We start from the raw sequence: 142,994 nt of genomic DNA on the forward strand, positions 1-142,994 counted from the left end.
TTTGCTGCCAAAAGGTTTGAAATCAGATGCAATCTATCTAACAATCTTCAGACAATGACATTTGTACTTCTGTGTCCTTGCTGATGTAATCTGTAATCTCAGCTCTTCTACTAAAATGTGACGTCATCATTTTATAGATTTTATCTGGCATTCATAATGAGATTTTTTGCCGGTTATTTTCTGCAGCGAACGCGAACAAATGACTCGCATGCAAGCTCTCGGAATTTAGATCGGGACTTTGCCCAAATGGATGAAGGTTGGGTAGGCTCACTAGCTTTTTTTTCCTCAAAGGGCACAGGAACTTATAAAACAAACTGAGAAAGACATTGTTTATTGCCTTGAATATTTTAAAAGTATTTTTGAATCCTGGTCTGCTTTGTCCCAGAAATGTTCTATTTTTGGTATTTTCAAAATTATTTATTTTCCTTAGTCGAAATTATTTTTAAGTTACTCCTAACAAGGGAATTAAAAAGCCAACATACTAGGTAGATCTCAGACAGAGCAAATGGCCTCAGAAATAGAATGAAAAGGGGCTTACTTACTTACAGACGCTTTGGATTCGATCTGAGAAAATACTTCGCATGTTGCGAAGAGGGTTCCACTTAAACCGTTACATGATGAATTTGAAAGAATTATTATTCTGAAAGATTCTTGATATAAATAATATAAGTAGTAGATATAAGTAAGTATTTAAAACAATGAACGAGATATATTTTGTATCTAAAGGTAATAAATCGAGGTTTTGACTCCAAAGACTATCTACAAAGTAATCATCTACGCAATCGCTATCAACCAATTGTCATCTACGCAATCGCTATCTACCAGTCGCCATCCACTCACGCTGATCACGTGCCCACATCTCCATCTATAGCCATTTCTCAATTGTCTCGGATAAGGTTCGCCCTTCTTAAAAGCAATTCCGCTTTGTGAATTTTTCATTGCATTACAGTTGGGGCAATAAAAGTCTTGGATATTTTATTATCTCGCTGTAACGCCGATGAGCCTAATAAAAGGTACCACTTCAATTACCGTACCATTTCATTTGAGGTTATTTATGATTTATTCAAGTTTTGGAAAAGCGTTAATACATTTTTCAGATTACTAGCGGATCTGAATAATGTATCATTCATAAATGCTGTTCACTGATTAAAGGAAGATTTTATCTTTGTCACTTAAAAATTGAACCATTTGTTCCATTATGGACACGACGAATAAAATTATTTCTCACATTTTATAATATTAGTTAATGGTAGAGCAAGAAAGAATACAGCTAAGTTAAGAAAGATAGAATGACTATGTCAATGAATTAAGGAACCTACCACAGTAAAAGGTACCGCCCGTTTTACAGAAAAACTTCATTTTATATCCTCCATTTTAATTCCTTTACAGCATGAAAAGAGATAAAAGTAAGCCGTGTTAGACAGTCTCTTAAGAGTTAAATGACTAACGACAAAGTTTCCTAGAACTTGTAGATGCCTCGCGAAATCTTCCTACTTTGTGGGTGTTTGCTACTTACTAGGTTGTGGAGACGATATTAGTTTGAACACTACATCAACTATAGTATACAGGATATTAGAATCAAAGTGGATCATAATAAGTTATAGTACTGATACTACATCTTGATCTTTGATCCTATGTAACGGCAACTACTCTAGAGCCAGGGTCTACTTTTTGAATTCCAATAAGCAACTATAGTGAAGGATTTCTACGTAGCTTTTTAAAACGATCTATTTTACTAACTTGTTACATAACAAAAAAATGTAATGCATAAAAAAAGTAAAAACATATTTAGTGCCAACCACCACCCTGGTGGCAAGCTTGAAGGGGGTGGATGGGAATAAAGGATATAAAAAAAACTTGCTTCACTGTTTTTTGTGTCAGGAATTTTCTACCTTCATAACCCACGTTACTTTTATGTCAAAACTAACTAATTATGCAAACTAAGTAAGTATCTAATGTTCTTGCAACATCGTCTTCCATTCTCCGCAAACAATAATTAAACTTTAAAAACTTCTCCACGTTTGAAGTTGGTGCGGAATTAAACAAGACACTCGTTACAACCTAAGACCTTATTCTGTTCTACTATCTTTACGCATTTCATTATCTCCTTTCCTCTCGCTCTAATAGTAGAGGTGATTTATGTGAGAGAGGCGAATAGAGTCAATGTGGAAATGATTTTGAAGAGTAGACCCTCTTCGCTAGGCGGGCGGGATTGAGTGCAATCCACCGCAAGCATCTGTGACAGAGTCTTACTACTTATGTGTTAGGATAGAACACACAGGTAAAATATGCAAAAAATAAATTTCATGAGCTAATAAGCTGAGAAAGAAGATTAACAAATAACTATATTAATCCAACCAACTCTGAAAAACCTGAAACAGCGTTAGAAATGCATGTGTTTGTATCTATTGACTACGGGTACCTATACTAGTAAATGATTAAAATTTAACCTTTTTGTTCAATTAATTCACGCCCGTGCTCGCAACTTACGCTTGTATTCACAAACGATGCTTAAATGAAGCAACAAATCGAACGCACAGCGTTGAATAGAGCTCTATGATTGGTTCGTGTGTGAGCCTGTGCGCGTCCACGCGCACTGTGAGACCTCATAGTGATGTTTGTGAATACGATCATTAGACAATATTTAATTTAGGTAATAGAAGTTTTCAGTATTATTGACTGTTCATTGCAGCTGCAGCAAGGCCAAGTCTACAGAAAGCCCCCAGTACTAAGACAAATTAATATGAAAAAGTATAAAATATTTCAAGAAAACCTTTTTCATCTCACTCTAGTGAGTACCGATCCTAACACATTCGTTAGTGCGGCGCACTTTAATCTCGTAGGATGAGTATTTACATGGGTAATAAGACGAACAGTCGACTGCGGTGAACGAATTACAGACACGAACCTCTTATGTAGCTAGTTAAGTAAACAGAATACATAGTTTTTCTATTACTGGCACAGACAGCTTGGATTTACCTATAGGCTTTTAAAAAGAACGCACTTTTTTGCTAGCGATGTAATCTTAGAATACAAATAAGCGCTTTAAGATGCAGCTTTTTAGTGCTTTAAGGCTGACGTTTAACAGAAGCTTGGTTTTAAGGATTTCGCCTTAACCAACCGAATGTCGAGATTATTTAAAATGGTAAGAAATTGTGCCTCGTTCCGATCATAAGGCATACGAAAGGTTAAGAGATAAGTTTGTTTAAAGCCTTAAGTAAAAATCTTATCAACATTCTGCTTATCGGCAGCAAAATCAGTTTACGTCATAAAATAAACCCAAAAACAATTACCTGTACAACGTAAACGCGCTTAACAGGCAAACCGCCGATTGTGTTGTGCAGAACGCGGGATAAATGGGACCCAACGCAATTTGTTCAGTGGAGTATGCTCCACGACTGTTCCCAGTTACGGAACTGCGGGTGGCGTGTTGTCACACCGTAGTGTAACACTATTTCTCAAATTCGCTTATTTATGCTCGGACTGCATTCGTAAGGAAAATTTGGAGATTCAATAATCTTTTTTCAAGCCTCTTTCTCTTTTCCACCGCTGCATCTCCTATACCTAAAGCCAAGCCAAGATAGACTGCCAATAAACCCCACCCATGAAGGCTAGGTTGACCTCTGGGAAAAATTTAAGAATATCAATAGACCCGCAACAAAATCAAGCAGAAAAAAATATAAATAGGTCCTCCTATAATTTCAAACGTAAAAAGCATATTTAATTATTTCTTTGCAAATTAATTATGCAGTTTTTTTCTCTTTTCTCTTTGGTGCACTTTTTAGAGTCAAGTATTTTTTTTACCCGACTGCTCCAGAAGGAAGCTCTGGTTCATTTTTTACACTACTATTTTCGTTAATAACTAATTTCTTTTTCAGTTTGTCTTTACCATCATTTCCATATTTTTTATCGTCACAAAAATTGTGATTCTAATATTCAAGATGGTTACACCACTGTATGCACCAAAGACACAAAATACAGTGCATTTTACAGCATTTTCGCGGAGTTTACCAAAACGATACAAATATTTCTTTGTCCCATTGTTCAGATATCACACTAGAGCTTTGCCAAACAGATTTTATGACGGCCAACGTCGTTATTTTAGGTTTAGTAAAATCCCTAAAATACGTAGGTACTAAGCATAAGGATTATTTCTGATAAAACAATTTGATTGAATTAATGGCATATACTTAAACCATTGTCTAGATTATGTAGAATTTTAGAGTGATTTTAGTTTGATTGTGATTCTGATTAAGCACATTATACACAGTAGATCATATAATATAATAAATATTCATATAATAAATATACTGTGCATTATTATACCCGTAATTTGCACTTAGGTATTTGACGACTGTACTATTGGGACGTGTAAAAGTGTTTTCCCTACTTACAGAAAATAAACGAATTTTATTGATGTTACTAAAAACATTCCACAAATGGCTAGTCTTGCGTTTTAGAATACCTAGGTTTTAATTAATTATTTCTTAGAGATATTAACCTAATATCACACCGAATAACTTTGACTAACTTATTAATCTTCATTCAGACCCAATCTCAAGACTCGTCTAATCCGGGAGAAGGCACTCATAACCAAATTAACTTACTGTTTAATTAAACAGAAAATATCTAATGGCAAATAAGGAATTACCACGTTGTGGTGCAAGTCAATAGCTCAGGGGTGGCCAACCGGTCAGTCGCAATCGACCGGTCGATCACGAATATTAGTCCAGTCGATCGTGGCAAGGCAAATAATACTACATGATTGTGTACTAACTATGCTGTTTCATTTAAGATTTCAAGAAGTATGTAAGTGATAGATCGCCCAGGGTTTCGTTAGTAAACAGTAGATCTTATGTCTAATCAAGTTGGCCACCCCTGCAATAGCTGATCACTACAAAAGTAGTTAAATAAGTATGCTTCTTTTTTTAAATTTAGATTTTCTTTAGATATTTGCTCGTTGTAGCCCTTGTCTATTGTAACTGTGTTAGGTCCATAGAGTGCAACTTTTAATGCTCGTTAATGAATTTACACGAGACCAACCAACCAACTTGGCTTCATGGAAATCACACCACCTAGTATAATAATATGTGTTACCTAGCAGTAAGATTAATTTTCGATCCAATGCCACGATAAGTTTGGCGAACACCTAAATCCATAAATACCATTTTCATCTCAGGTAAAATCCCCTTTTAAATTAAAATAATAATATCATCTTCTCTCTCATAACTTGAGCCCAGTCATACTTCGTCTGCTTCACCATCGGACTTAATTCGAGCCTCATTGCTGGCAAATTAATAAGAAGACTGCAACGACTCTTCAAATATAGGGAAACTCTATTAACATCTTGATTAGATCTTGGGAACTCCAGTGTAGAGAATTTATAATCTTACAATTCCCAAGGAAGTATTTTAGGAGATTGGTGTGAAGTAAATTCTGATGCAGCTTACTAATATTATGAATGCGAATTTTAGTTTTATGTATCTGTTACATTATGCTATGTCGATTTTTGTAAGGAGAACCCAACTTTCTTATGTTAGCAATTTAAAACGCATTTTACTGGACATACGAGTAAAAATGTGTTTGTTGTGTAAAATGAGCGCGCGCGCTTGTAGGGTTTTTCTGTGACGAATCAAAATCTACGCGCAGTACCTATAAAATCTACGTAGTAATAATATCGCTACCACTAAAAACGACAAAATCTCTTTTTTAGTCTAAATCCAAACTAACCACTAAGATACTTACTCAAGCAATTATACTTACAACAAATCCAAAACTTCATAAAAAAGATCTTACTGCTATAAATATCCGCATTTAAAAAACTCTAACTGGCACTTCTAAGAAACAGTATCAGCCAAATTGGAACGTTTCATAACCGTTCCAATTGTCGGAACAGTCAGTCTATATTTATCCGCTTTAATTTCAATGAGCAAAAAAATAAATATTTCCACCCAAATTGCCGATGTAAAGGCACCTATAAAGAGGCTTTCTCATCTCTGGAGCGTATAAAAAGGCGATAATAGCAAGATATTATTTGGGTAAGACATTCAAACGCAAATTATACTAAATTGTTTTACCTCGAGGAAGCGAATTAGATTCCATAAAACCAAACCCTTGGGCGTTACAATAACTTAACACTTGGAAGAAATATTAGTTTACTCATTACAATCTATAGGTTTTTCAAACAATCAACAAGGTTTTTGAAGGACAAAGAATATACCATCAGCTTCTAAAAGTCCACAGCTGGGCATAAATTTCCCGCGTAGATCGCCATAGTGAACTTCTGTAGCTAAAAATTGCTGTAAAACTTCAACGACAACAAAACACTGAGTTGTCACGTGTATAGTTCCAAAATACTGGACTGTCCTGTCGATGACATTGACAGTGGGGCGCCACCGTCAATACCGGATCGCTGGTTCAGATTTTTGCCATGTTGGAAACCATATAGTTGAACGATGGTAGCGCCCCCCTGTCATTGAGTTTGGCGGGACAGTTCAGCGTGGGTCATCTATACACGATCCTATCGAGTAATCGTTCTATCAAAATGACCCTTGTGAATACGGATTTAGAACTGTTTTTCAATGGGACGACTTCTAAACGTCAGCGAGACTTTGACTGTCAAAATACGTGAATTAGGCCACTGGGCAGTTTTACTTCAACGACTCTATGCAACCCAATTAACATCAATGTAAGAAGCGTGTATTTATACTTATTATCTAACTTATTTCTTACTTCTATGTGAATAGTCACGCCATTCAAAAGAATCTGCTTATCTGTGCCTATAATCTATATATATAAAAATGAAACCCGTTTCGCGTTGTCACGGCATCACGTGTGAACGGCTGAACCGATTTCGATAATTCTTTTTTTTAAATGTTTGTGGAAGTCCAAGGATGGTTCTTACGGAAAAAAATATTAAGAAAATCTCTACGCTAAGGCGGTACGAAGTTCGCCGGGTCAGCTAGTTTGGGATAAAAAGATACGGAAAATTTTGGGATAAAAAAGCTACCCAAAATAAAACCAAAATTGAATAATTTAAACGTTTTTACTCTTCATAAGTTCCTTCTTTAGCTGCTTAGCTTTAGCGTACAGTTCGTGTCTTACTTCAGGGTACGCTTCTAACAGGTCTTGCCAGGTGTTGAGTCGCAGGAAGACCAGATCCACTACCTGGTGGGATATGACGTCATTGGATATAACATGCATAGCAGTTTGAACAGCAGGACTTGGCTGAGTTGCACGACCTTAACTTTGACACGTCAAGGTCTGTGAAACTCTACACAAAAACAACGGTTAAAGTTAAAGTTAAGTGCAATACAACCTTCGTTATTAGAAAGAAAGAGCAGCAGAGTACAGATTGCCAAAGTGTATTTTCATGTATTAATGTGTATTCTTTTGTGAACAATTAAAAAAAAGCCAGAAGAACTCTCAAAATCGATCAAATCTAATAAAGCATTTAAAAAATAATCTACATCAGTAGCCCAAAGATGCCCGACGCGATAAGCGGTTATCTCGCCGTTTTATCGATTTTGCTCATACATTTTGACGTCGATAAAAGTTATCACGGTGCGCATCTTAAGCTGTGAACTTTGTAAGAAAAACTTACAGTTCTCGTGTAGTAGCTGAACTGGTAGGGAACGTTCGGGAACATTCCGGGAATCAGTCCGAAGTATCCATTGGTGCTCAGCAGTGACATAAATTTCTTCTCTCCGCTGAAATTACAAGAATTTGAATTTTAGTTATAACAAAGGCGCTATCAAAGCAAAATTGAATCTATTACAAAGTAAGCTACCGTGAGCTCACTTTATTACGAAATCTATAAGTTTACGATCCTAATAAATTATAAATTGCGAAAGTTTGTATGTTTGTTACTTTCACACAAAAACTACTAAACGGATCTTGGTGAACTTTACAGTATTGTTGTATAATAATAATAATGGTATATCTATTTATAACGATCTGGGACAAGCTAAAATTCACGCGGGCGAAGCTGTGGGCAAAAGCTGGTCTTGAATAGGATACCAACAAAAATGAAAGATAGGTACGTTACTTTGAATCAGTGTACCACTTCTCTACTTCTCCTTCGTGTATAAAATACATACACGGAAAAATATCGCCCTCTTGAACCATACATTTACCTGAAAAAAAAAATATAATTTTTATTTTTTAAACTCTTAAATTAAATCCCAAGCCCATAGATTTTCACAATAATTAACTTTGACACCAAGCAATAAAAAAATGAAATAACATGCAGATCAGGGAAATAATTCATTCTCTGTTTTGGTAGATTCTATTTATTTCTTATCTACAACAATTACAATGTATCTTAGAGCAGACCATAACCCGCTAAGGAGGACCGGTGGACCTGTTCTACCAGGGCCGCGAGGAGAAAACCTCTATAAAAAACAACTGCAGTAGGATATTGGGGGTCCTCTATAAGCCAGAATGGATCGCTTGACAGCGAGCTGAAGCCTGAGACGGTCTGTCTAAGTTAGGACAATAACTAGGACGAAAACTATACATACTTCAATGATGGCTGACTCTATACATAACAGAAATAAAACATGACTTACTTGACTTATGGTCCTATGTCCCCTAGATGGGGCAGAGGGTGTCCACAACAGTCCACAACTGACTCTATACATAACAGAAATAAAACATAAACATTGTAAATACCAACCAGGGAATAAAACGACCCTCTGGAACCTGGCGACCAGTTGCCGTGAGAAGTAATGAGGCATGTTCTTGAAGAGAGAGGGCATCTTCAGGTGATGCATGTACAAGGCGCTGAGCAAGTCTTCGCGGAGGCACTGGGGCGCTTGATGAGCTAACTCGGGGAGCCAGTTACCTGTTAGATAAATTATACGTGTATCGCTTAACTCGGTCAGTGCCTGAGATATGGTAGCGGCAAGGAAGACGGGAGGGTTGTCGCGGAAGTATAAGGCTACGGCCGGATACTCACGACACCCCCACTCGGGCGATGACGGAACGCTGGGGAGGTTTTAGAGGGTATACCCCGTCTTTTTCAGGACGGAGCAGCACCCTTTTCAGGGCGCCGGGAGTCCCACACACCACCCTGTCCCCCGACAGTGGTGACGGTGCGCAAAGAATTTCCTCCGCGACAAAATAAAAAGGGAAACGGGAGGGTGTCTTTGTAACGTCAAATGTCAGCGAGACTTCAGATTTCCTTCAGATTTATGTGCTCTGTCACGTCATAATATGTCAATGTCACCCCTCCCGTGCCGCTCCCATACCTCAGGCACGGTAACAATATCATACAGTATTGTAACTTCATATAAACAGACGAAACGAGAACTTTCTTTCGAAATTCAAATCTCGGTATGCGCTCGGTATGCAAAAGTCGGGGGTGTCGCGAATGTGCCGAATGGACGTCGGTGGCCAAGCTGTGGGCCAAGTGTTAAAATGACAAAACTGATTGAATTTGAATGACCGTCATTTACGGTCAAATTGGTAAAAAAAACTAGTCAAATTGTTATTTTCAGTCAGTTTCATTTGAAATGAAAATGATGTTGTATTAAACCAGCTTATTTTTCCCACGACTTCAACGACGAATTAAAGTAACAGATCATTATGATTATTAAAGTTTCAAAATGATTTAAGTAGTTTTTACTAAATTAAATCTACTAAGTAATCACAAAACAACACACATTTTTAACCTATTCCATTCACAAAGTATTTTGTTTGTCTAACTAAATAAAAAATACAATTACAAAACTAGATATAAATTTTAAGTAGGCAGATGTAATCAAACTGGGTACTGTAGGTGGGCAGCCCTATCGCATGTTGTCAAACTGTGACATACCGCGCGACTGTTGACATTTATTTAAAAAATATGGCCGAGTTGGAATACTGTATAGATAATATTACCGTGCCTCAGGGACTGACTAACTGATATAAAATTTTACTGACTTACTTACTGACTGACTGTGTTAAGCGCTAGACCTATAGCCACATATTTTGAACCAGCTTTTACTGTTTGACGTCTAAAAACCGGGATAAAAATAAATATTTACCTGAAGAACAGAATTCAATCGAGTCTATTTTGCAAGTTTCTCTTAATTTAAAAAAAATCTATGACTAAAAAGAAGAGACTAAAGAACTAAAAACTAAACTACAGAACTTAAGGGGCCGTCCATAAATTACGTCATCGATTTTTTCAGATTTTAGACCCCCCCCCCCTACAATCATCCTATCGTCATTTCTTAATGACCCCCCCCCCTCTCCCAAAATTGACGTCATTACCAGTTTCACGAAATTAAAACATTTTTTTAATAGATAGAGTGATTCTTAAGGAAGGTTTATACAGTGTGAGTCACGTTAAAGTGTACATATGAAAATAGACGAAACTAGACCTATTTNGGCCCCTAAGTTCTTGAGAAGGTACACAGGATGATTACGTTGAAATCAAGATTATATCAATCAGACTATTTAAAACAAGTTTCAACAGTGTAGCTCTTATAGTTTTGAAAAAAGTTGCTGTGACATACGGACGGATAGACAGACTTGACGAAGGGTTCCGTTTTTCGCCATTTGGCTACGGAACCCTAAAACACTACTAACCTCTTTGCCTTTCCCACAGTTGTCTGGTATACTCTTGAATGTTCCTCAACAGGGTTGGAGACAGACCACTATGATGGAGGTAAGTGCTCAAATTGTTCACGCCATAGTCATACTGGTACAGTTCTCGAAACTTCGTGTAAACGGCGGTTATGGCCAGGCTTACGAGCCATAGATCCATAAGGAGAATAAAGGAGTTAATGAACACCTTGTAGTATGTCTCCTTTATTGTTAGAACCACCACCTATAAAATAAAGTAATATACAATGTTATGTTTCAGTAGTAGCATTTAAACGAACAGAATAAATACAAAGGCTGGGTTGCACCATCTTACTTTACTGTGCTTTAAATAAGACAAACGTGAAATATCTGTCAAACTCCGTACAAAATGCACCGGTTATCGTTGTGGTGCGTCCACATTAAGCGTACGGGCTCGCGTGCCACGCTGGTCGGTCATCCTGCTTACCCTGCTCTTGAGTGAGTAGAATGTCGAGTTTGCCGCGCGAGCCCGTTCGCCCAGTGTGGACGCACCATTATAGTTACGGTCAAAGTTAGGTGGTGCAACTCAGCCTTACACTTTTATGCAGACTCAAAAGCGGTTATGCCCAAAAATCAAATGAAAATATGAGAAACAAAGATATAATATATTTAATATATTTAAAAAAATAGATTTTCCACGTTAGACAAAGACACTTTCTTTAGACATTATCTCTGAAGTCGATTCACTGCAGCTTTTTGTACTATTACTTCTATTCTACTAATAATATTATCTACATTTTTTTTACTTGCTCTACAAATGCTCGTATGATCATTATCATTAAAATAACTCAAATGTTCCGAATCCCTAACTCTAGGACTAGGTACTGGTAGGTAACTAACCGTATCCAAAACCGTGTGAGTTTGCAGTAGAGTGACATACATGAAGGCCACCACATAGTCGTGCTGCCATCGGCGGGGCACGACAAACGATATCTTATACGCATTGTTCACTTTGAAGTACATCGACATCCGTGAACATCCTGTAGGTGAAGAACCAAGTGTTTGAACAAGAACTTTATTTCAGGTAGGTCCATAAAAATTAAGGCTGAGGTCCCGTATAAACGCAGTAGGCTGCGTGTCACGCCGTATATAGGCCGCATCACAATGCTTACTATAGAAATGTACTGTTGTGGTTGGACTCTTCTAGACGATGACATCGGCGTATGGTGTGGATGACGTCAGAAACCATTTACAGCGTTTAGGAGACCGTGACCTAAGGTGACAGAATTTTTAGGAGGCCAAACAGAACACAACATCGCTCGCCACCAATCTACAGCTTGTGACCACGATTACAGCAATACAGATGAAACGTCAAACTGTCATCATCATCATCGGTTCATTTAGTATCCACTGCATGAGGGTACCCTTTCCAATATACCGGTGGCAGGTGAAGGATTTGGCATAAGCCTCCAAAACTACATAAGATGCACTGCGTAATAAATGTCGCATTTGAGTCCCTTCACTCACAGTTTTAATTTGTTTGATAAAATCTTATAAAGTTATCACCGTCATGTCTTTGTTTCACTGATATCCATTCATCGCGGTCTATGCTCGCATTGTAAGAAGGGGGCAGCTCCAAAATCGGCACCGGGAATGGCTCACCAGGACCTGAAGTAAATAATTATAACACACAGTACCTAAATAATTGATAATTAGTGCCTTTGTAATGCGCATTTCAGCATGCGTGCGGGTTTCATTATTTCATACATGTTTTTCCTATTATTCGGAGTGCGGGCACACAATACGAAATCTTTGTCCTGCGTGTACGGTGCAACCTGCAACGTGATATGACGTGCCGAAATCCGCAACACAGAAAAAAGGGACTTAATTATTCTATACACCGACTCGTAACATTAAATAAAAGAAAACGAATAGCAAAATATGTACAATGAAACTCTCCACGATATCTTTCTACATTGTTTAAAAAATAAAGTCACCTCTACGACAAGCCACGTAAATCCAGCCGCAGACCATGGCGTGGATCAAGAGAATCACAATAATGAACTTCATTAGAATCGGAGTCACTTTACTCTGAAACAAATACGCATCACAGAGCCAAACAATACGAATTAGAAACTACATTATTCTTGTGCACAAAGTTATTTTGAAATTTGTTTATTTAAACATTAAATTGCACACAAAAGTCAAAAAACAGCGTATTGCCATATAGCATTTTTTTCCAGTTAACCTTTGGGCTAAATAGAAATATAGAGAAAGCGTATTATAGCATGGTGTTTTGCATTCATTGGGTCTTGACTTGATACAACAATCATAAACCAAGAGTTCTCTGACTTATCACCATTACCTTACCAATGATTCTGAAGTACCTTCTTAAACCTAATTAGTTCTCAATAAAACCAGATATTTTGAATTCGTGGCATAAACTGTCTGATTCGTCGTGTATTTCTCATTTGAGGAACTACACCAGTTACAGTGGCTACACCAGTTACAGTGTAACTGAAATTGTCAGTAAAATGTTTGCCAAAACCTTACCACAAACGGAAACACCCTTTTTCTCTAGTACAAGACTTCATGGAGCAAGTCGTAAATATAAAAAGGCCACAAAACAGCTGCTAAGCAAATTACTGTTCCCGTAACTGCTTTCGTTTATTTTAGTGGCACCTAAAGCTTGCCTAATAAAATAACGAGAGTTTTTGAATTTATTTTCGAAACTGAGAAAAATCTTTTATTTAAATGCATTATTTTGAGAGCTGCCAGACATAGCGTCTGCGGTCAGCGCATAAGAATTATAAATGAGAATTCGGACGTTTCTCTCGGTTTATTTTCGGCTTTTGTTTAGCATTCTGCATAATGAAATTGGTGTAGAATTATTGACTTCTATAAAAATGTGTGATCTGAAAGTTTAAGACGGCGTAAGACGAAACGTAGGTAATTTTTAATATTTCGGGGCAGGAACATTTGTGTTTTCGACTAATAGTTTTATACTCGCACACACAACACATTAAAATCAACATTCTACCTTCTTATTTATTATTATTTGTATCTCTCCTGTGGATAAACACGGCGCGGAGACCGGTCCTTTTGGAAGGCGTTCATGGGGATACAGATCCGAATCAGATCAGAACGATAATGTGGGATGTTGGAACCATCAGGCATTTCTTCAGATGCCCTCAAAACTCATACCATTATCACACAATAAGACCATTTCAATTTTGAAATTTCATAAGTCTTGAATCAATTATTATTATTATTAAAAGCTCACCTTAAAACTGGTGCAGAAATGGACATGAAACTCATACAGCAGCCGAAGTCTCAGCAGCCTGGCAAGTTGGTAGGCCCAGTTGCCGTTGGCCAGGGTTACCATGGGCACGATCAGAGATATGGCATCGACGTAGAACCCCCAGTAGAGTAGTAACCGATGTGCTAGACGCCTCTTGACGAGAGCATCGCCGACTACCACTAGCTCTACCTGTAATTCTCGGGAAATATTAATAACTATTTTAAAAAACGCTATCTGTTGAGCAAAAATTTTGCAGTTCATGTTGTAGAGACTCAGATTCCGCGGTCTGTAATCAACTGAGTACTTATCTAAAATTATACATTACTATACCATAAACGGATAAAATGCCAAATGAGATGGGATTTTAAATAGCGAATCACTACCAAGATAAATGAAGAACATTGATAACAAATGTACAGGAAAAACAGAGAGTAAATATTATTTTGATAACTAGTAAAACATACCGTAAAGAACTCTGAAATAATATGAGCGAGGTGCAATATATCAATCGCTGAGAGACTCCAGTAGATGTCCCGTCGTATATCCTCAGGCACAAAGCTGAGCAGGAAAACCAGAACAGCCGAGACAAAGGGAGCTATCATCCACGCAAGGAACAGCCATCTTGTGTACCAGTTCCTGCCGCGAGCTTCTACCGGCTCTTTCATGAACTGCAAGAAATTTGAAGTAAAGTGACACTTTACGGGACTCTTTCCCATTATTTGCCACCATAATTCTAGAAGAGACAGACTCTAGATACGAAGAAGGCTGGTTCCAGCCCTGGTCACTGGACTATTGTGGTGAGCCCACTCGTAACTCGTAACACAAGCATATTATTATTAACTAAGTATGTATTACAAGGGATCATCGGATTTTTTTTTGCTATAGTTAAATATGATATCAAATAGGACAAACTCCATAATGTACACAAATCAACACGCGTAACATCGGGAAGTATTTTCAAGACCATTCCATTATTACAATAAGATCGTTTAAATTTTGAGATTTCGCAAGTCTTGATTCACTTAACTACTCTTGAATTTTATTAATGAAACGAGTGTTATAATAATGAAACATTTAAAGGGATTAAAACAACATAAAATAAAATAATTTACGAGGAAACATCTTGCAAAACAAACCATGAAATGAAAACGAACCATCCATTTCGTTATATTGAAACATTTTAATTGCATCGTTACGTTCGTTCTTGGCACTTTATATTTTTATAGACGTTTACTTACTGGTAACTTTATCGTTTTGCGTCCTCGCAATATGTACTCTATGGTGTTGTGAGGATTCTCGTGAACTTGTTTTTTGACTGCCATAAAGTCGTATTTTGATTGCCGGTTTCGAGCTATGTTTATTCTTATCTAGAAGAATATCAGTTATTTATCCATCAGGAATTTGTACCAAGAACCCATATTTCTCCAAAATACTTTGCGGAAATAAATGTTATACAAAAGATTTGCAACTACTCTAGAGTCTGAACTGATGTATCCGATATTTTCGAATCTAAATAGTTAGTATTCAAAAATCAATTCCTCAGCATGTTGGCACCTAAAGGTTCTCCTACAAAATTTCCCTAACAGCCGTACTGAGGCCAATTTTTAGATTCATAGGCATAGCCGTTACCTGATCAGTGATAGTATCTTGGAACTGGCCGATAGTCATCTGCAAGACATCAGCATACCCGTTGGCAACCGCCGACACCCGAACCGGACGCGGTTCCGTACCGTCCAGCTGACCGAATATACAGCCCTGTTCAAATTGTAAAAACAAACAAAAATGATCTCAAATATTTTATATCCAAACTGCTACTATAACAACCCGTCATGAGAAAGCAAATAGAATATGCATTAAGACAAAGTGGATAAACAACAGTGGTAAAAAGAAGCAGCGCAAGAAATACATTCACGATTGACTGAGCCTATTTCAAAGATTAACTTTGTCATCTTTGTAAGGATGTATCATCAGAAATGGTCGCTGTTGACTGGTCGGTGGTGTTGAACTAGTAAGATGGTCTTATAACCTGTGAAATCAGTAAAATCAGCACTTATAAATAAACGAGTACTAAATACTTATTTGATACAATTTCTGTAAATTATTCTAATGCTTACTTTAGTCAGTTCAGCCAACGTCTTCCCATCCTTACTGATGGTGACCTTTCCTCTATGCACCACAAAGACGTAAGGCAGCAGATCCATCTCCCTCATAATCTCCTCGCCTGGTCGCAGGTACGTTTGCAGGCCAGCGCTGGACAGCTGCCTTTCCAGGGGTTCACCTCCACGGAGTAACGTGTCTAAGGCTTTGAAGGTTCTAGAAAGAATATATTTTTATAACGACGTACCTATTACAGCAGTGGTATTTACATGAAAGTTCGCTATATTAACTAAAGAACATCCAGCTTGAGGAGTTTGTTAAAATTCAACGTCTACCTATTGCCTATCGACAGATATTCTCGTAAGACAGGGAAAGATGAAACTAAAAAAAATACGTACTTTTTAAATAAATAGTAGCTCAAGTCTTGCCTGAACACTACATGACCGATGCGTTCATTCATCAGATGGTGTATATTTATACCTTTATTTCTGCAACAAAATTCAAGCAGTAAAATTACTACAAAGGTTGGTGTCCATCAGGGAACCAAATCAAGTCCCATTTTAGTATTAAGATATCAAGGTTCCATTAGCGCGGAGCACGGAGCTCTGAGACGAAGCGAAATTTATGAAGTAAAGGAATTCGGCGACCCAATTTACGTGAGACTTTAAATATTAGTCAAGGCACTCTAAAATACTAGAGGTAGAAACCATTTTCACGTTTATCCTCTGGTTCTGGAGCTAAGGGCTAAAAATTGCAATAGTAAAGGATTGCTAGCATCTTCTAAAAAAAAAATTATTTGACATTTAATTTTATAATATTGACAGACGTCCTGGCACTAGGCCTGAGATGATTATCTCAGTGTGCATAAGAGAGATACGAAATAGTGTCAAGGAGGACGAAATTGCATCTAATTAAGCCTAGGCGCAGACAGACATAGTGATCTATTTACATGTCATCATCCATCTGCCAATTTACTTTTAATAATCATAAAATAAATCACCTTATCCAGTAATATCCAAAATGAGCAACAGCATTATCAATAAGCTTCTGATCAACCCGTTCAGCACTCAAGAACTTCTGCAACTGACTGATACCGTGTTGGTAGAGTTTGTTCCCCCGCGCTGCCAGTATCAGAAGGGTTAACGAGTAGCACATGACGTACCTGCAACGGAGATATTTAGTATCGCACTAGTGTAGTAGAGGTGACGTTTGTCAGCCGGGCATTAGCTTGTGTAAGGCTTAGACATTATAGGCATGGCGCATTCGTAAGCTCTTGAGAGCGATGCAGGAGAGTGAATTTTCGTCAAAACTTCCAAAGTCAGTAAGACTTCAGATGTGCTCCAGACAAGTACCTACTGTTACAGCTTTGTTACGTTACATGACAACTTTCCCGCAACATTCGACTACCGCAGAAACACATTCAGCATGCAATATATCTGTGGTATGTTAATTGCGTATTACGTGGTATGTTACTACGTGGTACTGTTGTTACTTGCGGTTACTTGCGTAAAATTAATCAACATCATCATCATCCATCTATCCTTATAATAAGACCATATTCCATATCTGCAACAGTAATTTAGGCGGCTGTCCACATAACTTCTACCATACGAACAAAGATAAGTATCCGCCTGCAATCTACTTCAAAATATTTACGTCTATAAACGTTGGAAAGAGTGCGACTCACCAAAAGACAATGCCAAGGGTTACCAGTACGAGACCAACGCCGAGATTGCTCCGGTCTATATGGAACTTGCCGAGGTTCATCCTCATGAGAGCGCTCTGTGCCAGGTTCAGACTCTGAGCGAACAGCTGAAAATAATAATGAGATTAAAAATTAAATTCAATCAAAGTTTTAATGCAAAAACTTGTAGTAGCTTTGAATGGGGCAATGAAGTTGAAATAATATATTTTGCTATGTTTTAGAATTAACAAGAATTTGGGTAGGATTTAATATCGATATAATCGTCTCACAATATAATATACCTGTCTATAAGTCTATAATCGAGAACCGCTGTGACGCATTTCTCGTCACAATCACCAAGCATGACAAACAAGTTTTTAGAACGTGATAGTGGCCTTAAAATGACCATAAGTTTGAGTCAAAAGCTATTAAAAAAGCTCGATCAGCGCTACATTTGCTATTGCTCTTGTTTTACTTTGACCAACTTTCAAAATATTTTAGTATGCAATATTAAACTCTGCTACTAAAGACATACGATCCTCACCATGTGCAGCTGGTCCACTGTAGGATTTTCATCCAGCACCATGTAAGACGGCAGCCAGCATTCGTTGATGCGTTTCATAGACATAAGGTTGCCTTGGTCGTCAAATGTGAAGTCGATGCAATGGTTCATGAGGTAGTGGCTCCCACCTAGCATCACCAGAGCTATCATCAACTGCCACTTTATTATCTGGAAACAACTTTTAAAATTGATATTACGTCCTATAAAACATTGGTAACGTAAAACAAATACGATGCATGAAAGATACGTTTTTTAATCTAGAACTCAACTTGGCTACCAGTACTTACTGGCCCGTCCATTAACTGTCATCTCAATATGTTTTAGGTCAAAATATCTACGGTTTTCGATGTTTTTACATTTTCATATTGTTTATAATACAATATTATGGGAAACGGGCGTAAGTCATAGTAAATCAGGAACATAACATAATTTTGCACTATTATACCTAAATGAGAGTCAAGTCCAAAATTGGAAAGTTGCAAGAATTGTCTCTACTAGCTTAGTTCGTTCGTTCATTCGTTTCAGCCGAAAGACGTCCACTGCTGGACAAAGGCCTCCCCCAAGGATTTCCACAAAGACCGGTCCTGCGCCGCTCGCATCCAGGCACCTCCCGCAAACTTCACCAGATCGTCGGTCCACCTAGTGGGAGGCCTGCCCACTCTACGTCTTCCGGCTTCCGGTCTTCCGGGCTGGAAGACTAGCTTAGTATTCGTGCTAAAATTTGGTCTAGACTGGGCATGTTATATTATGCTTCCGCTTATCATCGTATTTCCAAACACCTATACCTAATGGTTATGTAACAAACAAAACATAAACAAATACAAACCAAAATATACACGGTATTCAAAGACGGCAGATCAGCTATATGGTTGAAGAACTCCATCAAAATATACAGATGTGCGAACTTGCAGAATGTATTCATGAACATGGCCTGGGTTTCGGTTATTTCATACGTGAGGATGATCTTAAAGAACTCTGACCAGGGAACTGCACCGACCACGTCCAGAAAAAAGCCCCTGGTCAAGTAATGTCGAATACACATGCGAGTGTCGTATATGAGAATCCCTTTTTCGTTGTAGTAAGATACCTAAAAGTAAAAAGTAATGCACTGAATATATGAGTATTTTTGGCTAACGAATAGGTACCGAGGAGATACACTCTCCTGGCCTGATTCCACCAGCCCCCTTCCATCACCGGGGAACCCGACGCAGGTTAGCGTACCAAATTCAAATCAACCAATTTGATGTCAAATTTCTGCCTTGTTATGCATTAAAAAAAAGTTGTGACATTGGCAATTTTTTGAACTTAATGACTACTAGCGAGCTCGTAACAGTGGGCGTTTTTTAATTCAAGTCTCGAGCTACCAGATGCGCGCTGTTGCTAGCTGAATAGGTTTCCAAAAATCGACAATGTCACAACACAACTCTCCTCTGTTTCTACAACTCCTCTTGGTCTCCCCTACATAGTGCAACAATTAACGAGAAATATATAAAAAATTACTTATTAAAAACTAAAATCTCTCTCTCCGCCGTCTTTCAATATAAATTGAATGTTTGATACAAAATAATATTATGCTACTTACTTACATATTATAATAGTTAACCATAGGTGAACTAACTCAGTCTAAAGTCTCCAGGCAGACTTCACATCAAAGGGATGGCTATAGCTAGACCTAGATAGTCTGCCTAGTGAAACGATAGCCTAAAGGACGTAGCACACTTATCAACCCGGAGAGGGATCGTAGCCGTATCAACTCGAGGCGGTCAGTAGTTTTTGTATGAAACTCCATAATGCAACGCACACTGATCCGCAACGTAACCAACGACTCGCCTTGCGATTGATAGCGCGCGTAAGGCGATGAGAGCTCGCGAAAACCGAAACGATGTTGATCCCTTTCCGAGTTGATAAGTCTGCTATGACCTTTAATCTTGAATATACTCCTGACTAGACAAAGTTATCGAGTTAAGTATTCAGACAGCGTTCTCCAAACTGAGTATAAGTATTTTAGCTTCGGGGATGATAGTAATACTTGATAAAATTAGCGTAAGCTGTCTTGAACATCGGTTTAGTAACTATTACTGAACTGAGCACACTATACTAATAGAATCTCAATTTGACACGTATTTTTGGAATTTGTAAGAGTATGTAGGTTAATTTGATTTTATTATTTATCTTAGCTCACAGATTCCATTTTAGATTTTCCTCGATACCAATATTTTACTGACATAATTAGGCATTGTAACAATCATAAATTAAAATGCCTTGATACTTTTATCAAGGAAAGGTAGAAAGACAATTGACTTGATTATGAATTTAGATCATTTATACTTACAAACATCTTCAATACAATATCAACAAAAGCAATGGCGTCGCAAAATGCACTTGTGATCATTAATTGTCTTCTATATGGCGCTCCACTGCCACCTGGAAGATGACGATAAACGGTGTTATAAATATCGACTCTGAACGTTATCAGCTCAAGAGTTGCACATCGTGCTATGGCTGAAATGATGATTATGATTTATGATGATCTGAACGTAATGTACCCATACAGCTACATGCCAGATGAAAGTAAAAGTATTAAAAAATATTACCTTGTAACGAAGTACTTGCAATTGACACTATGACTATAAAAGCTCGGAACATCATCCAGTAATACATCCAGCTAAAATTAAAACATTTTCTTATGTAAGAACTCATAAAGCGATAACACTTAGATATTATTAGTATATGTAGGTGTGTGTTGCCGGTGATGGTATACGGATCTGAGACGTGGTCCCTTACTATGGGCCTCATAAGAAGGCTCAAGGTCACCCAAAGAGCGATGGAGCGTGCTATGCTCGGAGTTTCCCTGCGCGATCGAATCAGAAATGAGGAGATCCGTAGGAGAACCAGAGTGACTGACATAACCCGCAGAATCGCTAAAATCAAGTGGCAGTGTCGTCACCCTGTATTTATTTAAACCCCACTACGTGACTCTACGCAACTTATCTACTTACTCAGAATCGGGATCCAGCCAGCTGTCAAAATCAAAAGCCGTCAAAGGCGTCCACTCATCACTTTCAACAACAGATTTTCGTCTATCCGTGTTTGGTAGCGACGACGCTCTAGCAAGAAATATTCTTTTGCGAAGTTTCTTTTGATACTGCCAATTAAAAAAGAGAGTTAGAAAGGAAATTTAAGAGTCCTAATATCAATGGTGAGAATAATATACAATGGTCATAATATTTTGTGAATCACTATCTGTCACATTCATAAGATCAAAAAATAATCATTTAGTGATGAGCATAATTGATTATGACGTATATTTTCCATATGTATAAAGACTTCTTACGTCTCTATGCTTTTTCACATACGCTTCGAACATTTCTTCAAATAAGGGCCCAAATTCTTTAATGCAATTCTGAAAGTAGCTCCACTCGTTCGGATATCGTTTGATAATATTGAAGAAATCTTGTATCAGAATGTATATCAACTGGAAAATCATGTCGAGTTTTATTGAAATAATATTAGAAGAAACTCATGTACAAAAATAAGGCCCAGAACAGACGGTGAAACGCTATTGCAACGAAACTGCAAATATTTGATGATTCTGATGAATGAAACTGAAACTGAAAGTTACAAACTGGTCGCGTCATGTGTGGTCTCTCAACGGACGCTATGGCAGAAACTTAGATGCAACTCAAAAGTAACTAGCGGGTGCAGTTTCGTTGTAGTTGCGTTTCACCGGCTGTTCTGGGCCTTACTGTTTCAAGTTTAAAAATTACTTACCTCGCATTCTGTACAAGAGGCGTAAGTCCTTAAAGAAGGTTTACGTAACAAAACTGCGCTCACAGAAACCATTTTACCAGGTTCGTAATATGATCTTAGCAGTTCGCCTTTTTCATTGTGATACTCGCATTTTATATGACCCTAAAATACAAAAATGTTTGTGGTGTATCATTCTTTGGAACCAAACTTGTTATAATGCTATAGGCAAATTAGCTCCAGAGAGGTAAGAAACATAAATTCTGACCTCTCCATGATCTTTTGAGAGGTATGTCTTCAAGACAGGAAGGAATAGAACTTGACTCTGAAATACGTGTTGCCGATAAGATACAATATCTTACTTGCACAATCCAAGTGACATTTCTACATTGCACCCCAAAAAGGAACAAAGTAGCGTTTTTGGGCATAATCAAATATTTTGCAGCATAAGCTAACTCCCTCACCAACAACGGGTCTGCTCCTGCAAACGCTTGGGAGTTGCTTATAATCCGTTCAGCCACCTCACCATGCACCTTCCAGTAGATGTCAAATGGTTCATTCTTCATTATATGAGGATGCATAACGTCAGCCCCATGGTAATATTTCCATTGACACACCAAATATCTATCCAGACGTTTCATAAGAGCATGATGAATTTTGTGGTGATTGTAATATGACTTCAAATTCGTCACAAACCATTGATAGTTCGTAACCTCTCTGAACTTCAGATACAAATAAGCAATGAACCTGGCTTTTGTTATCATGTATATTATAAATCCGATGTAATTTATCACGGCACCAAAGTAAATGTCAGTCAAAGATAACGGAGGAAATTCAAAAAATAATAGTTCATAAGCATACCCGATAGCTACTCCCAAAAACTGACTTTCAAGGTCGCATTTCACCGTTTGGTTTCCTTCATTGCAATACTTTTCACCAAAGAAATAAGATGTTGTCATTTCTGGCATGTATCTATCCGCGACGTATATAACGTACGCAATAATGTAGAAATAACAAAAATTCGTCAATATAACTTTGTAGCAAACGTTAAGAAGCAATTCTCTGTCTAAGCTCCACTCATTTACGTAGTCACTGGCGAACAATATGTATACTTTGAGAAGGCGATTGAATTGGAATATGTAATAGTATTCTGGCTTACCAGCCAAAATCGCCAAAACTTCAATCCACACAGTGGCAAAAATATCCATAACGAATCGGGCACTTTTGCATCGAGTGAACATAACAGCAGCGAAATTATCAGACAAGTTGTCTCTCTTGGTCGAAGTCAGAAGGGAAATGCCAATATCTGCAATATAAACAAAGTCAACCCAGCACTTTACAAACATAAACGATTTTAGAACTTTCTTCCGCGTGATATTTGGTGGGTACATGATCAGTGCAAGAAACACCGTGAACATAACAATGTTCTTCCAGACTCGAACAAAAGTGGAGTTAGGTGTTAATATCCAAGGGAAATTCGTGTTATTAAATAAACTCTTTTTGTGTAGCTGTATTTCGCTACATAAAACAAGTTGTCCGATGTATTTAGCACAATGGTATACGGCTTCTTCTGGGGGCAGTTCGCATCTACCTCCGGTTTTCTTCTTCCAACTGGCAACTGTATCTGATATTTCCCACCAGCGCCTCTTAATCCACGCTATACCCTCGTCTTCCGCTCTATCAAGTCCCCTCACGTGTTGTTTACAGGTATAAAGCGTGCGTGCATGTTTTATTCTATCTTTGACCGATTCTAAAATATTCTTTCGGTCTGCTGGGAATTTCTGCAAAGCTTTTAATAAATCATATCGAGATACCATGAAAACTTCGCAATACGTTACGCAACGCACAACTAAATTCCTTTTCAGAGGTGGTACCAAGAAACTGACATCTCCAAAAATTGTGCCGTCGCTCAAAGAAAGCAAAGGTGTCACACCATCGTCAGCTGATACCAGTTCTACAATACCAGATTTTAAATAGTACAGGTTGGTGTGGCAATGAGGTCCAGCAAAGAATTTTTCCCCAGGTAGCTTATAGTCCAGGCTAATACATTCACAAAGCCATCTTTTGAAGGGTGTGGACGTTTTTCTTAGTGTGGGGCTATGATAAAACACAGGCCAAACTAAATCTTGCCTGATATCAAGCCGCAAGTATCTAGGTAATTCGCCAATGATTTCAGGAATGCTGGTGATCCCTCTTCTTTTCCTCCACATTAGACTATAGAAACTGCTCACATTTTGATAAGCTACAGGTGAAGGGTTTCGCCTTTTGGTTTCTTCTGTAATTTTTTTCACGGTTGGTTGAAATGTGCATATTCTTCGCAAATTCAAAATGGATTCTGCGAACATCTTCGGCATTACCACAAAAATGTCTACAACGTAGCTGATGATCATAAAACTGCTTACTAAGCAGAATTCCAAAATAGTAGAAGGTTTAGTTTCGTCAAATAAGCAATTAACAACAAATCCCATAACAAATGATGTTCCATACACATACGTTGTAAATCCTTCGTCGGTTTCGTTCATCTGTGAAAAAGTATCAGCTAATTTTAACCTACATCAAAGCTTGTCTGGTAGTTTTGCAGATAATATATCGTACAAAACGACATTTACTGTAATGCTCAATTCTTACCTTGTGAACCACATATTTTCTCCAGTCGTAAATTTTGTTTCTACAATTGGCACAAAGACCGTGCACCGTTAGTAACACAAGAAAACACCCCACGCAGTTGACGCATATCATTATAAATACTGTGAATCCAATCGTCAACTTTATTATCGAATGGGTTGAAACCACGGAGAAATGTTCCACTACTCGGTATATGCTGTAAAATTAAACAACTTGCAATAGTGCCGAAATATCGGAAACTCAAAATTAAGGTACATGGTGACAATCCCGCGAGTAATAATAATTTTGTAAAATTAAAGATATGAATTTTGCAAGAATCAAATTATTTAGTCTCAATTCGTTTTAAATAACGACTTGTCAGGTGTGAAATAAAATCATAAAGCGCTCTCTTAAAAAAACTTACACAATAAATTCAGAGAAGGCCAATATGTTTGGCCACAGCTGAACTGGTGGGCAAAGGTCGTAAGTTGACAGAGTATAAAACGGTACCAAAGCGATCACATCGAGTAACAACAGAAAAGCAGATTTAGGTAGGTGCTCCCTTCTCATAGCCTTGTCCGTTACTTGCCTGGAAACATTGAAAACCTGATATTATTTTGGCAATAAATACAAACTAAACATAGACTATTTATTATATCTTTATCCATCATTTAAGGGAATAGCAAAAGATATTCCAGTACTTTTAACAGTAGGTACTTATCCATTTTTTAATTCTGATATATTATTTAAAAAATCTAATAAATACCTGTGCACAATATGAAAGAATGTATCAGCAAAGTATATTATATCGCAGAAGTACCAGTAAAAGTACTTAACAAAAGTCAGGTAAATGTATTGATCCATTATTGGGGAACAGTGAGTAATGGAGTAGACCGACCGAACTGGACCCTGAAATAAATAATGTTCCATGTATAGTCTTACTGCTTGTTTGTCAAATGCGCAAGAGTTCAAAACATATTATGCATGCGCTACTAATACAGCATATCTAAGAAAAGGGACGTTAAGGCTTTGGTCAAGTAAAGAGTTAAAGATAATGATTGCTCAGTGATAATTAATTGAGTTTTTTTTTGTTTAGAGTTAAGTTTGCTTTAGTTTCCGAATTGACATTTTTCTAGCAATAAACTCACTCCTCAGCACAAAAATTTACTCCTCATAGTACTAAAATGATGATGCGGTGCACTGAAATATGGTTTTCCATCTCGTACTTATCGGTTTTTCCGATCAATGAATGATTCGTTCGTTTCAGCCGAAAGATGTCCACTGCTGGACAAAGGCCTCCCCCAAGGATTTCCAAAAAGACCGGTCCTGCGCCGCTTGCATCCAGGTACCTCCCGCGACCTTCACCAGATCGTCGGTCCACCTAGTGGGAGACCTGCCCACGCTACGTACCCGGTGATTGACGAATTGTTAATGAATAATGAATGATTAATTGATCTATAAGTTATCTATGATACAATAGTTAGACTATATTCTGGTTTAGGCCTAGGCGCAGACCACCGACTTTTAGTTGGTCGATAGTTGGGCCCGATTCTAATTTGTATGAAAAATCGGCCGATACCAAATCGGTGTAATTTGCGCACTTTCATACATGCCCATACTGATCAACTGCCCGACTAAACTATCGGCCAACTCAAAATCGGTGGTCTGCGCCTAGGCTGTACATATTATATTATTCTAGGTCAAGCAAGTTCATAATGTTTAATCATAGTTCATAGTCATCATCAAAGATTAGTTCTATACCCATTTCCCTATTGAAGGTCACTTGGCCTGAAGCGTTATACAGATTACACGTGGAGCATGTTGGAGCAGATGGTATATCATATTAAAACATAACACAATTATATTAATTTACTCGCCTAACAACCTATCCATCCCACTCACAGGGAGTGTTAATTCACTAACTAAATTTAAACAAATTAGTGATCCAAAACTACAAAATACAACGTCGAGCTAACTGCGCACCTGGCAACCGTGACGTCACATCGACGCTCTAGTACGGTACGGATGGTACGGACTAGGGCATGCAAAAACCGAGCGGTTTTAAAAAACCGGTTTTTTCGGTTTTTATTTTCTAAAACCGAACTAAACCGGTTTTTTCGGGTTTTTCGGGTCGACTGTTTGTAACTAAATAAAAATGCTGCAAATTATAATAAAAATCATTTTATTTCTTTTATATTCTAGTTTGACAAGATGAAGTTACATGTTCTGAACATAATATTGTGAGATCAATTGAATAGTTTAATTAAAAATCAAATATTAAGAGATCAACAATAGGATACTTCGCTCATTAGAAAAGCAAAACCTTTGGTCAGGACTTCTTGGCGGGAATCTGAAGCGTCATGTTAGCGGTTTTGTTTTATTTCCTGAAATTCGTGTGTGGGCGACTATTAATGTATAATAATGGTGGATTATTAACCATTGAGTGTTCGTGAACGTCCATGGGTGTGGGCAAGTGAAGCAAAACAGTGCATCGTGATTCTTCTGGTTCTCTCAAGTTGTCCATAGGAGGTCTCAGTAAAGCACCACAACTTTACTGAGACTCAAAGGGTGGGAAAGGGTATCATCTATCATCCTTCAAAGTCAAAGTCAAAAAGTCAAAGTCAAAATTTCTTTATTTGTTTAGACTAATAAATAGTTCTTACAAATCGTCATTTTGCTCTTAAGGAGCCTCTACAATACGGACGGAGTGAATGCGGGGAGGTGAGCGGGTAAGGGAGTGGAAGAGTCGCATTCCAGCGAAGTGCGCAGTTTGCTCGACCGAGCCGTATCCTTGTGCAAGACAAGGCAGGTATTTGACCGCAATCGCACCTGGTGTTAAGTGAGATGCAGTCTAGGATGGTACATAATCTGCCCTGTACTACCCGTTCGCGCTAAGTTTGCCGGTCCGTGAAATGCGCGTCCTCTCCCCCAACCGCGATTAAACGCAATATTAATGTGTCTTATTTTACGCAAATACACAATTTTTATCAATAATAATAAATAAAAATATTTTAAATACAGTTTGATAAAGTTAAAGACACTTTCCTTGAGTGACGTCATATCACCAGCGGCAAACTTAAAGCGAACGGATAGTAAGTGCCTATTCACTCTCGCCTTAAAAAGGCCCGGATTATTGTGTTCAGGAAAGACAGCAGCAGGCAGCGAATACCAGTCCCTAGCTGTTCACATTATAAAAGAGTTATCGAAACATTTAGTGCGAGCTGTGGGTCTAGACAAAGTGCAAATTATAATCGCATACCAGTCGAAAAGTGGTCGAAAAGCCCCTTTTTTGAATGGAGTTTTGACGGATTCGATTTTCGATTCGATCAAAAAGTGCGTTTTGTCTAGGGGGGCTGGTGGAATGTCGACAATGTAGTGTACAATATTTCGTACCAAAATACTCTTGGCTATCACGCTGACCAGCACAAACATCTTGAAGACTGGGTTGAAAGGCAGGAAGATCACGTCACTCCAACAAATCTGCGACTCCTCATCATCTTCATCATCATCGTCATCGTGTTCTGTATTACTATGCGTATGCGTGGCCATGATTATACGTTAAATACAATCTAAAATATTATTTAAATACGCTAGAACAAATTAATTATTTACTCTCACAATTTCTTTTCCAATAAAAATTGTCATTATGAATGACAAGTAAACACATACAACGGCTTTCTATTCTGCCAGAATGCCTGAGCAGAATGCAAGAAGTTCTAACATATTTTTACTCAACTACAGAAATATTTTCTAAGCTTCCTGGATGAATAAATAAATAAGCCCCTAGATTTATATTGTATGCAATATGATGTAACTTTCTACAATCCAGTACAAGTAAATGATGGACATACTTCTTACCAATTATATTTGAATTCGATTCAAGATCGCTTCCCTACATTCACAGCTGGTTACCATCAATATAGTACTTTGCCTATACATACAAGAAGATACGTACCCATTTCCAAAAATGAATAAAAAAAATCCATAACGATCCATAAACATTGTCTAACTAAAATTTTATAGCTATAATGCCCTTTTTAAGAATTTTGTATAAAGTAGGTATCTTTTTACTACAATCTCTATAAATAACATCAGATGCCAAAAAGTAATAATAAAACGAAACACAAATTATTTAAACCTTTATTTTAAAGTGAGGAAATTGCAAATGACCATATTCATTTTATAGGGGAAAAGCCAGAAAAAAGTTAATTAAGTTCCTTTCGGCTCGGAAAGCAGTTTTCGCCTTTTGTTCCTCAAACCAATTTAGCTTTGAGAAAAATGAAACCTATTTCTTGAGAGGCGTTTCGTTTAAATATTTTGAACCAGTAAATCTGCATTTTGAAAATCTTGATAACTATTTATAAAGAAAAGATGCATTTGAGCACATCATTTTAGATACACGATGATAGGATTTACGTAGTGTGAGCAGGCAGTCGGTCCACCTAGTGGGAGACTAGGTGGACCGACGATCTGGTGAAGGTGGTGGAAGAAGGCGGGAGGTGCCTGGATGGACGAATGAGAATTTACGTCGTCGTCGTCGTCGTCGTCGTTTCAGCCGAAAGACGTCCACTGCTGGACAAAGGCCTCCCCCAAGGATTTCCACAAAGACCGGTCCTGCGCCGCTTGCATCNTTTATGTTCCTGGTCAGGCTATACCATCAATATACTTTGCCTATACATACTTACTCGTACAAGAAGATATTTCCAAAATAATAAATAGAAATACATAACGAGTGAAACATTGTCTAATCACAGAATAATAATAAGTACTAACTAAAATTTTATACGCTATACTGCTCTTTTTAAGAATTTTTTATTAAGTAGGTATCTTTTTACTATAATCTCTATAAATAAAATCAGATGCTAGAAGGTAATAATATGAAACAAAAAACAAATTATTTAAACCTTTATTTTAAAGTGAGGAAATTGCAAATGACCATATTCATTTTATAGGGGAAAAGCCAGAAAAAAGTTAATTAAGTTCCTTTCGGCGCGGAAAGCAGTTTTCGCCTTTTGTTCCTCAAACCAATTAAGCTTTGAGAAAAATGAAACCTATTTCTTGAGAGACGTTTCGTTTAAATATTTTGAATTAGTAAATCTGCATTTTGAAAATCTTGATAACTATTTATAAGAAAAGATGCATTTGAGCACATCATTTTAGATACACGATGATAGGATTTACGTAGTGTGAGCAGGCCTCCCACTAGGTGGACCGACGATCTGGTGAAGGTGGTGGAAGAAGGCGGGAGGTGCCTGGATGCGGGCGGCGCAGGACCGGCCTTTGTGGAAAACCTTGGGGGAGGCCTTTGTCCAGCAGTGGACGTCTTTCGGCTGAAACGAATGAGAATTTACGTACTATAACTTATTTAAGTATTCATTACTAAGATCTTGATCAAAAACATAACTCTCTTTCTTGAACAGTCGGGTAAAAAGCATGATTAAACTGTTGGTTGAGCTTGGAAGCAATAAATGAATATTTCAATTACTTAGTATAAATATTATTATGGAATTGTATTTCCTAATACAAACAGTGTGCAAAACATTAATCAATCATCATTATTATTTCATGACCGCATTTATAATTTAGGTAGAAAATTATTACAATAAACACGCTAAATTAGATGAAACACGTCGCGTTGCTTGGACAGCGATTTGGGACATATTTTTTATTTGTAAATATTTGTAAATATTTAGTCTATGTAGGTTCATTATTTGTATTATTCTTAATTAATCAGCAACATCCAATAAAGGGTTTTAAAAATAATGATGAAACACATTTTCATTATAATCAAAATCTAATGCTCCTTTTAACTGACTGCGCCAGATTATTCAAATTCTCATTCAAAAACTTGAGTTTCACTAGAGTATAATTATGTACTAATTTACATTGCAAGATGACGATATTAGATAACTAAGCAAACTTGAATTTCCTAGTATTTTCTTAATATTATTTAAGTAGGTGTTTGAATATGCTGTTCATCGAAGACTTGAGCTTGGTTGAACTAACACTATTCACTCCATCATGCCCTCGCATCTGAACTAACTTTACACGATCCACCGAAACTATCCGAAAACAGGAATGCATTCTTAACAAGGGTTCTGTACCCTGAGCACGAAAAGCTGTCATAATCAATAGCAATCGCATTCCTTATACAACCTTAGCTGTTTTGTTTTTCATGACAAAAGAACCCTGCTATAATTCTAATTTTATTCGTGCTCCGGGCACTAGCTAAAGCGTGATTTGCTAAACGCGCGTCAGACAGAGCTCTCGTAATGAGCACTAATGCTTCCCTCATTTAATTAAGATAATGTGCCCTTTTGAGGCAAGAGTAAAAGGGATGCGGGCGAATGCGTTTTTCAAATTCTCTTGCTCATTCTGTGTGCAGGCTTTTGGGATATGTTTGTAACTTTCCGCTTTTCAAAAAGAACTAGTGCTTAAAAGAACTTGTATTTCGAAACCACAAAGTTCGTGAACTCTACCTTTATTTTTTACCTCAAGACACAGTGAAACATTTTCTAAAACTAAACAGCTTCGCTACTTAGATTATCAAAAGCAAAAACAAAATTTACAATCACAATTATTTACTTTAACGTGGAATCTAAAAGCACTTCGTGGACTTGCAAATGTTCAGGAGTATTCAAAATCAGCTTCACTAATTTTGCAACGTCTCGAATCTTCAATTTCGGCTCATCCGGAGAATGTTCGGCTTCACTTTCAATACTGCCACATGCAATATTGGTTACTTTAATATTTGCCTCCAAATATCTGAATTCATGTCTCAGTATTTCGTTTACAGAAGTGATAGCCGCCTTCGATGCTATGAAGACGTTTTTCTTAGAATCCTCTGGAATTTGATAAGCACACAAATCATTGATGTTTATAATATGACCTCTGGTTTTTCTCTCAATCATAGAACCGGCTGCCAGTCTTGTGCATGCTATCAGAGCGTTAATGTTGATATCAACCACTTTTTTGAAGTCTCCCAAGTCTCCTGTACTTACTAAACAATCTATATTACAATATGCGTTGTTCACTAACACGTCCACTCCATCATAAGCTTCAATTATAGTATCGAAAGTTTCTCTCAGTTGTTTTAAATTAGTTATATCGCATTCACACAAGACAACTTTACCGTCTATAGGTGTGTTTGATAAGTCAGTTAGCTTCTTCTTTGTCTTATTTACGATGTCGTCACTTTTACCGAATCCAATGGCTATCATCCCGGACTTCGCCAATCGCTCTAAAACGTTAATACCAACTTCGTCACTACAATCAGTAACCACGACTACTTTGTTAGCCCAACACTTCATACTGCTGTGTACTCGTATACCTACGTAGCTCTTGCTTGCTAGGATGAACGTAACGTACTAGAACTGTTCGTAGCTCTATCGCTAATATACTTAGAACTATGGTACGTCATCGTTATTTAAGATCAATATCAAGAGGAGATCAAGATTCTGTAGGTAATTGGTTTCAAAAAGTGTTTGTGATCTTGGATTAATGATCATTTATTTTAAATTTTATTATAGGGTTGTATTTAATTGCATACAAAAAAAGATTGAAAAATAAATATTTTAATTAGTAGATACAAGAAAATATAAACAATATTATTATAATTGATATTACCTATGTGAATACTTTGTAACCTAAAAACAATCATCGATATCGTAAAACGTAGCAGTTACCGTGGTCGTTTTACGATCCCGTAGAGTTTTGATCTCAAGATTTATAGATACCAATGGATAAAACGTTTTATTGCTTCCAATCAAATAAAACATCTTGCAATTCAGTTTCAGGATTACAAGCTTCGGGATAATAAAAATATGTTCAGCTTTACGGAAAAATACAATGTTTTGTTGTTCTCCTTCAATATCCTACTGTACTTATTGTGTGATTTATTATCGACGTGTAAGTTTCCGAACGTGTGCAACTTGTTTAATAAATTAATAGATTTCATGCAATGCATGAAAAATTACTTCATTGACCTGAATACTACGCGGTGCAGACAATATCATTAAAACCACGTTAGAGACATCTTTGGTCGTTAAATGCGGGTTCTTATTAAAGAACTCTTCATTAAGGAATTCAATCCCCGCCGTCTTAAATATTCCAGTCCGGACAATGCCCGGAGAAACGCTGGTAACCTTGATCTTACGGTTCAGGTGTTTGAATTCATTTTTGAGTAGCGTGTTCAGAACGGTCATAGTCCTCTTTGAAGCGATGTACATATTGATCTTCGGTTCTGCAAACGGGGGCATGTAGTGTCCACATATACTATTGATATTGATTATCTGACCAGCTGTGTCTTTCTTAGTCATCGATTCGATCGCGAACTTTGTGCAAGCAATCAACCCGTAAATATTAACATCAGTCACTTTCTGCAGATCTTCTATGTTCCCAGTGCTTATCAAGCCTTCTTTTCCGATCGCAGCATTGTTTACCAACACATCAACTCCACCATAAGCAGCTACTATTCCTTCAAATGCGATCTTCAAATCTTCGTCATTCGATATGTCACATTGGCAAGGAATTAATTGCCCTTCAACTTTGCCCCAACTTTCTAGTTTGTCAAACATTTGGTTTACTCTCTCATTGGACGGCTCGAATCCAATAACAATCATTCCAATTCTGACTAAATCCTCAGTTATTTGCGCGCCAATACCATGACAAGCTCCAGTGACTACGGCCACTTTATTTTTCCAAAAATCCATTTTGTAGGCAGCTCAGTTGCAATAATTTATGATGGGAATGCAATAACTACCGGCTCTTATATAACTGGTTGAGCGGATTTATCATGACAATATTATTGTCTGCAAAACGGTTTTGATGGAATATAAATTGAGGATTCGCGTGCATTCAAATCGACGATCTGTATTGATGTTTAACCACAGTAATTGACCATTAATACCGATAATGTCTTTACTTATTTCCTGTTTACGAAACTATTCAAAACCATATTGCTACATGAGCAAATTAGTCATTTGATATTAAAGTAGATTAAAAACAAAATGATGTCGACAGATGAGGTAACTATTAATAAAGCAGTAGATAATATTGAAAGGTTCTCGTACACGCTTCGATTCCGTCGTATCTATGTTTAGGCGTAGGTAATATCTCATCGAGTGTAATGGAACGAGCATGAATCTATTTGCCCATTCGATAGAAGAGCGGGAAATAGCCCACTCTCTCCCAGGTTATTGGATCTAATCTATCGATTCCGACATCATTTTGTTTCGACATTGTACTTTGTTATTACTCGTAAATAACAAGCAGTTTATTGAAGTGCAAAGCAAATTCATTGCTTTGTAAGTACCTAACTAGTATTTAGATAGTTGTAAGTAAGATTGAACATATAATACCTACTTATTTTGTTTAATAACCTTTTGCTCTAAGTGTTGTTTAAAAATGCTTATTAATTTGAAAAAAAAAATGGTACAAAAGACTTAGAAAACCCCTATTTTATTACATACTAGCTGACCCGGCGAACTTTGTTCCGCCTTAATGGCAATAAATAAGCAGACTTTTTTTTAATTTCGAACGGGATAAAAAGTATCCTATGTCCTTCTCCTGGCTCTAAACTACCTCCCTGACAATTTTCAGCTAAATCGGTTCAGCCGTTCTTGAGTTATAAGTGGAGTAACTAACACGACTTTCTTTTTTATATGTTACAGGAAATGTATGAATTCTAGGAATTGTATACTATTCCTAGGAAATGTATACAATTCCAAAGCTATTTAGGAAATGTATGAAATATTGCTTCAGAGATTTTTTAATACGCACATATCCTAGGACATGTATACTTTTCCTAGGAATTTTATAGAATTCCAATATTGTATTAGGAAATGTATAAAACTAAGCGGCACAAGCGCGGTCGTGTGATCGGATGCCCCTCAGTACGCCTAAAATTTCATTTAGACAAACCACATCGACCGATAGGTACTTTTAACTCACAACTATTATTGTTTACCCTGAAAGTTGTTTCCGCACTATTATACTTTGGCTGAAAAAAAATTTGCCTATTGGCATACCTTTCTTTCGGCATCACGCATATTACGCTGAAGTATTGGAAAACCCTAATTTTAACATCTCTTTTGTTAAACTATTATTGACATGAAGGTTTTAGTACTCCTGTAGCTGGATAACAAAGTCTCGGTTAGGTTAGGTTAGACTTGCGACCCTACACATACACAGCGGCCGCGGCGCGGTAGCGCCATTTAAGTTTCGGAGAAAAAAAAAGAAATCTTAATTACATTTCCGATTGCTGTTTAGGAAATGTGTAAATTTCCTAGGAAATGTGTCTAATATAATTTACATCACACATTTCCGGGTGATTTTAGGACTTATACACAAATCCTAGGAATTGTATACAATGACGGATTTCATACATTTCCTGTAACATATATATAGATTAACTGCAGTTTTTGTACCAAATATTTGCAAAAAATAACGATCACTGTCCTCAAAGTAGAATAATTCAATTAGGCAAGGTAAGGTATGTTGTCAACTCACGAGATAGGAAAGTTGTTAAAACTGGTATTCTGAATCCAAACTCAAAATCCGTGCATGGATTTGTTTTATTTAGTAAATCACAGAAAAAAAATTCAAATAGACTTAATACGGGCCTAAATGAATGCTCGATACAATATTTAAACCGCGGCACGCCATCATAAATTAAAGGCATCGTCAGCAGCAACACGGCAATACCATTCATCTCAAAATCTGTGGGATCGGCGCAAAATAAATCGATTCCCGATTTTTTGCACTATAGAAGTTCGTCCAATCAGTCGCAACGCCATTATGTCATATGGGTAATAGGGCGCGCGAACGTATTACCCCCTGAATGGTTGCACTTGGGCAAATAGCTCGATCTCTCACGGCTGATTGCCCGCGAGTTATGGAGGATTCGTGAAATATGCCGCGCCCGGAACGCTGCGGATATGATTTGAGCGCTCCTTGAGTGGTCTTGTTATTCTGTCGGCTCCTTTTCGACGTTTCACCGGAGGTGAGCTCCATTACGTCACGGGGGAGTTTGAAGAAATACAAAAATATTGGTGTTTTGGAGATGACTTCTTAGACCTGTGCTGAATCTTTATATTAATAAAGCACTACCTGAAACTACTTAGATAAAGAAAAAATAAATAAATAAGTAGCGTAGGTACTAAAACTTTTTAAAAGAGTCTCTATCAGGATTTAGATTTACTTTGTAGACTAAAGTTTTTCTTTCTCTGTCATTACTTAGGTATTATTATAGTCTAACCTAACAGTAGTCGAGTCCATGAGTCAATATTACCTTACCTAATTAACTACTTCATAAAATTGGCGATACCTGAAATCCTTACAGATCTACCTGCTAATCCAAACTAACAAAAACCTCCAAAAGATTTTTAAACAGACTCCTCCAGTTCACACGGCCCGTTACACATTCGCCCACCCAATTAATCTTACTTCAGAAAACACCAAAGAAGGCAATTACAAACTCTAGGCATGATGGCACGAAAGTCTACATGAGTGGACCAATTAAAGACCGGTCAGACGGGAGCAGCCTGACCCTCATATTGCGGCCACATTTCATTACATTTGCGGCAAATTCTCTTATTACTTTTATGAAGCTTCGTCCAGTGTTATTGCAGGGACTAAGGGAGGTGAGCTACGAATGGTTAATTCCTCTTTATGATAATGTAACGGCCGTATGAATATTCAAATGAAGAAGTCGATGGTCACATTTGGTGTTAGGGTTAATACGAGTATGTATAGGTGATAAAGTGGTAGGAATTATGAAATAATAATCGAGGCTGACCAGTCTATTGAGATATGGTATAATACCTAAATTATTATTATCATCAAGGAAATAATGATCTGACAAAACATATTTTTTTAAATTACAGTTGCCTAGTAGCCACTCTCTACCTAAGTTTTATTTACATTAGGAATTGTCTTCAACAAAAATGTATGGTAGATATGATACTTACCTATTGTCCAGCATGACGACTTACCTATCTTAATCCATAAGAAGTAAAACCAATTAAAGTCCGGTCAGACGGGAGCAGCCTGACCCTCATATTGCGGCCACATTTCATTACATTTGCGGCAAATTCTCTTATTACTTTTATGAAGCTTCGTCCAGTGTTATTGCAGGGACTAAGGGAGGTGAGCTACGAATGGTTAATTCCTCTTTATGATAATGTAACGGCCGTATGAATATTCAAATGAAGAAGTCGATGGTCACATTTGGTGTTAGGGTTAATACGAGTATGTATAGGTGATAAAGTGGTAGGAATTATGAAATAATAATCGAGGCTGACCAGTCTATTGAGATATGGTATAATACCTAAATTATTATTATCATCAAGGAAATAATGATCTGACAAAACATATATTTTTTAAATTACAGTTGCCTAGTTGCCACTCTCTACCTAAGTTTTATTTACATTAGGAATTGTCTTCAACAAAAATTTATGGTAGATATGATACTTACCTATTGTCCAGCATGACGACTTACCTATCTTAATCCATAAGAAGTAAAATATTTGCCCTATGTGGACTAAACGGACTCCCAAATAATAAAGGTCAGACACTGACTGACCAGACTGTAAAATAAGCGAAATCAACATAAAGCTTGTAAAAATAAGCGGGTTGCATTTTCCCATTTTCGCTAGATTCCATACTAGAAAATGATGAAAAACCATAAGAAATATAATGAAAGAAATATTACAACTTCCTTACCAAAGCAACATAAATCAAAACTCTACCATTTTCCGAAGCCAATCCCTATTTATTCACAAGCGTCCTTAATGTCCATATCATAGAATAGATAAAATGAAACGTTTGCGTTTTATCACAATGGAAGTTTATTCGAAAAGTCCACGAATGCGAACGAATTGCGATGTAATATCATAAGATATAGAAAAACATAAGCTCAAATCAATAAACTCATAAGTGCGCTAGGGGCATAAAGATATGAATTCATTTCTTCGTATAATCGTCCACTTTCTCATGATGTTTTTATTGGTAAGGGGCTATGCAATAAAAATATTACAAATATGTAGCAAGCAAAGCAAGACTTATTATTAGATCGCAGACAACGCATATAAACAACTCTAATAAGTTGAAATACCTTTAAAAATATTGCGACTAAAGGTAATATTTAGCTACATAAAACAAAGTAGTAAATAAATAAATCGACCGTTCAAAAAGTAGTATGTACCTATTATGTTTATTCATTCCCGCGAACTACGAGTATATCGAAGCCTACTTAAGTAGTTTGTAAATGAACCAGCTCTCTTTAAGTATTTACTCTTTTACATAATATCGCAAGTCTAGAGTTTAATATTCAAACGTTTATTACCAGCAAAGGGATGATATGTAGAAGCCGAGGCAGCCTAGATATATTAAGCCTGGGCTAATAAAAACTTGATGTTCTCGTATGAGGGCTGGCTGGACGGAAATAAAGTGGATATTAGTATTTTTCCCATAGCGAAGATTGCCCTTTTCAGTTGGTCTAAAACGTAAATCGTACCAAGATTTTACGCAGAAAATTGTTATTTTCGCAATTTTTATTTGCTTTTACGTTAAGCTCAAGGGGTGATGGATCTATCGATCCCAGACTAGCAATACCTAGTCCATACAGTGTGTCTCTATTTAAAAATCGCAAAATATTTCACATCGCAATAAAATAATGGTGTGTCCCTTTCAAGCTCTGTCCATCTTGAAATAAGGAAGGCCCACCACTCTACTAGTGCAAACTCTGAAAAAGTTATATAGAGACACAAGGAATCTATGTAAGTAGGTATACCTACTAAGTCCTAGAGCTCCTGCCAAGACTATCGTCTGGAGAGCTCGAGTGTATCATTTGCCTAAGTCCGCTTTGAGGTAGACTGTTTCTGCAGAAAATAACCAAATAACCGTTACTGCAATATTTATCAATAACAGAAACAATCTTTCAGCGTGATTTTTAAGAAACGAAACAAGGAAAATCTTGCTTGAATTCGACGTTTGTGATTACTTATTCGTTGTTAGGTAAATCTACTGTCTGACCGACTCTACCATGTAAAGCGAATTCAATTCTGACGATGGTTGCATGAATCCAAAATCACAGTAGCAGCGAAATTCGTGTGAAATGTCAATAGTAAATACCTTAGGCCGACCCAGGCTGCTAAAATTGATGGCAGTATGTTCTGCAGCTATTAACACTGACCGCATCACGTTTTGCATTACCGCTTCGAAATGACAGAATACAATGGGCATTATTTTAACGCGCTTGTATTACGAATAGTAGGTTGGTACTAACATAGGATCAGTAGTACATTAAGTTATTACAATCGTTCAAACTAATGTAAATTAATTTCAAATTTAAATGCTGCAATTATTTAGTTCTATTTGAAGACTAATCTCTGTCAGTATAGTACAAACTTTTAGCAAATCTATGTAAATTAAGGTTACTCCTAAAGCTGTTTTTATAATATCGGATCGATTCTTCCTCCTCATAGAAATACTGACATGAGCAACTACGACAGACAGACCAGAAATATGCAAAAAAGAGAAGCAAATCTTTTTTTATATCGTTGGTTCTGGCTCTAGCTCTTGGCTCAGATTACAATCTCACCCGACGTGTTCAATTAATACAAAATAGGATGTATCCTATTTTGTATAAATTGAACACGTCGTGTTTCCCAGATGATTATTGATTATTTGAACTACTGTCTTTCACTTGTATTTTGAAGATTTTCAACTAAACTGCAAACATTGAAAAAAGTTTCAATCAACTGGAAGAAACGACTTAATTGTGGCAAATTGCGCTTTTAATCATGTTCATTGCGTGTTGTGATTAGTTTCAATTACATAGTGATCTAATTAATTCCGCTCTGAAATCCGCAATCGCTAATTATGCTAACCAATGAACTGTGTCATAATGGTATTGATAGCAAATAATATAAAACATTATTATAGTTGATTGATTCATGACTCTAGTGTTTTTGAGAGTTAAGGTTGAGACTTACGCCCGTATTCACAAAGCAAGTCGAATGCACATCGTTGAATAGAACTTTGTGATTGGTTCATGTCACCCTGTGCGTCTACACGCACTGTGAGACCTCATAGTAATGTTTGTGAATACAGGCGTTAGTTAGGTACTACTCAGGCATAAAATGTACATTATACCCAAATAAATATAACAATAAATATATTTATTTATTTATTTACTTAAACTTTAATGCCAAAATAAATTTGTACATAAGGCGAACTTAATGCACTAAAGCATTCTCGACCAGTTTACCTTTGGGTTGAGCAGAAAAGAAATTTGTTAAATATATGTACTACTTTTACATGATAGAATTTGGGTACAATTATCTCAAGCAACGATAAATCATCTTAGCTGGTTTAAGAAAGGGGCAGTAAATTTAGTGTGACCAAAAGAATCAACAATTTTAGCGGGATTAGAAGACATTTTCACAAGAATTCAGAACAAGGGATGCTGAAAACTTTGTAACCTTTTTAGAAGGGGATGCGGCTAGACTTAGAATAAATTGCCTTACATCTTCATCTACGTCCTACGACTTCTTACTTAATCCAACTTGAGTAATAACCTCACCTCCTTTTCTTGACTCCATTCCGTGGCTACCAGCTGCAATTGACGTAACGACAATGCCAAAACTTGCAAGAAATGTGCAAATATTTCAGACCCTTCAAACTTTGGGGCGTAATTAGTGCCAACAATATACGAGTGGTTATTGCGAACATAGTTGAGCTGAACACCAGCTGAACACTGATTATCCGAAGGGACGGCCGCAGACGGTCCAGGGATCGGGACTGGTCCACTTTAATTGCGTTTGGTGGATAACCCTCCCGTTACGGGTGATGCAGTCGAACCTTTGGGAGGCAACTCGTTTCAGTAATTTGAGGTTAGGCGGTTTTAGAAAATCTTAATCCGCTTGATAAAATCTTCATGAACAGAAAAATAACATACCTATCTTATACCTTTTATTAAGTAGGTAGGTATCTACTACCTAACAAAATTATGAATATGGTTTTTCTCGTCCGTCATATCATGGTAGTATCAATCCCCAAGCGGTCGTATATGACCACGTACCTAACAATTGATTATTATCTATTGTGTCTCGGAACCTGAAGGACTACAATGCCCAGTTTATCTTTTACATTGTGAGTGCGCTTTAAGAATTCAATTTCTCGGTGAGTCGAGCTTTTATGTAAACCAGTAAATGTTAGAGCATGCTCTCAATACTGACAGACATCTAAAGAACAATCTAAGGCATCAATTCCGATGTCCTAAACTGACCACCTTTGAAGTAGCGACGTAATGTTGACACGGAGCACCGGAGGCGCTGTAAACAAGACCGCTGCCGCAAACTGCCGCGGACAGTGGCTACCTGTGAATGTGGGTAGCTTAGTTAACGTGGGAGTAACATACTATAGTACTGTATTGATGGAACTTAAGTAACGTATTATAGTACCTAAGTATTGGATTGGTGGAAGTTTAAGAGATAGAGAAAGGAGCAGATGCTGATGAGAAGTGTAGCCAAATATCACGATTGCGACTTTCATAACTCTACATTCAATATGGCATAAAGGCTTACGTTTTTATTGCAAAATATGTGCTGTCGTCTACTCGAGCGACAAGCAATCCGTGGTCGTTACTATATTTAAGCCGACTCTATACAGTGGTGAAATATTTTGACCGAGTCCATACAGTGGTGAAAGAAGCACTATGAACTTGTTAGAGATTCTTTAAAAAATGTACCTATAGCATCTCTAACAATTTCTTAGATGCTAGGATACCCGCTTCAAGTGAAATAGGCAACTCTTTTGTTCGTTCTCAACTAATTGATAGGCCCAGATGGTTTCTCCTAATTACTGATAATAGCGATTAAAAGCCGATAGGGATCAAAACACTCCGAATTGAAGAGACAGGTAAACCGTATTTACCAACAGAACAAACGCAATGCTAAATCATTGTTAAAATTTGTTCAGTACCTAAACCGGCATGAAAAGACACATCTGTATAAAATTTCAACCGTAACAAAATCCTTTGTCATACAACATTGAACATACAAAACGTATCTGCCATTGCTGAGAGCTAATATTTTCACAGCACACAGAACCAGACGGTGCAACGAGAAAGTGCACAATTTACTTGCATTCCGGAGAATTCTAGAACTGTCTTACCTTACGTCGGATTCCCAGCTCTTAAAAAAGCTTTATGTATTTCTTTAAAGCGACTTGTCTCGTTATAGAGGAACTACAAACAGCAAAAATGTAACGCAATCTTCTTCAAGAACTCCCCTATTGTGTAAAGTGAATCAAATTTTAAAGTAATTGAAAACGGGAAAGGATTTCCACTTCACTTTAGCAACAAAAGCAGAGAGAAAAGAATGATGTTATGGTTTTATGAAGTGAATTTTTTGTTAGTGTGAGATTTGAGGACGCCACAAAAATAACTGCTTTAAAATTAATAGTGTCAAATAAGCATACACAAATTAGTTTTTTTTTCACCACATGATTTGGTATCTACGTATCTATGTACTTACTTAGGGATTTAACGAATCTTTTGTTTTAGCGAAAACATTACATAGTTTGTTTGAGACTAGTGACTAAAGTAAATGGATCCTAGATAGATCCCAGTAATTAACGAATCAATATTGATACAAATCTCGACAACAAATCCTGCCAGTGACAATGCTGCAATAAAAAGCTGTTATTTTCTTTGATTTCTGAAACCAGGGGTTATAAAGAATTGGGGAAAGTAATTTTAATGGAGACCGAAAGGAACATTCCAGTTTTGGTCATCAAAGCTGCCATGGAAATATTACTTAGTTGAGATTAAACTGATTCTATTTAATCCTTTGTTAATCGTTGTGAGAACCTGTTCTCCAAGAAACGATCCTTTGATCCCTCAATATTAACTTTTAATGGCGGCCATTCCGAAGGAATTAATATGCAATTTGCATGTTAATCGTCCATTCGACGGAAAATCGTAATTTTCGTCAAGATGAACTTTCTTAGGTCGTTAATGAAATTTTCAGTACGCTTAAATTGTTCCCAATTAAAAGGTCTGAATGAGTTACTCGAGTTGTTGATGTAAATAGTTTTTGAACTAATTAAGAAACTGCCCGAAAGAACACAAATTAATTAGACGAGACCGCTTACTCCTTTAATGATTCGACAATTTGTAACTTTAATATGCTTATGTACTTATAATTTATTTCCATATTATTCTTAATTAATCAATTCATATTAATAACGCGAAAGTTTATGATGATAGACTAAATAAGTAAGTATTCGTGATACTCTTTCACAGAAACTAGTGACTGAATTTCCAAACTTAACAGTTTTAATATTTCTACGTTTACATTAGATATTTATTTAGCTAATAAACTTTAGCAATCAAAGTTACGGGGACCCTGAATAAATTCACTTACTTTTGTCGTTCATCCTAATTAGGTAAGTATATTTACATTTACATTTATAAAGGAATGATTTTCTGGTTAAATTATACCTACATGAGATGTATAGGTACAGTCAGCGTCAAATAGTTCGCGACACTCAAATTAGACAAAAAGTTCTCAACACGTCTTTGTTACAATTTGATAAGGTTGTGTTGTCTTTTGGCCACTTTCAGTGACACGAACTACTTATTTAACGCAGACTGTACTTCGTTTTGTTGGTACCTATTCCTACAATCCACGCCAGCGTAAATGCATATATTTAATGCATCTTACTTTATTTTTAACGCGAGGATAACCAACACAAGCGAGTTCACCAAGTAAGGAAACTTGCCGGTTTAAACTCGCTACCGCCATAAAATTATCATCTCTGTGAACTTTGTAACTTAGATTGACTTCTTCGGGAAATTCTCGAAAGTTCGAAATTAATCTAAAGAATATCTTTTACCGCCATATACCTACCTGGCCTTTCAACCTTGAAATTAAGTCTGAAAAACGATAACATAGGAACGTTAATTAAACCGTTTATAAACTTAATAAAAAGTCTGACCATCTAAAACGATGAATATTTACAAGTCTAGTAATTGACTTTCGTAGTAAAAGTGGTCTAAATGAATTAATTTCATCATTAATAGATAGGGTTTTTCCTATGTTTCCACGTTTCGTAACAAAATCACATTCACAGTCTTCCATAAAATAACTAGTACGGCTGCTATCATCACATAATTAAATCTTATACATTGTCTCCTAGAGAAAACAAACAAAGAATTTAACCAACGAATAAACTTTTCATTACACAAGTAGTTTCAAGTTTATTTCACAGGTCCCTGAAACTTTGTAGAAGCCGTAAAACATCTTTGAATATTATGAAGTCTGATCTATAAATTTTCAGCGTTGAGATTGTATGGTACCTACTTACCTGTGATATAAATAAAACTAGAAACTGGATGATTTTACGAAGAATACTTACTTTATTGAGTCACATACGAGTAGATAAAATTAAATGTAAAACCTATTTGAATATTTTAGATTTATTTCTATAAATATAGAATCTGGTTCGTGTTTTACTTTAATGGATACCTGCATCAGTAAATAAATGATGAAAATATATTTTTGCTTTCGCAGAATTTGCGATCGTTATTTATCATTGAACTTTCACTGAAAGGTTTTTCTATAAATAACCTACAAGCTTGAATGCGTAACAGGCATTAAGTTTTAATCCTGCTGGGAGAAATACTCGTAAAGTTTCCAAAATCATATTGAACATGAGAGAAGAAACCGACTATCTGAAATCCACCTGAGACCAAATTATATTATTAGTAGGTACTTGTCGTACGCTACCAATCGATCAACATGGAAATCATTGAACGTCCTATAGCTGAAATGATGATGATGATTTGTTACACTCTGTGTACTCAATTATTTGTTATCCCTATACAAATAATTTTGATCCTACCACTGTTAAGAGACAATAACGTAGTCACTTCAATAGTTTCATTAGTTTGAATCCAGTTTTGACTGTCGTTGTAAAATAAAGGCTTGATTCTCTTAACCATTTCCCGTGTTTTCATGCACCCGGTCTCCCGTTCACTCTATCAGTTATTTCCATCGGCGATCTGGGTCAAACGCAATGGCTGGACACGATGCTTATCTACCGTGTAAATAATACTTCAATTAGTTTATGCTAACTAGAGGATTAACTCGATCTGAGTATGCGAGATTAATCTAATTACTTATAAACCTGATATAATTAGAAATTGTATCTTGGAGAGGAGAAAACGAGTTTCTACTCTATCTGTGGGCTGAGTGTGAGTTTACACCAAACGTCCTCAAGTAAGCGCGTTAAAAAAATGTATGAAAATTTTAGTTCTTGAACGTTTCCGCTAGGGGCGCTGTGCAATCCGTCATACATTTAATGACATTTTTTACGCGCTCACTAGTGAGCGCGTTTGATGAAAACTCACACTCAACCCTCTGATATATTAAGACATACAGTGGTGGGAATGAAGTCTCGTTTTGCTCTAAGTTGCATTAAAGTAATCGTAACAATCTTTAAACGACAAATGCAATTTTAGCTTGCTTCCTTGTAAGTTCAAAACAAATGTTTTTTGTAGAAGCCTGCAGGTCACTTATTTTTAAAGCCAAGTAGGTAGATGGCATAGAAAAAAATATTACTAAATTTATTTTATTTTTAATTATTGTACCTTTAATATGACGATTATGATTTTTATTAAATTCCCATCTCCGAATTGATTCGTAGGACCTAAATTCATTGGCATATTTGATATGCTAATGAAGGCATCGTTTGGCCCCTACCCAAGTTTCGATAGGGCTGTTTATTGTCCTATATNCCTGTCACTAGTAAGCGCGTTAAAAAAATGTATGAAAATTTTAGTTCTTGAACGTTTCCGCTAGGGGCGCTGTACAATCCTCAATCAAAGCTCACTAGTGAGCGCGTTTGATGAAGACTCACACTCAACCCTCTGATATATTAAGACATACAGTGGTGGGAAAGAAGTCGCGTTTTGCTCTAAGCTGCATTAAAGTAATCGTAACAATCTTTAAGCGATAAATACAATTTTAGCTTGCTTCCTTGTAAGTTCTTAACAAGTTTTTTTGTAGAAGCCTGCAGGTCACTTATTTTTGAAGCCAAGTAAGTAGGTAATGGCTTAAAAAAATACCAAATGTATTGTATTTTTAATGATTTTTCCTATGAAATATTACGATTATGAATAATTGATTCGTAGGACCTAAATTCATTGGCATATTTGATATGCTAATGAAGGCATCGTTTGGCCCCTACCCAAGTTTCGATAGGGCTGTTTATTGTCCTATATTATCTGCGAATGCCCGAAAAAGCACAGCGAGCGTTTCCGAACGACATTAGGAAGAATTCAAGCCTCGAGGGCAGATGTTGAAAAGCTGCCAAGAAGAAAATGCAGGATTTTCCTTCCATTTTGAATGTGATTTGGGAATGCATCGAGATTGCTTGTTCCATCAATCATTCAAGATGTAATAGAATTGTAAATCTTTAATTGTACCAATGTACAGTCAGCCATAAAAATATGTTCGTTGTGTGAGTAGTTACTAAATTGAGCATTTACAGTTTGAGCAAGCATAGCTCAAAAGCTCGCACATACATTAGGTACATGTCATTTTTTAATAAATCCTCATTATGGATTAACTTTGTATGGGTGCAACTCGAGAACAAGGTAAGTACCACGTTATTTATGCAGTGCCTACACATAGAACGTCTGAAAACTTGTACCAAGACTTTGTTTCCAGCGAGAGCCCCGATCTGAATGAAACAGAGTGTGCTGATTTCCCCAGCCGATAGCCGGATTTACGGAATCCACGATCATATCTCAATTCGACTCATTCGAATCGCGACCTGCATCTACGGAAGTACTTTGAGTGTGGGATCGGTGTTACGGTAAGTACAGTCGTGAAATTAAACTTCTGTAAAGTTTGGGCTGTAGCCACTTTGGTGTCAGGTTTCTGGAAAGTTACGTCTTATTGTTTGTAACACTTTTTTATTAATTAAATCATCATAGATTGCATCTACCCTCTTCAGATGAGACGAAGCGATCTAAGTTACCTACTAATAGATTGTGACTCAATACATTGTGCAACCAGAACTTTTTCGGTAGGTAGGTGTAATAAAAATACGAGAGAATTATTTTTGCAAAATTTATTTAATTTAACAAAGACATATCAACACTTCTCAACAATTCATTAAAATAATACCTTAGGGCATAAGAAATTAATTACAATTTAGCAACAATACAATCAGAAACAAAATATAAACAATACTTTAACCTAGTACTAAACATGAATGCCATAGTCCTTGCATATCTTGGCAACGTGGTGCGCCGCAACGGCGGCTCGCCGCGGCAACGCTGCAACGTCGTCGCCCGTTGCAGACCGCACGCTGAACGCTTGCAGTCTACACGTCCCTGCCATCATTCTGCCAATCACCCTGGTAAGAAGATAATTGTTCAGTATTTTTAATAGATATGTATGTTTAAAAGTAGATTAGTTAAGAAATCATAAAGAAAGAAGGTTAAATGGAGGAGAATGCCAAATGGCATTAAGTTTCCTATATACTGTGTTTCATGTGCATATAACTTAAAGAAAGGCGTAAATATAAACTTATGTTTAACTTTTGAGCAAATGTTGACGTCATAATCATAGCTAATTGATATTGAGCCACCCTTTCTTGCGTTTCATTTAAAATAACAGAAGTGTAATGTATTTTCTGGGTTAACTGCATGGACCTATAAAAAAAGGCGGACGGAACTCGCGCTACAACAAAACTGTGACGCAAAATTTTGGCGTTTGTCTATTGTGTGAGTGAATTTAGGGATGCCATGTTAGCCAAAACATTTTACCCATTTATCTTAAGAAAAACATAGATGGGCAGATATGTTACTTGGAAATGTAGACGGAATTATATCGTGCCATTTGAAAAGGATGAAAGATGAATGCGTTGAGGTAGACGCGAAATTTTCAAATTTTCTTATTTTGTTTGCTAGTCAGTGTCAGGTTATATGTTGATCAAAATATGATTCACGCAGTTACAAATTATCAATCTTGTGTACCTACGTAATCATAATCTTATGTATCATCAATATTATTATCTCTGATAGATTTTAACATACAACCTGACACTGACTTGCAAAAATATAAGAAAATTTAAATTTCGCAGTTCCACGCCCTTGGGAAGGATTAAATCTGCCTACGAAAATATATCCCATTAAAACACAGTTATTATAATAAATTATTTTATTCCTATAGTATGCGTAATAAACACCTAAAAAGTCTTAAAATTATAGATTTCCCACTTTTCGGGTAATTTTCCCACGTAAATATCTGAGAACACTGGCCTTTGACGTATTATTTTGTCGGGTGATTGACGTTTGATTTTAGTATTTTAATGTTTATAAAATCGGGGAAATAAGTGATTAGATTATTAGTTTACCTGTGAAATGTGATTCCTTGATTTTTGTTCGTTCGATCAGAACGGTTTTTACACAATTTCACCACGCAAGACATGTCGTATTTGTGTTTTTTTTTCGCCGCGTAAATGTGTCAACTGTGTGAAGTTTGCACTCGAAGTGGTGTATCAGGGTATGAATGTGTGCGTACCGGCCTGTACGTACAGGCGAGCTGGTATATCTTAATGTCACAGTATTTTGTTGATGAGAATCCGTCCGACTTTTTTTATAGGTCCATGGTTAACTGTACACAAACTGTCATTTTTGGTTTACATTTTTTTTTACTCTTAAGCGACAGAATATGCAGTAAACTTTGAAATTACTAACGTTACAGTAAACTTTTAAATTAATACGGTTATTTTTTCATAATATTAATATTACACAGCGTTTCTACAAGAGACTAGCACGTTTGCGCCATCGCTCTTCATTATCAGCGTATCGGATCAAGAACACTAAATATTTATACAGTTTGAACGTGAGCGGCAATTTATATTTATTGCATACTTCGCGGAATGATGCGAGCTTTTGAGGTGAGGTGACAAGAGCATTATGTACATAAAACGAAATTCTGTGTGGTTAGGAAAATTATAAAATTATGCGCTTGACTGCTGCGGTATCATCATCATCATCATTTCAGCCATAGGACGTCCACTGCTGAACATAGGCCTCCCCCAATGCTTTCTACGTTGATCGATTGGTAGCGGCCTGCGTCCAGCGCTTCCCTGCTACCTTTACGATGTCGTCGTATGAATGCGGTATGAATAGGGTTAATTCTTAAGGGTTTTACGCAATATGCGCACTTTTCTATACCTACTAACTAATATTATAGAAACAAAAACTTCAACTTTTTAACATTTGTAAAGTACACATTTTGCGAAGTGCACATTCTGCCTAAGTAAAGGTTTCATTCGATTACTACCCGCTGTCTTCTCTCTCACACACTTGCAGACAATGTAACATTCGTGTCAATTTTGTCGTATGTATATTTTGTACGTAATTCAGGGAACTTAAGTGATCCTAAAATTGAATCAGTCACATCACAAGCGTCTTAAGACTTTTCTGATCTCACTATATTTATCACTTAGCTAGTAGAGACGGCATTTAACAACCTAAATAATGTAGCATCTTATGCAGCCGACTGTAGGTACATCAAATAACTAATAACAAACAAGCGTCTTACCTAACTGTACACGGAGGCTTCAACTCAGGCAGTAGGAAGTCTATCTCGTAGTAGACGACTTGCATGGCCGGGCCGCTGTCGTCTCTCACGACAAGGGTCTTAGCGCAAGACTCGCCGGCTCTTACGCTGACGCATTTGGCTAGAAAAATAAAATAAAATGGTACTTACCCATTCTAGTTTTATGTGCTTTGTAAATACGACTCTATTGGTTACACAATTCAATTGATTTTAGTCTAGCGCTTAAAATGCTCAATTCAGTCAGTTCCTGAGGTAAGGGAGCGGCACGGTAGGAACAATAAGCCTAACAGGGACTATTCTCACCTCTCGTTCCCACCACTGCAACTCCTGTGTAGCCAGGATCTACAGCTTGACCGCCATAAAAACCCAACCAATGAAGGTCAAGTTTGTCCCGGGGGAAAGTTAAACTGTCATTGGATCCGCAACGAAACGAAATTAAGGTTTGATTTCCCTCCATTGCAAAGCGGATGACAGGTGACAAACAAAGGCTTAAACCTACAATACAATAAGCCTAGGCGCAGACCATCGATTTTTCGTCGGCCGATAGTTTAGTCGGGCAGGTGATCAGTATGGGCATGTATGGAAGTGCGCACATTACATCGATTCGATTTGGCCGATTCTTCATACAATTTAAAATCGGGCAGTACTATCGGCCAACTAAAAATCGGTGGTCTGCGCCTAGTCTTAATCTGAAATCTCGCTGACATTTGACGTAACCAAAAACTTCCCTTGCCGCTTCTCTCATACCTCAGGCACTGACTGAGTTTAATGCACTAGACCTTATAACTAAATAAGTAATTTTAGAACAAATTTAACACTAAGGCCCAGAACAGACGGTGAAACGCAACTGCAACGAAACTGCAACTTTCTGATGATTCTGATAAATGAAACTGGAACTGAGAGTTTCAAACTGGTCGCGTCGTGTGTGGTCTCTCAACGGACGCTATGGCAGAAACTTAGATGCAACTCAAAAGTAACTAGCAGTTGCAGTTTCGTTCAGTTTGTGTTCTGGGCCAACTCGATTTTCAAGGCTAGAATGAAGTGTTTTGATAGAATTTATGACTTGGTACAAAATTTTTATTAATAGTGTCAACTACCCAATACTTCAAATCAATAAGTACTGTGTTTCAGCTTATTCAAATCCAAATTTTAATAACAGTGGCAGCAGTGGGTTAACCATCAAAATCAGAGCACTGTAAACAGCATCGAATCGCTTAATAACGAGTTAGCTACGAGCATTTGTGGACAAATTCCTGGCACAACCGCACACTTTATTGTGAATTGCAACTGTTTAAATCCTGATTTTGTAGAAATAGTGTCTAATATTTCAAATGGTTTATTCGCGTCGCGGGCGGCCGCTTATAGTATTGTATTTATACCATACTTTCCGCCCGCGGCTTCGCCCGCGTGGAATTTTGTCTTTCACAGAAAAACTTTATCACGCGCGTTCCTGTTTAAAAAACCGGGATAAAAACTATCAAAATCAAAATTATTTATTCAGTTTAGACCACAAGTGGCACTTATGAACGTCAAATATAGCAAACAATAATAAGAAAAGGTAGCCTATGTCCTTTCCCAGGACTATCTGTATGCCAAATTTCATCAAAATCGGTTCAGTGGTTTTGGCGTGAAAGAGAGACAGACAGTCAGACAGGCAGACAGACAAAGTTACTTTCGCATTTATAATATTAGTACCTATAGATTTGATAAATAAATAAATAATATTACGCAACCACCTAGAAAAGTGTTTACGTACTTTCATTTTAAACGATGCCTTCGTTCCTGACTCTCTGATATGACGATATGTGAGCTGTGACACTAAATTTCACGCGGGTGAAGCCGCGGGCAAAAGCTAGTATACTATACGAAGCTTTGGTTTACTATCACTATTCGGGGATAGATAACTAAGTTAAAAAGCCTTTGACAGCCGTGTAGATAGAGGTTGATGAGATTTCCAAAATAGGAAAACCTTCATAAAAGTTTCGAATCGGATTTCCTGGTAGCGATTTAACATGCGTGATACAATTTGACTCACATACCTATTATTGCCGCAATTTGTTTATTGTGGTGCTAATAATTTGTTAGCTGTTCAATTTGATTATAATGTAACAGCTGTTGTTGTTGTTAAAGAAAAAGAAGAATAAAATAATTAGATTAGTTCATTCCTAGAGCTCTTATGTTTTAAATGTGTTTGTTTCTTTATTAATATCTATATAAATAAAAATGAATTGATGTTCGTTAGTCTGATTAAAACTCGAGAACGGCTGGGCCGATTGAGCTGATTTTGGTGTCAAAATGTTTGTCGTATTCCAAGGTAGGTCTAAACGGTGAGCAAATAAGGAAAGATTTGCTTATTAACTAATAAATAAATAAATAAAATAAGTATCTAAGTACTTACCAACGATCTCATAAATGACCAGGAGGCCTATTTCTTGCAACGCCTTATGCCATTTGAGCACCTTCTCAACTGGGCCCGAAAACGCTCTCGGTCCAGATTTGTATAAAGCCTGAAAAATGTCCGAGAATGTATCTTTGTACAGTCGCCAGCATTTTACGTTTTTATTGCAAAATGGTTCCTATCACAACTGCATAAGACACAAAGCTCACTTCGTACTAAAATGTAAAGCTTCGGCCAAACCAACGCGTGCAGCTCGCGTCGGCGATGGCGATCACTTCGCGTACATAGATCGCCGCGTCCAATGACAGACAGGACGCGTCGATGTGAACTCATCGCTACAAACCAGGGATGTTATGAATATCCGAAGTAAAAAAATATCCGTAAACGTAACCGATTCAAAATTTTCGGATAGTTTCGGATGTAGGCAGTTTAAATTATTTTTGTATAGCATTATATGTAAAGGCATAACAGCCTGATTTACCTTTATAATGCAATGTAGTAACAATTATTATTTTTTTATTACTTTTTATTCGATGTAAAGTGTGCGGCCATGAATAAACCGTGTTGGACAACTATTGCAAATTACATTCTAAAGCACAGATATCCGTAACCGTAACTAAAACTTTCGGATATCCGAAATTTAAAAAATATCCGTAACGGTAACCGAAACCGGCATTCCTATATCCGTAATCGTATTCATAACCGAAACTACATATCCATAACATCCCTACTACAAACTCATACACGACGTCTGCACGCGTTGGTTTGGCTGAACCTTTAAGAGTAAACTAGTACCATTGACAATGGGTTGCACATCTCACCCATGGAGATTTTTATCGTATTCCCCGCGAAAAAAGGGTTTTCAGTGTGACCTTATTATCTAACCTTATAGGTGAAAAAAACTTCTGCCCGAGGAAAGTTAAATTGTTCCGGGAACCGCGGCGAAATGATTATTTTATCAGGTAATTTTTTCCTTTACCCTAACCATAGTTTTGTTCAATTTAAGTCGTCGCGGGTTCCAAAACTGTTAGCTATCCCACGGGTCTACTGGAACTTTAGTTGGGTTTCATGGACGGGTAAACTAGATCTTGACTATACAGGAATTACAAGGACGGAAATGAGAGGTGGTATAAAGTAAAGATCACTAAATCCAGCTAATGTAATAACTGCTATTTTTTTTATTTATTTAATAGGACAACCAACAAGACATACCTACACTAGAAGATAATAGTCTGAGCCGCTCTATATTTTGGGCCCTGTGACCTACATTAGGGCTTTTAAAGGCGTATGTACATTTGGGATGAGGCCTGTGACCTACAGTAGGACTTTTAAAGGCTTATGTTTTTGCATGTCACAAAAATATTGTCATTTTTGAGGCAAAAATTCCGAACGAAATATATTTAACGCAAACCCCATAAACAAAGAGTGAAAAATAAAAATAAAACTGCAGAGGATATTGCGTCGCTCGGCGCATAGTCTCGTCCTGTCCAGTTTATTACTTCGGAAACAGTTTCAGCTGTGACAAAAATATTGCTCGACAGATTTTGTGAGATATAGGAAGTTAATAAATGAGCATTGTCTATTTATTAAAAGTCTTTCATTCCGCTTTTAATTAAACGAAAAGTTCATAAAAAAACTTTCAATTTAAAGAGCTGTCATTTTAAAATGACATTTTAAATCTTTTTAGATAATATGTCACGGACCAACCAGGGACTGAAAAACGTAATGGCATGCCACACAGAGGACCGACGATCTGGTGAAGGTCGCACCTGACTGAATGCGAGCAGCTCATGACTAGTCATTGTAAGAGACCTTTGTCCATTAATAGGAGAATCCTAATATCCTAAACATTATTATAATTGCCTAACACACAGCTTTTCTCATACGTAATTCGAAAATAAACATTTAAAGCAATCACTTTCTGCCAACGAATTATTCATGTGAAAAATCGTTTTACAATACAGTTTTCAAAAACTATAACCAAGCAGAGCCGATATTTCTGATAAAAAGCACAAGAATCAACCAGAAGTTGCCTGAAAACTGCTAAGTTGAAAAAACGCCGCCGCAAAACAAAGCGACGGATATTGCATCGATTGAGGCGGTACAATCAGCTGCATAAAACTTTACAATTATTCAACTTTCATAATAAATAAGAGGTGACTGAATTGTAATTGAAATAATGTGGCCATCTTGTCTAAACGTCTCACTCTCTCTCTGACTCATATTAGCTACATACGAGTACAACTTTAAAACCATGTTGACACCATAAAATATTTGGCATAGTTTTTAAGTTCTTTAACGATCATTTTTACTCTATAAAAGCCTTAAATAATATTATACGAGTATATTAAAATTATTATTATTTTTTAATTTTACCAATTTTAGACACGCTAAAAAAATGAGACACGCTTTAAGTTAAAAATACACTAAAACTAACAGTTAAGCAGTGATTTCTGCAGCTGACTGTACCCCACAGTCCAGTTTATTAACTTTAACGAAATCTCGGCTATTACCAGCGATGACAAAGGAGAGGAGTGTGGCTATTAAGTTTATTACTAGCAATTCCTTTAAGTTTCATTTTATGAGAGGGTTCGCTCGTGTCACCTCCGAGTGACGAGTGACGGTCGCTAAGAAACGGTACGTGGATTTGATGAGGCTCATACATTTTATCGTCATGGGAAAGTGCTGGTAGAATGATATACTTACTATCATCCGCGAAATTAATTTTGTAGATAAAAGTAAGATAGTATAAAGTGACTTACCTATTAAACAGCGCCTACGCATTGTATTTTGTTAGCAAACAAAATGCATTGAATTTTACAGCACTCAAAATAAGAGACTGTGTAGGTAGAGAATACTACTAAGTACACTTGAAAATTTCGACGGGTTCATCCAGTGTCTAAGTAGCTCAGTTGGAAGAGCAGTCACCCGGCAAGCGGAAGGTCGTGGGTTCATTTCCCGCCTTAGGCAGTTCGATTTTTTCAAGTTATTTATAATTTTCAAAGTACAAGAAAATTGTATTGCCTACTAACCACTCATCTTGCACTAACTAAACTACTAATTTCATAGGTACAGTCAGCGTCAAATAGTTCGTGACACCCAAAGTAGCCAATAAGTTCGCAACACGTCTTTGTTACAATTGAAATAAGGTTGTGACGTCAAATTTTTGGCTACTTTGGGTGTCACGAAATATTTGACGCTGACTGTACCTAGGTACTAACGCCGCTTTTTAGATGCAAAGGAAACTTCGCTCGGGTGTCATAGTTACATTAAATATTATAATTATGTACTGTGGGTTTAGGTACCCAAGTTGTTTGCAAAAACTCAAATAAACTCATCTTCATACTCAATTTTGTTATGAGCACCTACATTATAATGAGCTCCTTTCGTATGTAGCTATTACAGAAAAATATACATTTCATATTTATTTATATTTCAAAGATTTTTTACGAGTTACTTACCTACTTACGTTCTTGTTTGATAAGATGAACTTTCCGATATTATTTTTATTTATGATTCGAAAAAATATACCTGGAGTTTCTCTGAGCGCGTCAATATCTTATTTGAAGATTCTTCCTTTGCAATACTTTCATTAACGGTTTTATTTGCCACTGAAAAAAACAAGTTAATAAGCTCCTGGTTTGTATTAAGTTCCTTCTAGGTAGTAGGTTTGAGCGATTTATTATTTAGTTATTTGTTCCCTCTTCTATGTATAGGTCGCGCAGAAAGAGTTGAGGCAATCAACACTAGCAAAGATTTGTATCTGTATGCTTTTCGCTGCTTATGCTGACGTCTTGCCTATTCTGACTAATTTGTGTATTCTGAATTCAAATATTACATTAATGTGTGTATAATTATGTTGGTCTCAACTTTCGTTGCGCGACCTATAACGAGAAATGGACAAGACTTATTTTTTTAAAGAAAATATTCACCCTTGAATTAATATTTTCTTTACAAAAACAAAAGATAGACAATTACCTAGGTCAAAGAATTTATTGCCTAGCCATTCAGCGCATGGATGCAGGCCGCCACCAACCGACCATTGTGGAAATCATTGGGGGAGGCCTAAAGCTCAGCAGTGGACGTCCTATGGCTAAAATGATGATGATGATTCAGCGCGGTAATGTGACTTGCCTTCTAGACATCTTTTCAAAAGGCAAAGACTTAAATGCTTTTTTATTTCTAAGGGTTTATTTTAAATGTTATTGTAATTTTTATTTAGGTTTAGAGTAGGCGCACACCGTTGATTTTTAGTTGGCCGATAGTTGTGCCCGATTTTAAATTGTATGAAGAATCGGCCAAATCGAATCGGCGTAGTGTGCGCACTCCCATACATGCCCATACTGATCAACTGCCCGACTAAACTATCGGCCGACGAAAAATCAACGGTGTGCGCCTACTCTTAGTTACTTAGTTATTTAGCTTAAATACACAATTTGAATTTAATATACCAACTTTGTATACCAACATGGAGCAATAAAGAATTTTAATTTGAAAGCCTGTTAACCGCTATTTTAAAAACTAAACAGATTGAAATGAAATCGAGATATCAACTTCTTGAAATAAGGTGTATAACCCAACGGACGGGTACGCAAAGTTTGTCTTTACAAGTTAGTTCCTCCAAAATACAGAGTAATGATCTTGTTAGCCGAGTTTAGGGGTTAGCTGTGCGCGGCTAAAATACTTTCGCGTTTGACAGCACGGAAATTTATTTGAATTTATGTGCCAATTTGTTTAGAAGTTGTTGGGTAGCTGGAGGTATTTAAAGCTGAGGATTACCTTGTTAAATACCTACTTTTCTTTAGCAAAGAAAGAAAGAAAATCGTTTATTATTTAATTCAAAGAGGAATAGCTATCATCTAATCTGAAAACAATCAAAAGATCCCCCTGGGTTGCACCATCTTAAATAACTATAAGAAACGTTAAATGTTTTTTATTCATTGGTATTTTATCAATGTAGCTAACTATAACTACTATAAGTTATAGGCAGTTACGGTTAAAGTGATGCAATGCAACTCAGCCAGGTTCTTATGTTTATTTTATCTAGGCACAAACGCCAGCACGTCCGGCTTGGAGCTAAACATTATGGCATCTTATGTGGTTGTACTAAGTGCTATTTGTAACAAAACTAAAAAGTCCGAAGTGCTGTTGACTGTAAAAGCAACTAAAATACTGTATCGATGTTGCGCTCAAGGTTTTTTAAGTATTTTTCATAAATCAAAGGAAATGAGTCATAAAATAGTAGTATTATTGGGTACCTGGTGTAAGGGGTTGTCGTGGTTTAAACGCAGACTGCTCCTTAATCGAGTTGGTACGAGAAACAGAGCTGTTATTGATATTCACCACTTTCGATGTCTCTTGCGTTTTTTCTGCAACTAAATAAATCTCTTTTTAACCCTAAACGGCCAAAGCTAGTCCTTATTTTATTTTTATTTTTAATTTAAGACAAGGGTAAGCCTTGCAGGCATCAAGGCTCAAGGGTTAACGAATCGAATCGGCCAGTCCTACACCGAAACATTCGACTATGCTTTCGATTACATTTTTCGTGCAGTTTATGTTATCCCATCAAGAGTACTTACGCTCAAGTAATGTAAGATAATAATTATGCTACACACAAAAATAACCTTACTTAAATATCATTTTTTTACCATTTCTGTTAAAAAGTAATTATTCAAAAACACCTAATCCTAAGTAATGCACCGAGATGTAACAGCGGCTCGTCATTTGAAAGCAGTGCGGCACTCCACTGGCCTACATTCTGGCTGCTCGCCAAAATACCTTTATAATACAAAGCGACGTTTTTGTACTGGTTCTTACTTTTTAGTAAACGCGTTGTTACATTAGATAGACCTACTTACATTATTATTACGACCAAGATACAATACTGATTGATATCCTAACCTCGATAATGATTTTGGTTCGGAAGCTGAAGAGTTATGGGTACCTATTCAATTAAAACAAATAATGTAGGTGTCACACACAGAAAAAAATATGCATTTTAAAAGTGTACTTATAAAAGGAACACTTAGCTAAATAGTAAAAAATGAAAACCCGGGCAGATCTCGTATCTTACTAACTTTACCTCTAAGAACTTACTAAATAGTTGCTTGCGCTACAAAGATCTGCTTGCTACGGTCAGGCGCTACGAAGCTACGAGTTTTACCTTTATGAATTTGCGGCATACTTGCTTGCGCTAACCTTTTTGAACTTTGAGCACACTAACAATATAAGTTGCTTGTTTGCGCTACAAACATCTGCTTGATACGGTCGGGCGCTACGCAGCTACGAATTTTACCTTTATGAGCTTGCGGTACAGTAGCTTGTGTTACAAACATCTCCTGCTTGCTACGGTCGGGCGCTACGAAGCTACGAATTTTACCTTTATGAACTTGAGACGGCACAGTTGCTTGCGCTACAAAGATCTACTCGCTACGGTTGGGCGCTACGAAGCTACGAATTTTACCTTAAAGAACTTGCGGCACAGTTGCTTGCGCTAACCGTTTTGAACTTTGAGCACACAAACAATATAAGTTGCTTGTTTGCGCTACAAACATCTGCTTTCTACGGTCGCACTATGGAGCGAAATCGCGATTTATGGACATAGCGATTTTTTTCACAATTTCTATTTGAAAAAAATACCTATCGATAGGTTACGTTATTCTGATGAATNTTTTCTTCCAACATCATACACTAGAATACGCGTGCGTGAGTCAATGTTCGCTCGTATATGAGGCCTTGTCGAATAGTATCCTGTAGGTGGGCCATCGTGCGAGTTTTGTTTTGATGTAAACTCGCGGAGATGAACAGGCCTGGTACTACTAAGTACAAGAAAATTGTATTACCTACTAACCACATTATCTTGCAGTTCAAAGTACTAATTTCAGGCACTTACAGTCAGCGTCAAATAGTTCGTGACACCCAAAGTAGCCAATAAGTTCGCAACACGCCTTTGTTACAACTGAAATAAGGTTGTGTCGTAAAATTTTTGGCTACTTTGGGTGTCATGAAATATTTGATGCTGACTGTACCTAGGTACTAACGCCACTTTTTAGATGCAAAGGAAGCTTCGCTCGGGTGTCATAATTACATTACATATTATTATTATGTTCTATGGGTGTAGGTACCCAAGTTGTTTTCCAAAAACCCAAATAAACTCATCTTCACTCTCAATTTTGTTATAAGCACCTACATTATAATGAGCTCATTTCGTATGTAGGTAGCTATTACAGAAAAATATACATTTCATATTTATATTTCAAAGATTTTTATCTTTTATTTCTAAGATTTTTTACGAGTTACTTACCTACTTACGTTCTTGTTTGATAAGGTGAAGTTTCCGATATTATTTTTATTTATGATTAACGAAAAAATATACCTGGAGTTTCTCTGAGCGCGTCAATATCTTATTTGAAGATTCTTCCTTTGCAATACTTTCATTAACGGTTTTATTTGCCACTGAAAAAAACAAAGTTAATAAGCTCCTGGTTTGTATTAACTTCCTTCTAGGTACAGGCACAGATAATCTATATACATATAATAAATCTGTAGAGAGGTCAATTCTGTACATGAAATATATTTTCAAAATAACTATCAGGGGGTGATTAGTGATCGATACTGATGCCAAAAATGCAATCAGTACAATTTTTGTCTGTCTGTCTGTCTGTCTGTATGTTCCTTATAGAAACAAAAACTACTAGACGGATTTTAACGAAACTTGGTACAATTATTCTTCATACTCCTGGGCAGGTTATAGGATACTTAGGAATTCCCACGGGAACGGGCATTAGCGGGAAAATCCTTTTGTATGAAAAATCTAAACCGCTTAAGTTAGACGCTTGAAATATGGCAAGCAGGTACCTTAGTAAACTTAAAGCTTAGTTATAACAGGATATTGCAAAATTCCTACGGGAACGGGAATTAGCGAAAAAAACATTTGTATGAAAAAATCTAAGCCACGTAAGATAGACGCTTGAAATTTGGCATGCAGGTACCTTAGTAAATTTAAAGCTTAGTTACAACAGGATATTGCAAAATTCTCACGAGAACGGGAGTTAGCGGGAAAAAACATTTGTATGAAAAAATCTAAACCGCGTAAGTTAGACGCTTTAAATTTGGCATGCAGGTACCTTAGTAAATTTAAAGCTTAGTTACAACAGGATATTGCAAAATTCCCACGGGAACTGGAATTAGCGGGAAATTCCTTTTGTATGACTGACTCACTGACATACCCACGCACAGCCTAAACGGCTAAACGTAGGCACTTGAAAATTATAAGGGATGTAGCTTAGGTACCGTAGAGGTGCACTAAGAAAGGAATTCCCGAAATTCCAACAAGTACAGGAATTACCGGGAAAATCCTTTTGTATGAAAAATCTAAACCGCTTAAGTTAGACGCTTGAAATTTGGCATGCAGGTCCCTTAGTAAACTTAAAGCTTAGTTACAACAGGATATTGCGAAATTCCAACGGGAACGGGATTTAGCGGGAAAAACATTTGTATGAAAAAATCTAAACCGCGTAAGATAGATGAAGGGGGTAAAACGGGATCCACGCGTACGAAGTCGCGGGCGGCCGCTAGTACATAATAAGTTACAGGTTTGAGCGATTTTTAATTTATTTATTTGTTCCCTCTTCTATGTAATAGGTCGCGCAGAAAGAGTTGAGGCAATCAACACTAGCAAAGATTTGTATCTGTATGCTTTTCGTGATGACGTCTTGCCTATTCTGACTGATTTGTGTGTTCTGAATTCAAATATTACCTACATCAGTGTGAGTATGTGTTCGGCTCAACTTTCGTTGCGCAACCTATAACGAGAAATAGGCAAGACTTTTTTTTAAAGAAAATATTCACCCTTGCATGAACATTTTCTTTAGAAAAACAATTACCTACCTAAAAAAAGATAGACAATTACCTAGGTCAAAGAATTTATTACCTAGCCATTCAGCGCATGGATGTAGGCCGCCACCAACCGACCATTGTGGAAATCATTGGGGGAGGCCTATGTTCAGCAGTGGAAGTCCTATGGCTGAAATGATGATGATGATGATGATGATGATTCAGCGCAGTAATGTGCCTTGCCTTCTAGACACCTTCACAAAAGACAGCGGCTTAAATGTTTTTTAGGGTTCCGTAGCCAAATGGCAAAAAACGGAACCCTTATAGATTCGTCACGTCTGTCTGTCCGTCCGTCTGTCCGTCCGTATGTCACAGCCATTTTTTTCCGAAACTATAAGAGCTATACTGTTGAAACTTGGTAGGTAGATGAATTCTGAGAGCCGCATTATGATTTTGATGCAAAAATAAAAAATAAATATTGGGGGCTCCCCATACTTAGAACTGAAACTCAAAAATTTTTTTTTCATCAAACACATACGTGTGGGGTATCTATGGATAGGTCTTCAAAAATGATTTCGAGGTTTCTAAAATATTTTTTTTCTAAACCGAATAGCTAAAGTGGAAAAAAGTTGGTTAGTTTAGATAGTTAATTTGAATTTAAAGAAAATGAAATCGAGATATCAACTTCTTGAAATAAGGTGTATAACCCAACGGACGGGTACGCAAAGTTTGTCTTTACAAGTTAGTTCCTCCAAAATACAGAGTAATGATCTTGTTAGCCGAGTTTAGGGGTTAGCTGTGCGCGGCTAAAATACTTTCGCGTTTGACAGCACGGAAATTTATTTGAATTTATGTGCCAATTTGTTTATAGAAGTTGTTGGGTAGCTGGAGGTATTTAAAGCTGAGGATTACCTTGTTAAAACCTACTTTTCACAGCAAAGAAAGAAAGATTCGTTTATTATTTCATTCAAAGAGGAATAGCCATCTGAAAAAAATCAAAAATCCCTCTGGGTTGCACCATCCTACTAATATTATAAATGCGAATGTTTGTGTGGATGTTTGTTACTCTTTCACGCAAAAACCACTGAACAGATTTTGATGAAACTTTACGGTATTATTGTTTATAACCCAGAATAACATATAGGCTATATTTATGTGATCTGTGACAAAATAAATTTCACGCGGGTGAAGCCGCGGGGAAAAGCTAGTCTTAAATAACTATAAGAAACGTTAATTTTTTTTATTTATTCATTGGTATTTTATTAATGTAGCTAACTATATGTTATAGGCAGTTACGGTTAAAGTGATGCAATGCAACTCACCCAGGTTCTTATGTTTATTTTATCTAGGCACAAACGCCAGCACGTCAGGCTTGGAGCTAAACATTATGGCATCTTATGTGGTTGTACTAAGTGCTATTTGTAACAAAACTAAAAAGTCCGACGTGCTGTCGACTGTAAAAGCAACTAAAATACTGTATCGATGTTGCGCTCAAGATTTTTTAAAAGTATTTTTCATAAATCAAAGGAAATTAGTCATAAAATAGTAGTATTATTGAGTACCTGGTGTAAGGGATTGTCGTGGTGTAAACGCAGACTGCTCCTTAATCGAGTTGGTACGAGAAACAGGGCTGTTATTGATATTCATCACTTTCGATGTCTCTTGAGTTTTTTCTGCAACTAAATAAATCTCTTTTTAACCCTAAACGGCCAAAGCCAGTCCTTATTTTATTTATTTTTGAACTCAAGACAAGGGTAAAGCCTTGCAGGCTCAAGGGTTAACGAATCGAATCGGCCAGTCCTATACCGAAACATTCGACTATGCTTTCGATTATATTTTATCGTGCAGTTTATGTTATCCCATCAACAGTACCTACTTACGCTCAAGTAATCAATATAAATAAAAATGAATTAATGTTCGTTAGTCTGATTAAAACTCGAGAACGGCTGGGCCGATTGAGCTGATTTTGGTTTTAAAATGTTTGTCGTAGTCCAGGGTAGGTCTAAACGGTGAACAAATACGCACGCGATATTTTTTTTTGTGACAGACAAAATTCTACGCGGGCGAAGCCGCGGGCGGAAAGCTAGTGTAAGATAATATGCTACACACAAAAATAACCTTACTAAAATACCATGTTTTTACCATTTTTGTTAAAAAGTAATTATTCAAAACACCTAATCCTAAGTAATGCACCGAGATGTAACAGCGGCTCGTCATTTAAAAGCAGTGCGGCACTCCACTGGCCTACATTCTGGCTGCTCGCCAAAATACCTTTATAATACAAAGCGACGTTTTTGTACTGGTTCTTACTTTTTTGTAAACGCGTTGTTACATTAGATAGACCTACTTACCTACATTATGATTACGATCAAGATACAATACTGATTGATATCCTAAGCTTGATAATGATTTTGGTTCGGAAGCTGAAGAGTTATGGGTATCTACCTATTCAATTAAAACAAATAATGTAGGTGTCACACACTGAAAAATGCATAAAAGTACTTATAAAAGGAACACTTAGCTAAATAGTAAAAATAAAACCCGGGCAGATCTCGTATCTTACTAATTTTAACTCTAAGGCTGGTTTTAGTGTCACGCGGACCGTCCGGTGCGGACCCGCTCTGCATGGCCAATCTGTATGAACTTCTAGGGAGCGTTTTAGAGTTATGCGGTCCAGAGGAACCGCTCCGCTCCCTAGAAGTTCATACAGATTGGCCATGCAGAGCGGGTCCGCACCGGACGGTCCGCGTGACACTAAAACCAGCCGAAGAACTTACTACATAGTTGCTTGCGCTACAAAGATCTGCTTGCTACGGTCAGGCGCTACGAAGCTACAAATTTTACCTTTATGAACTTGCGGCACAGTTGCTTGTGTTACAAACATCTGCTTGCTACGGTTGGGCGCTACAAAGCTACGAGTTTTACCTTTATGAACTTGCGGCACAGTTGCTTGCGCTACAAACATCTGCTTGCTACGGTTGGGCGCTACAAAGCTACGAGTTTTACCTTTATGAACTTGCGGCACAGTCGCTTGCGCTACAAACATCTGCTTGCTACGGTCAGGCGCTACGAAGCTACGATTTTACCTTTATGAACTTACGGCACAGTCGCTTGCGCTACAAACATCTTTTACTTGCTAGGGTTAGGCGCCATGAAGCTACGAATTTTACCTTTATGAATTTGCGGCACAGTTGCCTGCGCTTGCGCTACAAACATCTTTTGCTTGCTACGATCCGGTGCTACGAAGCTACGATTCTCGTAGTCACCACCGAAGTTAGGAATCGTGGGCTGTCTTTCGGTCTGCGCTTGTTGACCTAATAATAATAAATTATAATAAATGATAAATTATAATAAATTCAACCCTAGGTATAATAATAATATTTGAACATCAAGCTGAACAATGTGGCATTATGCAATTTTATTGTAACAAAAACTTACAAGTTGTCCTAAAACTAGCAATATCCACTAAACAATGAAACTTTATTATCTAACACAGACCTTTTTGGGGCACCCTGTATACAGCGAATTTTATTAGTTTGGACGTTATAGTCTATTTAGATCATATCTGAAGATATTTTTTTATCCAAACTTTAAATATTGTATTCCAAATAAAGAAACCAAGAAAAAATGTCCTCAAAATTGTAAAAAAATAAAAGTAAGTTAAAAAAATAATAAAATTTTGTACCTATACAAACTTGAGCAAGTAACTTAAATTGTATTTTTTTTTTGCTGTGTTCATTTGCAATCAGTCCCAGGACTATGAGCAAATCTGTTCTGTGATGCTTTCATGCGGAGTGGCTTCCCATTGGAAGCATCAACTCATCTGCTGCTGGCGGTCCTCTAGCTCCAGGATATGATGATGTTTCAGTCGTCTCACATACTGGTCCATGGTGAGTTGGCGAGCAACTTCGTTAGGATGATGGATTAACCGCTCTTTGTACTTAGCTGCCAGACTCCGAACTTAAATTGTATAACAAATTACCTGTGGCAATAAATGTAGCCGCGTTGCCATCTGAATAACCAGCCAAATACCGCGGATCGATGCCAGACATCATCTGAGCTTGGACGGGGTGAAGCTGTAACAAAATAATTATAAATGTTAGGAATTAATTTCACGATTATATTATTTATGGCAGAAAGAAAGAAATGGTAGATTTAATATCATTCTTCATTTCTCTAGCTACTGAATTTTTTGTTAAATTAATATCAGACACCTCACTCTTTGAGTAGACTCATACACATTTACATTCAACCATTTAAATTTAAAGTTCATAATAAAATAAACCTACATGTGTGGGTTGAAGCTGAAAATTATTAGAGCCCATTTGTTGGTGGACAGCAAAGTAACCCGGAGATGGCATGTGTTGAATCGGATATTCGCGTCCGTAGCCGCCAAGATACATGCTTTCTTGAGGACTGAAATCAATTTTTCTTTGTAAATCTTTAACTTCAATGATTGTTACTCCTTACTTTCTTCAAGTCACTTAATACTTACATCATAGTGTTGTTGTTCCTTGGCAGGCTATTAGATTCAAAGCCGATCACTTGATTTGCCTGTGGAAAGTCTAAAGCACTTTGTAATCACTATGTTCACCAACTTCTTTATGCACAAAATTAATTTCTGAAATAAAAACCTGCACCAATTCTTGGTTCGCGAACAACAAATCTATCCATATTAATTTGATAACAGTAGGTATGTTTCTGCAAATTATAGCATTCAATTAGATAGGATTAAAAAGTTTTTTACGAAAATAATTTGGATAGAGCAAACAGCAAAATTAGATTGCCGCCAAAACAAATGTCAATGTCAAAATTTGTTAGGATGTTTTTTGGTCTGAATAAGAAAAGATACACAAAATTATAATTCTTTTCACATTTAAGTATTCGCTCTCAATTTTATTAAAAACCTGAGCCCCGATTACGGTAATTTTTAACGTCTACAATCCAGACACGCTTCTCGATTCTGCGCTACGATTGGTCGTTCAACAGCGTACGTCAGCTGTTTTGACCAATCGTATCGCAGAATCAGAAGCGCGTCTGGATTGGAAACGTTAAAAGTTACCGTAATCGGGGCTCTGTATCTTTTATTATTCTTTGAATACAAAAAAATGGTTTGCTTGCTTATGGTTTGTTCATTTGACAGTTTTGTAAGGTGAAGTCTACACTTATTATTTTTATTAATTCTAAGAATAAGAATGTGCAATTTTTTTTCGTTTCATAGCTTGTTAATATAACTTAACGTTAGTTAAATACCTCATAATAGGCCTGTTTTGGTTGTCGCTCTGATTTATTATCACTCTAATTACATTAAAGAAGAAAAAAAAACAATAAAGAAAAAATTTTTAATCATGATTAGTACTAGAGAAAAAACTACTTTAAGATCTTTTATTTAATTCATTATGAAAAAAAATGGTTTTCTAATTTATTTATTTATTTAATAGGACAACCAACAAGACACACTAGAAGACAATCAATATTTACATCGTATTTAAACTTGTAAACAAATACTTATTTTATTTCTTACATCACACAAAAGTATAAAACAAAGTCGCTTTCTTGTCTGTTTGTCCCTATGAACTGTTAAATAAGTAATTTAATCTTTAAAACTACAGAACAGATTTAGATGCGATTTTTTAAATATTTCAAATAGATAATAGTGATTCAAGAGGAAGGTTTATGTACTTAGCATCCGTAAAGTATAGGCGGGTCGCTAGTTGATATATTATTGTAATGACATTTAAGTTTATTATGTTAATTAATTGAGTTGTTAAAAGCAACCACTTTTATTTTTTAGTTGGTCGCAATTTTATTATCCTTTTACATGTCTGACAATGTTTCTATGGACTCTCTTCCCTTCGTAACAGGCGCGGATCCACCGTTGTGGGCACTGTGGGCATGCCCACAATCCTAATTTGCTTGTTTTAATTATGATCTACTAGCTGACCCGGCGAACTTTGTTCCGCCTTAATGGCAATAAATAAGCAGACTTTTTTTTAATTTCGAACGGGATAAAAAGTATCCTATGTCCTTCTCCTGGCTCTAAACTACCTCCCTGACAATTTTCAGCTAAATCAGTTCAGCCGTTCTTGAGTTATAAGCGAAGTAACTAACACGACTTTCTTTTATATATATAAGATTGATAAGATCGATAGGCATGTATGTATGTCCGGGCATGTAGTGATCCAACTCTCACTTTGCTAATTTTTGGTGACTGTGCCCACAACCTTTTTTGAGGGCTGGATCCGCGCCTGCTTCGTAACTCACTTGTAACTTCTCATGACTTCTGTGTGGACTGTGGAACTAACTATAACTACACAATAAGTATATTGGTCAACAGAATTGATCCATTATGGATCAGCCACCTATAAACAAATTACAAAACGTTATAGTTTTCATTTCGATATTTGCTACACGGAGCGAAGAACTTCAAAAGAGCTAGTGAAGTTTTTTCAAATATGTGCTCTGTGTTTTCAATTTGTTTACGTCTAGGGGGCAGATTGCCATCCTATGTGCAAAGTTTTTATAGGGACGATTCGACGTGAGGACGTTCATCGCCATCACCCAAAAAAAGAAGTCTTTTTCTTCTTCTTAGACGTGAGGACGAGACAAATGCTGTATGATGTATTTTTTATTTTATAAAAAATAAAATGTTAATTAAATTTTTCGTTGGTTTATATTTAAGGTATTCGGTATAAAGTTTTTAAAAATGTATTATTTAGTTGTTTTCAGTTTTCGTTAAAATTATCAAAAATTGTTGCATTGTGTAGACTAAGCTCTATAATACTATCCGTCATAAGTGTCATTGTGACAAACGTCACTGGCCGACAGCAAAATTGTTTGTCTATGGCTGCGATCAGCCGAAAATAGCGCTTGTTAGAAATTGTTAGCAACATGGCACTCGCCATGGTTACCGCCGAAACTTTAGCATGTTTTCGGCTAGGACACGTTTGCTAAAATTCAAAAGTGTCGTTTTCCCATACATTTTTTTACAGTGACAGCACTTACCGCTAAAAGTACGCTATTTTACTTGCTAGCGCTAACTAGCGCTATTTTCCGCCAAACGCCCCCAATTTGTCATCATTTCTGGTTGGATTGTTTTCAATTTTATAAAAATACTATTTTGTTGTTAAAAACGGTACAGTACAATAAAATAAAATGGAGCTTCAAGACACGTACTACAATAAATCTGAATACGTCGAGACTGTAAGTTCAAATAACTTTTCATGTCATGGATTAATAAAATTAAATGATAAACTACTCCCTACCTTTAACTGCATTTACTTCAACAGGCATCTGGTAACAAAGTGAGCAGACAGACAGTGCTATGTGGATCCCAGAACATTGTGTTGCATGGGAAAGTGATAGTTCAAAGTGATGCCATAATTCGAGGAGATTTAGCTAATGTGAAGACTGGAAGGTTTTGTATCATCAGTAAAGGCTCAGTTATACGGCCGCCTTTCAAAAAATTTAGCAAAGGGTAAGACAGAACTGTTGTTAATAATCTAACCTAATGTTGCATATCTTAAGTTACTTGTTTTGGAAGTCTGTGTAGCTTTTTACTTTTGTATTAAATGAAATCATTACACCATTTACAGCGTGGCCTTCTTTCCACTTCAAATGGGTGATCATGTGTTTGTGGGCGAAAACACAGTAGTGAATGCAGCTGTAGTCGGCTCATATGTTTACATCGGGAAGAATGTGGTTATTGTAAGTATTTATAAGTCAATATCAAAAAGCTCTGACTTTATTATGTCATACCATGGACTCAAATTTTCGTTGTATGAAGAAACTAGCAACCCGCCCCTGCTTCGCACTGGTACAATGTTTTATATTTAAAAACATTCCTCTTGAATCACTCTTTCTATTAAAAAAACTGCAACAAAATCCAATTCGTAGTTTTAAAGATTTAAGGACAGACAGACAGCGAAGCGACCATATTTTATACTATGTATCTTAGAGATACTTTAAATAAGAGACCTATCAATATGTGATTTTAATGGCTAGTGAGACCGATTAGATGAGCTCTTGAGCTCTTCTCATGAGCTAGAAACTGTAACCATGTAATTTATGCTGCTGCAATTTCAAATCTCAATGAAAATAGCGCTGTGTGAAATTGTCCAAAGATATTATTATAATATAATATTTTTCTCCGTTTCAGGGAAGAAGGTGTGTCCTCAAAGACTGCTGCATGATTGAAGACAACTCGGTCCTCGCAGCTGAGACCGTAGTGCCATCATTTGCAAGGTTCTCCGGCAGTCCTGCCAGGCTCGTGACTACTCTACCGGAAGCAATGCCTGATCTCATGACGGAGTTCACAAAGAGTTATTATCAGCACTTTTTACCAACTACTGTAAATTAATATTAAGTTACAATAATCAAGTATTAGCTGTAAAATTTTTTATGATATCACTATAAAATATAACTAACTAAAAAGCTTATTACTGAAGGCAAAGCAAAAAGGTATCAAAGCATTTATTTATTAAATTAAATTATTATACAGATTTTTTCTGTTTCTGTTTCTACTTTTTCTCCATACTCATAATTATTAAGGGATATAAGAGCAAAGTAAGTACCTATGGTGTTCAAAAAACGAAAGTTTGTGTGGATGTTGGTTATAATTTATGTGAATCTGTGGCACTAAATTTCACGCGGGTGAAGCCGCGGGTAAAAGCTAGTAGTTTATAATTATGGGATGATAATTTGGATCATTCTCCACCAAGTTTTTAACCCATTGAACGCCCGGACCGGCCATGAAAATAAAACCCTTCTTTAAAAGGAAAACATTTATTTTTAAATAATAAACAAACACATTACATCAGATTTTAGTGTGTTAAAGTTTAGTTAGTTAACTTCAATAATAAAGTAATAAAAGTTTTGTTATAATTTTATATGCTAGGTACATGTACAGTCAGCAAAAAAAAAGTTTTTAGTTATTATTATGGAACTTGTCAGGATGACGCAGTTCCATAATTGATGTTAGAAAAAACTGTTTTTAAAACAAAGAACTGTCATTAATGAAAAATGATGTTTCAGGGTCATCAATTAACTTTTCTATGAAATCATCATTTTCACCACCAGAGGTATGACTGAAATATTGTTCATATAACATTTGCGCTAAATAATAAGAGGAGCTGTCACTACCCCACTCAACGATGCCCCTGCATACGGCCATCCCGAATGAAGGTCTCGAAATATATTCCAGAAATTTATTTATAAAAAGATTCAGTGCAGTCCAATACAAATCCACAATCGAGGCAAAAAGTTCCCCCTTCATCATGTTGATATTTTCCACAATAATCTTACCAAACTCTTTACCAATATATTGTAACCCTTCACGTGTTACTTTTGGAGGATCCGATAACACTTCTGGCTTATATTCCATAACCTTTCGAATAGCATTGAATAATATTATATTGAAAGTTATATTGATGTTTTTGCCGAAATAGGAGTGAATGGGAAATGACTCGGTCATCCATCTTGCTATGTCTTTTAGCAGCGGAAGACACGACACATATGATTTGTCCATATAAACCCTTGTGTATCTTAACCCATTTATGAATTCCTCTAAGTAAGTCATAATCTCCTTTGTATTTTCTGTTTCTAGTGATTTCAATGTTTCCAGAAACGATTTTCCCATTTTTTCCATCTTTGTTTTTTGCTCTTCTTCAGATGTAGAAAGTAGCAAATATTTTGCATTAATTCTAACGAACATACTAATTGTGTTCATATCGTAATAGTTATCTACTGAATCTGATTCGTCTAGTTTGAACTTTTTGGAAAGTAATTCTTTATTAATTACTTTCTCGATAAACTCTTGCTCTATTACAGGTAGCATATTTTCAATGTGACACAGAATAGGCATAGCTTTGTTAAAGGAAATCTTTCTAAACGCTTCATACACCAACATTGCGTACTCTGCTCTCAAGGAAATTGGCATTGCATCAACCTTGGATAGAGTCTTTTGTAAATATTTGTGTGATGATAGGTCTATCGTTGTAATTAAATTTTTCACTGAATCCCACACTCTTGAATCAAAGCAATCTGTTTTATTGCGAATATATTGTAAAGCCACTTTGAGCGCAACTGTAGGCCTAGACTTAGCTACACATGAAAATGCGGAGGCTTCAATCCCTCCTCTGATGCCTAATTTTAAAGCAAGTTTCTCAGTACGTTTCCAAAGTAAAAGGTTTTCAACTGCAGCGGGAATAGCTGAATCACTACACATCGTAATTTTATTTGCAACCGCCTTCACTCCAGCCTCACGCCATCCGAATCGATCTAAATCGAACTTTGGACGTGCGATATGGGCATTAGCTCTAAGGCTACAAGCTATACGTTTTTCAATGCTTTTGCGTGGTTTTCCATCATAATATTTTATGTACTGGGTTAATGATGCTCCAGCTAAAATAGCCAAAGGTCGTGCAAGACTTACTCGGGGCTTTTCTTTCATCGCTCCATCGATTATTTCTACAAACCTTTTAGATAAACCACCTTCTTCGTTAAAGAATATAGCCAATTTGCGGAGAAACCCGTCCAGCTGAAATTCAGTTCCGGCAATTTTATGAATTTTTTGATCGGTTATTAATTCGGGTTCATGACGTAGAACATTCAAAAAAGATGCCTCGGTTTGTACGAGTTCAAAATTCTCACGAATTAAATGTTTTCGGGCTGTGTGAGAATTATACAAACGAAGCAATGGTTCTTTTGAGGCTGCAGGATCTTTTCCTGCGAGTCTTTTAACAGTAGACAAGATATTATCAAGAAACGAGTCAGCTGAGAGTTTATGCGCTTGTTTTACATCTAAGATTTTTAAAATAAGATCTGATGCAGCACTTGTATCATGATCCAGTTTCGCTTCCGATGCGTTTAGAAGAATTTTAGGCAGTAGCTGTTTAACAATGTATTTTTCACCTGTAGTTAAAGGATATTCAGTAAACGATGAAAAGGATCGGAGGTAAGCCACAAAAACCGAAGGCGTGTTCTCCTTTGAAGAAAGTAAATTTCGAAGAACTACTGCATGGATGCCTTCTACGCAATCAGCTTCGGAGTCAGAACCATCTAAACCTAATCCTCTTGCGAACTGTAAAAGTAATTGCCATGATTCGTCAGGTACCCGCCATACCGCCGAACGTTTTACAAGGCTGCGCACGACTGCCGCTCGAAGAGTTACAACTTCATTGCTGTGATGAAAAATTAGCCATTTTAACAGTTCGTGCACAGTATCTACGCGACCTCCGCTCTTACTCACCAATACCAGTAACATCTGCATGCGATTTTGGATGTTACTCGTTGCCAGTATCTCTTTTCGGAGGATATGAAAGGTACGCTCAAAATTTTGAAACCGGAAGCGGTTGTACAGCTTGTCCAGGGAACCTTCTCTTTTTACATTTTTCCATTTTCCGAATTTTCTCTTTTTTAGCATGTAACGGAAATGTGACCCTGAGCGTGAGCCAAGGCCATAGTCTCCCGGATCGTATGTATTGTCGAGAGATATAATTTTATCTGAATCATCTAACAGAGGTGTAGAAGGTATCTCATAAGGCCAGTGTTTTATTTTTTGGCCGATACATTTATCGACAAATATTTGTTTTTTGAATTGCACTCTATCATTTCTTTGAAGCTTCTTTAAAAGGGGTTCCACATTTTTATATGAGAACCAATTGAGATAATCAGCCTCTGCGAGCTTAGTAATAAGGACTTTAATTTCACCACTATCTAAATATGCAGCCAATGTTTGGACGTTTAGCAAAAAAGCTGTATACAGTTCCATCTTATTCATAAACCTGATTTTATGATTTTTCATAATGAATTTTGTCGCACTTGAGCTGAGCCTTTTAAAACTGTGAATGTTGAAATATTTTTCTGTGATGTCCAGAAATAGATCAGGATCTGTTTTAAGAAGACATTTCAAGCTATTGTAATATTTAGACTCATTTTTGCTATAAACCTTAATAAGATCTCTGTTACAACTTAACGAGTCGAAGTATAATTTGGCTACCTGCGGACACTTCTCTGCCATTAACTTAAGTTGATGTGGTGTTAATTTCGTCAGTAAATTTTCAACTTCATTCAAAATGAATTCATTGGAACAATGCCAGAGAAAGCTCATAGCTGAATCGTCTTTTTTCGCCGCGAAGTATTCGTAGAATTTTTGACATCTCTGAGGGTCACGAAGATGCAAGTGAAGCCATTGTTTCATTTTGCTAACGGAAGTGGTCAACATTTCAGGGAAGACTACTTCTTGTAAGTATTCCGGGTTGATGATATTGGTATATTTTGGTTCTAAAAGCCATCTGGATTTTAAAGCTCTGCTAACATATAACATGTCATCATCTTTTAGAGTAATTATGATATAATCGACCCGTCGATATTTGGATGCAAGGTCTATCTTGAAAAGTCTGTCAAGTGAAGATGTTTCACGAGCATCTTTAAGGCTGTCGAACTCCAAGTTTTGTTTGAAGGCTTCTTCAACTAGAGCATTCAACTGTCGATGCCGGTCTCCTAGTGTCCGTCCTGTTAGGACGACAGGAAAAGGTGATGACATCTGTAAAATAAAACGTAAGTATTTTTCGTGATCATTGAACTCTACCTTGATTTTCTAGATTTTCGTTCTTCCGATTAAGATACTTTTGAAAACCTACTACCAACTTAGTCAACATTGAACTAAAAAATAATGATAAGTATAAATTGCCTGCTTAGATTTTTTTGAAGACGCTACCGAAAAATGATTTGAAAGAAAGAAGTACTACACTCCAAAACTTTAAAACTAGCTAAAACAACTATCTATTGTAAGTATAAAATTGCGAAACATTTATTTTAGCAGCTGATAAAATAACGACTTACTCATGTCTTACCTATTTTTTAACCCTTCCCCTACGTAGGTACTTATTAAAATGTCGAGAACAAGCTTTGGTTTGCCTTACATACTTTAGCTACAAGATAGGACTTACATTTTAGCGAAAGAACTTCTCCGAAACTAGAAACCGAAAGATTTAATGCACAGTTTCTGACAGTTTATCATGATAACAAGATACGCTCTCTGATGGTAGGTACAATTTCGACGGAAAACTAAAATAGCATTGATCAATGATCATACATATAGGAATCTAGTATTTTGTCTACACCAAGCGCGATTGTGGTATTTTTTATTTGAAGGTCATTCAATTTTAGCCGCGTGTTTTGAATTGGGCTGAATTGGGTAAGTGCGTTAGATACATAGATAGTATCATAAAACCGTTTTTTGATCATGTGGTTTTGTGGAGGAGCTAGACTTTTTGAGGCAGGCGCAGGAACTGCTTGGCAGGTGGCGGGTGGAGTGGGTGAGACGTGAGAAAATTTTATCAAGGAATTAATTTTTCTATCGGAAGTTTTGTAGACAGCAACTTTTGTTTTTGCCGCGTAGCTTTGCCTCAGGAATAACGGTATTAACGTTAACAACCTGGTATAACGTTGATTTTTATTAACGATTCAATACCGCTAGACTGTGATGTCACTGCTAGCTAAGCCAACCAATGTGTGCGCGTCGACGTCAGCAATTTGACAAAAGTATTTGCCAATCACTGTCTTTTCCAAAACTGCTGTCCTTAATCTGATTGGCTGATTAAATGTCAAAACGTGTTAACAAATATGAAGAATACAGTTAGACAGGGGTCATTAAAAATCGAGCGAGCTTGGTCAAAGTCGTATATTTTTTGTTTATTATCAATTAATTATTGTTTTAAGTAGTGTTTACTGATAATCAATGTAATCAGGACATTGTAAATGGTGTGAAAAGTGAAATCCATCGTCATTTTATTATGGAGTTTCATTATTCCGATCTTTGTCTACCGACTGACCATCTTCTGACTGGTATGTAAACATTTACGAATAAAAATCGATATTCTTACGATATTTGTTTCAGCGTTCCTCATAGAGAATTATTATAAAAATAGGCAATTTTATGCATGGTCGCATTTAGTTTTTTGTCGGTCTCCAAGACCCAGCAAATGGTATGAAGCAAAATTATATCTTGCTATGGTAAATGTCTTTACATAGATATTTATAAACAATTATAACCTTAGTTGATCAAAATAAGGACGATTATGTAAGAAATATTGTTGATTGCAGCTGATATAATATTTATCTTCTTTTCCCACTTACCTTCTGAAGATTTAAACTAAAGAGTTTAATTGCATCTGGTCTATTTATTTAATTAACTTTAATACTCCTTAATCATTAGTAAAATTTGTTATACAAAATGTATGATGTTGGGATCATCATTCCTTTTAAATTTGTTTAGTTCTAAGGAATGATCTGCTATGCCAATTTAATTGGTATTTTTTTACCAGATGTCTTCTGTATTTTTTTTAATTTATGTATGCTAAGATATTCGGCAGCCTTACCCACTAGATACTCTCCCAAAATAAAAATTATGTTATAACTATCATGGTAAAACTGGTTATGTTTGTCTGTCTTAGATCCGTATGCAGCCGAGTTCACCCCTCAGTATATGATTCCCAACCACAATGCAGAGTATGAGGTACGAAGCAGTGTCCTAGTGGATGGAGGAGATAGATTCGGAGTCTCCGCAGTAGTTTTCGACAAGTTCGAAGAGTTAATATGGATGGGAAATCAAGGTGTAAGTAGTTGGTACTGTATAGTACTTTACTTTGCTAATTATTACTTTTAAATGCACTATTATTTACTTCAGAGGAAATTCTAAAGTCAATAAATCTTAGTTTCAAGATTCCCTGTGAGTTTTTCCTGTTGAATCATTTTATCCCACTTTATTATGTTATTGAGATCTCTCAACGAACATCAAATAGTGTAGAAATAAGGATTTATTTCGTGTTCCTGTTTACAAGAAAGAGAAATGTGCCATTGAACTCAAATATGTAAATTTTGTGTATGAATGACAAAGAAAGATTTTTAAAGCTGCACAGGGGCTTATAAATAATGCATTCTTTTTACAACTACCTACAAAGTGAAAATGTATCATTCAATATTCCATTATTCATTAAAGTAGTTGTTTACTGACCACAATCACTGAAACAGATTTTTTTAAACAATTTAAATATTTCTTTATGTAGGGTCATGTGACCTCATATTACGGACCGAGCATGCAAAAATACACATCATTCCAAGTACATGAGTCAGAGGAAGTAAGGGACATAATCACAGTCGAACAAGGCATCTACGCTTTGACCAAGACCGCTCTACGTCACCAAATTAGAAGAGGCATCCCTAAAAATACCTATAGGTAAGAATTGAAAATAAAATTATATATTTCTTATGTTTAAATTATTGTTTTACTAGCTTTAACTCACGGCTACGCTTGTGTGAAATTCAGTTTGTCACTGATTCTATTCTGATATAATGTAATGTCTGTTGAATAAACAAAACAATAGGGCGACAGCATCGCTACTAACGCGCGTTAGTCGCTTTTGCAACGCAGTACAGAAGTGATGCCAACGCACTACTAACGCGCTACAGCAGCCCATCTGCATCGCTACAAAAAGTCGCCGTGGGCAAGGGCCCTAAAGTTTCACCAAGACCAAGGCTGGTTTTAGTGTCACGCGGACCGTCCAGTGCGGATCCGCTCCACACAGCCGATCTGTATAAACTTCGAGGGAGCGTTTAAGAGTAATGCGGTTTGCAGGAACCGCTCGCTCCCTAGCAGTTCATACAGATTGGCTGTGCGGAGCGATCCGCATTCCGCACTGTCAGTCCGCGTAACACTAAAACCAGCCCAAGATATTAAGGCACCAAAGCACGACACTTCTTCATGTTCACGATGTTCGTCTGTTTTAAAAGTATTATCGCAATCTCTTTCAGGTCAGACAACATGACAGACATGCAATGTCTTTACCAAGTAAGCACTACAAAACTCTTGATGGGAGGACACCAAGATAAACTGCTTGAGTTGGATCTCACTAAAATGAAGGATACAGTCATTGTAAGTATAGTTACAATATAAAGTTTGATGCTGTTTTGATCATCATCCTTATATGGGATTTGATTTAGAAATTATTTTTGTGTTGTCATTAAGGGCCATATTTCTGCAAAACTTCAATCCATTGGGACCTCTTGTAACATGACACACTCGATTCAGCCAAATGACGTCCACTGCTGGACAAAGGCCTCACCCAAGGATTTCCACAACAACCGGTCTTGCGCCGCCCGCATCGAGTTACCTCCCGCGACCTTGCATAGTGCCCTATGAAAAAAAATTGTAACCAATGAAAGACTTGAGATGAAAATCTCACAGAACTTTTATATCTATATCTATAATAAAAGCGAAAGGTCACTGATTGACTGACTCACTCATGATGAAATCTCAGAAACTACTAGTGCTATGAGTGTCAAATTTTGCATGGGGGTTCCTTTTACAACGTAGGTGCTCACTAAGACGGGATTTTGCAAAATTCAACTCCTAAAGGGCTAAAACGGGATCCACGCGTACGAAGTCGTGGGCGGCCGCTAGTCATAACATAATAGTTTTAAGTTTCTTTATTATTATTTTCCAGCCTATCCAAGAAGAAGGTTGCGCCGTGCTCCGTAGCGGTGGTGGATCTCTTGTAGCCTGCGGTAGCGCTGACGGAATGGTGGCCCTTCGCGACATAAGGACGCCTAAAGCGGCCGAGCATACGTTTAGAGCACATTCGGCTTGCCTCTCAGACCTGGACATGCAAGGTGACCTGTTGATCACTTGTGGATTCACACAGTCGTGAGTATTTGAGGGATGCATTTAGTTTTGACAATGTTTGAAAGACGTGGGTTTGAGTGAATTATGATTTTTTCTGATTCTAGATGTTATACATCATAATACAGGTGAATTTTTTGAGCTTATCTCTTTTTTGCTGTGCGTAATAAATTCCCAGAATAAAATTAAAACCAATTCGCGTGAAGATACGGTAGTGTTTTCAACGACAAATATTTCTATTAGTGCTTTTGAAAAGCCTACTTGCATGAATAAAATGAGATTTATTCAGAAGACAAACGCCCGTTTTCACCAACGATGCTTGCTTAAGTGAGCAAATCGAACGCACAGCGTTGAATAGAGCTCTGTGATTGGTTCGTTTGTCACCCTGTGCGTCCACGCGCACTGTGAGACCTCATAGTGATGTTTGTGAATACGCGCGTGAGACTCACTATTTTATCGTTTCTCAGACATGTTATAATTAACACTGTACGTACATACAGCATAATATAATTATAAACAGTCCAATTATATGTCTATTGGTACCTGTTTTGCTTGATCCTCATTTGACCCTTAAATTTTGTATTCAGATCGGGTGGAGCGGTAGCGGAGCCATACGTTGTAGTGTGGGACGTCCGCTGCCTTCGCGGTATGAACGCAGCGGGCGGGGGGGCGTGGTCTCTCCAGACCCGCTCCCCTCCCCTCTTGCTTCACTTCCTACCCGCGTTCTCGGGCAGAGCGGTCGCGTTGTCGGCCGATGGTCACGTGGCATTGCTGCATCTTAACGCGCCTGACACTGAGAACCAGTCGGTATTCCAGGTGAGATGATACTTTAGTCATTAAGCTTACATTGCAGGAGAATGCCTCAAAGCTAGAAGCCAATGGAGGATTTGGCTTGGACGCTCTATGCTGGCCAGACAGGATATACAAACATCAGGCTTCCCCAACCATTGTCCCTTAGTAACTTTCTGCGACATTCACAGAAAGACTGAAGGTGGTCATACTCGTAATCTAGTCTGCCGCATACGCATAATCTAGTATCCAACGCCCGTATTCACAAAAGATGCTTAAGTGAATCAGCAAATCGAACGCACAGCGTTGACCCTGTGCGTCCACGCGCACTGGGAGACCTCATAGTGATGTTTGTGAATACGGGCTTTAGTGTGGGACGTCCGTTGTCTTCGCGGTATGAACGCAGCGGGTGGGGGGGCGTGGTCTCTCCAGACCCGCTCCCCTCCCCTCTTGCTTCACTTCCTACCCGCGTTCTCGGGCAGAGCGGTCGCGTTGTCGGCTGACGGTCACGTGGCATTGCTGCATTTGAATGCGCCTGACACTGAGAACCAGTCCGTATTCCAGGTGAGAATAATTTAGACATTAAGTTTCCATTGCAGGAGTATGATCCTCTCAAACTTATTAGAGGCTAGAGGAATTGGCCTAGACTCCCCACGCTGACCAGACGGGTTGTACAAATATCAGGCCTCTCTTGGTCGCCTTTTGTCCCTTAGTCGCTTTCTACCACATCCACGGAAAGGTGGTCATAATAAAATTTATAGTCTACTAGCTGACACTACACTACGCGACTACTTTGGTTTTACCTATACAAATATCTCGGTGTGAGCCGGCGCTGCCTTCGTGGTATGAACGCAACAGCAACAAGAACACATCGGGGTGTGTGGTCGCTCCAGACACTGTTCGATGTTCGCATATTTATCTCATCGCCTCTTGCATGGTCTTATTCTACTCTCCTGACAACCAAGGTTTAACCAACATAATCATGCATCTATGGGTCCTGTGAGTCCTCTAATTTACCATCGTTTCAGCCAAATGACGTCCACTGCAGGACAAAGGCCTCCCCCAAGGCTTTCCACAATGCACGGTCTTGCGCTGCCCGCATCCAGGCTCTTCCCGCGACCTTTACCAGATCATCGGTCCACCTAGTAGGAGGCCGGCCCACGCTACGTCTTCCAGCCCGTGGTCGCCACTCGAGAACTTTTCTGCCCCAACGGCCATCGTCTCTACGAGCTAATTTACCATAGGCAAATAGATCTTTGGGAGATCTAAGGTTTGCATTTGTCTTTTCTTGGTTATAGGTCGACACGCACAGTTCGGTGTGCAGCGTGATGGACGTGTCTTCCACCAGCCAAGCGCTCGCGTTCGGGGACCAGGCTGGCCATCTCCATCTGTTCTCGCCGCAGCACAACCACGAGCCCGTGTTCAATAACTTTTCAAGGTAACATTTTAATTTTAGTTTTTTTTTTTCAACTTAGCAAATAATATAATAATAATAAAATCAGTTATTTGCCAGAATACGGTCACAAATGGTTATAGAGAGAAGTTTCCATCATATTCTATCGTACATACGATGTGAAAATATTACAATTATATTATATTCTTATGTCCTGGCAATTATTGTACTTCTAAGTGATGACAATAAGTTTAATCAAAATAAGTCCAGTTGTTTTTGCGTTAAGTAGTCACAAACACTCATGATTACGCGTTTATTCGCGTTATTGAATTATGTTTCACAATAATCGCACTTCTGTTACACTCTATTTTTGAAAAATAATAATAAAAATTTACTAAATGTATTTTTTNAAATTCGCGTAAAAAACGGTAGTGTTTTCAACTACGAATATTTCTATTAGTGCTTTTTAAAAGCCTACTTGCATGAATAAAATGAGTTTTATTCAGAAGACAAACGCCCGTATTCACCAACGATGCTTGCTTAAGTGAGCAAATCGAACGCACAGCGTTGAATAGAGCTCTGTGATTGGTTCGTTTGTCACCCTGTGCGTCCACGCGCACTGTGAGACCTCATAGCAATGTTTGTGAATACGGGCGTGAGGCTCACTATTTTATCGTTTCTCAGACATGTAATAATTAACACTGTACGTACATACAGCATAATATAATTATAAACAGTCCAATTATATGTCTATTGGTACCTCTTTTGCTTGACCCTAAATTGACCCTTTGTATTCAGATCGGGTGGCGCGGTAGCGGAGCCATACGTTGTAGTGTGGGACGTCCGTTGCCTTCGCGGTATGAACGCAGCGGGCGGGGGGGCGTGGTCTCTCCAGACTCGCTCCCCTCCCCTCTTGCTTCACTTCCTACCCGCGTTCTCGGGCAGAGCGGTCGCGTTGTCGGCTGACGGTCACGTGGCATTGCTGCATTTGAATGCGCCTGACACTGAGAACCAGTCGGTATTCCAGGTGAGATTGTACTTTAGTCATTAAGTTTCCATTCCAGCTGACAGCTCGCTTTGAAGGAGCTAAGTCAAACTATGTGACCTAAAAATCTGACTTGCCCCCCCTAGGCCAGAAGCTGGGTATGACTTGCCCCCCCACCTCCCTTTGGCTAGAAGCTGAGTACGCCCATGTCTCAAACTTACTAGAGGCTAGAGGAATTGGCCTAGACTCCCCACACTGACCAGATGGGTTGTATAAATATCAGGCCTCCCTTTCTCGCCTTTTGTCCCTTAGTCGCTTTCTACGACATCCACAGAAAGACTGAAGGTGGTCATACTCATAATCTAGTCTGCCGCATACGCATAATCTAGCATCCAACGCCCGTATTCACAAAAGATGCTTAAGTGAATCAGCAAATCGAACGCACAGTGTTGACCCTGTGCGTCCACGCGCACTGGGAGACCTCATAGTGATGTTTGTGAATACGGGCATTAGTGTGGGTCGTCCGCTGTCTTCGCGGTATGAACGCAGCGGGCGGGGGGGCGTGGTCTCTCCAGACCCGCTCCCCTCCCCTCTTGCTTCACTTCCTACCCGCGTTCTCGGGCAGAGCGGTCGCGTTGTCGGCCGATGGTCACGTGGCATTGCTGCATCTTAACGCGCCTGACACTGAGAACCAGTCAGTATTCCAGGTGAGATGATACTTTAGTCATTAAGCTTACATTGCAGGAGAATGCCTCAAAGCTAGGAAGCCAATGGAGGATTTGGCTTGGACGCTCTATGCTAGCCAGACAGGATATACAAACATCAGGCTTCCCCACCCATTTGTCTCTTAGTAACTTTCTACGACATCCACAGAGAGACTGAAGGTGTTCATACTCGTAATCTAGTCTGCCGCATACGCATAATCTAGTATCCAACGCCGGTATTCACAAACGATGCTTGCTTAAGTGAATCAGCAAATCGAACGCACAGTGTTGACCCTGTGCGTCCACGCGCACTGGGAGACCTCATAGTGATGTTTGTGAATACGAGCTTTAGTGTGGGACGTCCGTTGTCTTCGCGGTATGAACGCAGCGGGCGGGGGGGCGTGGTCTCTCCAGACTCGCTCCCCTCCCCTCTTGCTTCACTTCCTACCCGCATTCTCGGGCAGAGCGGTCGCGTTGTCGGCTGACGGTCACGTGGCATTGCTGCATTTGAATGCGCCTGACACTGAGAACCAGTCGGTATTCCAGGTGAGATTGTACTTTAGTCATTAAGTTTCCATTGCAGGAATACAAACCTATCTAATTTTACAGACAGAAGTAAATGTAGAATTTGGCCTAAACTCCCCAGTGGTGTAGGTGTAGGTGCTGTCCAGAGGGGTTAGGCAACTGTTGCAATCTGCCGGCGCCATAGGCAACATTGACGTTACCAACAAAGATACAAGACGCAAATGGATATTTGGCCTAGACTTCCTGCACTCTGCTGCTAGATAGGGTTGATGTTCGCATATTTTTGTCCATTAGTCGCTGTTTATGACTTCCATGAGAAGAGCAAGGATAGTCATAATCTACTCTGCCAGAGCCCATTGCTACGCTAGGCTACTAACAAAGATACATGACCCTCTATTTACCAGAAGCAAATGAATCTTTGGCCTATACTCTTTTTTCTCTTCCTCGCCATATGCTTTAGGGAGGCCAAATGCTCGCGTCTAAAGCCTTGATCACACGTACCGAGTAATCGGGCGAGACAGTGCTCTCGGCCGAGTACTCGGTGTGTATGAACATTACGCGAGTATGTGACTCGCTCACCCAACTCTGTCTCGCCCGTTTACTCGGTACGTGTGATCAAGGCTTTATTTCCCTCTTACACCCTGGAAAAAAAAAACTGATATTTTAAATAGATTAGAAGCCCATCGAATCGCACCAATCTCATACCTACTATTTGTAGATTCGTATTCAATTGTATTAGTATAAAATTCTTGTTTTAAGGTCGACACACACAGTTCGGTATGTAGCGTGATGGACGTGTCTTCCACCAGCCAAGCGCTCGCGTTCGGGGACCAGGCTGGCCATCTCCATCTGTTCTCGCCGCAGCACAACCACGAGCCCGTGTTTAATAACTTTTCAAGGTAATAATTTTTTTTAGCTAAAGCATCCCCCTTTTGTATGGCTTTTGCAGATTAAATTTATCGAAGAACACGTGACTAAAGTATTGGAAGTCCGATACGAAACACTATAGCTGCATTAGGTGACATTTTTCAACATCATCATCATTCATTAAGTCTCCACTAGCCCTTATTAGTAGTTAGTACAGCAGTAGGAGGATGGCCCTCACTAATTTATCAGAAGCAAATGGACAATTTGGTCTACATTCCACACTATTATTTCGCATATTTCTTCTTAGACATCAACGAAAAATAGGTTCAGACTTCAGAGTTTACTAANTTTACTAAATGTATTTTTTGTGTCTTTCAGAGCAACAGAATTCGCAGACCAAGTAGTAGGCTTGCCGTTCGCCAACTTTAACGACACAAACTTCCAGTATTCGTCAGTTCCACTGCCGCAGCTTTCATCTGGTCCAAAATGGTTTAACGTACTCCCCGAAGAATTCTTCAAAAGGAATTTCAGGTCAGAAATTTTTATATCATACCAACAAAAATCATCAAGAACTCATGTGGTTTAAGTTGAAGAATCATTAATTTTGTAGGAGACCAAAGCCAGTGGATGCAGAAGTGCTCAAAACAATGAAAATGCAAGGACCTATAGGATATGCACCAAACCCTAAGACTTTTAAAAGGAATCAGGTATAACATAAATTAAGAACTAACATGTCTGTGTTTCTAGATAAAGGAACTGTTCCTTNAGTTTCATTGCACCTTTTGGCCTTGGTAATATTGGTTTATTATGCCTTTTTGGTACTTCAAACTATTTCGTCTATGGTTTGGGCAAGTTGTATTTTAACTTCATTCAGCATGCATTGACTGCTAAATTGTTATGTTACCACAATCATATATTTTTGTATTACATTTTTAGATGCCGTACGTAGAAGATAATTTTGAAGATTTGAACGCAGCGAAACTAAACGAAAGTAAATACAGCCCACAACCAATTCCCAAGCATTATCAGAAGGTGAGCACTTTTTAGAATACTAGAGTACTTTAAAGCCGGGTGTAAAGCGTAATGGAATGTATCGTGTAATCTAATGGAAATAGTACGGGCACCACATGTAATGCTCGTAGAGCCGTCCACACGTAGAATTCGTGTTACATTACACATTACACTCGGCTTTAGTAGTGGAGGACTGGAGATATATCTCCACTTTGGGACATCAAGCTGACAAAAGTTGACAACAAAGATGTGTTGCGATCTTTGTGGCTACTTTGGGTGTTGCGAACTATTTGACGCTGACTGTAACTTATCAGGCTTTTGTTACTGTTATAAAATATTGACAATTTGTGAGTCTCACCATCTCTATTTATTATTTTCAGGTTGAGTTACGATACAATAAACACGGACCTAATGATATTGACTTGGAGAATTGTAACAAAACGGGCTTTCCAGGGATCGAAGCTACATTACCAAATTCGTATTGTAATTCAATGCTTCAGGTAAATATTTCCTCAATCTCATTTACAAAGAAAAATAAACACATAAGTACCTACCCTCTTTTTTTACAAAAACGAAATTAATTTTAATTTTGTCTTTTTCTATCACAGTGCTGTGGAAATGGTACGGAAAGATAATACTAACACCCGATACAGTTGATTTTTTTAAGTAATTAAAAAAAATAATTAAAACTAGCATTTATCTTTAGTGAATAAAAGTGAGCTTTTTTAAAATTGCAGGTCCTTTACTACACACCCCCAGTCAAGTCTACACTATTAGCTCACACATGTGCTAAAGAATTTTGCCTTAGCTGTGAATTAGGTATGTTTATTGCCTTCTAAAACGTTTCAGATTTAAGTTCGTAAAATATCCGCATGCCATACGATCGCGGTCGGGTTTTAACATTTAGAAATCGATTTATTCGATCTAACATGCGCTTTGTAATTTTTTTTATGAAATAATCTTTTCGATCACTAAATAATTTCCTTTTCATATACCTATTCTGAGACAACCGAAATGATAGATTGCATTATACGAAGGCACGAATGAAAAATAACGAACGAATGATTTCAAACTAGCATTCACTCATTCAAATCATTCATTCAACTTTATTGCAGCGACATACCATCACCATCTTATGATTTCGAAAGTCTTTTGTTTCGCCTCTCCTTTACAGAGATCCTCTGTTATGTTTTTAAAGTTCAAAATGCAATCTTGTCCAGGGTTCTTATTCCGAATGCTGGATACGTCTGGCGGCGCAGCGTGCCAAGCGAATAACTTCCTTCGGGCGTTCCGAACGGTGCCTGAGGCTGCGGCTTTGGGTCTCATACTGCCAGACCGCGGGCCGGCGCCTCGGGCTGACTTGATAGCGCTTATACAGGTATATGTCTTGATCATTGGTGGTTAAAAAAATATAACGTATTTTCTATTGTTAGTAAGTCGTCGTCCCGATGAGCCACTTTGAACGTCCATGGCAAATAACTAAGTGGTATTAAAACTAAAGCCTGGTCCGTGAGCACGTAGAATTTTGTCCAATGACCCCAAGCTACCCATCCTTATCGCTCGCGCGTAATTATATTGCTGTCGCGACTGTGCGACGGGTGCCCGCAGTGAGTGTGCGAGTGCGACAGCAACATAAATACGCACGAGCGATAAGGATGGGTAGCTTGGGGTCATTGGATAAAATTCTACGTGCTCACGGACCAGGCTTTAATTTCTAACTAACGTTAAACGTTTGTTGCGAGTCAGGAATTTAACATTTTTCGCAGTTTTTGTATCAAAATAACATTCTGCTTGACACTGGTGACTTACTGTCGAAGATTTCAAATCAAATAATATCGTTGACGTAATCGTCTGAAACTACACGTGTTTTGAGTAAACTTCTCACTTTACTATCCTCAGTCAATAATTTAATTATTGCATTTTTTCCAGAGCTGGAACCGCTTCATCCTCCACCAGATCCACTACGAAATACTAGAAACGCGAAAGAAAGAGAAGGAGCTAGCGATACTAACGCAAAACAGTAGTCCGCCGAAAGCGCGGGTTGCCAACGCGAAGCAACCGAGAAGTTTGGCAACGCCGCACATGAATGGACAATATACTGCAGAGGAGTATCAGTACACGGAGTTAGAGTTCCTAGGACCGTCTACGGAGTTTGAACCGGAGGAGTTTGGGAGGGAATTGAGGGAGGATGGGTGGCAAGCGAGAGAAGAGGGTAAGTGTTTTTTTTTACAAGTTTTGACCATGTTTCTTTTCGGAAACCAATGTAGAAATTGATCTACACTCTTGTTTTTTTTTATGCATAACAAGTCAGATATTTAACCACAATCGCACCTGATGTTAAGTGGGATGCAGTCTAGGATTGTACATATCTGCCTTGTAAGGGCATATTTACTCTCGCCTTGAAAACGCCTGGATTATAGTCTCAGTTATAACCTCAGTTGTTACAATTCATACAATGTAAGGAATAATAGCCTTCCAGTTTAAGATACTAGTAAACATATAGCCCACATAACAAGAATAATAAATAATAATACTCATAAGTTCTTTTATATTTTTTTATGCAGCAATATTTGGGCTTCCAGATTTTTTAGGTATGTCTAGATGATGTATAGAACCTTATAGTCTTTTTCACCTAAGATGATCCGTATGACGTTTCGAGTTTGAAAGATTTAGAGATGTCACATAACTAAACCATAGCGATTTATCTATCAATTTTTTTCGAATAGTTAGTAAAACCTACTTTTAGAGAAATATTTTGTATAGGTGTTATTTAACAAAAAACATGTTTTTTTAATTACAAATATTATTGTAACAATTTTTTATTGATAATATTCAAATTTCATGGTTCGTGTTAAAAAAAACGACTCCTAAAAAGTACTGGTTCTGTTTCTTTAAATTAAAAACTATTAATTTATTTTCAATGCGTTTATTAAAGTCAATAATCGAAAAATATAGTTGATTTTTGTGATTTTTTTAATAACTAAATATTCACTGCAATCGATTAATGAACTGCGGAAATAATCGATTTTATTATACAAGAAATACCCCAGCACTAAATCTATTCCGTTTCACACATTGCGTACATTAAATAAAAAATATTTTTACATCGTATTTAATTAAAATATAATCAATAGACTCAGATTTTACTATATATTTCAAGACAAGTAGTTATTTTTTATTTTATTATACTGCTAATAAAATTCAAATATTTTTTCAAAAATATTCTGCATATGTAGTATGCGTAATATGGATAACCTTGAAGTGTCATACGGATCATCTTACGTGAAAAAGACTATAGTATAGAATCAATAAAATTTATTTATATTTATTGTGTAGAATGTAGCCCTATAACACAATAGTTATAACGCTTGAATAACTTTCGATGTTGAGAACATCAGCTGTCAATAAAGAATGACGAATTTACTCAATGTATTCTGTACTTTATTTGTGTTAGTTTTGGTTTAGATTGCCGTAGTGACAATTTCATTGAATTTTAAATACAACCGTATAGACATGACCTGTTTCTAGGGGCAGTTGAGACAGAACCAGTAACGAATTGTGAGAACCACGAGCTTCCAAACAATCGTCACGTCGGACGTGAGGAATCTGAGATATCGCACTTGTTCGCCATTGGACGCAACCAGTTGAACAGGTGTCTGAAGTGTAACAAAGAGGTAAGTACGCAAATCTGTCGTTGTAACGAAGTATACAGAATACATTAGCATTGCGAATACAGAGAAAAGAGAAGTGCGCGTACGCCAGCCGTATAAATCAGTCTGTTTCTCGCATGGTATTTATGAACTGTCATACTGTTGTAGAATCTATTGATCAAGTTCGATAATATTTTTTTTCTTTGTGTATTTTCTGCCCTATGGCAATCTGTTCGAAAACAATTAAGCCACTTGTTTGGCTGGAGCTGCATGTCCTGAGTTTTAGGTTGTCTTCGAGAGCCAATCAATTGCTGAACTTTTTCCAGCAAACTCTTCCTGACTCAGTCTAGAAATCTTTGGGCGAGTCTGGGAATGCTTTGTCTTTTCAGTCGATTATCATTGTACTGTAGTCCACCTTCTCCACTTAAGGCCAAGTTCGATAATATGCACGATTTGATTCTGCTATTCATTGACATATACAACAAAGAAACGAGCTATTTGAACATTGAAATAGTTACAGAATGCAACGGGCATAATACACGTGGGTCGGCCTTCCGCGAACTGTTAAAATTAAGCCAATCACAGGCGTTTATTGTGTGCATGCACTGTCGTGCTAGTCACGATCAAAATCACGGTTGCCAGGGTCAAAAATACAAATGAATGAGTGTCATAGCTCACGACCTAACTAACGAGTCAGTACTATCATCATCGGTTGCCCAACACATCCTGATGGATGCGCTTCATATTATTCTGTGGCTCGACTTTTGCCTGGCGCGGCAGCCAAATAAAAAGCCTAACAAAAGCCGGACAGGCCGGACAAGACCGTAAAAAGCCAAACATGTCCTATGTCACCTATAACAGTCGTGAGTAACTCATGTAACCATTAACATCATCTTTTTAAATTCTGTAGTGCACCTAGAAATGAAATTCAAACCGTATTACAGGAAGAACGCGAATCAGTAGTGTTAGCGTGCGCGCTCCAATACCCAACGGGCGCGCCGCGCGAAGGTGGCGACACGCGCGGCGGCTTCGTGGAACTAGTGCGGGCGTCACTTGCGGCAAGACGTAGTACGCCGGCCTGGTGCGAGCACTGTTCGCGGTTCACGCCTACCACGCAGCGAGGACGCATCGTGAGGTGAGTTAAAGGATAGTGCTAGTCAGTCACACACTCACTGCGGGCGCGCGTCGCACAGTCGCGACAGCAATATAATTACGCGCGAGCGATAAGGATGGGTAGCTTGGGGTCATTGGACGGGATTCTACGTGCTCACGGACCAGGCTTTAGTACCAACATATCATCATCTTCAGCCACAAGCGGCGGCTTCGTGGAACTAGTGCGGGCGTCACTTGCAGCAAGACGTAGTACGCCGGCCTGGTGCGAGCACTGTTCGCAAATAATGCAGGCAAAAGACCCTCTCCAATCCACCAGAGGCCAATGGAAGATCGGTTCACGCCTACCACGCAGCGAGGACGCATCGTGAGGTGAGCTAGTAGATAGTACCAACGTATCATCAGCCACAAGCGATGGCTTCGTGGAACTAGTGCGGGCGTCACTTGCAGCACGACGTAGCACGCCGGCCTGGTGCGAGCACTGTTCGCGATTCACGCCTACCACGCAGCGAGGACGCATCGTGAGGTAAGTGGTCTTATNTGGTGAAGTCAGAAAATTGATATCTTCATATTAATTATTTTAATTTTCATACAAATCGGATTTTATAAAATTTATTATGTATGAAAATTTAAAAAATTAAAATGATAATATCAAATTTCTGACTTTCACCATACCATTTATATGCCCATGTTAACATGGGCTAGTGTCGGCTCATATACCCATTTACCTAACACCCTGTAGAACCTTAGTATAGAATTAATACAATTTATTTATGTAGATTGTGTAGAATGTAGCCCTATAACACAATTCGATGTTGAAAACATAAGCCGTCAATAGAGAATGACGAATTTACTCAATGTATTCTGTACTTATTTGTGTTAGTTTTGGTTTAGATTGCCGTAGTGACCATTTCTTTGAATTTAAAAAACAACCGTATAGACATGGCCTGTTTCTAGGGGCAGTTGAGACAGAACCAGTAACGAATTGTGAGAACCATGAGCTTCCAAACAATCGTCACGTCGAACGTGAGGAATCTGAGATATCGCACTTGTTCGCCATTGGACGCAACCAGTTGAACAGGTGTCTGAAGTGTAACAAAGAGGTGAGATTATTTATGTTAATAATTCTAACAAGCTCTATTATCTGTTCGATTCTGTTATTCATGTAACCATAATTTATGTGGGTATAGCAAATTAAAACCGTGTGATAACGACAGTGAAATATGGCCCGAACACCATGGGCACAGAGTGTATTATATTTCATGAACTCTAGTTCTCGTATTAATTTGTGTGTATCGATCCCGCGTCACCAAGTATTAATGAATCGCGCATATTACCATGCCTACGGCATTGGCAGTAATTTATTTTATTGCACAATGTCTTATCTAATCTGCTCTATTACATTTCTGCATCTAGCACGGTGTCCTGCGTCTGTGATAAATACGGTGCTCTTAGTAGACGCGTAGTAACTAAGGTTCTTCGTCACACCGCGAAGTAGCGTTTCGCATTGCCTTTGCCGCTGAAGTCAACGAACTTGTATTATCCGTGCACGCAATTCAAAACTCAATCTGTATTGCAGGAAGAACGCGAATCAGTTGTGTTAGCGTGCGCGCTCCAATACCCAACGGGCGCGCCGCGCGAAGGTGGCGACACGCGCGGCGGCTTCGTGGAACTAGTGCGGGCGTCACTCGCAGCAAGACGAAGCACGCCGGCCTGGTGCGAGCACTGTTCGCGATTCACGCCTACCACACAGCGAGGACGCATCGTGAGGTGAGTTAAAGGATAGTGCCAGTCAGTCACACACTCACTGCGGGCGCGCGTCGCACAGTCGCGACAGCAATATAATTACGCGCGAGCGATAAGGATGGGTAGCTTGGGGTCATTGGACGGGATTCTACGTGCTCACGGACCAGGCTTTAGTACCAACATATCATCATCTTCAGCCACAAGCGGCGGATTCGTGGAACTAGTGCGGGCGTCACTCGCAGCACGACGTAGCACGCCGGCCTGGTGCCAGCACTGTTCGCGGTTCACGCCTACCACGCAGCGAGGACGCATCGTGAGGTGAGTTAAAGGATAGTGCTAGTCATTCAGTCGTGCCATCATCATTACCTATGCTCGGTGGCTTCGTGGAACTAGTGCGGGCGTCACTTGCAGCTGGACGTAGCACGCCGGCCTGGTGCGAGCACTGTTCGCGGTTCACGCCTACCACGCAGCGAGGACGCATCGTGAGGTAAGTGGTCTTATAGGTTAATGCAGGCAAAAGACCCTCTCCAATCCACCAGAGGCCAATGGAAGATCGGTTCACGTCTACCACGTATTGCGGACGCATCATGAGGTGAAGTGACATTGCATAGGTTTACCAGAGGCAAAATGGCAGATTTGACCTACGCTACGAGTTGGGGTTGGGGAGGCCTGATTTTCGTATATTTCTCCCTTAGTCCTATTCTACCAAAAGGTATTAAGCAACATAAGAATTTGTACAGTTCAGTTTATAATGATTTGTCTATTGTTCCAGGCTACCACCAATACTAGCCATCAACTGCGGGGGACCACACGAAAAAGCATATTGGATGAAAGGCAACCAGAAAGATGTGGTAACTAAATATCATCACCCATTTCATTCACTTGTTGTTTTCTCACCGATTATTTTGTATGTTTTACGTGTGTGAGTTGAACATTTATTTGGGAAGAACTCATAAAAGCATGTAAGACCGAGTTTTTCTCTCAGATATTTTAATTTAACGCTACGTTGGAAATAACTGTAGAATGTATGTTTTAAGTTTAAATTGAAACGAATTGGCAACTGGCACTACCCAAAATTTCGCTAGATTTTTTATTAACCTTTTCACAACCAACGATGTTTTTATTTAGGCTTTTTATACTTACCTACATGTCGTGAGCTGTATGCGCTGTCATTTTGTTCGTGGTGAAGTTACGCGATTGTTTGTTTTATTGTCGGTGAATACAGCTCATTTTCCGATAGACTTTACGACAGGGGGAGCCACCGGCGTCTACTGATACGTTAGTCGAAGTAGCGACTAGTGGAGCGGTATCTTTTATTAATGGCCGATGTTTTTTAGCCAGAAGTGGTTAGAAGGGGTGGCAGCAGTAAACCATGTCGGTACGGTTTACATTGCGCCAGGCCTGGATGCAGATTCAAGCATCCTGACAGGTAATAACGAAAGTAATACAGGGTGTGAGGGACAAGCTGGCAAAAACTTTGACAATGACCATGATTTCTTCCTGCAAAATGTCCTAAAAATACACCGAATTTAGAATAAAATCTAAGCAAGCATTATAAGTCATTCTGCCCTGCAAAACGAAATAATTCATAAACACTTTATAAAACCAACACTTTTATAAACTTTATTCTTTTTTAGAGACGGTGTTCTGAGGCCATTGTAAGTTTTTGTCAACGCGTCCGATACACCCTGTACACTATTTCAGTCTTGATCGATCTAATATGAAAATCGCAATCGTTTGAGCAATTTTGTACCCTATTTTGAATATTATTTTAGATTCATTTACAATTATCGGTAAAAAGGCAGAGAAATTGTCGAAGAAATAATTTACCGACATTGTCCTTTAGAAATCTAGTTTAGTTGGCTTACTTCGTATTTTGAGCTTTGTCAGTCATATTGCAGTGTTCAGAAGCGACATGTTATCATCAGCAAGAAAGTATACTATGTTTGGTCACAGGTGGAATATTGCTGTATTCAAAATTATGAAAGAAAACGCACATTGGGCGACAAAACGCGGCGACAGACGAGAGAGAGAAAAGCTTGTCGCGGAATCGCTACGACATAATAATATGAAATGACGGGCGCATGCGTTTTGTGGCCTCGTCTGTCGCCGCGTTTTGTCGCCCAAAGTGCGCTGTTGCTAAGAGTCTGCTCCATTAAAACAATTTAAACTATCTAACTTTCCACACGTGACCCAACATTGTATACATTGTGTGTTACAATTTGTTTTTCTACAACACCTTACACAACCATTAACCAGTAATATTGACCACCACCATGAAACACAGTCACATAACATCCCCGCTACATTATACACATTGACATTGTACCTTCTCCTGTCGCGTAGACCGGCGTCCGCATCGGCGTCGTCTAGACGGAGCGAGGCGCGCGACACGCACTGTATGTTACCGCATAGGCTGATGATCCGGCTGCAAGCTGATGGGGACGTTATCATCAATGATAAGGTGAGCTTTATGTGTGTGGAATACGGTTCAAAATATACCCCTTCTCAAGGACTTTAAGGGTATAATCCACTTCGATGTTTTTATCCACCGTCCTAAATACAGGGTGACTTTGTTATCAGTATCCAAATATTTTTAATAAGCTCGTTAGAACAATTTGACAATACAGCTTTATCATAATTATTTTTAATTATGGTATTTTTCGCAAAAAAAATAAATATTGAAAGTCTAATTCGCGGGTGCTTAAGTTTTAAAGGTTATTGCTTATTTTCGCTCACCATTATGTCTATTAAGCTTTGCAGTTAACTGTGTGTCCGTATTTTTTCAAAAACGAAGCAAATTTTCCACGTGAGTCAATTTGGAAACCGCGCGCAGCGGATGAAAATAATTAAATATGGAGAAAAAAGTTTTGTTTTCTTTACGTAAATCAATTAAGTTACTGATTCTGAGTCGATCCTGAAAATTTGGATACTGATACAAAAATCAACCTGTATAACTACATACCTAAACTTTCATAAAGATTGATATTGCTTCTAAATTCTACAGGTTTATAACTTAGCATTGTCCAACTACAACAAACCGTCCTATCAGTGACATTGACAGGGGGTGCCACCGTCAATACCGGATTGCTGGTTCCAATTTTTGCTACATTAGACAACCTTATAGTTGAACGACGGTGGCGCCTGGAGTTTGGTGGGACAGTCCAGTGTAGTTCATTTATACATATGACGTGACAGAGCATACAAGTCAGAAGCACATCTGAAGTTTCGCTGACCTTTTGACGTCACAAAAACAACCTTTCGTGCTGCTCCCATATCTCAGGAAGGAAGTGACTCAGTTATGCGCAATATATGTAATTCAGTGACATCATTTATCGTACAACATGTTGAATATTTGTCTAAAGCTTCAACCACACCAACGCGTGCAGATCGCCATCGAATGACAGGTCGCGCGACCCATGACAGTCCGCGCGGCCTGTCATTGGCCTATGATCGCGCCGTGATCCCGCCGGCGAAGGCGCTTTGGTGTGGTTGAAGCATTAATTAGTGATATACATTTTACTTTGACGAAATCTGACTAATTGCGTTCATTAATCGAAATATTTCGGTTATTCCAGACTGAACAGTCGCCTACCGATCCTCACACGCCTCGAAATAAGCCGGACAAACACAAAAAGCCGGTGACCACGCAATCGGAAGAAGAGTATACCTTACAAGCGGCAGTTGTGTGTGTAGAAGACAACCCTAAGAATCTGGTCGCGTACGTCCAAACTAATAAAGAGGACGCCCAGTGGCACCTGTTTAACGATTTAAGGTAAAATGTAGCTTGTGTCTTTTTAATATGGTTTGATATTAGATAACTGTTGTGAACGGCTACTTAGTGGCCCACGTTAGTGTGAGCAGTAGAAAGTTGATAAACTACCTGCCAGTGCAGTTTCATAAATCTAGTAATTTTCTATATTTCGTGTTCAATAACGATTGACTGAACATACACTTTCATAATTATAATTTTATTTTCGTCCTACGAGTACTATACTCATCTCACAAGTTTGCATAGAATTTTACCTATTGCTTTTACGCATTCAAGCTATCAAGTATTTCATATCGTGAGGGACAAAACGAGAATTATGCTCGTTTTCACCATCAATCCCTAATTTTTAAGTGACCCCAAAGAAAACAAAATTCCCAAGTGTTACCATAGGGGTCACCTAAAAATTAGGGATAGATGGTGAAAACGGGTACTTTATCATCAGGTCATTTAGTCTCAATTTCAGGAGGATCTTTTACAGAGGTCAAAGGGAGGATTTGACCTGCACTTTCCTACGTTCTTATGTGATGTTTTCCACAGTATCGTCCCGGTGAGTGAAGAGGAAGTGTTCCAATTCGGTACCTGGTGGAAGACTCCATGCGTGTTGTTCTACTCCACCCTGGCAGCGAGAGTCACCCCGCCCGAGGAGGCAGTGCCCTCATAGCCGACGTTTATGTATGGGCCATATAGCCAGCGGTGAGTTCACAACATACAGGGTGGAAACGATAAGTGATCTCACTCGATTATTTCTAAACTATGCAAGATATCGAAAAACTGGTTACTGATCCTGAAAGTGCTTCACGAGCTCTATCTAACGGTACCAATAATAGGTTACAAAATAAACTGGATCTATCCGAAAATTCAATGTTTCCAGCTTCCATACACTTAGTAAAACCACTTAATATTAAAAACTATACAAGCTATCCAAAAACTGGTTACTGATCCTGAAAGTGCTTCTCGAGCTCTATCCAACGGTACCAACAATAAGTTACAAAATAAACTGGATCTATCCGAAAATTCAATGTTTCCAACTTCCATACATTTAGTACTGCCACAGTCATGGCACTCATGTCTTGATAATATTATAGCAAGTAAAGCCTAGAACCAATGTTTTCCGTGAATCATTTTAAATAAGAATGCAATTTACGAGTTCATTTTATGTGTTTATTAGTTAATAAAAAAATAAAAAATGTGTGGCTGGCATACATTTAGTATGGAGGCTGAAAACATTGAATTTTCGGATAGATCCAGGTAATTATGTAACCTATTACTGATACCGTTAGAAAGAGCTCGTGAAGCTCTTTCAGGATCAGTAACCAGTTTTTCAATATCTTGTGTAATTTAGAAATAATCGAGTGAGATCACTTATCGTTTCCACCCTGTATACTTAAGTTAATAAAGCTCCCCTTTGTATCTTCTTCTTTTCGTGTCGACATCCATGTTTAAGCCATTCAGACAAACCCCCTTTATACACTAGCCGCGGACGAATGTCCAATTTAGGTCAATAATCATGGCTCTGTTTGATTGGCCCCTAAGGACACCGGGTTTCAATGGGTAATGGAGTCACGATTGTTTAGGTATGGGCCAGTCCAGGCCAGACCAGTAAGTTTACAACTTCCATGGTGAAGGTCGAAGCACCTGGATGCGGGTGACGCAGGACCGGTTGTTGTGGAAATCCTTGAAAGAGGCCTTTGTCCAGCAGTAAACGTCACTTGGCTGAAAAATACAGGGTGTTAGGTAAATGGGTATATGAGCCGACACTAGCCCATGTTAACATGGGCATATAAATGGTATGGTGAAGTCAGAAATTTGAATCATTTTATTCTTTTTAATTTTCATACAAAATACATTTTATAAAATCATTTGTATGAAAATTAAAATANCCCCCTTTGTCAGTCATATTGCAGTGTTCAGAAGCGACATGTTATCATCAGCAAGAAAGTATACAATGTTTGGTCACAGGTGGAATATGGCTGTATTCAAAATTAGGAAAGAAAACGCACATTGGGCGACAAAACGAGGCGACAGACGAGAGAGAGAAAAGCTTGTCGCGGAATCGCAACGACATAATAATTTATGAAATGACGGGCGCATGCGTTTTGTGGCCGCGTCCGTCGTGGCGTTTTGTCGCCCAATGTGCGCTGTCGCTAAGAGTCTTTGCTCCATTAAAATAATTTAAAGTCTGCCATATTTTTTTCCATAAGTGACCCAACATTGTATACCCATTGTGTGTTACAATTTGTTTTTCTTTACAACACCTTACACAACCATTAACCAGTAATATTGACCACCACCATGAAACACAGTCACATAACATCCCCGCTACATTATACACATTGACATTGTACCTTCTCCTGTCGCGTAGACCGGCATCCGCATCGGCGTCGTCTAGGCGAAGCGAGGCGCGCGACACGCACTGTGTGTTACCGCATAGGCTGATGATCCGGCTGCAAGCTGATGGGGACGTTATCATCAATGATAAGGTGAGCTTTATGTGTGTGGAATACGGTTCAAAATATACTCCTTCTCAAAGATCTTAAGGGTATAATCCACTTCGAAGTTTTTATCCACCGTCCTAATTTGTAACTAAAGCCTGGTCCGTGAGCACGTAGAATTTTGTCCAATGACCCCAAGCTACCCATCCTTATCGCTCGCGCGTAATTATGTTGCTGTCGCGCTCGCACACTCACTGCGGGCGCCCGTTCCACAGTCGAGACAGCAATATAATTACGCGCGAGCAATAAGGATGGGTAGCTTGGGGTCATTGGACAAAATTCTACGTGCTCACGGACCAGGCTTTACATACCTAAATATTCATATAGATTGATATTGCTTCTAAGTTCTACAGGGTTATAACTTAGCATTGTCCAACTACAACAAACCGTACTATCAGTGACATTGACAGGGGGGCGCCACCGTCAATACCGGATTGCTGGTTCCAATTTTTGCTACATTAGACAACCTTATAGTTGAACGACGGTGGCGCCTGGAGTTTGGTGGGACAGTCCAGTGTAGTTCATTTATACATATGACGTGACAGAGCATACAAGTCAGAAGCACATCTGAAGTTTCGCTGACCTTTTGACGTCAAAAAAACAACCTTTCGTGCTGCTCCCATATCTAAGGAAGGAACTGACTCTGTTATGCGCAAAATCTGTAATTCAGTGACATCATTTATCGTACAACATGTTGAATATTTGTCTAAAGCTTCAACCACACCAACGCGTGCAGATCGCCATCGAATGACAGGTCGCGCGACCCATGACAGTCCGCGCGACCTGTCATTGGCCTATGATCGCGCCGTGATCCCGCCGGCGATGGCGCTTTGGTGTGGCGCACTAATTAATGCAGTGATATACATAGCTTTGACGAAATCTGACTAATTGCGTTCATTAATCGAAATATTTATATAAGTCGGCCGTTTGGTGTAGTGGTTCAGAACGGACCACTATGCCGAGAGGTCCCGGGTTCGATTCCCGGCCGAGCAGAAATTGAAATGATGAATTTTAATTTCTGTGACGGGTCTGGGTGTTTTCTATGTATAATATGTATGTATTTACAAAAAAAGTATTTAAGTATGTTTATATCCGTTGTCTAGTACCCATAGTACAAGCTTTGCTTAGTTTGGGGCTAGCGGCGCAGTGTAAAATGTCCAAGGATATTTATTTATTTATTTATTATTTATTTCGTTTATTCCAGACTGAACAGTCGCCTACCGAGCCTCACACGCCTCGAAATAAGCCGGACAAACACAAAAAGCCGGTGACCACGCAGTCGGAAGAAGAGTATACCTTACAAGCGGCAGTTGTGTGTGTAGAAGACAACCCTAAGAATCTGGTCGCGTACGTCCAAACTAACAAAGAGGACGCCCAGTGGCACCTGTTTAACGATTTAAGGTAAAATGCAGCTTGTGTCTTTTTAATACGGTTTGATGTTGGAAAGCTGATGTGATGACTGAACATCTGACTTGTGGTTTGCGTAGCTGCTAAATCTATGGACTAATGTTAGAGTATTCGGTTGAGAGATATAACGATATAACAACCTTTGTTGTATCTGTGATAACCTACCTGCCAATTTCTGGCTTCTTAGGTCAACTAGTTTTCTATTATTTCGTGTTAAGTATGCGAGTGAATGAACAAATGAGTGAACTTATACTTTCATAGAGTTTTGTCTATTGGTTCTATACTCCTCTCACTTACTTTTACTCATTTAATTATGCTTGCTAAGAATTTTACCTAGTGCTTACCTACCAAGTATTCCATATCGTGAGTGATAAAAGGAGAGTAGGGGTAATCCCAACTAATATTATAAATGCGAAAGTAACTCTGTCTGTCTGTCTGTCTGTTACGCTTTCCCGCTTAAACCTCGCAACCGATTTTGATGAAATTTGGCATATAGATAGTTTGAGTTCCGGGAAAGAACATAGGATAGTTTTTATCCCGGTTTTTGAAGCAGGGACGCGCGCGATAAAGTTTTTCTGTGACAGACAAAATTCCACGCGGGCGAAGCCGCGGGCGGAAAGCTAGTTAGTTATAAAAATGTACCCTCCCTTGTTTCAAATCTTATTCTTCTGCTCTGCCTTTTTCCATTTCATTTGGCGTCGGCCCTCCTTATTCTAAGGCGCTTGTATAGTCTGTTTTTGGGTTGTCTGTTTTAATATAACTAATTTATTTCCACAGTATCGTCCCGGTGAGTGAAGAGGAAGTGTTCCAATTCGGTACCTGGTGGAAGACTCCATGCGTGTTGTTCTATTCCACCCTGGCAGCGAGGGTGACCCCGCCTGAGGAGGCTGTGCCCTCATAGCCGACGTTTATGTATGGGCCATATAGCCAGCGGTGAGTTTACAACATACAGGGTGGAAACGATAAGTGATCTCACTCGATTATTTCTAAACTATGCAAGATATCGAAAAACTGGTTAGTGGAACTGGATCCTGAAAGTGCTTCACGAGCTCTATCTAACGGTACCAATAATAGGTTACAAAATAAACTGGATCTATCCGAAAATTCAATGTTTCCAACTTCCATACATTTAGTACTGCCACAGTCATGGCACTCATGTCTTGATAATATTATAGCAAGTAAAGCCTAGAACCAATGTTTTCCATGAATCATTTTAAATAAGAATGCAATTTACGAGTTCATTTTAAGTGTTTATTATTTGATAAAAAAAATACACATTTCATATTGTGTGGCTGGCATACATTTAGTATGGAGGCTGAAAACATTGAATTTTCGGATAGATCCAGTTAATTCTGTAACCTATTACTGATACCGTTAGAAAGAGCTCGTGAAGCTCTTTCAGGATCAGTAACCAGTTTTTCAATATCTTGTGTAGTTTAGAAATAATCGAGTGAGATCCCTTATCGTTTCCACCCTGTATACTTAAGTTAATAAAGTTCCCCTTTGTATCTTCTTCTTTTCGTGTCGACAACAAACCTAGTGTCAGCCCAAAACTCCGCCACAAGAGTGGCGTTGTCAGCAGCATTCATCAAATCCTGAGTGCAGTTGGTCGGGCACTCAGGGCACGACATCAGGTGCTTCATCGACTAGGGAACAAAATCGCTCCTGCACTCCATTTTTAAGCCATCCAGACAAACCCCCTTTGTATACTAGCCGCGGACGAATGTCCAATTTAGGTCAATAATCATGGCTCTGTTTGATTGGCCCCTGAGGACATTGTTTAAGTATGGGCCATATAGTATAGCCAGCGGTGAGTTTACAACTTCCACGGACGTAGTGAGGGCAGGCCTTCAACTAGGTCGACTCGACATACGATCTGGTGAAGGTTGAATCACATGGATGCGGGTGACGCAGGACCGGTCGTTGTAGAAATCCTTGAAGGATTTTTTCCAGCAGTAAACGTCACTTGGCTGAAAATATACAGGGTGTTAGGTAAATGTTAACATGGGCATATAAATGGTATGGTGAAGTCAGAAATTTGATATCATTTTATTATTTTTAATTTTCATGCAAAATAAATTTAATAAAATCAGGTTTGTATGAAAATTAAAATAATTAAAATGAAGATATCATTTTTTTTACGTCACCATATACATACCATTTATATGCCCATGTTAACATGGGCTAAAGCCTGGGCCGTGAGCACGTAGAATTTTGTCCAATGACCCCAAGCTACCCATCCTTATCGCTTGCGCGTAATTATATTGCTGTCGCGACTGTGCGACACGCGCCCGCAGTGAGTGTGCTAGCAAGACAAAATTCTACGTGCTCACGGACCAGGCTTTAGTGTCGGCTCATATACCCATTTACCTAACACCCTGTAGAACTCGTTAACAATAATTTAGGACTTACGCCCTTTATAAACTTTTTACTTGCAAGACTGGCTTCAGAAAACTTCTGAACTACAGAATAATAACTCACTATATTCCGTTCTATAAATTCTATTGTTTTCTATTCCAGGTCTATGGGCCCATACGACATGAACGCCATGTTCTACCAACTACCGCAAGACGCACACTACGGCTACGTCCAACAGACGTATTAGCTCAAGTGATTCCAAGTAAAGTGAACTGAACAAAATGCATATTTTAACATTGTGATAGGTAGGTAAGCTAGAATTATAGATTTAAGAGAGCGAGACCCACACAATACTGTTTGCGTTCCATACGCTTGTAGTTTTATTATTTATTTAAATTATTAATTAGTAATAATAATTTTTAATACATTCAAAAGTCGTGCAACATAATAATTCACCTCAGTAGAGCAATAAAGTGTAAAATAAAATATTTTTGTTAATATTAATAATATGTTAAACGACTTTTGTAATGGCATCACAATGTTATTTTAACAATACATCATCGTTGATGTAGTCCGGGAGCCACACCCGTGAATTATCAACCTATTGAATTCACAATTTAATTATAAAAAGTGTTTTAAGAGCAATAAATTATTATTTTTATCCGTATGGAATGCAAAACGTTTAGTGTGCGATATTCTCATAATAATCCGTTGGTGATTGCGCGAGTACTGGTACGTCCATATTTTGTGATGCATGACGAGAGTGTACTTATTGGCTATAAATAATTTTATCGATGGAAGAGGCGGGATACGGAAGAATTACTTGTTTTAACGATGCACCCGGTGGGAGAATGCGACTGTTTAAGAGAACCGTTGTTATTTTGTATAATATAAGCTTAAGTGAGGCTGCGTACATTGACAAGTTTAGGTATGGGTTGTCGACCAATTGCAAAATAGTATTTTTATTTTATTTCAATGGAGGAGGCTTTTGCGTAGTATGTCTTGTTATATCTTTATTGGGGAAGTTAGTCATCTTTATCCATGTAAATTTACATTATTTATTACGTAACTGTTACTCCGTACTCCGTACATTATTACTGCTTACGTTTGCCAATTTACGATGTAACTACGTACTATAGCATTTTAGTTCAATTGAAGATTTGGAATTGTTGACAATCCTTTGCAACAGAACAATGTCAAGAGCCATACAAACAAAGTCAAATAATACACCTATTGTTGCCTTCAGATCCAAAGTGCCTGCATAACTGTGCCACAAATGCTATTTTATAAGATAAAGAAACAGTAGTATTCTCCCGCCGGTCTCAGAAGTTATAATAGCCACATGTGTTCCTAACTTAAAACTTATAAAACAGTCGACCGTATTTTAAAACGTGTGGAGGCTCAAAAATTCTTGTGGTATAGAATTTTGTTATGTTTTGTGATAGCAAACAATTTAAAAGTTAATATTGAAGAAAATATATTTTTATGATACTGTCCCCAGCATAATAATGTCCTGATGTATTTTTTTTAACATTATAACAATTTTACTGCACGTTCGACGACTTCTTAAAACAAATTCTACAAATACAACTGTTTTTAATCGAAGAGTTTGGATACAAATTATGTATCTACAAATAATTGTTACACAAAATCAGTGAAAGTTTTAAATCTCACAACATCAATGAAAGTTGTCAATCTATGTTTCTATAATGTAAGTATTTTTGCCTTGGCCTCCCGGTCTATACATTTGAAAGAGCGTGAGGTATGAAATAGAAGACCTGAGAATAGTATTCTGATGTGTTTTGGACTTTATGGAATTCTTTTAAGGCTGGAACTATTTTCATGCGCGCAGGCATAAAGCTTGTTAACCATTCTGGTAAAATAATGCTTTTTGATGCGCCGATTTAACGCGTTTAAATTTTGTTGAAAATACCATATTTAGGCACTTTAAATCCTTAAAGAACAAATTGAATAAAAATAATGCATATAAACGAATTGGCATATTTTTGTCCGGTCATAAAGTTATTATGAAATAAATTTATACATTTTGAAGTTATATTATCAATGATATTGTCAGATCATCATGTGTACAAATTTCTACAGATTTAGATACAATAACTGAACTACGAAATCAAAAACTAAATCCACGGTAAATACAAAAATTGACTGTTACTTGAACAAAAGATGAACAATACGATTTATATACATGTTTTTTCTGAAAAGTCTATATTTACTATGGATTTAGAACTGGGGGGTTACTCCGAAAAACGTTATCCTAACGTTATCGAATGTTGCCATCCTTCTCACGCAAAGCGAAATGCCAGCATGAGCGACAGTGACAGATAGAACGCGTTTTGGAGTAGCCCAGCTGGTTAGAATTTATATTTAACATGCTTGTTTTTGTTTATCCGAAAGACAATAAAAGTTTTCCAAGCCGTCATCATTTTGGGCATTATGTTCTTTTCGAAATGTAGGTTCTTATTTACTTGTTATTAAATTAATCGCGGTAAATTAACAGGCTGTTATATTTTTATGGTTGTGATTTGTATGTTTTTGAAATACCTACGTCATTTTACACTTCTTTGTTATCGTCACAATCAGTATTTTTGATTCTCATAAATTATTACGCTCGATTCTACGCTTAAATTATGGTGGCTGGTTTTAAATAAAATAAAAAGTAAAATTTTAAAACTTCTTTTATTTTTCTTCTCAGTAAGTTATTCCCTAATCGAACTTAAATAATTACTTTTAAAATATTAAAATAATTCCATTTCTTAGAATCTATAACATGAGATCAGTCAGGACTTGCTAGTCCTTTAACACTGATTTTCAAAAATAAAACACCGTTCACAGGCACTCTGCCTATGTATGACTAAATCCCTACTGCCTGTCATTATTTTATATTAAGGCCTATTCAAACCTGAGCGATATTCGCTGCTGCTGTGGGTAGAGGTACATACCGCGCGGGTTTCGCTCAGGTATTTAGTATCAAGTACCGCGGCTAGAGCGTTTTCTCTGCCGCAGACGGTAGCGAATACCGCTTAGGTCTGAACAGTATTATTACCGCATACCCACTGGGTTTTCTCTGCCGCAGACGGTAGCGAATACCGCTTAGGTCTGAATAGGCCTTTACGAAAGTAATTCAAGAATCCTTCAAATGGTCTTTATACCTATCAACATTTCTCATCTCAGTCTTGTGATTCTCATCAAGCACGCAAGTCCTCTCATGTCTTTGTATTGCTACCTTCTTTATGTGCTCATACACTGTCGGGTAGCACGCTATTGAGGAGTTGAAGTCTTCTCTGTTCAGTCTAAAGAGTTCGCAATTGGTGACAGCTACAACGGACACGGTTCGTAAGCGATGTTTCATTACAAGAGCGATCTCGCCGAAGAAATCCCCGTCTTCAAGATGGCAGACCTCTTTGCCTGATTCGGAGTAGATGGCCACAGTGCCTTTGTCGATGAAGTAGAGGCAGTCGCCTGGGAAATTACATTGAAGGTTAGCACTTTGAACGCCTACTCAGTTTCTGTTTGGCCCAAAGGTGAGAAGGGTAAGTTCGCCTTTTGTACTGCATTTTTTTGTGTGCAATAAAGTTTTTACTCGTAATGGGTTGCGGCTTTCGGTCTGTGTTTTGGATTAGATTTCTAGATTGGACCAACTTCAATAGGATAAGGATAGTATAGGTTTGAATATCCAAATCGTCCGAAAAGATTCCGTGCTTTGAAAGTTATGATTGGTTTGTGAACACTTTTGTGAAAGACTGTAAGTACCTACCTCACCATTGTAATCTACATGTTCAATTTTTGTAGTTCTAACGTTTTTTTTAATTGGCACTATGACATATACTTGTTCGCAATACAGCCAACTAAAATAAAGTACACCGTAAGAAGCTTTCTGCCAAATAGGCGTCTTTCGCTAAACAATTTGCTACAAGCGCTCACCAACAGTGTTGATCTTGTAAATAATGTCTCCAGCGATGAATATGACCAGCTTGAGCTTGAAGCCGATCTGCAGCAGCAGCGTCCGCGGCATTTGCTTGAGGAACTCCAGCTCTCGCACCAGCTGTCTTCCTGTGTGCATAATGATGTCTTCCCGGAGCTGGCCCGATACACAGGCTAGGATCGGCGCTTCCTATTTGAGTAAGTTGTCTATTAATTTTAATTCATTGTCCGTATAGCACTGCTGCAGTGAAACAACATCGAGGAGGCTCCTGTACCATTTTAACTTTAACTGTAGCCTTTTTCACGTAACAAAACTTCTACGACAACAAATACTGAGTTGCGATCCTATCGAGTAATCGTTCTATCCAAATGACCCTTGTGAACACGGATTTAGAAATGTTTTTCAATGGGACGACGTAACAAAACTTCAAGGACAACAAAACACTGAGTTGCGATCCTAACGAGTAATCGTTTTATCGAAAACGACCCTTGTGAATACGGATTTAGAACTGTTTTTCAATGGGACGACTTCTGAACGTCAGCGAGATCTTGACTGTCAAAATACGTGAATTAGGCCACTGCTCAACGTCATCGTCATCATCTCAACCATTGGTAGTAGACTCTTCCAAGGAGCTCTACAAAGCATGGGCGATTTTCCGGTTGTTTTTTGTTTTTTAAGTTTTTAAATTGTTTTTACCTGTGGGAACCTATAAGTGGTTTACTCGTTGCCTATCTTATGTCATTATTACACACTGTAAAACCCTGGTTTTCCTAAATAAATAAAAAAAAAATAGTTAAAAATTGGGGAATAGGCAACAATTTCTAAATGTATCTCATGACATTCTGTTTTTATACATACCGTATTTATTAAAGGCATGTATTTAAATGATCTTTTTAAATTAGCAAAAANGGACTATTTTTAAAATATCTAAATATTTGCTAATAAGTAGGATTACAGCTTTATTTCTTCGTTATCTTAAAGATTAATATTCATCCTTCAAAATTGTGTGTGTGTTTTTTTTGTGTGATGATTTATAAATATAAAACTTTTGAACTGTTTCAAAGCACACTTTTTTTTTTCAAAATGTACATTTTTTTTTGAGAAATCCTCACCTACCTTACTATTGTAATCTACATGTTCAATTTTTGTAGTTGTAATTGTTTTTTTTTATTTGGCACAATGAGATGCATCAATTGAAAACGGTAACAATATGATAGACTTGTTCGCAACACAGCCAAGTAATATAAAATTCACCAAAAAAAGCTTTCTGCCAGATAGGCGTCTTTCGCTAAACAATTTACTACTACCACTCACCAACAGTGTTGATCTTGTAAATAATGTCTCCAGCGATGAATATGACCAGCTTGAGCTTGAAGCCGATCTGCAGCAGCAGCGTCCGCGGCATTTGCTTGAGGAACTCCAGCTCTCGCACCAGCTGTCTTCCTGTGTGCATAATGATGTCTTCCCGGAGCTGGCCCGATACGCAGGCCAGGATCGGCGCTTCCTATTTGGGTAAGTTGTCAATTAATATTATAGTCTATCCAAAATAGCTTGATTAGAATGACAGCTGTGACTAGCGCTGGGTATGTTTCGTACGGTTCACATAGATGTATCGATAAGTTTTCGAAAAAATGATATAAAAAAATGCACCCAATTTTTCTTCATATCTTTATTCATAAAAATGACAATTATAAGTAATTTTAATTTAAAGACAGTAAAATTTAAAATTCATGTCAAGGGTGTACAACCTAAGTCGTAGTCATTATCATCAGTGTTCTTCAGTGGCTTTTTCCTCTCGCTAGAAGGCGGTGGGCATCTCTTCTAGAGCAACGGTGCTATGAATACCCAAAAAATTACCGGTGATTAATTTCCGATGTTTGATTATTTAAGAATGAAATGCTTTTTGGTTTTTAATAGTGAACATTTAGAAAAACGTATAACTTGACTTAAATATGTTAAAAAATTAGTTAGAAAACAATTTAGTTAAATATGTTAAAAAAATTGTTTTAATTTAATATGACATTTGTCGATATTATTATGTCCCATCACTAACATTTTTGTAACTCGAGATAACCTTGTAGAGACGTCGTTAATACTCTAGCTTGATTTTTATAATTTCGAATTACTACTTATTGGTGTATTTAACGCTGCATTTACACGAAATTAACATTTTTATTGGAAGCACTGTCGTCGAAAATATTGTTTGTAGGTCAGACGTGAATTATTTCTTGTCCGCCAATATTTAGCTCTCATTGATCGCTTCTACCACGGTAATACTATCTATACAGTATTCCAACTCGGCCATATTTTTTAAATAAATGTCAACAGCCGCGTGGAACGTCACCGTATGACAACATGCGATAGGGCTGCCCACTTGCAGACCCTATTTTCATTACATCTGCCTACTTTGAATGAGGATCAGTACTGTTGTAGAAAATTCAATAAAACTAGTATCTACGTTAATCTTTAAGACATAAGAATCTTTTTGAATTATCCAAATCGGACCATTACTTACGAAGATATTAAGTAATAAACATAGGCCGTTTTTGCCGCTAAAAGTCAACGTACGCAGGGCCGCGTGACGTCACTATATCCGAATCGAGCGCAGCCGGCATACTATTGGGATGGAAAATATTTATTTCCAGCTAAACTATCAGTTTTAGAAAAAAAACTTTTTAAAATTTATTCATCAAAATAAAGTAACCTATCGACCAGTAATTTTTAAAAATAAAAATTGTGAAAAATAAGTATCGCTATGTCCAAAAACCACATTTTCATAGGATTCGATGCAATGCGGAGACGCGGTTGGGGTGAGTGTAACTTAATGATTGTTTGTATTGAACATAATAATACATAATAATTATGACGCTAATACCCAGTTTCTGGNGTCATACCTAGCTTATGCTTATGGCCTGGGGGAAGGGGCTAGCCTTACCCAGCTTCTGGCCTGGGGGGAGGGGGGATTCAAGTCATACCCAGCTTCTGGCCGAGGGGGAAGTCATGCCCAGCTTATGACCTGGGGAGAGGAGGGGGGCGGGGGAGTCATACCCAGCTACCAGGCTAAGATTAAATAGATTTCAAGGATTGAGCAGATGTCCTTTCCTGCAGCAGCTGGCCCGCCCATGGGAACGGCGAATAGATAGGTAGGTACGTAGGTTTAACTCAGAAAAACTAAATAACAGGTAGGTAATTGCGTGTACATCGAAATGATTTTCATAGCAATGTCTTGTAGCCTAGGCAGAGTGTATCTACCTCAGCTATACCTTATTGTTAGAAGTAAATAAATTAATACTTGTACATTTTTCTATTTTACTGGAAGAAGATATGACTCTAACAACACTTATGAACACTTTATTTGAATAAATCGCCAAATATACCACCGCGGAGACCCCAATCGCGTCTCTGCGTTCCATTTAATCGTATGAGCGTATGGATTTTTTGCGTGATTTTTCACAATTCCTATTTTTAAAAATTACCTATCGACAGCTTACTATATTCTGATGAATAAATGTCATTAAAAGTTTTTTTCTAAAACTGATAGTTTGACTAGAAAAAAATATTTTCTATCCACGCAGTACGCCGGCAGCGTTCGGATCGGATATAGTGACGTCATCGTCCCCGCGCCGGGCGGTCAGTGAACTTTTTTAGTAATTTGGCCATAACTTCGTCAATTTTTGTCGTAGAACAAAAATTTTTGGACTGTGTATTAAGGATTTCTTAGCCCTACAAATCTGCATTCACAGCTAAAAATCGAAATGATCCTCATTTTTACGTATTGTGAATGTATTTTGTGATTGTAATTTTCATTTTATTTTGACAAACAAAATACCTTGTGAATGAAATAGGATAAAAATGCATGTTGTTTTGTGATTAGTAAAATATATTTGTGTTAAGATTTAGTAAAATAAAAAATCTTATAAATTTACGACCGTAAAATGTACGTATGCGTCTCGACTTAGATTTTATTATACAGGGTGTTAGGTAAATGGGTTTATAAGCCGACACAAGCCCATGGTATATAAATGGTATGGTGAAGTCAGAAACTTGATATCATCTTTTTAATAATTTAAATTTTCATACTAATCCGATTTCATAAATTTTATTTTGTATGAAAATTAAAAAAAATAAAACGATGATATCACCGACTTCACCATACCATTTATATGCATAGGTTAACATTAACATGCTCAAGTGTCGGTTTATAAACCCATTTACCTAAAACCCTGATAAATAGGTACTTGTAATTATTTTTATAAAAAAAAGAGCGCTTACTGTTTAAAAAACAACACATCGTCCGTTTATTACTGTGGCATACTCGCGACACCCCTGACTTTTGCATGTCGAGCGCATACCGAGATTTGAATTTCGAAGCAAAGCTCGCGTTTCATCCGTTTAAATGAAGTTACAATACTGTATGATATTATTACCGTGCTACTACAAAGTTATGTCGTTACTTTTGATGGCAGCTGTCATTCTAATCAAGCTATATTGGATAGACCACAGATATGGATAGATGCAGCATGTGTCAAAAATTGTATGAAGCCGAGCGTGCCACTTTTTAAACGTCATTAGTGTCATTTTAGCGAATTTTAGTGATTGCCGCAATGTAAAAATAATCGTATCATCGTACTGCATTCGCAAAGTCATCGAAATATATCGTGTGACTCGATTCATCAATTAATTAATTCCGATAAAACTGATATTTTGTTATTTATAGCTAGTCTAACTGTGGATTAAAATAAATTCTATACTATAAATTTTCTTATTAATTTGCAAATCATATTTTTATTGTGCGTATATCAAAGTAGTGATCGTTATTCCACTATGTTAAATAGTACTAGTAATTCATACTTAATTTCATACTTTTAAAAATATCCTAGTACCTGACCTAGTTTCATAAAATAAGGACTAACTCAAGCTTTTTATTTTTAATAAATGTAAAAATGCGTAGTTTTGCCAATACGTTTAGTTTCATAAAGCTAAGTCAGGTACCTAGTTTTGAAGATATTTCTAAACGACTTAATTTAAATGATTTTCTGTGGGCGGTTAATCAAACTAATGTTTTTTTAAAGGAATTAAAAATATTGCTATTAATAAAATAATTCAAAACCTTATTGATAATGTGACATTTGGTTAGTGAAGGATTGGTGTTAAAATTTTGTGATTTTATCATTATTTCCCTGATAACTATTTCCGATATTTTTTATTTCCTGTATTAAAAACAATGCTACTTTGTACTTCTTCTACTGCTACTTTATTCTAATTATATTATTTGTTACTTGTGCTGTTAATTACAATTCTCAATCCGTTAATAATTTCTTCTTTCTACCGTGTTCGTACTACTGTCCTCGTAAAATCATCGTAACCGATTGTTGTAATCGGATTACAATTAACAACGTGAACATCACTCGACCATGTATGTCCATTTGGACATATCGGAATGGCACGCTTTGACGAGCAACTTGCTGTATCTACTCCAATCCATATCTGTGGGATAGACTATAATTCATTGTCCGCATAGCACTGCTGCAGTGAAACAACATCCAGGCGGCTCCTGTACCATTTTAACTTTACTGTAGCCTTATTCACGTAACAAAACTTCAACGACAACAAAACACTGAGTTGCGATCCTATCAAGTAATCGTTTTATCGAAAACGACTCTTGTGAATACGGATTTAGAACTGTTTTTCAATGGGACGACTTCTGAACGTCAGCGAGATCTTGACTGTCAAAATACGTGAATTAGGCCACTGCTCAACGTCATCGTCATCATCTCAACCATTGGTAGTAGACTCTTCCAAGGAGCTCTACAAAGCATGGGCGATTTTCCGGTTGTTTTTTGTTTTTTAAGTTTTTAAATTGTTTTTACCTGTGGGAACCTATAAGTGGTTTACTCGTTGCCTATCTTATGTCATTATTACACACTGTAAAACCCTGGTTTTCCTAAATAAATAAAAAAATTAATAGTTAAAAATTGGGGAATAGGCAACAATTTCTAAATGTATCTCATGACATTCTTCTTTTTATACATACCGTATTTATTAAATTAGACCTTCCCTAAATTAAGTGTCAGACCTCAGTCAACTACGTAATGGGTTTCGAATGCTTCTATTAACTCATCTTTCGAGATAAGTATGTCTTTCCAAACAAACCCAGCATAAACCAACAACTTACCACAAAAAAGCTGGACTGATATTTTATTGTATAGAATTTGAGTATCTTCTTTTTGATCCTGGGCGGGAGTTTTCTCTGGTTTATGTACAAGTCGACTTGACGCATCATGGTGAAGTATTTGGCTGCTGCCGACTCCTGGCCGTATACTGATATTATGTATATGAACGCGCAATGGTACACCAGCAGCTATAACAGAAGTATAAAGCCGGATACTCATTAGTGAGCTGTAACTGTAACCGTCGCGTTGCATGCACTGTAACCAAAAAACATAGTGTGTACGTGGTTTGTAGGTTGTTCGGAGGTCAGCGAACCACGCACGCACTATGTTTTTTGGTTACAGCTCGCTAATGAGTACCCGGCTTTAGGCAAACTCCTACAGTATATTATGTAAAAAATCCGATCCGATATACGGAAATATACAATGCCATTCTGAGACAATACCTTTGCGATCAGCCATGACGCTATGTAAAACGTTTCATAGCAATCTTCCTCTCTCATAACGTTTAAGTTAAAATTCTTCCTTAGCATGTTGACTAAAAAGGGAAATTGGTGGTTTGTTTATTTAGTGAAGTATTTTGTTAGTAGCGCGTATTGATAGGCCTAGGGCTTAACCAGAGTAAATACAAATGAGTAGGTCATCTTTATAGAAACGCACCGAGCGCGGTTTGTATGTGAGCGCGCCAAAGTAGGTACGTATGCGGCGCGCACGCACACACTGACAAAAATTCGACGCAACTTCCCGCTAAATTTTGTCAGTGAGTGCGCGCGCGCCGCATACGTGTTGGCTCGCTCACATACAAATCGCGCCCGTGCGTTTCTATGAAGATGACCTACTCATTTGTATTTACTCTGGCTTAACTAAGTCGGTGCCTGTGGTATCGGATCATCACGGGTTGGTGATTTTGTGACTGTCAAACGTCAGTGAGACTTCAGATCTTCGGATTTGTGTGCTCTGTCACGTCATAATAATAATATGTCAATGTCACACCTCGTGTCGCTCCAATATATTAGGCACTGATTGAGTTAAACACTAGACCAATACTTACTAGCTCTTTCTAAAGAATATACGAATCGGACTACCGACGTCTCATTCCACAGTTTTGCCATTGTCATCCAGGAACATTTACGGGGATTCTGAGGACTGTACGAACCTTCAAGGATATACTCCGTCGCAAATTGCAAGTATATGTTCCATACTACATACGTGTATATGAACATGAATATTTCAACAATTGTTTTCATTTTCAACTGAATGTAAAGAAACAAATGGATTATCAACTCTGGTAGCAGCAGTTAACTGCGCACCTGGCAGCTGTGATGTCACATCGACGCTCTGGTAAGCAGGGTACTCATCTAGCTGTGTAGCATGTAATGTATCAGATACTGTATCAAGTGAGAGGCACGAGCCCGCTGCGAGCTGCTCGCGCGTGGTTCGCAGGGAGATCGTAGCGGCCCGCCGAGTGGCGGTATCACTGCGAGCACAAAGGCGGCTCGCAGTAGGATCCAGGAGCTCGCAGCCAGATACGCGATGACCGTGGACGAGCCGTACTCACTTAAAGGTTGGTTACGTTACATGCTACGTTACGTGCTACGGCAGGTGAGTACCCTGCCGTATAGAGTCGCATTCCAGCAAGGAGTGCAGTTAACTCGACCGGGTTTTAATTGTGACCTCATTATTGACAGATATCAAAATAATCAAATCACTCACATTAACCTTGAAAGCTTGCATAATATTATACATGTAGATATACAGGACCGGCAGTCGAAATATCTTCATAGTCTCCAGAATAAGGTGTGGCGTTACATCTGGTATATGTAGCATCACAGGCAGAAATGACACTGCAGCTATCAGGTCGACAATGAGCCAAGTCCTGGAGTACTTGCAGAATATACTCTTCAGGTCGAGGACCACGTATTTGTACGTGTAACCCTCGAGATAGCCGGTGAAGCAGTTTGCAAGGATGTTAACCATGATGAGGACGTCCGAAATGTACATCAGGATGACATCGTAGTCCTTTAAAGAAAACTATTGTATCTACAATTTCAGCACGTGTATAGCGGGGAGGCCGTGGTGCCCCCCAGGATGTTGGGCTACCAATTTGAAGATGGTAGTTGATAGTACTAACCATGAGCTAGATACTAATCGCACACTCAATATCTTGATCCCCCACAAATTAATAAATAAATTAGAACATTAAAAGCTGAAGTGTCAAGTAAAATATGGGTTTCTCGCGTAAAGCCCCAGTCTAGTCGGTTTGATCAATACACTAATTCAATGACACCCCGCAAAATACAGACTGTTTGTTGGTGGATAGTGATATCGGCTGTAAGTAATTATGTACATGTATGCGAGCAACCCAGGACCGGTCGTTATAGAAATCCTTGGGGGGTGGGCATTATCCAGGAGTGGATTCATTTGGTTGAAACTAACGATTTGGTTCGGCTGATTCCTCAGACAAGAAGCCGACCAAACTATAGGCCGACTAAATATAAAAGTCTGTAGTCTTAAAAAAAATATTCAACACAGGAAATAAGTTGGGCAGGTACTTTCTACCTTTGTCGACATATCTTTTACCATATGTATACGAGTCTCGCTGAAGTGTATTGCCATGAAGGTGTTAGACATCATTATGGACAGCACGAACAGTATCTCCAGCCATAGCCTCAACTTGCTGTAAGGGTGAATGGATAGGGGGTAGTACGCGTACTGGCGGTACTTTTCGGCGCATAGAGCGGCGTATGACCTATAAATAAAAAACATTATGTATTGTACATCTAATAGTAGAGACATAACTTTCAGTCCTACTTACTGCCTAGGCACTAGAAGGAAGATTCATTTTTATAAAATTTCCGTACCACTATTGGTATCGCAACAATGGGAGTGACAGGAGTGGACGGGAACTTAAAAATCTTAAAGTAACCATGCGGTATTTTTAAGATATTATTACTTACTTACTGAATTTCTTCTATAATACTGACTCTACTTCTTATTGATCAGAGTACCTACTTAAAGAATTACATTATCTTACCAGAATTCTCTCGAATTCTCTCTCATTTTGTTACCTATAGTACTCAGAATGTATGTAACTAAACTTATACAAGTAGCTGTTTAGTTTTATTCTGTTTGTAATGATGTTTTGTTATATTCTGTTTGTAATGATGATATTTTTTATATAACTACGATACCTTTGGATAACATGGATTTTCCACAGAAACAACAATGCATCCCATATTTTTATAAGACATGTCGATCTTCTTTCAAACAATTGAACACAGTAATACTAACTTGTACATATCCCTGGCTCTTATATCATCGCTCCTCACTGTAGTGAGGTCCAAAATAAACTTTCGCCACTTGGAGCATTGTATCCCGAAGGCCGACAGTTTTTCGGCTGGCAGATGGCACTGGTGCCCTTGGAAATAACTGTTAGGGATGAGTACGGGCTGAAACTTTTTCTCTCTGGGCATTTTCATTTTGCTGCTTATTTTAGGTGCTTGATACAAATCCTATTATCGTTTTGGGAAAATTCCAAAATTCGACAGGCTTTCAGATCGCCCACAGATAAAATTAAGACCATAAAGAATTAGATGCAAAAGGTTCTGTTTAAAAAAGTATTAATATTGATGACCATAATGAAAAAGCTACTTTTGCCTACAGATTCAATTTCAGAAATATTTTTTTGGTCTTGGAGGTTTTCGGTTATTCATTTGTCTGATTAAAACATACATAGGGGAATAAGGATTAAAATAACACAAGTAAAGAACATTGTGAACAAAAATAAATACACAATTTATTTTAAAAATAGATGCAAACGTTAACAACAACTTTATAATGATATAGGTACTTTTAATAATACCTACTACAACGTTTGTACCGTAACATTATTGTGCTTATTAATGATCTTCTATCAAACTCCAGGGTATAACTTCTTTGCCTATTCGCCACGTATCGGCACAGGTTTTGGAGCAAAAAGCTGCACTGAGTATCACATCGGTCATGTTGTCGATAAGGACTATTTTCCTGAAATGAAAGAATTTTGTTTCATAATGTCATTGTATCTTTTTTGGGTCAAACTGTTAAACCGCATAAAATTCTGTTTGTCACAGGTCGATAAAAATGTTAGTCTGATGTTTATGTTACGGTAAATGTGAAAATTATTAATAATCGCCGGTTGTTATGAATAATTACCTCATGATTTGGTGAATGTGATTAATATGAGATTATTTATGTGTGCATAAAACTAAATATGCGGCTTAGGGGTGGCCCCTTAACCTATTTTTCACTTTAAATCTAAACAATATGTTATGGGCATTATTGCAAAGTAATGTTACGCAAGAAACAGTCCAAACTCATTATGCCAAATTATATGAATATTTATGATATCAAAACGTTCAAATGTGTGGCTGTACACGAGCACTATAGGTATACACAAGCCGTTGTTCTCTTTTATGATATTTGTTAGTAGATACCTACTAAGGTAACATGATTAAATAATCACTGATAAATGTAATTAATTTATTACTTTTACCTCGACTGTCGGTAATTATTCAATAACACTGTTAAGTTTCATCGAAATCCGTTCAGTTTTTGCGTGATAGAGTAACAAACATCTATCCTTACAAACTTTCACATTTATTTATATTAGTAGGAAGTATAATCTCCAATGTTACATTTTTAAAAGACTAGTAATTTAGTTTTTAGGCGCGTAGGTTACTTACCCAAAACAGAATTCGTAAAATACAAAGTCGAAGACTGGAATTTTGCACAAAGCATTTTCACATCTTGATACTGGCCCATTACTCAACTCAACCTTCATGAACTGTGGTAGAAATCTGAAGTGTTCATTTAGTATATCACTCGGCACGTAATAACTTCTTACTTTTCCACTATTACTGATCTTATTCAATGGTGTTACAGTATTGTTTCCATTGATATCATAATTGCTATCAATATTGAATTCTTCGAAGTTTTGTTCAAGGTTTCTTACATTATTATAATTATAATCTCGCCATGAGGAAATTTCGTTATGATCTGTGTGCCTTTTAGCAATATCACTTAAGATTTGGTATATTTTTCTTCTGGCAAGCTCATAAAGACTAGGTGGAAAGATTTTGTTTCTTCCCATTATTTTATCATGTTGTATAGGAGTGTTAATATCTATTTCCCTTTCTCTAGAACCTTGAGCTATTTTTAATCGAATTTTCTTATTTGCTGCTGGAAGATCCGTTTGGACGTTTAAGCATCTGAAATAGAAAGACTGTTATTTACTTTGACCAATCATCATCAACAGCCCTTTACAGTCCACTGCTGGACTATGAGCCTCCTCCACTATAGTGGAGGGTTTTGCCATAATCTCCACGCTAGGCAGGCGGGTTGGAGATCGCAGTTTAAAAGATTGATGTTTTTTAGAGAGCGCTGCTGCCCATTCTCTGTTTGATGTGTAGTCCCTAAGTCGCCTCTTACGACACCCGCGGGAAGAGTAGGGGTTGGTGACAAATGTATTCTACTCTGCCGTCACCACACGGCACTTTGACCAAACAATCAAATATTTTACGAATGAAATAATGAAATTTCAAATGCTCATCATGAACGTTATATTTTAATGAAAGTCTTTAGAGTAATCTACGATAATTATACTTGTCTGTCAAGGAGTATCGTCTTCCACGACTAATTAAAATTTAATAAGCTTGTTAGCTATTTATTTTATCAAAAGGGGAAATATTTATTTGTATAAGGAGTTGAAATGGCTTTCATGGATGCTTATATTTTATTCTAACTTTGTGTTTGTATTTTATATAATAATTCCTTCTGTATTCATTTATTACTTTCTCTTATTTGTCAGGACTAACTTAAATGCGCCTAAACCTTTAGTTCTGTGGGGTTTTTTAAGCAGGTAATTGATCGCAATCACACCTTATGTTAAGTGCGATGCAGTTTAGGATGGTACATTTTCCTGGTGGTACATTTTATTGATTAGTTCATTTAAAAATATGAGTAGGTATAGATACTTTTATTAGCCAAGCTGTACTCACTACTATTTAATTAAAGATTAAGGCACTAGAGTAACTACAATAAAGTTAATATAAGTAATTACACACACAGCAAAGTGCCAGTTTAAAAGATACCTATTATAAACTTTAACCTGATTCTTCAGATTCCATACTTTTGCTCGTAAGTAGAAGGAAGGATGTACTAAAATAAAACGTACCCTATATTCAGACTTCTGGTTTGCTGGTCGCGGAACATGTGGTACCATAGCGAGTATGGGATCGTCTTCAGCCTCAGGTTCCTCCAGAACCTGAACTCACAGTGGTGGTAGTTGTACACAGGCTTTTGGGGGAGCCATTGGATTTGGTTATCTGGAATAGTAATAGTTTAACATAATTAATAATATTGTTTTTTGCACATGAATATTAGAGTGTTAAACTCTAACTAATATATCATTTGATCGTTTGACTAAATAGCTCTACAATTTACCCCAGAAAAAACTGTTAGGACCTACATTCTATCAGTGGCGGCGTAGCATGGGTTGGCACCCGGGGCGATCACCCCCCCCCCTCCGTCATAAGTCCTAAGGCACCCCCTACCCCCTCCCCCCATTTTGGGGTTACCTACCGATTCGAAGATGCGTCTTTCCATTCTATACATAGCCAGAACGCAAGGGTGTGAAACTAATCGAGTAGGTATAGTTTGGATATGACTTTTTTTACTAAGCTCCTCCAAACTATACACGACCAGTACGCATACGCTGCGTACTGCTCGCGTATACTTTGTAGTGACTTAGGTCAATTATCTTCCTCCAAAATATACATCGCCAGTACGCATACGGACTAATCATGTATGTATTGTAATAAGTGCGTGATTACAATTTATACGCGAGTAGTTGCATGCTAGTCATTTTGACTTATTGACCTCTCTTTCTATTACATACTAGCTTTCCGCCCGCGGCTTCGCTCGCGTGGAATTTTGTCTGTTACAGAAAAACAATATCGCGCGCGTATTTGCTCACCGTTTAGACCTACCCTGGACTACGACAAACATTTTAAAACCAAAATCAGCTCAATCGGCCCAGCCGTTCTCGAGTTTTAATCAGACTAACGAACATCAATTCATTTTTATTTATATAGATAGATTAATTNTTTAATATAAATGTTGATTTCATAACAAAAAAAATTCTTAATTTCGGAACTGCTGTTAATTTAATAATTTTTCGATGTGAAATTGCTAAACATGTGACGTCACAATAGGGAGGGGGGGGGTCTCAGAAATGTGACCACCTGTGACAAGGACGGAGGGGGGGTCAAAAAATCATGAAATTCGTGTGACGTACTTTATGGATGGCCCCTTACTGAATTTCTTCTATAATATTGACTCTACCTCTTATTGACCAGATAACTTAAAGAATTACACTCTTACCAGAATTCTCTCGAATTCTCTCTCATTTTGTTACCTATAGTACTTAGAATGTAACTAAATTTATATAAGTAGCTGTTTAGTTTTATTCTGTTTGTAATGATGTTTAGTTATATTCTGTTTGTAATGATGATATTTTTTATATAACTACGATACCTTTTATTAACGCTATTTCCCAAAAATGGATTTTCCACAGAAACAAAAATGCATCCCATATTTTTTATAAGAAACTAGATGAAAACCCGGCTTCGCTCGGGTGAAATTTGACTCATAATACACAATTCTAGGTGCAAAATGTAGATAGATGTTTCTGTAGTCATCGGTTCTCAAAGAATATTAAATATAGATTCATATAGCTTCGTTAGTTGTGTTTAATAAATATGGTAAATAAAAACTGCAAAAGTTTTTACACAAATTATTTTTATTTTAAATCACCAGTCAAAATAAACTAAGACAAATTAACAAAACAATCAAATTCAATCGTTAATATAGGTTATGTAAATAACTCTTATTAAGGCGGTTATCACACTGCGCCGCGCTCCGCCGCGGAGCGCGGGGCGACAGATTTAATCATTGTATGCAAGTACCTCAGTTTGTATAGAAAACACGCGCGGCACTTCACACTGACAACGCGTCCGCACGCGTGATTTTTTATATGAAAATCACGTTTTTCAGCGTAAAATAATGGGCTAAAATTTTTACGAACAGGAAGTCTATACTGATAAAATTGTAACATTGTAAGACGGCTTCGAGCAGTTCGACTCTCTTCTCTGTGTTGAAGATTTTCATGCCATCCGAGTTCTCCATTAGGAAAAAGTAGAGGAAAGGTTAAAGGGTCAATATTGGGACTGGTTGATTTGAGTGTAGTTAAATGTTGAGAATATTCTTGTACAGAGAAGTCTATATTTAATGGAGGTTCACCGTTTTCTCCTACAAAGATGACCGCTACCTCATTATTTGATGGTGTGTTATACCGACGCAAATCCAGAGATTTATGTTTATAAATCTGCATTGATACCGAATATTTGGGTCGATTTATACTAGCGGCCGCCCGCGACTTCGTACGCGTGGATCCCGTTTTACCCCCTTCATCTATCTTACGCGGTTTAGATTTTTTCATACAAATGTTTTTTCCCGCTAACTCCCGTTCCCGCGGGAATTTTGCAATATCCTGTTGTAACTAAGCTTTACGTTCACTAAGGTACCTGCATGCCAAATTTCAAGCGTCTAACTTAAGCGGTTTAGATTTTTCATACAAAAGGATTTTTCCGCTAATTCCCGTTCCCGTGGGAATTCCTAAGTATCCTATAACCTGCCCAGGAGTATGAAGAATAATTGTACCAAGTTTCGTCAAAATCCGTCAAGTAGTTTTTGTTTCTATAAGGAACATACAGACAGACAGACAGACAGACAGACGGACAGACAGACAGACAGACAAAAATTTTACTGATTGCATTTTTGGCATCAGTATCGATCACTAATCACCTCCTGATAGTTATTTTGAAAATATATTTCATGTACAGAATTGACCTCTCTACAGATTTATTATAAGTATAGAAGATAATAATTCCTTCTGTATTCATTTATTACTTTCTCTTATTTGTCAGGACTAACTTAAATGCGCCTAAACCTTTAGTTCTGTGGGGTTTTTTAAGCAGGTAATTGATCGCAATCACACCTTATGTTAAGTGCGATGCAGTTTAGGATGGTACATTTTCCTGGTGGTACATTTTATTGATTAGTTCATTTAAAAATATGAGTAGGTATAGATACTATTTTTAATAGCAAACCTGTACTTACTCATTAGGTACTATTCAATTAAAGATTAAGGCACTAGAGTAACTACAATAAAGTTAATGTAGTAAATACACACACAGCAAAGTACCAGTTTAAAAGATATCTATTATAAACTTTAACCTGATTCTTCAGATTCCATACTTTTGCTCGTAAGTAGAAGGAAGGATGTACTAAAATAAAACGTACCCTATATTCAGACTTCTGGTTTGCTGGTCGCGGAACATGTGGTACCATAGCGAGTATGGGATCGTCTTCAGCCTCAGGTTCCTCCAGAATCTGAACTCACAGTGGTGGTAGTTGTACACAGGCCTTTGGGGGAGCCATAGGATTTGGTTATCTGGAATAGTAATAGTTTAACATAATTATTAATATTATTTTTGGATATGATATATTAGAGTTTAACCGTTTGACTAAATAGCTCTACAATTTACCCCAGAAAAAACTGTTAGGACCTACATTCTATAAATCAGAATTGATCTTTGACAAACTTTTAACGACTGATTTCACACAATGGTTGAGAGATCTTGGATAATAACTACTCGTACATACGCTAATACGTTCGCCAGAGGTCACCTGTTCGATTCTAACCTACTTATATGACCCAGAACACTATTGTTTGGGTGCGTGTTTTCTGCATATTTCTAAAAAAAATCGAGTTCTGGTATCAATTAGGTACATATGGGCTTTTCTTGGTGGAATTATTAGATTACCTTTATTATCAAAGGATATGGAATGAATAAAATAAAATATAAGCAAATAAGGTTGTTCCAAAAACTTTATGCAACGTGTACCAGTTTATTTCACGATTGCGCGTTGATTTGTTACTTTTCAAAACACCATTTCTGTTCCCAAACACACTTTTACAACTTTTCCCAAATCGGGTCACTAAAATCGATGAGGAAGCGTTAAAGTTTGATTTAGAGTAGACAACCGGTTACCGAGGCGCCTAGCTAACTGTCTACCTACAGTTTACGAGCGAGTTAACTAGGGCGGTTTGCAACTGTAACCACGGTTTAACTATGGCATAGTTAATTCGAGAAGCTAATGAGAGAACTCTGTGGTTAGGTATCTATAGGTACGAATATTATAAGGATGAAGAGTTTGTTTGCTTGAACGCGCTAATCTCAGAAACTACAGGTTCGATTTGAAATATTTTTTGTGTTAGAAAGCCTATTTATCGAGGAAGGCATTAGGCTATATTACATCACCCTACAGTTAATAGAGGCGGAGCAGTAAAGACAAATGTTGCAAAAACGGGAAATACCATCCAAACTATTTTCACGCGTAGGAAGTCGCGGGCACAGCTACTATTTTGGTAAAGGCGTGTTACTGATTTTGATTGATGCCCAAAAGTGGTATGATGAAATTAGTTAACTGTTAACGTAATGCTAAGCACTTTGATTCCAGTTGTTTGTTTTGGTTAGCTTAATGGAGAGTTACTCTGGCAGTGATGTTTTCTTATAAGAATGTTGAGGTGATTGGCATAAATATAAGAATTATATTTCTGTTCTAAAAACATCTATTACAAGTTCATAAGAAATTACAGTGTATGGAAATAGTTCAATGGAATTTGTTACTAACATTAGCTCAGGATTAGCGATTTAGGGTTTGAAAACGAAACAAACAGACACATTTGTAATATACCTAGTTATAGATAATATTATGTAAAGCTGTTAAGTGACTTTGAATTAATCATCATTAAGTGTAATAAAGTGTTTTTTTTTCTCTCGAAAAACTGTAAAGTACGGACGACAAACATCAAGCTGTCGATACCTACTGTCGTATCTTATGTATTTATGTACTATGTTTTTTGTAAAATATGTACTCTTTAATTAAATAGTCAATGTAAGAAAATGATTACCACAAACCGATAGATACCGGAGGGCGCGAAGTTCGCTCAATCTGAGCGGCAGTTCGGTCAACTCGTTCTCATCTAATATCAGAAACTTTAGGCTTCTCATCTCACCAACCTCATCCGGAAGCTTTCTCAGCCTATTCCCACTTACGTCCAAACACTTAAGACATCTCAACTTGGATATCTCTTTGGGAAGTTCGGTAATATCATTCCCACTTAGATACAGACTTTCAAGGTTCTCCAGTCTGCAAATTTCTTTCGGCACACGAGATATTAGGTTCTCCTTCAAATAAATATCCGTCACTTCTGATTCTTCTCCGCTAAGACGGCTTAGAGGAAATTCGGTGAATCCCCTATAGTTCCAATGCAACACGTTAGCTGGCAATACATCTTGATTGTAATCCATGGTAACTCCTGTTTCCTTTTCAATAACTGCAGTTACTTGATTTATAACTAGTGTAATGGCTCGTGCATTTTGTTTATCAGATATTCACTCACGGGTTGCGTAATTTGTAAACATACCACGAGCCTGTAAACTGATTTGGGACGAGTTCCCGATGGACGCGATCGAAGAAGACTGCGTCAGGCCGCGGCCGTACGAGCGGTGGTTATTTTTAAAACTGTAGCAAGGTCTTTGGTATTGAAATTTTCGTCAAAATAAACTAGAGATAAGAGGTGACCTATTTAATAATAATGGGGTTTTTACGAATAAACATTTTTACCATTAACTAATATTATAGAGCTGAAGAGTTTATTTGTTTACTTGAACGCGCTAATATCAGGAACTTTGTTCCGATTTGAAAAGGCTATGATAGCATCACTTCTACAGTCAACAGGGACGGACCAGTAAAGAAAAATGATACAAAAGCGGGAAATATTATTATTTTTCACGCATACGAAGTCACGGACACAGCTAGTGTGATAATAATAATGTAATATGGAGATAAAACTATTCTAACCGTAGGTACGTTGGACACTTTATTGAAAACAATCAATTCACTTTACTGTTCCATATAAAAATTCACGAATTCTAGACGCCAAATTCTCCAGTTTAGATTTTCCGAAGTGGCGCTTTTATTTCCCCGTTGCATTTCAAGTGGGTTGGGAATTCGGTCAGAATTAGCATTGCTATTTTTCTGTTCTCACTTCTTTCATCTTTTATCTTTGAACTGGCAGTTTTGCAAACTGCGCTGCTAAACAAAGAGTTAAGTTGGGTTCACGCTACTGAGTATATTTGCAGTTAGCATACATTCTGGCACTTATGATCGCTAAGTAAAAAGAGAAGACCTAACTCAATCAAATCAGTTGATAATTATGGGGGAGGCCTTTGTCCAGCGGTGGACGTCATTTGGCTGAAACGAAGGTTAAAGCTAAGAACGCAAGAGTTAGTAAAACTACTATACCAACTAGGTACTTATAAAGGTTTTTTTATCTTGATTAATAACATTGTTTTCATTGTGTTAGTTACTAGTGGTACCACTAGGTTACCACTTATTAACTTTTTATTTGTCAGTCGAATTTGGGTCTTACAAGAAAACAGACTTTAATGTTAATTTTCAATATTCAGCCGTTGCAATATGTAGGTAATTTCCTTATACGAATCCCAAATTAATTATGTACGTAGCTAAAAGTCTTACTTTGAACTTTTGGCTACGTCATACATCGTGATGGGTTTTTAGCCTTAGCCTTAGCGTTAAAAACGATTTGTTTCTAGTATTTACAGGCAGTTTAGGTCAAAAAAGCAATATCGAGAGTGATATCTTCAGAACGGCTGGCAACTGGCCAATGTTTATCTGAACGTTTGAGGACAGAAGTGGCACGTTTCACATGTAAACAAACATTTCGGACGACATGTTGAAATAAACTGTGGCAAATATTGTAGTTGTGATAGGCGCGATTAAAATGTAAAGATTTTTTTTTAAAGATTATTAGTAGGTAATTTGTTATTACACAAATTACTAATAGTCCTGTTAGCCCCTCGTACTAAGCTAAATATGCTTGTGTCACGAGTGAGCTCACCACAATAGTCGAGTGGCGGCGGGGACCGAACCCGCGTTCCCCGGATCACGAGTCGGCCAGTCAATTTCCTCATATTATTTTCTTCCAAGTTAGTAATGAAAAGTGGAGTAGAACCTGAAAGTTTAATGTAGGTACATTTCAAAACAAATAGTACTTATTTTTGGCAGAAGATAAGCAAAGAGCAGGCAAAAAGAAACTTGAATAGAGTTCCAAACTAACTCTATCAACCTAAATAGACTATCAGACATTGATTATCTTGATTAAAATAGTTAAAGTAGATTAAAAGATGGCAATAATTTGTAATCATTTATTGAGGAAAAAACCTAGACATTTTTATACAGAAGACGGCACAACAAGTTTAACACTGTGCCTTTTAAATATTTATAATATGTAGTTAAGTGAGTGCTATTTTTGATCAAAAATGTGTGACTTGATATGCCGTCATTTGTATAAAGATGATATACAAAAGAACAGATCTAAATATGCAAATATCGATTTAGTTCAATATCACACAGTTTCAGTACTCGAATCTAATTCAGACTTCATATTTTGATGATGTTTTTGAAGGATATGCTACATTCATTAAAATAAATGCTGATTGGATGCTGATTTTAAAAAAAGTTTAGATTGCGATGTATGTTTCTAGGCTAGGTAAGTCTTCTTTCAGAAAAACTATATTTAACGACAAAAAAGTATTTTTAAAATTACGAGTGAATGAATTTTCAAAATTCAATTTCCGCTGAAAATTTGTAGTTTTGGAATGACAATTTTGTAGGTAAATAATAAAAAAGGACACCGATCAGCATTATAGAACTTAAGTAAGTAGCTTGTATAAAAAAGATGAGTGGCACAAAACTTTCAAGGCTCTAATGTATACCAAGAAGAATAATGATACACTTCAATTAACATTGACGATAATTATTATGTTTCTTATTATCCTTATATTATAGATTAAAATCACAAGTAGATATATCAGTAAATTGACAGACATATACATATAAACAATTTCTTTAGTATTGTCTACCTTATTATAAAAAGATTGGCAGATTGGTCGGGGTAGGGTATAATAATATAATATACATCTAAAGGAGAAGGAAAAGGACCTTGTAAATAGTATTAAATACGAAAAACAGCGAAAAAGTGCTTAATTTAAAACATTATTAAATTTCATTCGTTAGGCCACATCATTACGCTTACCCTTAATTTTCCCAATTTCTTCAAAATTTTATTAAGAATTTTTATATTAAGATCGACTTGGAATGGTTTTACCTAAATAATATTATGTATTAAGATTTGTAGACTAGTACATTGAAGTAAAGTACATTATAACTCAATGGACTAGTAACACTTTTTCATAACATTTTATCTAAACAATTTTATACAAAACGCTTGTATAATTCATGATAGATGAAGTTGAAAATATTTTATGAGATTTAGTTGTAATTACCTAACTTATTATTATGAATTACTAATTATAGTATTATGTTTTTATTGTTGATATTATGATATTCATGACGTAAGAAAAAATAAATATTTATCATCAATTATGACTATTTTGTCAAACTCTTTTTCTACACAATCACAATTACTAGTTCTAGAGTTTTTAAATATCTAAAAACAGAAACATTTTCACACTTTTTCTATGGATGCCAACAGCCAGTCTTAGCTTATGTGGCCACTGGCCATCAAAGCAATCATCATACTATTAGGCGGTTATCACACTGCGCCGCGCTCCGCCGCGGAGCGCGTGATTTTCATATAAAAAATCACGCGCTCGGACCCGTTGTCAGTGTGAAGTGCCGCGCGTGTTTTCTATACAAGCTGAGGTCACGGTAATACTATCATACAGTATTGTAACTTCATATAAACGGACGAAACGCGAGCTTTCCTTCGAAATTCAAATCTCGGTATGCGCTCGACATGCAAAAGTCGGGGGTGTCGCGAATGTGCCACAGTAATAAACGGACGATGTGTTGTTTTTCAAACAGTAAGCGCTCTTTTTTTATAAAAATAATTACAAGTACCTATTTATACAGGGTGTTAGGTAAATGGGTTTATAAGCCGACACTAGACCATGTTAACATACCTATACATATAAATGGTATGGTGAAGTCAGTGATATCTTCATTTCATTTTTTTTATTTGAATACAAAATAAAATTTATAAAATCAGATTTGTATGAAAATTAAAATTATTAAAATGATAATATCAATTTTCTGACTTCACCATACCATTTATAAGTATACCATGGGCTAGTGTCGACTTATAAACCCTTTTACCTAACATCCTGTATAATAATTAAGCATTTTGTACGCCTAAGTCGAGCGAGACGCATATGTACATTTTACGGTCATAAATTTATAAGATTTGTTATGAAATTTTAACACAAATATATTTTTTTAATTAAATCTACTAATCACAAAACAACATGCATTTTTATCCTATTTCATTCACAAAGTATTTTGTTTGTCAAAATAAAATTTAAAATTACAATCACAAAATACATTCACAATACTAGATAAAAATTCAAAGTAGGCAGATGTAATGAAAATAGGGTCTGCAAGTGGGCAGCCCTATCGCATGTTGTCATGCGGTGACGTTCCGCGCGACTGTTGACATTTGTTTAAAAATATGGCCGAGTTGGAATACTGTATAGTTATTATTACCGTGCTGAGGTACTTGCATACAATGATAAACCTGTCGCCCCGCGCTCCGCGGCGGAGCGCGGCGCAGTGTGATAACCGCCTTACAATAACCAAATATTATCTTCCTTACATAAACAGATACAGGTAGGTACACATAACTTAATCAAAGTAGAGGAGGCCAAGATGAGTTGTGACAAAGTCGATTTCTCTACAACTATGATTAACTATCGAGGTGCATTCACGCAAAATGTAGAGCATTTAAAGAGCAAAGAATTTGCGAAGTTGCTAGCTCGATAAAATGATGATATCTTTTCTTAAGGTTTACTTGTCACCTGTCACTCGCTTTGCACTGGAGAAAAGTCGAACCTTAACTTCGAACTCCTCCTATGTTCTTTTGATTAATTTCGTTGCGGCTCCAATGACAGTTTCCCCCGGGACAAACTTGGCCTTCACTGGTTGGATTTTTATTAGCGGTCAAGCTGTAGATCCTGGCTACACAGGAGTTGCAGTGGTGGGAACGAGAGGTGGGAATATTCCCGTTCAAATGAACTGTCACACGTTTAGAGATATTGAGTTTGTTACAACTCTCCTCGGTCTCCCCTAATCAGGTTATCTTCGAAAATCACATATATCTAATATCTACGGATGATCCTGACTCTCCTTCCTCTCCCGTCTTCATCGTCGCTGTCCACCGAAGCTTGGCGATGGCCCAGCATCAGGGCCTGGACCTCAGGGTTCAGGGGCAAGGCAGGGAACGATGAGCGCCGGACCATGGGCACGGGACGACCTCCTGGTACAGAGAAACATGTTTAAATCCCCATAGATTGGTAGGTTTATCAAGTAGTTTAGGGTAATATTTATTACAGAAAACATTTCGGTAACTTTGAAGTTCTTTTTACCCGACTGCGCCAGAAGGAGGGTTATGTTTTTCGAGTGTATTTAAGAATAGATAGATGTACCTACTTTAAATCTATACATATTTTATCCATGGAAAGTCCATGGAAAAGAAGATTATTCTGTTTAACTTACTACAATTATTATTCATAAGGTTAAATAGTGGTGTTTATGCCAACTACCGTAGAAAAATACTAGCGCTTCCACGTTTTCAGAAAAAGAGACGAAAAATAAAACTAATATGGGCTTTTTAATACATTTCATGGAACTAATTGTTTTGGTATTCTTTATCAAAAGCTAATATTAAGAGAACAAACCTAATAATGTACAAGTAACAACCCTTTTTGACCAGTTTTAAACATAACTCTAATTCGATATTGGGTAATGCATACCATACTAATAAAGTTTATGTATTAATTACGGGGTTGTTACCAATACATGATGTTATACTCATTTACTAATTGTACGTTAATTAATATGGATTACAAGTTAATTGAGACGGGTAAGGTAATATTAATAACATAGTATAAAATTACCTGATTATCGAAAAATCTAATTTCGGGGTAATTCATGTAGAATAATTTCCGTATTGAGAAACGACGTTAGTATCTCGATCGAAACTCATATAAAGATTTTTGATAATTAAGTTGAATTTAAACATTTAAATAATACGTAGTATGTACGTACGAGTAGGTATTGGAAGAGACTTCAAAATAGATTTTGATTTACCTATACACTTACACACCTTCAGCAGCTTTTGTTTTTATGTCAGAAATAATTAAACTACCTGTACACGCCATGCAAAAATAAATAAACTTTCACTTCAGATTCTTGGTATACAATAAAAATAAAATAAGTATGTACTACCTACTGAAGGATTTGAATGGTAAAATAAGAGAAAAACCCCAAGTAAAAAAATAATAAGCCAATTTGCTTTAGATAAAGCCAATTACTGAAATTATAATCTGATTAAAAGAAAGTCTGGTGTTTAGTCTACAAACTTAAATGTTAAATAAAAGAGTTAATGTTAGTAAATAAAGTAGTTTTTGAAATAACACTGTCTGATCTGTTTGATGATTCCCACCATTTGATTAATCAGGTGGAAAATGTTCAGTAGACTGTAATTTATAAGCTCCGTAATCAATGCCCACAAACAAAGTAAAATGCTCTAGGTAACTACCACACTAAAAACTAAAAAACATTCTAAAGAACCAATAAAACATTTTAGGTAATGCCAATAAAAAATAAAGCAGAAGTGCCTCTACTCTTCTACAAAAGTGAATTTTTATTACCTGAAAATCTTTATCAGTCGTCAGACAGACCTTGTTTTGAACAGAGATTAAAACAATAATAGAAGAGACAGATTAGAATTTGAATAAATCATAAACATTTACATTCACATTAGAAAATTGCATCATGACATTGTAGTTTGAAAAACAATGCTTATGTATTTTTTTGAGTTAACAACTTGACATACCAATTAGCTTGGCCACTGATTGTCGTTTAGCCAACCTGGGCTCAGCTGTAGATGTCTCGCTGATCGAAGCAGGCGCTGATCCTTCTGATTTAGGCTTCCTTTCACTCAAGTACGAGTTAGTTGAATCTCCCCTCGTATACGGTCGTGTTTGGCGTGTTTTTTTATCCTTCTTCTCTTCACCACTACTCGCGACAGTCTCAGAAATCTGAAACAGATGTAAACCAAACTTGCTGGACTCCCGTCGCAGCGGTTTCTTGTTTGNTTTGTTTGCAAACTCTGCCAATGACTGTCTTCTTTCCCCTTCAGGATTCAGCTTTAACCTCGCTCGTTCTTCTTCCTTCACTTTGAGCACATCCAAAATAGCGTTCACTGTTAATACTAAAAGAAAAACAGTGATACCAATCACTGTAACCGCACTGCCGTTATTATCCATATCTTCCATTAAAATCTTCTTAACATTGTCTTTTGGTTTTTCAGTCAATATTTGCATAACAGAGCAGCCGTCTTTAATGTAACGTCTAATTATTTTTTTTGGTTCCTCCTTCACTTTTGGCTCACTAGGAATGGCTATTTCTTTGTTATCTTCTAGATTAGGTTTTTCTTGTTTCAGATCTGGGTTTTCGCCATTATCTTTCAAGAACCACATATGAACACTGTACATGCCGTAGGCGATCACGGACAGAATAAAAAGCAAGATCTTACGCTCGGTCATGTTTACATCGCAATTGCGCTGGTTTATTTTGACAGGGCACCGCGCGTGCTTGTAATTTCTATTCGCGTACACTGTATTGTTTTGTAGTTTAACGCTTTCATTGATTTACGTTGGGCTTTTATTATTAACGATGTGATTTTTAACGATGCCGAATGAACGTTTGCTGTGCAATGTCTTGTTTTGTGTGGAACTGTAGGGCTGGATTGCGCATGTGCGGGTTGAAAATGGGTCGAAGTTGCTACGGTTTCGCTCACACTGAACGGTAGTTAGGGATAGCTCTTGTCAAAATGATAAGAGCTAGCTGATTAGTCTTTTGTCGGTCAGCAGAAAGTTTGGTTATCTGTAGTGGTCAACTGTAGCTTTGTTGAAATCAATTTAGCTGCATTTGAGTGCATACTATCTGAGCGATAAGCGTTACTTTCAATAACTATTATCTCTTATCGATCTCGTATGTTATTGATATTGCGTCATAGGTTTTTTGACGAGTAGTAGCGTAAAAGTAGGTAAGATTTTTGATTTTCTCATATTTCATAACATAAGTAAGTACGTGTATTGATTAGATTTTTATGTAACACATTCTATTACAATAACTAAAATGAAATTTAAAAAATAATATCAACCAGCTTCTGTCCGCTCATCGTTCGAGTAGATTCGTCAAATTTGACGTTTAGGCAATAGCCTAGAACATTTTCCATCAAAAACCGTCCAGTATTTTTTACGTATAAAAAATTTAACAAACATGTATCCATCTGTCTTCGCCATCCATTATGCCAAAATACCTTACCCAAATACCAATTTTTTTCACAGAAGACAATATTTGTATTTGTTACGAATCTCAATCCAAAATATTCATACAAAATTAAACTAGTGAATAAAACTACGGAGTGGTAGGAGATGTGTCTAATTTTAGAAACCACTTTGGTTACGACAACATAACGAAAGTAGGCTGTCGATTGAATTACGAATATGATAACGACGATTTTAACTGTGTCGGCATCGAAAATAAACCAATAGTCAATAAACGGACAAAATACAGAGACTTTTAAATTGACATGGGAAAATCGACCTTATTGTGCTGAGTTACAAGCGGTCTGGTCATGAGATGAGCTTGAACATAAAAATTTAGCAGCCAAATTTTCAGTCGAAAATACAGCGGATCAGACACATTTTTTATTGTTTTAAGAACAGTATTCATACTTATTACGTCAGAATAGATGTAGGTAATCTACTGTATCGATTCGTTAATGTTATAATTAATGTCTTAGATTTAGTTGCTAAACGACGAGCGTCACTTGCGTACTACTTAGTTATGATAGTGGTATTTATTTAACTGTGTGTAATAAGTGTAGCCTAATGAGCTTATTATGAGTAGGTAAGGAAAAAAGACACGATTTTAATTGGCACTAATAATTTAAAGCAACACCTAATCAGTCTATCTGGACTCAGATTTACAATTTTTGGTTTGCTTTTGTATTTTTTTTTAAAGAAGAACAAGGCCGATATTTGTCCTGATACAGTACGGTACATTATCTGCCCTGTAAGTGTCTATTCACACTTGTCTTGAAAAGGCCTGGATAAGGTGACTGAGTTTTTTCCGCCACTTCTTCTAAGCACCAGCCCATATGTTGTCCCGAAGTGAGAGTAGGGCAAGCTATACATATTATTACGATGGGAAAGGGTTTTAGTACTGAATAAAAGCTTATTTATTATTTATTATTGGTTATTGGGCCTTCATTTGCTCCAGCTCGACCAGGTTTGGTCTATTGTGGCAGCCCTTGTCTTTAGAGTTCACTGCTTAGTCCCGTTGAGTCTATAAATTTCCAGATTCTTTGGAGCGTGATATCTGCTATCTCATCCGGGTGCATGATGTGTCGCCCGAGATGGATACTTCTTTTGCTCATAAGCGGGCCGCATGAGCAAAGAACATGCATGGCCGTTTCTTCTTCTGTATGGCAGAATCTGCACAGAGTTTCCTCGGTCATGTTCATGTAATAATAAAAGCTTTGACTTTGACATTATTATATTAATACTAGCTTTCCGCCCGCGGCTTCGCCCGCGTGGAATTTTGTCTGTCACAGAAAAACTCGCGCGCGTCCCTGTTTCAAAAACCGGGATAAAACTATCCTATGTTCTTTTCCGGGACTCAAACTATCTCTATGCCAAATTTCATCAAAATCGGTTGCGAGGTTTAAGCGGGAAAGCGTAACAGACAGACAGACAGACAGACAGACAGACAGACAGACAGAGTTACTTTCGCATTTATAATATTAGTTGGGATTCTCTTTGTACCTTCAACAGCCCATCACAAGCAGGTAGAGTTATTAAAATTCAGGATAAGCTATATCCTAGTTTCAGGTTTCAGTTCACACTGAAAAGCAAATAGAAGTTAGGGAGTATTTTGTCTAAAGTTATAATTTGAAATTAGTTTTGGTTAGAACTGTGCATGCAACTGGATTATGTATCCTTTGACCTGAGACCGTAACTCAAAGTTAGTAAAACTTCACTTCGTTTAAACGAGTTTTGTGTTATCAGATTATTCCGTTATTGTATTTTCCTTGGATAAACGTACGATAAATGATTCTTAACAAATAGAAAATAAATTAAATATGTTTTAGATGGTTAGTCTGGCCAGTAGGTATGGACTCTTAATATTGAACATTGACATGGATAGCTGCAACGAATGAACTGGCCAGCGTGAGGAGTGTAGACCAAATCCTCCATTTGTTTCTGGTTAATTAGAGAGGGCTGTCTTCTTGCTATAGAGACTTAATGAACTGATGATGGTAGTTCAATTAACCAAGTAAACAGCCTCCATTAACGCAAAGCAAAGCAAACGCCTACCGCTTTACGCTTTTATGTTTATACTTTTTTGTAATCAGCTGAAAGTTTTCTTGTATTACTGTTCCACGCCGCCAATATTATCTATGTACAAAAATTCTTAAATAGGCACCTATTTCAAAAAGCTAATATGATAAATTATTGTTTAAATTCAAAAGTCGAGTCCCAGGTGGGGAGTCCCCGAACGTAGGAATTGATACGGGATATATTCGTACATCCAATCTTTTAGTGGCAGCAGCGGTACCAAGGCGGCCAGTTACGGCCCGGAAAGATTTCCATTTCCCGCTTCGCCGCATTTGGCTGTGCATTAAAATATGCAACGGGGTGCTATTCTGGAATTTTCGTTCAATAATCATTTTTCTGCGTCCAGCATTTCGCGGTACGCGGCCTCCATTCCAGAACCTTGCTGCCAATCGATCAACGTGGAAAGCATTAGGGGAGGCCTATGTTCAGCAGTGGACGTCCTATGGCTGAAATGATGATGATGATGATGAATCATTTTTCATTTTTTAATAATCCGTTAAACGTATTCAGAGGCCAAGGAGAACGGAAAAGAGTTAGGGTCTTGCCTCGTAGTGGCCCCTAATGAACAGGAAAATACCTACCTAATACCTATAACTCGCGTATTATTGAATCTATTCGGATAAGTATTAGGTCGTAAAGCAATTCAATTAATGTAGATGGTTTTAGACAGTAAAATTTCCAATTTTTTTTCCTCAGGTTTCTTATTATTCTTCTCTAATTAATTTTATTTTTTCCTGTTTATCTGTAAACAACTCCAGTAAGTAAGCACAATATTCTCCTAGCAGTAATAATTTGTTTTTCTAAACAATGAAAACGCTCAGAATAGCGCACCAAAAACCCCGCGTTATCAGATCTCACCTGTCGCACTAGCACTAGCTGCAGAATCACTACCTATTGCTACAAAAATACTATGTGGCACTGCTTAATAATATGTTTTCCTAAACAATTATGAAAACGCTCAGAATAGCGCACCAAAAACCAAGCGTTTGCAGTTCGCACCTGTCGCACTAGCGGCGGAATGCCCGCACTACCTATTGCTACGTGCCGGGTAATTTCATAGCCTTATTTGCAATGAAAATGTTTGCATTTAAAATAAATTTTCGAATATCCTGATGTTTGTGTTTGGATGCCATGTTAAAAAAATACCTAACAGGCTTAGTGGTGGTAATAAATAAATTGTGTGTCAGAACTACGGTATTAGCGTTGTACATACTTTAGTTTTCTTACTTTACTTTAGTTGTACTTAGCTTCTTAAGACAGCTACTAGAAGTTGTCCCTACTTATATCCGCAGTAACGTTAAAGATAAGTTGTCTTGAAAATGGTTCTGAAACAATTCTGTTAGACATTTTACTATAGAGAATTATTATTGAGGAAAAGAATAGGTTATTCTTTTAACAATCGTTGATAGGTCAAACCTAACCCAAGGAGAGAAAAATGAACCAAAAAATATTAAAAATAATTAATACTATTAAAGAGATTAAGGGCTGATAGGACTATTCGCACCGCACCCCATGTGCTTAAAAGCTCCATTCAATAAGTTCTCGGGCAATTCACACCGCGGTCCGAAACCGAATGACTCGTGGTGCTAAACACCTGAAACCCGTCTCACACAGTGCAGCATCAACAAAAAGCTTTAGCCTAGGCGCAGACCACCGATTTTTTGTCGGCCGATAGTTGGGCCCGATTTTAATTTGTATGAAGTATCGACCGATACCAAATCGGTGTAATGTAAGTTCGCACTTTCATACATCTCCATACTGATTAACTCTCCGACTAAACTATCGGCCGACGAAAAATCGGTGGTCTGCGCCTAGGCTTACATTAACCATATCAGATTCCAGTTAGCGCAAAATGAATTTCGGCATAGATTTCCCGAAACTGTATCACGTGTGAACCCATCAATAATGACACGCGAAAATGTGGGCGAATCGAATGGATGAATGTGCCTGCATCAAGCCGCGCGATTAGCTGCGTATCGTGTGGTTAGCGAGTGTAGGGTGGCCATAATATCTATCGTTGGTTTCAGCCAAATTAAAAATTAAATTAAATTTTAAAATTAAATTAAAATTTAAAAAATAAATTTCGGACAATTTAAAAAAGTCCATAATATGCGAGTTGGTAATAAACATAAACAAAGGAAAATCGTACCCTGTGCAGAGACGGACCATCATGGGAGTGGATAAGGCCCCGTGATCAGTCTCTGTACAAGACACTTCCATAGCGGCGATGTGTATCTGTCCGCTAGGGTCCTCAGAAAGCTGTTGCGACTGGCTCGCACCCTGGTAATAAGGGATACAGATTTCTTGCGTATTATGGCGCTAAATTGACGTCCACTGCTGAACACTGAGTTTGTTGCGGCGCTTCTTCTCAGCACTTGCCAAATGTTGGTCTCGAAGCGCTGGTAGGATAAAAAGATTATGAGACATGTAGAGTATTATAGAGGCTCCTTAAGAGCAAAATGACGATTTGTAAGAACTATTTATTAGTCTAAACAAATAAAGAAATTTTGACTTTGACTTTGAAAAACAAAGGCCTCCTCCAAGGATTTCCATAACGACCCGTCCTGCGCTGCCCGCATCCAGGTTCTTCCCGCGACCTTCACCAGATCGTCGGTTCACCTAGTGGGAGGCCTGCCCGCCCATATGTATAAGGAGCAATTTTCAGTCACAAAAGGTTTGTTCAGAGATGTTCCTTGAATCGCGTCAAGCGCACCCATTTTGATTTGCACCTAAATTATTCGAAGCGCACCTTTCAGGTAGTTTAAATGTAGTTAGCGCAAGTAAAATGTGCACTTCGTGGAGTAGTTAAGGTGCACTTTTGAGATATGACTTGTTAAGATAGGTACTGTAAAAAAACTTCAGTAGAAGTAGGAACAAGAAAACATTCTTTAATATTATTTTCATCTTTTGTCGTGGTTAAATTTAATAAAGGAGTATTTATTACACCAGTATACAATATTTTTTAATTACACAAAAAATATTCTTGAAATTGCTTAATTTTAGGGATAAGGTACCCTTCATTTGATATCGCTGGGAAAATTCATTAATTGGATTATAACGAGAAACTTAGGGCAACTTGGAAATAATTAACAAATTAATGAAGTACTTAAATAATTTGATAAAACATCTTAAACTCGACTCCAACGCACAATTAAGCAATTATGGACGTCATAGCAACAGCATTAAAATTAAGATATAGTCATTCTGAAGTTGAAAATTCAATATTAGCAAACTGGCGTTTCAGAACAAATTCAATAACTCTGAAATGGAGACCGGTGAAGTAATATCATCAAAACCCAATTTTCCCTCATTAAGAAAGCGTTCAAATTCAAATGGGGAAGAAAAAACCGGCTTAGTGCGAGTCGGACTCGCGCACCGAGGGTTCCATACAAACTTAACATCAGGTGCGATTGCGTTTAAATACCTGCCTTGTTCTGCATAAAAAACCTTGTAGGTATGCATGTAAATACATAGTTTGTTCCTGGAATGAATATTTTCGATAAAAAAAAACGAAGAAGCAGGTTTGTTAGGGTCAGGGTCATTTAAATATTGATTTTTTTATTATTATTTTTTTTTAAGGGACGCGCGCTGGTAACTTGAGGAGCTTTTCCAGCTTCACCGGGCAGAGTGGCGAGTACCTACAGAAGGTACTCTAGCCGTTTGGCGATCGTCGGTGCGCGTGCCGACGAGGCCGAGTGTGGGCTTCGCGAAGCCAAGCCCAGGCTCGTCCGCGTCGGTCGCAGACCGAAGTTCGCGATCGGGCCGTATGATTTTATTCTGTGTTCAGTATTTGTTTTTATATCGGCAACAGGCAACACATACATCAATTGTGAAAATTTCAACTGTCTAGCTTACGGTTCATGAGATGCAGCCTGGTGACAGACAAACGGACAGTGGAGTCTGTAGTGTAGTAATAGGGTCCCGTTTTTACCCTTTGGGTACGGAACCCTAAAAACCCGGCCGATCCTCCTTTCCTCGATTGGCTATTCACAGATCGGGAATGGAAATTGACTTTTCGAGATATCTTTCGTTCTTGTGTCTATTAAAGTATGGTATGTGTTCACTTTTGCTTTAAATTATTTCTTAAATTGAACCTAATCGGGATTGTTTTAAAGTGTAAAATAGTAATATTTACTGTACCTATCGGTGATCATATCATTTTACTTTGTAATTTAAAAATTAACAGTGAGTGGCTTTACAACACGATCGACTTTGCGCACCTGGCCGCTGTGACGTCACATCGACGCTCTGGTACGGACGGGGCGAATGCGGGTCCGTGGCCGAGTCCCCCAGTGTTCGACGCACCCGTGGTCGACGCCCCCGGTCAGTTGAATTCGATTTGAAGCAATTTTTAATCAAATGTACAGTCAGGCACAAAAATGTTTATAAACGAATAAATATTTATTAGGCCAGTAGAATTAAACACAAATGAATCTAATGAAATGAAAACAATTCCTACAAAAGTTATTTGTTTCTTACTACTGCTGGTTTTGGGTTAAAATTTTGCTCCCAGATTGTATAAATAGCGTCAAACATGCATAGTTTAGTATAATAATTCGCTTGTGAAACTTTTTTCGTTGACTGTACTTAGTGCAAAAGTAAAAAAAAAATATTTTATTAAATTAATTTAAATCGGGGGCGTCCACCACCGGTGCGTCGAACACTGGAGGACTCGGCCACGGACCCAGCGGGGAGATGTGTGGGAAGTGGGAGGGGGTGTCGCATTCCAGCGAGGTGCTCAGTTAGCTCGATCGGGTTGTACGTATAACGTACCATTTTACAGGCGATGCGACGGCACCTAAAGTATACACAGTATAAAGGTTGGGTTGCACCATCTTACTTTAACTTTGACAAACGTCAAAAATCTGTCAAACTCCATACAAAAAGCACCGGTTATCGTCATAGTTTCCGTTAAAGTTAGGTGGTGCAACTCAGCCTCAAACTCCATACAAAAAGCAGCACCGGTTATCGTCATAGTCACCGTTAAAGTTAGGTGGCGCAACTCAGCCTAAGTATACACTGTGGTATCTTATTTGTAGTAGTAATAGGGGTGAATTTGCAATAAATTATGTGCTGTTTCTGTACCACGAAAGATCGAACCTGCAACAAATACAGGTAAAACAATATTGACTCGTCATGGTTGTGTGTTATCGGACCACAAAGCGATTCGGCTTCATTAACCATCCATTAATACTCTTCTAATCCTAACATGGAGGGTGACTATGATTTATTATACTACAGGATATGTTGTTTTTTTAGTTTGTTACTTAAATAAAACTTGATAAAATTTTGTAGGTATTACTGTAAGAACAAAGTTATCGTATAAGTATTTTTTTGTACATATTTTGTTTTTGTAGCGATCATCATCATCTCAGCCATAGGACGTCCACTGCCGAACATAGGCCTCCCCAAGGCTTTCCATGTTACCCGGTTGGTAGCGGACTGCGTCCAGCGCTTTCCTGCTACCTTTATGATGTCGTCGGTCCACCTTGTGGGTGGACGTCACACGCTGCGTTTGCCTCCACTCTAGAACCTTGCTGCCCCATCGGCCGTCAGTTCTGCGTACTATGTGCCTTGCCCGTTGCCACTTCAGCTTGCTAATCCGTCGGGCTATGTCAGCGACTTTAGTTCGTTTACGGATCTCCTCATTTCTGATTCGATCTTGTAAAGAAACACCGAGCATAGCCCTCTCCTTAGCACGCTGCGCAACTTTGAGCTTCTGTATAAGACCTCATATCCAGTAGCAAATCACAGATGAGACAGATAACTAAGTATAATTAGGTCCTGATTTACATTAGTACACTCAATAGTTATGTAATTAGTCAGAGACGCTACATTTCCATTTAATTGTGCACTAAACATGCAACGCATTGCATAATTTACTATGCTAATGAACCACATCGTAGATACGTGAGATTTATCCTTTTTTGTTAGGACTCTTGAGTCTTGACCCACGGAGAAGTTGAGATTATTTCTATAAAAAGGCAAGTGTCGATTTCTGAAATCGACAACAAGCCATGTACCTACTAAGTAGGTAAGTACAGACGTCGGCTCATCAAATTAAACACTGTGGTATATCTAGTACTTGCAAGAGGTTCGTTCGTTCGTTCGTTTCAGCCGACAGACGTCCACTGCTGGACAAAGGCTTCCCTCAAGGATTTCCACGATTGTAAGAGGTACTATTTTGCAATTAAGTGTGTATTCTGAGTTGCCGTAAACTGTCCAAGCACTTGTAAGCATCTCGATAATATCTTGTAACAAAAGTAACATAATCACAGCGAACACTCAAATTCACTCAATCCATCGTAGAACACTTGACCCTTTACGAATTATGTGACAAAGCAGTTCAGCGAAGACGAAATTGCGGCAGAAATTCGATCAGGCGCTTTGATTTTGGTAATAGAGATAGAGCGTTGTCTTTATATCACGTTTAGTGTTGCCTCGACTTGTCTATCTATTAAAAATACATTATCAGTAACAGCTCTTATTTTTTTAGATTATTGTAAAAGAATAATAGTTGGCAATAAAACTAATTCCTTTCAGTCTATTCCATAAAGTAGGTAATTTTCCATTATTTTGATGCAAATCAAAATAATCATAATAAAGAATTAGAACTAATTTATCCGATCAGATAAACTTCAAATGGGTTTACAGCTACTGGAATAATTAACTGACAGGTAAAGTCGTTAAACGTTACAAGGTGCAAGAGCTTTATGACACTATTTTGTCACAGATCGTTATAAATTATAGCGTACATGTTATTCTGGGTTATAAAAAATAATAGTGTAAAGTTTCATAAAAATTCGTTCAGTAGTTTTTGTGTGAAAGAGTAACAAACATCCAGACATCCATACAAACTTTCGCATTCATAATATTAGTAGTTAGGAGTAGGATAACTGTCTGAAAATTAGAACTGGTGAAACAGCCCTTAAGGTAGTACAAGCTTAATAACATAATGTCAAAGGGACCACAGAGTATTCGCACGCATAATTGCGCTTAGCAATCGCACGGTCACTTGATGGCAAATGGTAATCTTGTCACCCCATTTGAGACCACACTGCAGCAATGGAGGGCCGATTAGCGCAGGCTGTAATACATGGTAAGTAGCAGTATTGCATTAGTGCCTACTGGTTATTGACATACTAAGACAAGGCAACTAGTACTACTACCACAAGCTGAACTGACAAAAAGTGACTAAAGACTATTACTATCAGCAAACCTAAAGACTGCTCACTGTCTGCCAACTTTCATCATCATCATCATCATCATCATCATCATCATCTCAGCCATAGGACGTCCACTGCTGAACATAGGCCTCCCCCAATGCTTTCCATGCTGCCCGGTTGGTAGCGGCCTGCGTCCAGCGCCTTCCTGCAACCTTTATGATGTCGTCGGTCCACCTTGTGGGTGGACGTCCTACGCCAACTTAGCAGTTTACTAAACTGCACTGTTACTTTGGCAGACAGTGTAATAAAATACCTAGTGTAATAGAGTTAAAGGAAACAATTAAAAAAAGATAATCGTATGGTGTACAAGAATTCCACCAATTTATCTAATTCTTATGTAATGATACTGAAATCTTTTTGCCCCTATGGCTTAGAAGTTCTCTGAGCTCTTTAGAGGTATCAAAAACTAACAATCATTATTTTATCATAAAATCATTATAAAATATCAAATTTGTCAAATTATTATGAAAACAACCTATAAGCCACTCGCTCAAATGTTAAATGTGTCCTATCCCGTTACAAAACATGTTTTCGAATTGTACCTATTCATGCCCGTCGCCGCGCCGCGCAGTGACTTACTGGATGGCTTGTAGGTATTTTATTTGCACCTACCTGCCTTATAAAAATAAAAAATCACTTTTAATAGAACTGCTGCGCTAAATCGTTTTTGTATTGTTTTATTAAGACAAATTAATGTTTCTCTGTAAGTAATTGCATTGTAATCTTTTTGAGAAATAAATATCTTTAACCACAGATGTATAACGTAACGTCCTACTTCAAGGCGTGCTATGCTCGGAGTTTCTCTACGCGATGGAAAAAGTGTCATAAAGTAGAAAAAATTTAGTTGTAATTACGAAAAAAATTGTCCTTTCGCCGCGGTATACACGACTTTATTTTCTCCGAAACTTATTTAAAGCAGAATATAGCTTCATTTATGGTAAGATAAGCAGAGACAGGTAAATATTTTTTTAATATAAGGATAAACGTCCTTTGGCATGAAATATGCGGTTAATATATTGTGCTAATACTTCAGTTCATGAATTATTCGTTTAATAACCCCCTGCCTCTACCATAGTTCAAATCAAAGTCAGTAGGTTTGACTGATGTTTAGGGAAGTACATTGCAAATGCCTTAAACCTAAATGGTCACTAAGTTCTACTCGTAATACGGTTCTAAGTGAACTTCGTTTCAACCTAGTGCCGCCTAAAGCTGAACAAAGGCTTCCCCCAAAGATGTCCACAACGAGCGGTCCTGCGCTGCCCGCATTCAGGTATTTCCTGCGACCTTCACCAGATCGTCGGTCCATCGAGTGTTTTGCATTCCAGAATACAAAACCAGAATGAGTCAAATGTTATAGAGAGTGTTAATAAGGGTTGCAATACACAATCCTAACTAAAGTAGCACACTTCGAGCCGACATTTTTCTCTTATTGTTTTGTTTATAAATATAGGACATGAGCTTTCTGAGGTTCTCTATGTTGTTCATCTACCCGCAATGAGTGTACATAAATATTGTCCTCTATGAGGGAACGTATATTACCTCTTATCATATTATGTCTATAGCTATGTTGTTTACAAGTGTAACGAAGCAATTACTTGCAAAAGCTGCTATTTGTTTGTTTATTATTATAGCTTCATAAATAAATGAATTAGTTTCAGGTGAACAAATCGTTACAGAAAAAGACGTAGAAAAGCGTAAAGTCCATTTCTTCAATTTTTATTTATCAAATGAAAATTACCCTGCTATGACTGTAACAACATAAGTAGGTACCTAAATCAAGTGGCAGTGGGCGGGGCGCATATCTCGTAGAGCTGATGGCCGCTGGGGCAGGAAAGTTCTTGAGTGGCGACCACGAGCCGGAAGACGTAGCGTGGGCAGGCCTCCTACTAGGTGGACCGACGATCTGGTGAGGGTCGCGACCGTCGCGGGAGGTGCCTGGATGCGAGCGGCGTAGGACCGGTCTTTGTGGAAATCCTTGGGGGAGGCCTTTGTCCAGCAGTGGACGTTTTTCGGCTGAAACGAACGATCGAACGAAGTAGGTACGTACGAGATCTCTTTGCGTGAAGTCAAGGAGTCGCATTCCCTGCTGAAATGAATGTCTATCTTCACCGTTCCCGAATTCATAAATCCCAAGGCCTTCAAGCCAATAATGAACCTCAACTTCTGAGCAATCTCTCTTCCTCTCCTCTCCTTAGATTTTAAGTTTGCAGCGCCCAACAGGGTCCTTAATGATCTCCAAATATATGTAACACCTAAATGTACTTAAGGAAGCAATAAACATATTGAGTATTGAGTATTGAGTATTCCTCTTAGATCGCCTCTGCACTATTCAAAGATTTTAATCAAGAGCCAACAACTCAAAATAAAAGACCACCTCAACAATAAGGGAAAGCAATATTTATTCTCATAATCACACGCCAACGCCCCAACAAAGCCGCATTGAGCTTTTAAACCACTCAAAAATAAATATCTCGAACACAAAGAAATGATGAAGAAACTTCCCGAAGCACATTGAAAGAGGAAGATATAAATCATTGGCGACAAAAGTCCCTTGTAGCTTTCACAAACAATGACTCTTTGTGTGGCAAATGTGCTATATTTGCAAATTTTGTTATTAAATCGCCGAAGTAAATCAATCTTGGAAAATTTTGGTCTCAAGGTATTTTGTACAGGGTGGAATCAATCTTGGAAAATTTTGGTTTCAAGGTATTTTGTACAGGGTGGAAATCAATCTTGGAAAATTTTGGACTCAGGAGACGATATTTTGTATACCTAAGGCCCGGTTTCCACCAGGCGGAGCGGAGCGGAGAATCAAGAATCTGAAAAACCAATCAGATTTCATTATTTCCATTTTTCTTCTCTCCGCACAGCTCCGCTCCGCACCGCGCCGCAACGGCCGTCAAATTATACAGGATGGAATTTTGTAATAATGAAACGTTTTCTTAGAGTAAAATTTTCTATCTACAGTATTAAGAGTACTTTCCCTCCAGGTGGCATTACAAAATTCCACCCTGTATAGAAAAATTCGTCCGCCCGACACTTCTCCGCTCCGCTCTGCTCCACCTTTGTGGAAACCACGACACGAGAAGTGGAAAGAATGGAATTTGATTGGTTATTCAAAACACTTCTCCGCTCCGCTCTACTTTGGTGGAAACCGCGCCTAATTGTGGGTAGATTAAAGATCTTACACGTGCACGGGAATTCCCAGCTTTTGTTCTCACTGCTGCAACTCCAGTGTATCCAAGATTTACTTGACTGCTGATAAAACGCAAATACATTCCAAGTTTGTCCAAAGTATGAAGATATTGTCTTTATCATACCATGAAATCCTAAAATAATATTGTCTTTGTCATACAATAAAAGCCTAAACATGATGTATATAAAATACTCGTACATACAACCTATATTGAAATTGAACTTAATTAAAACTTTTTTTTATATTTTTGAGTCGCCATAGGAACTTTATAGAAATAGCATCTCAAAAATTCGAAAAAATACTCCGCTTTTATTCAATTGACACTATTTTCTTTAGGTATCGGACTTTTATCTCTGAAATGGACTATCTAAGTGTTTTATTGGTTACTTAAAAAGATTTATATGTGCACTTGCAATTTAGGTTTAGTCCTGCGGTGGCATAAACTATCGCGAATGGGTGCAACAGATTTAGATTTTAGAAGGAATTTCTTTGTCCGAGAATTTCGCACGAGCAAGGAATAGAGTCAGATAGTGTGATTTTTAGGTTTATTTAAAAAACAATCAAAGATGGTAAAATGCATGTGTGAATAGTAGACACTGCCTATGACTCAGAAAATTCAATCAATAATTTATGTTCTAAGTTAATTATCGACAGTAAATAGTCGCTCTGTGTCGAACGTCTACACCATCCTTTCTTAAGTAGGAAGTAGGCGTTTAGTAGGTACTTCAGTTTATTAGTAGTGGTTTACGCCTTACTACACAAACGAAAGCAGCAAATCGAAAGCATAGCGTTGAATAGAGCTCTGTTTGGTTCGTGTGTCACCCTGTGTGTCCAGTATCCACGCGCACTGTGAGACC

The 142,994-nt window shown here is 37.6% G+C and overlaps 10 protein-coding genes across 12 annotated transcripts; 2 read left to right on the forward strand and 8 right to left on the reverse strand.

The window, feature by feature from the left end:
* Positions 1-7,035: 7,035 nt before the first annotated feature.
* LOC114358727 (uncharacterized) lies at positions 7,036-28,098 on the reverse strand. Its single transcript, XM_028312764.1, has 28 exons — positions 27,943-28,098; positions 25,316-25,458; positions 24,974-25,138; positions 24,574-24,766; positions 22,308-24,467; positions 21,970-22,110; positions 21,533-21,673; positions 21,198-21,343; positions 20,793-20,863; positions 20,531-20,622; positions 19,025-19,285; positions 18,181-18,366; positions 17,640-17,764; positions 16,953-17,114; positions 16,351-16,440; positions 15,970-16,168; positions 15,485-15,610; positions 15,094-15,222; positions 14,320-14,523; positions 13,838-14,158; positions 12,552-12,645; positions 12,121-12,222; positions 11,455-11,594; positions 10,579-10,819; positions 8,678-8,845; positions 8,048-8,135; positions 7,604-7,709; positions 7,036-7,167 (listed from the first exon to the last, which is right to left on the reverse strand). Exons 1-28 carry the CDS (start codon positions 28,096-28,098, stop codon positions 7,036-7,038), a joined length of 6,282 nt encoding a protein of 2,093 aa, XP_028168565.1.
* Positions 28,099-31,130: 3,032 nt separating this feature from the next.
* LOC114358777 (farnesol dehydrogenase-like) lies at positions 31,131-31,859 on the reverse strand. The gene has a single exon (XM_028312821.1). The coding sequence runs from the start codon at positions 31,857-31,859 to the stop codon at positions 31,131-31,133; it is 729 nt and encodes a 242-aa protein (XP_028168622.1).
* Positions 31,860-32,492: 633 nt separating this feature from the next.
* LOC114358728 (farnesol dehydrogenase-like) lies at positions 32,493-33,260 on the reverse strand. Its single transcript, XM_028312765.1, has one exon. It carries the CDS (start codon positions 33,258-33,260, stop codon positions 32,493-32,495), a length of 768 nt encoding a protein of 255 aa, XP_028168566.1.
* Positions 33,261-46,732: 13,472 nt separating this feature from the next.
* On the reverse strand, positions 46,733-65,210 carry LOC114358729 (uncharacterized). The gene is made up of 9 exons (XM_028312766.1): positions 65,067-65,210; positions 64,928-64,997; positions 64,722-64,848; positions 64,415-64,508; positions 63,603-63,746; positions 55,129-55,208; positions 51,598-51,706; positions 49,182-49,320; positions 46,733-46,983 (listed from the first exon to the last, which is right to left on the reverse strand). The coding sequence occupies exons 1-9, from the start codon at positions 65,104-65,106 to the stop codon at positions 46,830-46,832; spliced, it is 957 nt and encodes a 318-aa protein (XP_028168567.1). The 5' UTR covers positions 65,107-65,210; the 3' UTR covers positions 46,733-46,829.
* A 2,104-nt stretch (positions 65,211-67,314) lies between these two features.
* DCTN5-p25 (Dynactin 5, p25 subunit) lies at positions 67,315-68,935 on the forward strand. The gene is made up of 4 exons (XM_028312782.1): positions 67,315-67,635; positions 67,722-67,909; positions 68,028-68,139; positions 68,591-68,935. Exons 1-4 carry the CDS (start codon positions 67,588-67,590, stop codon positions 68,789-68,791), a joined length of 549 nt encoding a protein of 182 aa, XP_028168583.1. The 5' UTR covers positions 67,315-67,587; the 3' UTR covers positions 68,792-68,935.
* A 322-nt stretch (positions 68,936-69,257) lies between these two features.
* On the reverse strand, positions 69,258-73,486 carry LOC114358776 (uncharacterized). Its single transcript, XM_028312820.1, has 2 exons — positions 73,383-73,486; positions 69,258-72,976 (listed from the first exon to the last, which is right to left on the reverse strand). Exon 2 carries the CDS (start codon positions 72,974-72,976, stop codon positions 69,425-69,427), a length of 3,552 nt encoding a protein of 1,183 aa, XP_028168621.1. The 5' UTR covers positions 73,383-73,486; the 3' UTR covers positions 69,258-69,424.
* A 570-nt stretch (positions 73,487-74,056) lies between these two features.
* On the forward strand, positions 74,057-102,025 carry PAN2 (PAN2-PAN3 deadenylation complex catalytic subunit PAN2). Its single transcript, XM_028312757.1, has 23 exons — positions 74,057-74,280; positions 74,889-75,049; positions 75,501-75,670; positions 76,246-76,366; positions 76,938-77,137; positions 77,701-77,929; positions 82,269-82,408; positions 82,755-82,907; positions 82,987-83,083; positions 83,313-83,408; positions 83,768-83,887; positions 84,125-84,206; positions 84,608-84,765; positions 85,317-85,599; positions 85,952-85,978; positions 86,922-87,061; positions 87,982-88,172; positions 90,666-90,744; positions 91,231-91,322; positions 96,028-96,145; positions 97,362-97,558; positions 98,342-98,497; positions 100,085-102,025. Exons 1-22 carry the CDS (start codon positions 74,229-74,231, stop codon positions 98,463-98,465), a joined length of 3,030 nt encoding a protein of 1,009 aa, XP_028168558.1. The 5' UTR covers positions 74,057-74,228; the 3' UTR covers positions 98,466-98,497; positions 100,085-102,025.
* Positions 102,026-103,064: 1,039 nt separating this feature from the next.
* On the reverse strand, positions 103,065-113,508 carry LOC114358730 (potassium voltage-gated channel unc-103). Its single transcript, XM_028312767.1, has 8 exons — positions 113,327-113,508; positions 112,616-112,784; positions 111,749-112,054; positions 111,087-111,288; positions 110,482-110,573; positions 110,041-110,226; positions 105,180-105,369; positions 103,065-103,402 (listed from the first exon to the last, which is right to left on the reverse strand). Exons 1-8 carry the CDS (start codon positions 113,506-113,508, stop codon positions 103,065-103,067), a joined length of 1,665 nt encoding a protein of 554 aa, XP_028168568.1.
* A 346-nt stretch (positions 113,509-113,854) lies between these two features.
* On the reverse strand, positions 113,855-121,687 carry LOC114358778 (leucine-rich repeat-containing protein 28-like). Of its 2 annotated transcripts, none has more exons than XM_028312823.1 (4): positions 121,113-121,687; positions 116,250-116,400; positions 114,760-115,284; positions 113,855-114,061 (listed from the first exon to the last, which is right to left on the reverse strand). In XM_028312823.1, exons 1-4 carry the CDS (start codon positions 121,510-121,512, stop codon positions 113,935-113,937), a joined length of 1,203 nt encoding a protein of 400 aa, XP_028168624.1. In that variant the 5' UTR covers positions 121,513-121,687; the 3' UTR covers positions 113,855-113,934. The 2 variants fall into 2 exon arrangements, with proteins under 2 accessions (XP_028168624.1, XP_028168623.1); XM_028312822.1 differs by lacking the exon at positions 116,250-116,400 and adding an exon at positions 119,438-119,588.
* A 4,550-nt stretch (positions 121,688-126,237) lies between these two features.
* Positions 126,238-129,086, reverse strand: LOC114358760 (uncharacterized). Of its 2 annotated transcripts, XM_028312805.1 has the most exons (3): positions 128,142-129,086; positions 127,957-127,986; positions 126,440-126,560 (listed from the first exon to the last, which is right to left on the reverse strand). In XM_028312805.1, the coding sequence occupies exons 1-2, from the start codon at positions 128,851-128,853 to the stop codon at positions 127,970-127,972; spliced, it is 729 nt and encodes a 242-aa protein (XP_028168606.1). In that variant the 5' UTR covers positions 128,854-129,086; the 3' UTR covers positions 126,440-126,560; positions 127,957-127,969. The 2 variants fall into 2 exon arrangements, with proteins under 2 accessions (XP_028168605.1, XP_028168606.1); XM_028312804.1 differs by lacking the exon at positions 127,957-127,986 and having other exon boundaries at positions 126,238-126,560.
* Positions 129,087-142,994: the final 13,908 nt, after the last annotated feature.

The sequence above is a fragment of the Ostrinia furnacalis genome, unplaced genomic scaffold (assembly GCF_004193835.3).
Source record: "Ostrinia furnacalis isolate ACB-3 unplaced genomic scaffold, ASM419383v2 OfSCF4105, whole genome shotgun sequence".
In the NCBI taxonomy this organism is placed as follows: Eukaryota; Metazoa; Arthropoda; class Insecta; order Lepidoptera; family Crambidae; genus Ostrinia; species Ostrinia furnacalis.

Bases quoted from the DNA above. Each gene is read 5' to 3' on its own strand.
- LOC114358727 (XM_028312764.1), bottom strand. From the start codon at position 28,098: ATGGCCACGCATACGCATAGTAATACAGAACACGATGACGATGATGAT. The intron at 24,468-24,573 runs GTAAGAATTGAG...ACTTTTTCACAG, and splicing joins GAAAATATGTGGTTCACAAG to ATGAACGAAACCGACGAAGG. The intron at 20,623-20,792 runs GTAATATTTTTT...GTCATCTTCCAG, and splicing joins TGCAAGTACTTCGTTACAAG to GTGGCAGTGGAGCGCCATAT.
- LOC114358777 (XM_028312821.1), bottom strand. From the start codon at position 31,859: ATGAAGTGTTGGGCTAACAAAGTAGTCGTGGTTACTGATTGTAGTGAC.
- LOC114358728 (XM_028312765.1), bottom strand. From the start codon at position 33,260: ATGGATTTTTGGAAAAATAAAGTGGCCGTAGTCACTGGAGCTTGTCAT.
- LOC114358729 (XM_028312766.1), bottom strand. From the start codon at position 65,106: ATGGATAGATTTGTTGTTCGCGAACCAAGAATTGGTGCAG. The intron at 64,998-65,066 runs GTTTTTATTTCA...AAAGTGCTTTAG, and splicing joins CGAACCAAGAATTGGTGCAG to ACTTTCCACAGGCAAATCAA. The intron at 64,849-64,927 runs GTAAGTATTAAG...AATTGATTTCAG, and splicing joins AGGAACAACAACACTATGAT to TCCTCAAGAAAGCATGTATC.
- DCTN5-p25 (XM_028312782.1), top strand. From the start codon at position 67,588: ATGGAGCTTCAAGACACGTACTACAATAAATCTGAATACGTCGAGACT. The intron at 67,910-68,027 runs GTAAGACAGAAC...CACCATTTACAG, and splicing joins TTCAAAAAATTTAGCAAAGG to CGTGGCCTTCTTTCCACTTC. The intron at 68,140-68,590 runs GTAAGTATTTAT...TCTCCGTTTCAG, and splicing joins TCGGGAAGAATGTGGTTATT to GGAAGAAGGTGTGTCCTCAA.
- LOC114358776 (XM_028312820.1), bottom strand. From the start codon at position 72,976: ATGTCATCACCTTTTCCTGTCGTCCTAACAGGACGGACACTAGGAGAC.
- PAN2 (XM_028312757.1), top strand. From the start codon at position 74,229: ATGGAGTTTCATTATTCCGATCTTTGTCTACCGACTGACCATCTTCTG. The intron at 82,409-82,754 runs GTAATAATTTTT...TGTGTCTTTCAG, and splicing joins GTGTTTAATAACTTTTCAAG to AGCAACAGAATTCGCAGACC. The intron at 91,323-96,027 runs GTAATAACGAAA...CCTGTCGCGTAG, and splicing joins AGATTCAAGCATCCTGACAG to ACCGGCATCCGCATCGGCGT.
- LOC114358730 (XM_028312767.1), bottom strand. From the start codon at position 113,508: ATGCCCAGAGAGAAAAAGTTTCAGCCCGTACTCATCCCTAACAGTTAT. The intron at 110,227-110,481 runs GTATTGTCTCAG...CTTCTGTTATAG, and splicing joins CGTCATGGCTGATCGCAAAG to CTGCTGGTGTACCATTGCGC. The intron at 103,403-105,179 runs GTGAGTGGTAGT...GTAATTTCCCAG, and splicing joins TTACAAGATCAACACTGTTG to GCGACTGCCTCTACTTCATC.
- LOC114358778 (XM_028312823.1), bottom strand. From the start codon at position 121,512: ATGGATTACAATCAAGATGTATTGCCAGCTAACGTGTTGCATTGGAAC. The intron at 116,401-121,112 runs GTAATCATTTTC...TTACTATTCCAG, and splicing joins CCGGTATCTATCGGTTTGTG to ATAACCAAATCCAATGGCTC. The intron at 115,285-116,249 runs GTACGTTTTATT...TTTCTATTTCAG, and splicing joins ACCAGAAGTCTGAATATAGG to ATGCTTAAACGTCCAAACGG.